This window comes from Struthio camelus, chromosome 10, assembly GCF_040807025.1.
Source record: "Struthio camelus isolate bStrCam1 chromosome 10, bStrCam1.hap1, whole genome shotgun sequence".
NCBI classification, from domain to species: domain Eukaryota; kingdom Metazoa; phylum Chordata; class Aves; order Struthioniformes; family Struthionidae; genus Struthio; species Struthio camelus.
Window position 1 is genome coordinate 18,111,913 of NC_090951.1, and position 130,661 is coordinate 18,242,573.

At 38.4% G+C, this 130,661-nt stretch overlaps 1 long non-coding RNA gene across 1 annotated transcript; it reads right to left on the bottom strand.

Moving 5' to 3' along the window:
* Positions 1-60,991: 60,991 nt before the first annotated feature.
* Positions 60,992-111,378, bottom strand: LOC138068376 (uncharacterized). The gene is made up of 3 exons (XR_011143111.1): positions 111,159-111,378; positions 62,809-62,979; positions 60,992-61,060 (listed from the first exon to the last, which is right to left on the bottom strand). It is a non-coding gene; the product is annotated as an uncharacterized lncRNA (long non-coding RNA).
* Positions 111,379-130,661: the final 19,283 nt, after the last annotated feature.

The following is a 130,661-nucleotide window of genomic DNA, read 5'->3' on the forward strand; positions in this document are numbered from 1 at the left end:
TCCAAATCTTGTGATTTAATTTGTTCATGTTTTGATGTGGCAATACTGAGGAGAGCTTTTTTTTTTTTTTTTGGTAACTCTATGAAACAAAATTCAACATTGCTACAATTACAAAACTATCTGTTGAAATTGTCTGGGTTGCACTACATTCAGCCAGCAGTGGACCTAGTATAGTAATTTGACTTTCTTCTTCCAAAAGAAGCAGAAAGTAAGCGTTGTGGTGTCGTAGTGTATTGCTTGCACAATAACATAACTATGCTAAAAGGTATTTCACTAACAGCTATGCGATAGGATAAGCCTGTAGGTTGGGTCCACCCTACTGGGAGGATGTGCGAGGCTGCACGACCTCCTCTGTCAGCTCTCTCGGGCACTTCCACTACTGACAGAGCAACAACGGCCTCTTCGCAGGGGTGTGCGGGGCGCTCTTGAACCTGAAAACACAGCTTCTAAAAGCGCTGTGAAGCGGCGGGAACACGCTGCATTGATGTAAGGCTAACTTACCAAACAAAGCTGCCGTTAGCTCCCTGCTCGACTCTTACCTGAAGGCCTCAGAGGATGCCTGAACACCTGACAGTCCTAAATATTAGTGCTTGCTAACCGCACCTTGCCCGGTATAAAACCTGGTTTAAACACCAGATGTCAGTGTTGTGCTTATGTTGCACAGACCCTGGGTGGAAGATGCTTTGCTCTTTCCCGTACAAAAATTCCATGACTAAAACAAAGGATTTTAGAATCTTTTAAGTGCGTTATGTCACATCATATAATTCTTGATTCTGTCTTTAAAAAAGGACTGGCCCTGCTGGAGCAACTGGCATGCCAATCTCAGCTGAAGCGTTAAGGCTTTGGTGTGATACGAATCAAACACACACCCCACTTCTTTCAAGACACTACATAAAATATTTTAACTAATTTGTGCTTCTTTTCCTCTATTTTCATACAAGAAGAAAATAGGAGAGGGGGAGGAGAGGGGCAAGCAATGGATTATTCTGATGCTTGTTAAATTCACGTGCAATACCTTTGATTAATAAATGGCCTTGTTAGAGTGGGTTTGTTGCACAGAACTGCTCTAGCTCTGTGCAGCTGCTCTGCTTCTTTCAGTAGAGGTCTCTGCTGTGAAAAAATTCTCAGTGGAACTAGAGAAAGATGAGAAGCTAAACAAAACCAAGTCAGTCCGTGGAGCAGATGACATCTCAGTCCATGCCCGTTGAAGCCATGAGATCGTGACAGCAGGAAAATGGAAGCAGTATGTCATGAGCCACATAATATACATTTTAACCTTGTTGCCTGAGAGCAATGTCTAATGACCTGTCTTTTATACAAGAGCCCAGTGCTCTGTCATCTGAACTTTCGCAGGTTATTTCCTGAAGTGGGAAAAAAAGAGCACATCTTCCTCTTGGTTTCTATTAGAGTCCTAATTCAATATAGAGAAATCAATGTCCAAGTTACACAAATGTTGAAATGTTTTTTGAGTAAAGGTCTTTAAAACTTTCAAATTAAAACAAAAAAAAAGAAATAATCTACATAAAACCTGTGAAGTCTTGGTATTTTTAGGTCATTAGGTAACTGTACACAGTGTGGCACATGCTGGACTAACGTCATTTCTGTTGTTTTTGGTTTCTTCCACAAGATGGAGTAATAAGATTTGAGCTGCCAGAAAAGTTCATTTGCTTAATAACTAAGTTTATTTCTATACTGATTAGATCTAATTCAGAAGTATAAACTGACACAACGGAACATTTTTTTGAACTTCCTTACATAATGGCACGTTAGCCCCTGAAATGACAAGTGATGAGGAAGATACTGACCAAGGACTGAATTTTATGTAGATGCACTGTGCAGATCAGTCAAAAGCAATATCCAGCCCTAATATTTGAAATGGATGGTGGCATATTCAAATCTTGCTAGCCCCAGGGTGATTGACAGGTGACTCAACAAGAAAACCGAGACACTTGTTGCCCATTATTTGGTATAGCAAGGAGAAGAAAGAGATGAACAACCGCTTTCATTATGTAACCATGCCGTAACCATCTGGGGGCATGTGGATGAGTACGGCATGAGCTGTGCATGAAGCAAGCATGTGATAAACACCCTGAGGAGTTATCAGGCCACCTGGGAAGGAAAATGAGGCATCTTCTGCATTATCTCTCATATCAGCCAATGTTTTTTCACTGAAAAAGGAAGGGGCAAGAGAAGCCTGAACACAGACAGAAATATAACAGCTCCCTCAGGGACAGGCAGTGTAGAGAATAAGAGGAGAGTATTAATATCCCCTCTGATGCCAGCAGTTTTCTAAATCACATCCAATTAAAGCTTAGATCAAAAGCAGGTATTACACCAAGTGGAATTTACCCCTTGACTCTCTGCTCTTCCCACCCTTGCCGTTGCCTCTCTCTGAGGCACAAGTGTCTGTAGCTCAGAGCAAACACAGCCAGATTGCATCAGCCGCAGAAAGAATCTTTTCAACCTCTTTTTTTCAAAACAAACAAAAACAGCCTCCTCCCAGGCAATTTCTGCTGCCTTTCATGTCATTCATACTCGCCACGGATTATGTTGTACAGAATTCAAAGTCTAATTATGTTTCTCTCCCATACACACAAATATCATCCTGGGATCAAGTAAGTAGACCTATCTCGAGAGTTCGGGTAAAAATAAAAGTAACCATTTATCAACCTTACCTCATCAAACGTAGGGGGGAAAAAAAGCAAGTAAACGTTTACATTTTCTTTTTTATAAGATAAATCTAAGCTGTGGAGAAGGGCAAGATTTTAGGGTTTACCCTCTAATACAGCGTCCAGCTAATTCAAACTATTGTGAATCCTGTCCGGAGGTGAATTATGGTGCATAATTAGGCATGTTATGACCACTGTGCATTGCTCTTTGAGTAGGCAGTTACCTAAGTAATACTTAAGGTCTAGCTTTTACAGAAGTCTGCCTGACATAAAAGTGAATTCAATACTCATCTGTTATCAATTAGCTGTATTCCGGCTGCAATGTAAGATGCACAAAAAAGCGTGGGTAAACCTTTACGTGCTCTCTAAGCTAGAAAAAGTACCATAAAATAGATCGCAAACTGAAATGCCCTCAGTAGAAACCCAGTGGCTATTTCTGCAGAGGTTACATGCGAAGAGTATTAGCAAAGGTCTTTGAAGAGTTATCAAATCAGTAGATTTAACAGGGAAAAGGTAATCCCAAGGCTTTAGGGATATTTCTCTGGTATGATACAGTGCTAATCTCAGGGTTATCAATAGAGGAATCCATTGATTGCATGACTGAGGCACAGAAGCTCTCTATTACCCTTTGGAAAGAGTTGTCTTATGTGAAAAGAATTAGAGATGTATACAAGGATTTTTGAAAGAAGGGGCATCTCAGGTGCAGCTTGGGAGGTTGGTAGCAGTGTAAGTGCCCAAATCTCAATAACTGGTCTCTGGAGAGTTTTAATTCCTAGGTTATGGCACAAATTTCACATATAACTCCTTTCCTTTGGTAGCATCTGCAAAGTCCTAACAGGTCACCAGGCTGGTAAGTCTAAACTGCCTCTTTTCCCTGCCTCCTGGACGGGGCCAGAACATTTCATGCTGCTGTGAAATTTCCATATGCTTTGTGAATAAAACTAACTGGAATTAAGCTGGATTAGCCAATTCCCTGGCAGCAGGTAGTCCAGAAGAAGTAAATGTAACAGTTTGTTCCTAGTTAAACTTCATTCACTCTTTCTCCTCAGAAAATATGGTAAGGTTTGGGGTGTGCAACTGGAGACAAGGACTGCCAAGGCAGAATGGCACAAGCCTGACATTTTTATGTATTGCTGATTCACAGTTTTGTCACGCTTCAGCATTACTCTCAGCTTCCATTACAAAATAAAATCACTAACAACATTACTGCAAAGTTAAAATTAGAAAAATGAGCTTCTGCAGTACTGTCTCCTAAGTATTTGGATGGCCTGTAGATAATAATTGTTTCTAATAACTTTGCAGTTGCCTCACTATTTTTTCCACTGCGGATGTAAGAAAAGAAGACAGCTAAAAGTATCCGATAATATCAGAAAAATCTCTCTGTGATGTCCTCAACTCCCAGTGGGGGTGTTCTGGGACACCACCTCTTTTCTGTGATAATCTCCAGTTGGAAGCAGAGGGCCAAAGGGAAGCGTGGAGGACAGGGCTGTCGGAGCCCTGCTAGCTCTCAGACGCTGGGGACAGACTGAGGCAACGTTAAGCTTCTTCCACAGCCATGGCACGGGAGCTTTGCCCAGCCGTGCTGGGGCCACCTGCCCTCACCGCAACGCTTATGACAGGCCCCAGTGCTTTTCATCGGAATAGCGTTTCTCTCATCTTCTCACCAGCACTGTGGAGGGACACAAGGCACGAAGGAACTAAGCATCAGATCCTTACAGGTGTTAGATAAGAAGCTGGTAATTTCAGCACCTTTCAGGATTTAAGCCTAAGAGACATCTGGCCCAGGTCACTTAGGAAGTGGAGAACAAGGTCCTCTGGTGAAAGCATTTAACCATTGGGGCTGAGTATTCCCTTGAGTACTCAGCCTGATCTGAGTGCTGATTCGATCTCTGCCTGCGACCTTGCTTAGAAGGGTTATCTGCCAAGAAACTCAGTGAAAACTTATCTCTAACTTTCCTTCTAGGAAGAAAGCTGAGAGAGAAATTGTTACATAAACTCTTAAGCCACTTCCAGCTTTCACTTATTCCAAATTATCCAGTATTTGGCGCAACTCTTTCTGCTATCAGGAAGCAACCAAACACACAGTAAAACGAGAAAGTCTCCCGAGTCTTTCGGAGGTAGCATTCAGGTCAAAGCTAAGCTAGAGTGAGACACTTCCTCTGTATATCACCACAGGCATCGAGTCCACCTGAAGTACCACTAACGGCTGATGTAAATATGTCACCTCATGGATTCAAGCTGTGAGACTGAGTCAGAGAGCTTTTGTTAGAGAGCTCATAACTCTGGAAATTGCTGCCCTGCTGATCCGATAGACTGCCTACTTCATTGACTTTCAGGATGATGTCCAAGGCTTATATATTTATTGATGCCTTTGCTTGGAGATGTTCTTGGTGATTTATATACATTTATTGAGGACACGTTGAAGGAGTTCACTTAGTTGAAACTAGTCAATATGCTTTTATTCTGTTGTTATCTTTGTATACATGCCAAGAATCCTAGTGATGAGTGCACTATACAAATTGTAAAATAAATAAATTTATGCTAAACTACATAGTTATTTATGGCTCAGAGAGCTAACTTAGCTGAGACAGCAAACTGATGTTATTGGAACTTAATTCTTTCTCAGACTTCCAGAAGTAAGGAACCAGTCAATTATTCCACTGTAACATGAAAGTGTTATTTATGGCTTCACTGATTAAGAATATGTATGTGTTATTTACCTAGTATATTGGGTTCACTTTTTAAAAGAAAGTATATGCTTTTATAATTCATTAAACCTTGTTTTCTCTTTGGAATAACATTTCACAAGCCTAGCATTAAAAAGCAGCCAGGAACGGAAGAGTCGTGTTTTGAGGAGTATATCTGTCTCTGATTCGCTTGAGTAGAGCGTGTGGAAGGTGTTTAGCAGCACTGAGCGTGTACCTGCAGCAGGGCTCTTTCTATTCACTGGAGTAAGCAATATGCTTACTTATCTTGGGGGGCCAAGGGTTTATTTGAAGAAGAAGACATTATTGTTAAAACTCACTGAGCAGGGGTTGCCCACTGCTAAGATCCTAAAAAACGTACACAGTAAATAACAAAAACGGAGAAAAACAGAACTTTTGGTAAGGGCACCTACCACAATTCCTGGAAAAAAGTTCCAAATGCTGTAGGTTAACATCCCCAAAATACTAGCAAACTATGTACGCACCAAGTAGCCTTTTTTCATGAGCTCCTATTTTGCTATAAGCCTAGAGTATGATTATTTATGTAGAATGCCCTAAAGACGCTGATGCAACAGCCATGGAAATCGCATCAAATGATGGCCGTTGCCTCCAATACGCTGCAAACAACTCAAGATCAGTCCTGCCACTTGGGGAGGAATTCTTCCTCTATACCCAGACTGGCAGCTATTACAGTCTGGAATTAAAGGGAACTTTGAGCTATAGTAGGGAGGTTTTCCCCCCTCATTATTCCACATGTGATTTCCCAAACCTGGTTTAAAACAAAGGATTTCCCCCAGTCATTAAGGAACATTTTCTTGTCAGGTACATTTTAATCAGGCCTCTCAATGCACCAATCACTGTTACACGTAAGTGACTTTTGGTTGTTTTCCTAACGGTTTGTTTAACATCAAATGTATTCCTCTCCTCCAGTTGTTCCAACTATAAACACCAAAACAAAGTACTTATGATACAAGCTTCAACTTCAGTGAGCCTCCAACCAGATGGTATTTTAGATGCTAGCAATTTAACCCAGTGTACCAACGTGAAATCACAACCCAGATGGAAGAGTTAGAATGAAAAGCAGTGGCCATAAATTCTTCTGATATATGAGATGGTACAAAATCATTTTTTCTAAGATGGGACCAGCTTTTATTGCTGGTTTGCTCAATTCTGTAGTTTTTCTCCATCTTTTCTCATGTTTTCAACAACTCCTTAGAGAAGGCAGTAGAGATTTCTGTGTAAAATAAGTTTAGATCCCAATTAGGATGCGGTGACAATGACAGACCTGTTTTAGTTCCTATGATTCAGCCCAAGTACAAGAACGTACATAGTCTAAAGACCATTAACCATAATTAAAACCATATACATCTAATTTCTTGTGAATCAAGGCCTACAACTGGGGTTCTTTGTTGAGCTGTTTTTCCAAAGTTTATGTTCTTTGCCGTTTTTTAAAACTCATATAATTTATTATATCACAACAGGAAAAATCAAAGCATTATTTTGGAAAGGTGCATTAAGCATAGGTCTATTAAGCATATTTAAAAGAGATGCAAAAAATGGAGGGAAGATAGTTCAGGAGAGATAATATTTTTAGAGGTGTTCTGCGTAATCTATGAATAAATCTATTCATTTTTTCCATTTAAAACAAAAGTGTAACAATCTCCCATTCCCAGCTCTAGATACCTTTTAATAATAATAAAAGTAAAAAGACTAAAAAAATAGAAGAATAGAAGGAATGACTTTACTGAAACTGCTCATAAACCTGGCTCCTTCCTAGTTTATCAGGCTGGCTAATAAGGAGCCAGGTCTTGAAAATACAAACTTCTCAGCAATGTCATGATGGAAAATCTCCAGCCCAGCTCTAATTCTGAAGTTGATGCTCAACACTACATCCTGACAGCATTGCCCTCCTGTCAGCTCCAAGTTTAAGTGAAGCACTCTGATAATACCTGCAGGACTGCACAAAGATGAATATGCATTTTAACAGGCAGGTGCAGTCATTTAGGACTTTATTCGAATAAAGTTATATAATCGTAAACCTCGTGACAAAGCCAGTGCATGTTCCAGAACGTTAATATCACTGCCCACAGAGACCTCTATGAGCAGCTTCATCCCCCTTGTGCACCTCCTGCAGAGGATTTCATCATCTACTTCAGAGGGAACAAAAGCAAGAAACAAGTCCAAGAAGGAGATCAGGAGACACATTCTGCAGACCAGACAAAGTATTGTACTGCTGTGGTCCCTCAAAACACACCAGAGGATTTCAGCCATGACACCAGATCCAAACTCTGATGCCAATGGACAGGAACTCAGAAATGAGGAATAAATATTAAGCTTTTTCTATCTTTCTATCTAAACATATTTGGTTTTAAGCTCTCACGTCCCTGCCAACCACACAGCAAAACTTTCAGCTACTACTCTCAATAGCATCAGCATTTGTGGAAAATGCTACTGCCATCTCAATCATGCTAACACCCCTGTTCGCACGCTAAAGAGAAAGGAAAGCTTTCAGGCTGTATGAGTTATTCTTCGTGGGGCAGAAGAACCACCTGCGGAGGACGAGGTAGAAAGCCGTGCTCAGGCAGCTCTGCCTCCCGTCGGGTCCTACCCAACAGGCAGCACAATGTCAGAAGCTGCCCATCTACAGCATGAAGCCTGATTGTCTTCCAGCCACTTGATATTCGCGTAACTATTTTGAGCTTTATCATAATAATTTGTTGTCCCATTTATACTTTTATAACAGTAAGCAGAAACTGGTCTGTCCATGTGTTTCTGCTTCTATTTAAAGCTACCTACACTCTGTCAGTGGAATATACATAATATATTAGAATTAGAGGGAATGCCATATTTTTCTATTTAATTAACAAGCACTGGTAATAACATTAGAGTATCTACAGTTTTTATTAATGCAGTTAGTGAAACATGCCAAAATGAATATAATTCTATTTCATGTTTGGTCACTTTTATGAAGAGCGAGCTGTGCTTAAAAACAATAAAGAACTTAAGAACTTTCCATTTCTTCTGAAAGGATATTTTTTAAAGTAATGTGAGGCTTTTAATCTGAAGTATTATGATGACTGGAGGATCCATTTGCAACAGTTTTAACGCATAAATAACTCTTCGGGTGCTAGAATTTCAAAATCACTATTTTAACCTTCATCCATTGCACAGCTCTCTGGTATTTAAGATGTCTTTTTCTCTTGTGGTCTTTCTTCCTCTCTAATTTTCCCCTTGCTTTTAAAATTACCAATATCCAGTCCTCCCCTCCTCTCACTATTGTAGTTGTAGCTCTATCTTCCTTGCTCTTACTCACAAGGGGACAGTCACACTGCACCTGAACTGAGTTAACAGTTCTTTTCGGATCTCATCCCAAATTGTATTCCTTCCTCTGGGATTCTTCCTGAACTGTGATGTAAGCTTCATCTCTAACCCTGATGTTTATTTATAATTCCTAACATATTGTCATTTTATTTTGCTCTGTTTTCAAAGGGATATGTATTCTAGCAAGTTTATTATATCTCAGTATGAATATTGCCTTTTTTTTTTCTTTTAGTGCTGCTAAAAAGTAAATATTATACTTATTAATGAAAAAGAAAGTAAAAACTTCCCCGGAAAATGAGGGTGAGTAGTGAGCTTAGAACATAACATAAAGAAGGAAAATTTTGTGTAGGTTTGGATTTTCTGTAAAATATTTATCATTTCTTTAGCTGGCATCACAATCGCTTCTCTGAATACTGAATTGTAGCCAGAGTACATGAAAACCTAGGACAGGAGGTACTTAAATGTTGTGCCCTTAATATAGAAATCAAGTGGAATCATTTGAAATAGAAATGTAATTCTGACAAGAAAATAAGTATATTAAAGTTGACAAGGTAAAGGAGGTCTGCTTTTTGTCATCTAATATTCCCATAATTGTTGAGGTAGCTGTAATACAGCAGAACTTGATGACTAATAGGCATAGTGGGTGTTCTTCAACCTTCCACAATTTGTCCTGGTGTAGTTAGACTTGTTATTAGAAACATCTTTCCTGAGCTTACGATTGTTGCTAGACTGCATCTATTAATAGGTCATGGGACACACACATTGACTGTATTTTTTGTGCTGAAAAATTCAGTATAATGAAAGCTTGATTCATAAGTCTAGTTTTGTGCTCCTCTTATTGCACTTTTGCTTTGCTGGTGTTACACCAAAGTAGTGCAACGGTGAACCTGGCCCTGAGTATTTAATCAGCAAAAATTGTTAAGCAGCAAAAAACCTTGCTGGAAAGGGCCATGTCTAGAAACGGAAGGCATCATGTCCCCAGCGTGCCTTGAGAAGATCAAACATTTAATCAACTTTGCTTCAGAAAGCATTGTGTTACTTTTAACCAACATCAATCTGCTTTCGTTTTTATGACAGGCGTAGATTTATTTGCATGTTCAAATGTTATATATTAAAAAAATCCTAATACGCCTCTACTATCTAAAGGTCACTGAATACCCTAATATATGGAAGTGCACAAATCTCCCAGGGGTACTACTGTAAATCTGGGGGTTATAATCTATTTCCTCTTTAAACATATCTCACTTATCAGTTCTCATGTTTGCTGCTGTTTTGTTGCCGCTGTGGTAATGCAGCAAATATGGCCACTGCTACTCTGTTGAAAGAGGATCTTTATAAATTCCAGTTGTCAACACGAAATCAATTCTGCTATGGGCAAAAGAGTGTTTCATCATTCCAATATTTGCACTCAGCTAAACCATATCCACAGGCTTTGTGTGTCTTCATTTATTTATTTATTTGGGCCTGGGAGTACAACACATTTTCAGCCTGGCACTAGAGATCAGTGACAAAATTGCATTGCATAAAGGTTGTGCAGTGATTTTTTTTTTTTTTTTTTTTTTAAAGTAAATGGGTCCTTTGATTTCAGTGAGAGAACAAAGCCTCTAACGCATGTACTGTGAGTTCTATCAGAGGCGTGCTTCCCAGTCAAAGACCAAACACTATATCATTAATTAAAGACCAAAAATGAGAAGAGAAATGATGATTACATATCTTGGCATTCTTCCATAATGATTTTTTCTGTGCCTTACACCTATGGTAAATAAGCCAAGCACTCAGTAGCAATAGGGGGGAAAAAAAAACCCTTCAGTTTGCAATTTCTTTTTCTATAGTCTTTCTTCTTCCAGTGAAAGTGTCTATAAAATTTTTAAAGGAAAGTAGGTTGCTAAAATGTACTTAATTTGCCATGATAGATTGAGTCCATGCTTCAGTGACTGTAATTGAATCTGTGACCTATTTCTTTAGTAAAGTAGAAATAGTCTCTTGGGTTTTTGTCACTACCATCTTTTAATGAAATTCAAAAAGACTGTCAAAACGTCTACACTTTTTCCACTAGTTGTTAATGTTATTACTTCACAATTTGTTACTTTTTAATTAATCTTAATAAATGTGTACACAGTCTACCTGGCAGCTGGAAATGCTAGACATCAATTCATCACTGTCACACCGTAAAGTAAAATTAACAGGACAGAAAGGGCATAAAAGCAATAGACTATCTAGGCACATATTGGTTCTACTTAAACATACTTTATATCTCCAATTTACAGGATCTGTATATTACAGCAGTACCACTCCCCATAGCTGAAGTTAAAGGATCTGTCAGCGCTTTAATCATAACCCCAGACTATTACCAAGACATTGCAACTCAGCCCTAAAATCAGCCTTGGCATTGAATCTGGCAGGGAGATTCCCAAGCCAACCACCCCTCACCTCATCTTCCCTTCACCAGAAATGAAGAAAATACCCTCATGACTTTTGAGCCATTTAGAACATCACACCATGGGACCTGGGACCTGCCCGAAGACATAGATGATGCCCTGACTCCACCTTGGTGAGAACAAGTCCTTCTTATCCAACTCTAGGTTGCCAGTGGGAAGGAAATAGGCAAGTGAGGCAGAAGGGCAGTGCTTGTATCTAGTACCCCAGTTTAGGCAGATAAGGAAGCAAAGCAAACCTTTCCTGCCCTGCCATCCAGACACAACCTTGTGTCTTAATGGGGAGCCAGTGGCTTGAGTGATTCTGGTGCGTTGGCTTACCTATGAAAAGTCTCTCTGGCCTGTCCCCCCGCCCTGCTCTTCCCTTCCTGGGTTGCTGCTAGCTTGACATCAGCATGGAAGCAGGAATGCTCTTACGCGCCATCAGGTACAATGCCCTTCTTATGTTATGTTTAAGCCTGTAACTATACACCACTGATTTATGATCAATATCCCCATCACTGGGGGACTGGGGAGCTCTCAAGGACTCTTGTAGCACGCAGTGTGCGCGCATCTCCTGATGCTGACCTGCAGAGCAGGCTTGACCCCGGGCAAGCATGCCATGGACAGGGAACACCATGCGAAGTGGTTATTTGTAATTCAAGTATGAGCTCTTCCACTCTGCATTTTAAATAGAAAGCAACATGACTCACACTTTTGTCTGAAACCTGTTGATTGTTTTTTTTTTTCTTCTAAATGAAATTCTGGAGAGCAGAGAATAAAGAGCTAAAAAAATAATCCCAGACCTTGATTTTACTCTAAAAGCTCCACCATAATATCAGTGACATTCCTGGTCCTTTCTCCTCTCCTTCTTTTACCTGCTTCCATCCTAGAGCTCTTTGCATCAGTAGTCAAAATCAAGACTAAAGAAGGATAAAGGGCTCAGAAGCAACCAGCTTCTTCAGGGCACAATAAACTAAGCTACAGTTTATACGGGAGCTATGAAGGCACCAGTTTGAACTCTCTGTTTCTGAGTCATGCAGGTGTTGGCTATAGGTTTAATTTAAAGCACAATAAAAAATTCCCCATACTTGGCCCAGCTACATGCAAGAGGGTGGGGAAAGAGAAACCTGCAAGACTTTTCAGAACCCAGCGAGCTTCAGCTGGCCTCCCTATGAGTTGGAAACACACACACATCTGTCACAAAAGGGACACACAACCACGGTACATTTTCTCAGGGAAAATATAAGGATAAGGACTCCCACCAGCGTATAGAATCACTAACATGATGAACTATAATGGCTTGAAAGCAGTCATTATGTTCTATTAGGATATACCAACAAAAAAGATTTCCTCAGCAGACCTTGATATGCTTCAAAGCTATTACACTCCAGAAGAGCTAAATCTGCATTTTAATTACTCTGAATTTGTTTCCATTTTACCCGATCTTCTGGATATTGTCTTCCAAAACTTAATAAGGGTTTAAACAGATAAGAAAGTTCATTAAAAATTAAACAACAAAATCAATTCCACTTGCCAAATTTTAGGTTAAAGATCAGATATTAACTAAAGATATTGGGAACTGCAGAGACGTATTTTCAAAGGGTTACGACCTAACCCCCACTTTTGTGAGCAGCTTTCTATCCACAAATAACAATAGATAAAAAGGCAGATTTTGATGTCTTATTACCTGATGGTTAGATGCACTCAAAGATTTGGAAATTTACTCTCTTACTTGCAATTGCCATCAGGCCTGCAATTTTGTGAGTGCAGCAACATGGGCAAACTCATCTTTCTGGGAAAATGAGGTTGTACAAGGGAAGGTGGCTAACATTTTGATACCAAGTACTGCTGTCATGGCTGAGTCAACTGAAACCTAACATTCACCCAATCTTTCAAGCTAACTGTCTCTGTCTACTTACTGTTAGCTTAAGTGAGGTTCATAAACTTCCACATTCAGCATCACTAGGAGCCTGAGTACGAAACCTACACAGACACACTTTGTACCTCTAAAAATTCAAGCGTTGTTCAAGCATTAGCAAATAAATTCATAGAAAGTTTTCCCATAACTCCAAAAACAGCTCAAGAATGTATAATGTTGGAGCTGAACAGAGAAAGAGTCCCATGGAGTTCCCAAGATATTTTTGGCAGCTTAGAAAAGCCTATTTCAGATACTCTGGCTCTTCCCCCACATAGTCCTTCACTTCTGTAGGATCAGAGATTCAAATCTTGAGTCAGAAAAGCACTTAAGCATGTAAGGCTAATGAAATTCATCTCTTGGATGATGGAAAAACCTTAAATACATTTACTACGTTTTTACTTGGAGGAATAGCGTGCAAAAGGTCTAGGCCAAAAAAAATCCTTTTAGTGTCTGCTTAGGCTTTAAATACTTCAAATAGATTTGCATAAAATTTTTGTAAAGACTAATGACTCATTACATGATGAGAAGATGCTATTAAGAGGTGGAAAGGATGGTTATATGAAAACTAACAATTCAAAAGCAATGAGAATATCTAAGCTTGTTTTTTTTTTTTTTTTAAAGATATTACCACAAGCAAACTAAAATAATTATGAATATTCTTTTCCAAAAAGTAAGTGGCTAAAATCATGTTGAAAAGACTGGACTGGACACTCTGGAACTACAAGGTTTGCCAGTCTCTACGAGAAACAGTAAGACTACAGTCATCTGCTTCAGAGTCTGCACTGAAAAACAGCTCTCACCAGTGTTACTGCCATTACTGTCAAAGAAATTACTGTTTTACACAAGATTTCAGCATGCAAAACATATTTTGCAAAGTAAATAAAACAAAGTGCTTTGTCCAAGCACTTTGAAAAAGTGAGAATTAGAAAAAGAGAGAATTTAAAATTTTAGCAATACAGTTTATATATTCCTCTTGTAGCTTTGAAGAACAGTTTCTTAGCTATCAAAATATTAGGCAGATAAAGTCAGATTTTTACATACTTCAGATTCCTGAAAGAACGTTCAAGTCATGATCTTCCTGGCATATTAAAATGTCTCAGCTCCTTATTACCAATCTAATAAAAATGGATCAGCTGCATCAAAAATAAACCTAGAAGGGGAGGATGAAGTCACAGATTTAAAAGATGGCGGAAGAAGGTAGCAGAAGTCCTGAGCTTACTACAAGAGAGTAACAGTGTTATTAAATGCCAGCCTTATCTTAATAATTTTATCTAGATTCCAGTCCCATAAGGTTTTGAATATGTGTAAATTAAGTCTCCTGAAAGGAAGCTGATACTGTATAGATAGATAAATCAATCATTTAAAAAAACAACAAAATAGTAGCAAGAATAAGAAATGTCAAATTTTTCCATCAGTCCTAGAATCATTCTGTAGCTGTCTAGAAGTAATGCAAAGGAGGCAGAATGGAAGGGCTACTGCCAGTGAAAGGCAACAGGGTGGCATGACAACATTTTTTGATTTATGAAAATCCAGAGGCATGTAATTATGGATCTGAACAGCTTTTGCCAGGCTTTGAAAAGATACCAAAGTAATTCAAGAAATGGAAATGAATAATAGCACGTAATAGGATTGTCTACGAACACAAATGCCATAGCTACAATTTCCAGACAGAAGGGACACAGGGGAGAAATGAGTTCTTAAAAATAACGTTGGTGAATTACAGCTCTGCATGGATATTAGCATTTTTACATGAGATGGATCAGTGATTAATTTGGGATCTCGTCCTGTACCATAAGGCCCTAGCACACATCCATAGCTCTTTCAGAAGAGTCCTGTGTATGCTTCTACACCATATCATCAACCTCGGTGAGAGTGAAAGCAAGTCAGGATCTCAGACAAGGACCCCTGGTTAGTAGTTCCACTGAAGAGTGAAGGTTTTCTGTTGCTTTTTTAAATCAAATAAGAGTAATTTATTCCATTATCCACTTAGAGTCTGTCAAAAACGTGCCTTGTGCTGGAAACAGTAGCTTGCATGATTCTGGAAGAACAGAGACAGTTCTGATTGCATGGAAAAAATCTCAAAATAAACTCCCTTGGATTCAATCTTCTGGAAGTGTAGACAAGTAAAGTTTAGAGAAGAATCACCCTGCATTACATAGCGATGTTCAAAATTGGTGTGTAAAGAATGTAAAAGCCAGAGAATGCACTTAGATTGTAGTAGACCTTCCAGTTAAACATTTTTTTTTTCTTTTTCCCTTTTAAGGACTTTGAGAGTCAAACTAGACTCCAAACCACAAGAATTTAAATTGGAGGGTGAAATATTCTCCTCTCTTGCTAAGGATAAGAAACAATTTGGCGGATGGTCAAAAGTTTAGGAAAAGCTGCACAAAGTACGACAAGATGAATAGAAAAGACGTTCTGAAGCACTGAAATGGAACAACAGGAGCTGGGAAAGGTCATCCACAACAGTAAAACTACTGAACATTTTAATCACAGCCTAGCTCTCTGTTGCTGTGAGCCTTATTTCATTTAGTCATTTTTACCAGTACAAAATGGGTTCAATTCATTATTCAAATCAAATACCATTTCACACCCACTTACGCTGCTATGAACTATTACCATAAGGTGTGATGCAGTGGCTTAGCTAGCTCATTGAGTTTTGCAGCAAATCACAAACCTTTGGGCCAGTGGGAATGCACCTTTACAAAAATATTTTCAATTACATTGTAGCTTACACATGAATTGACATTTGGAAAGACACAGAAAATAAAAGATCTTTCATTAGAAATATTATTTCTGGAACTGTACAAATATCTATATCCTAAAGACCCCAGCATGCTACCACCAACATGTGTAGAGCAGTTCTCGAATAAGTAAGAACAGACCAAATACAACTTTTTCTAATCCAATCCTTATGTGAAATGATTCAGGGATGATATCAAAGTCCCAGGTAATCAAATGTCAGGATGCAGCAACTAATTGATTTTTCTGAACATTCTTAGAAATGTCATTAGGAACTGTTATTGTGGTGATCTCCAATTTCAGTGGAAAAAAATTCAGAGAAATCAGCAGAGAGATTTTGTTTACACAGATAGTCCATCCAATGCATAAACTCTTTTTTAGGTCTTCAAAAGGCATCTAAATGAACAATTTTAGGTTTTCTTTGAAAGAAATATGTTGGTGGTATTCAAAGTGTAGGTTGAATAATAGTGCAATAAATAGAAGTCAAGTCGTGCTTTCATTTTATAATGAATTTTAAGGTAAGGACTAATTCTCTGAAAATGCTGTGACAAAATGTTCCTGTATTCATATCTAGACCAAGAGCTAAAACCAATTCTATTAATTTTAGGTCCACTTAAACCCTGTTTTCATTTATGATTTCAACAAAGCTTAAGTGGCTAAATTGTATCTGAGTCTAGCTGCAGGGCTGTATTTTACTCTACATATGTCACTCATCCATCCTCTAAATTTCTCAGATAACAACTTCAAAACAAAATCAAAATTAGCCTCATGGAAGGGACATCTCTTCTGTTCATGAAGGGGACAAATGGGTGCCTGACTTCTTTTCTGGATCTTTATAGATACTGTGAGGATTGTTCAGAGCAAAAACACCATTTTGATGTACTTGCAATACCTTCTCTTTTTAATCAAGAAAAAGCGTGAATACTTTTAACTTTAGAGACCATACTAACTGTAAGGAACAGATATCTCCCAATAGCTGGCAAAGGCACTGCTTTATTTCCTCCTTCTACTTCTGTTAAAGAAGTCGTAGTCCCAAAAGTTGATTCAGCATCTCATTCTGCCATTTAAGTTCCTTCCTTGTATTAGTTGACACTGACTTTGTCGCACATTGAAGACTTATTTGCAGCTCTATGGTATGGATTTTACAAAGTTTATTTTCTTGAGCATTTCTAGTTACTCTAACAATACCGCTAAATTAAGTCTAGTACGCAACTCTCGTTTGAAAGAGCTTTCTGAAGTTCTCTGAGACTGAGGTCTCTATGGGACAGACCTGCACCGGAAAGAAAAAGTTCAATGCAGTGCAGCAACATTCTTTAAACGTTTTTCTTGAATATCTCATCTCAGTGCACGCAGAAAACCCTCTTCTAATGTGGATAAACGTAAAGTAATGCTAATGGGAAAAAGCAATCCAAACTTTACATAAGTGACGATATGTAATGATCAGATGACCATTAATAATGAGAAAAAAAAAACCTTGGAATTATATCAGTTAGACCAGCAGAAATGTGATCTTAACAGTCAATAGCAGTTAAAAAGAAAATACACCATTAATAATTAGGAAAGGAACGGGGAACTACACAGAAAACAGCATTTCAACTCTCTGTAATTCCATCTTATTCCTATAGCTTAAACTCTGTGCAGGTGCAATCTCAAACAGAATATAGCAGAACTAGAAAAGATACTGAGAAGGACTTTCTGAACAACAACATGGATAACTGAAAGCTTTTGTTGATATGTGATGGTAGATAAGGTCTGTGCAATCATGAGTGGCACAGAGAAATAAACAGACTAGAAGAATGACTTCCTTCTTTCTATTTATGACAATCAGTATCAAAAGAAGTTAGCAGAGGATAGATTCAGAACAAGCAGAAGGAAGGTATTTCTTCACATTATCCACAGTTCAGCTGTGGAAATCTGTTACAGGATGCGGCAGAGGTTAAAAATGTACTTAAGTACAAGGACAAGTTGGACAAGTTTATGGAAGAAAAACCTATTGAGAGGTGCTGCATGCAGAATGAATGTTTCCACCCCTTGTTCAGGAAGTCCTTGACCTCAGATCACTGCAGACTGGGAAGGGATTCACCATGCACTTGCCCAGTTCTTATACCCTTTCCAAGGCACCCATAAGATCCGGGATACAGTGCTAGAGCAGCCTTACGCCTGGCTCCATACAGCTATTCTTATGCCATCCAATGCTAAACAGCATCGGATTGGCCTGCATTGTACAAAAGAAACACTAAAGAGATGAATTATGACTGCTTCATGCAATGAACTCCTTGGGCAGCAGATAAGACAGAAGCTATAAGTCATATCAGTTATGTTTTCAGCAAAGGATGCCCCTCTTCCAGCCACTAAGAATACACTTCAGCCATCAGTGTGCTTAGTTATTTGCCTTAGTATGATTTGAATAATGTCAATCTGATAACCAGTAAAGAATTGAGCTTTAACTGTATCCTGCTTGCTCTTCCTTCCCATGTAGTTAGGCCTTCCTTTTAGCTTAATACTTTCAGCAGTCCTTTAGAAAAACTGAAATTATACGTAAAGCCTCATTTTCCAGGTTTAGTTTCTCTCAGTATCTGGTAGAATTATGAAAGCCAGCACTATAGGATTTCACTCCCATATTTAAAACTGCTGAGTGGTGGCCACAGCCCTAAACAAACAGGTATCACCTGAGAGTGGACACACCATATCACAGAATTACAGACTGGCTGAGGTTGGAAGAGACCTCTGGAGATCATCTAGACCAATCACCCTACTAGCTATCTTCTCAGGAGGAACAGGAGAAAGAAATATTTCCCTCTTAAAAAAAAAATCTTTACACTGAAAAGAAATGTTACTCCATCCCAGTTGTCCTTAGGTCAAACTTCTTCTGAAGGTATTATACAAATATTCATCTATGTGGTCAAATGTTATGAAGTATCAGTTAGACCTGATGTGTGCAACTATGGAAACTCAACAACTGTGCACTTATCATGTTGAAGATACAATCGGATTATATCAAACTAAATTCCTTCCTTGAAGTTACACATGGTACTTTATAAGAAACAGAGAGTACTTTTAGTCTTGGTACAGTAATTAGGTTTGCAATTGTCATGGATATATTGAAGGAAGCTCTGCAAATTAATTAGCAAAACAGGTAGTTAGAGCTAAAAGGCCAATAGTCTCAATAAATTGCATTCTCCAGCACACCAGTGAGCTGGAATAGCTTTTGTAATCAATAGTGTAATATGCGTGGATCCATCAAACGTACCATCGACAGCAAGATAGGAGTGACAAAATATTGATAAGGGAACAGAATTACCTACATTGATTAGCGGAACAGCCTCATGGCACATTATCACCAGCAAAGATAGAAGTTACAAGCTTGTTTCTTTTCCACTAGATGGTAGGAAACACGTGCAACCCTGATTAAAGAAAGCTTCGTATAGAAACTACCTCTAACCTGGACTGAACATACAGATTCATAAACGTGACTGTAGTAATCCAGGCATAGCTCTGAGTACCTCTTTTTGTTCAGGACATGATTATGTGCATGTTCATATCTGGAACGTGTGCAGGATTTTGTTATAGACAAGCAAATGGGTGTCATTCCATTTACACTTCTTCCTCTGCTGCAGCATCAAAGGTTGATTTGCTTTACAACTTGTGTGGTCTTTTCTCAGCTTTGAAATACTATGCCGTTTGTCCCCAGCACAATAGTAAAGACTAATAGTAAATTCATTTTCCGTTAATACTGCCAAATGAAACAAAAATAGCTAGTAGATGTAGTCTAAACAACAGTGAAAATACGATAACAGGAGATTCTCAAAAAAATTGATATTCTTTTCAGGGATGGGCAAATTTTCACTTTCTTGCCATTATTTACTAGTATTTGCTTAATGGTCCTAGCTCCAGGCTTAAGCCTAGTCAGTCCTGTATGTAAGGATTCATTTAGACAAAGAACAAACAAGAAAGAACTCTCTTGATACTCTTGAAAGAGCGTATCTAAACCTGGTGAGTTTCAAAAGGTAAGCAAGATCCCCAAATTTCTAATATGACTCTAAACTAGACCCACAAGAATGCATTTTCAATTCCTCCTCTGACTTGTTTTTCAGAGGAGAAATAAGTCTCATAAACTCAGCATAAGAAAAATATACACAATTGAATTCGCAGAAAGATCAGTGCTGATGAACTCAAAGTTACTACATATGGAGCCTGGAGTTTGCTTCCAGTTCAAGTCTAAACGCAAAAAAACTAAACTAGTTTTCTTGGCCTCCTCTCTTTCTCTCCTATTTCAGCATCCTCACCAAAAACTATTACTGATGTAGGAAAGAGACTGTCTACTGCCCTTGTCCTTAACCACAGTTTCTTTGGTTACTCTATGTAGAGGTGCACCTTCAATGTTCATTTAGGCAGAAAATACATCTTTTCTATTACGCACTGCAATTTAACATATTCTATCTAGATAAGAAAACAATGTAACTGTATTTTTTTGACAGGATAACAATATGACAGAGAAAAAAATGCCAAAATCAAACCAAAACATGTATGTTTAAAGCAGCATCTGTGACACTGATCAAAACATATAATTCAATTGATGTGACTATTGACTAACTTGTTTCCTTTACAAAAGGAAGGAAAAGAAAAGAAAAATTAGCATAAACAACTCAGTGGATTAAAAATACGATATGAAGACTGATAGCTGATCCTCTTCAGCGGATAACAAATTTAAACTGTTCTTAAAATTAAATTAAGATACTGATCTTTAAAGTCTATTCTACTGAGAGAAAAATTGAACTGTGGGAGTGTTTGGAATACTGATCTACATTATGCCTTGAACCTTATTTAACCTGAAATTTACATATTCATAGGAACATAATTTTTTTTTTTTTTTTTTTTTACTGGCCATCAGTTGTACATAAAACGAGAATACAGTGCCAAAAAGCAAGTGCAGTTAATCATTATATAGCTTCATTTTTTGGAACGTCCATGGAGTGCTGAATTTTGAACTCCATTACCCTTATATCCATGCCATTCACTTCGGTCACTTGAAAACAGGGTAGAACACAGTCCACAATCTGTAACACAACGTGGCGTTAAGCGTAAACGGAAACCAAGACAGTATCTGTTCCAATATCATAGCTAAGGAATAGAGTCTGGTATTTTCAAAGGTTCCCACATTCACACTAAAATACTGTAATTTAAGGACTTCAAAATTTCCTACTTATACTACTGCTGAACAGGTCTATCTAGAAGTAAAATGTGCTTCTAGTACAATTATGTAGGACTTGCAAAGTAGAGGGAAAAAATAAAATAACAAAAATATTGTTATCATATGTTTAGCAGCTTCAAAAACACCCTAGGTAACACTAGCTACCCAATTATTGGTAGTAACTAGAACTATACAGAGTACCAGCAACCTTTGAAGAGAAGCTTTTCAAATTCAGTGCTACCTGAGCACCTGCTTTTTATTAGCCCTGCAGAAGTCCACTGTCGGTCAACTGAGTCTACAGTTCAGAAATAACAGGTAGAAAGCATAGATGACAATCTCCTTTGCACTGCCACATTCACGGAAATAACCACCGACTTTCCTGTTCCTGTGGTGCAGGAAGAAATTCCATGTTTTCAGAATACGGAGGAACTATTAGGCTGACTATTTGTAGAAGTTCCTTGGAGATAAAGGGTATTTGGAATTTATAGGAAAAAGATAGATTGATAGTGAATATGAGTTGCAAAGTAATGTTTTGCAGAGGCTGTGTGATTTATCACATGGTGCCACCATTTATCATAAGGTGGCCAGTACCAGATATGTACCTCAAATGTGTGCACATACACTCAGAGCTTACAAGTTGCATATCAGTTATGAATAGGCTATCAGTCTATTTCTAAATAAATACATGTTCAAAACATTATGAAATCAACCCCTGTAACTAATTTATCGCATTAAACCACAGATACATGCAACTGGGAGAGAATTAAAACAAATCCCTTAAAATTTGGGGAAAATAGCAGTGAACATTTCTCACGTATAATGAAATTATAGAGGATAAAAATAAGTTTCTCTATTATTCAAGTAAACCTTTGTCATTAGTAGTTACCATGATTGTTGTGTGCCACTTTAAATCTTCAAAACTGTGTGAACATTAACTATAGATGAACATTAATAATACACCTCTGCCTAAAGTATTTAAGTATTTATTAACCCTACTTCACACACATGAAAACTAAGACAAAGATGATCTGAATATTCAAGTGCTTAAATTTAGGTACCAAAACATCTATTACATTTACATTATCTTCAGAAGTTCCAAGATCCAAAAATGCAATCTGAAATTAGGAGATCTTAAGTGAACTCTTAATTGAAATCTTGAGGTCTCAGCACATCTGAAGATTAGGTTATTTATTTAGGAACTCCAGACCGGGGCTCAGGAGTCCAGCTTTAAGACAGCGGCCCAGGACCACACAACACAGTAGGACAAGTACTAATTTGTGATTAAACTATTACACAACACCGTTCAAGAAAAAAGATTCATGTCACTTAAGTTAATTGCCTAGGATATATCTATAGTCAACAGGGACCAAGAAATAACTTCAGAGTCTGGGGCATTCTATCCTAAGAGGTGCATTTAATCTAGGTGGGATGGAGCAAAAATAGACAAAAAGCTTACAGCTGTCATCCATAAGCTACGCAAGACAAACACAACCCAAATGCACAAGCTGTCCACAACAACTCTCTTGACCAGAACATCAGTTCAAAGCAACATGGGCCGGGTTGCCATCAGAACAAAACAACTGAAAAGGACTGAGGGAGGTCATGTCCCTCTCAAACTGCTTGTTTATTCCAGCTGCAAAGAGTTGGAATAGCTCCTCCCTGAAAATCTATTTAACAGTATACTATTCTAATAAAAAGAATAATTATGCAAAGAATGCTTTATAATTAAACTTTTAAAAGCTGCACAACACAATGTTGTACAGAAGAGTTTATTTAAAATATAAAATCCAGCATCCTTGTAAAAACAGAGGAAATACTAAGATGTGGATTTGTCCACATAAAATGTTCTTCCAATCAGGTACATTAGTTTTATAATCTATAAGTATATTATTAAAGCTACTATGAAAAAGGTTGATTCTTTATGCATAATCAGTTCCCATTGAATTTAAATTACTTCCAGTAAAGCACTGATACAGATAAAATACTCTAAACGTACAGAATATTAAGCAAATATTTATATTAAAAACTGCTTTCAGGTGAAAATGTGCTTAGTGAAGCACAACCCCCATGGTGCCTTGCAGAATATTAATGCTCAGTAGATCACAAGATGACAACAAGCATTCCTGTGCAGAAGCTAGAGGTGGGATAAAAGGCAGCATTCAGATGACAGGCCTCAACAAAAGAAATGAGCAAGCACATGGGGCGTGATACTGTTGAGATGTAAATGAGGTTAGAAATATATGGAATCAAACCTGCTTAAAGTCAGGAGTCTCTTGTAAAACAGGGACAACAGCGTGTTTAGCACGAGCAGCTTCAGCTGACTGGTATGCCCACTAGAATTTGCATAAAGACTAACCAACTCTGTGAAGACTAATATGTGAATAGAAATAATATTTTAAGGGAATTATAATGCAACTCATACTAGAGAAAGGTGCAAACCGGAATACCTGAACCAATCTCTTTTGGAGGCTACTGCTCAGAGTCAAAAACATAAGGTTCAGGCTATGATCCGACCAACATAGGGAAAATAAAAATACACAAAAACAAGGGTCTGGAGACTACTAATTTCATCAAGTGAATCTGTAAGGGACACTAACATTTGAACATTTCAGAAGGTTCTTACATAAGCAGAAGGGGAAAGGGAGAAAAGAAGCAATTCTCGCTTCAAAACCGAGAACGCAAGTTAATACCCTCTGGTATTATGCTGTTAATAGCAGTAGTTGTGCTCCTAAATGCAACTTGTTCCTTGCCCTTACCTGGCTAGATAGAGGAAATAAAGCCACTAAGGACAGATCAGGCTCCTAATCTGGCCAGATAAGCCAAAATGAAGGGTTACTCTCCATAGGATCCTATCATGAACAGGCAGAGCAAGAAAGCAGCTATTGGAGGAACTGTTGCTCTTCCACCTGCTCTACCCTGACACCAGGGTAGTGGGACAGTGAAAACAACCTGTTACTGTTAAAAACATGATCCAAGTTAGTTCACTCTAAGGACTGGTAAGCTAGGTACCTAACCCGAGTTACTTGTCCAGGCTCTCTCAACAGTCAGTACAGGTAGAGGCAGCTCAGAAGTGCAGTTTGCACCTCAAGCAAGCACAACCTCCTCTTACACTTCTCCTCTTCCTCTTGGTGGCATACTGTTTCCTCCCCTCTCCGTTGGTTATGGAAAGACCTCAGGCTAGACACCTCGTTTCAAAAAGCTGAAAGTGTTTCTTTTCTTATTCCCTTCCGGACCAAAAGAGGAGCCAAAGTAAGAGTCAGGAATTTGCTGAGAAAAATACCTCTTGGGAGGGATGGATAAGTATTATTCTTTGGGCTTAAGCTTACTGAATTAGACCAGGTTTAAAGTATAGATTTTTACTGTCTTAACTGAACTCGTAATGGGCTTAAAGAGTAACAATCTCTGTTTGGAAACAGTTATAGGAACAGAAAATTTTATTATACTGGCAAAACTGCATATTTATTAATATAAACAGCTTTTGACAGCTTTGGCAATAGAGCTCTGCCTACCTGGTAAATATAACCTAGTAGTAAACACAACTATTCCTATTTGATTCAGATTTTACTCAAATATTTTCATAGCTACCATGGTAAAAATGAACGTAGGATAAGCCCCTCTGGCTCCCCCATTTAATAAGCATGCCTCCACTATTCCTTTCAGATCAAAAACTGGAACTGCTGTATTATGTAAGCCTTACTGCTCCATACAAAAGATTGGTGTTGTCCTAGTAATTAACTGTCTGGTTAATTAGACCTCTTTTCCTTTGCTCAGCAACCTGCATTCATGTGCACATGCAGACTGTTACAAAAATAAACTAATAAGCTTTACATTGTGTGTGCAGAATTGCTAGGAGATTGGCAATAACAAAAAAGTTAAGTATTATTCTGGAAGTTGGAAATCTATTAAAAATGAAAATGTATTTTTTCTCTGAGAAGTGGGAATCCAATAAAAATGTGAATTCTGTCATGCGGAGTGATGGATTTGGAGCACTCAAGAAGGACAAATGAATCATGCTGAGCTGTTAATATCTCTGCCAGTTCTATGGCTTTCCATGAGCATATGAAACTGTCTTTGTTTGCTTTCCTAACAACCATCTCTTAAAAGATTCTCTGGGAACACAGAAAGCTTCTGTAGTGGGATAATTGTTTCAACAGCTTGGACACCGTTTTTTTTTTTTTTTTTTTTTTTATGAGTAATGGAGGACTCGGATCATAACTATGGAGTGTAATACTTGACGTCAGTGGGAGCACCAACTATAATACACAAAGTCGATTAAAAGATAATATTCCTCTAAGCAGAAAGTGGTCTTTATTGGTTAATTTATATCTGGTGTTTTGATGCTGTAGTGAATTTCTAAGGTTTATTATTTTTTAATAATACTTGTATTTATTAGACAAGGGTAGTAAGGAGCATGAAAGAATTATTAAACCTTGATAGAAACTAGAATTGCTTCAAAGATGCGTTAGAGGAATTGGATCATTTAGGTAGAGATGCCTTTAAAATAAATGGCCATTCACATTCAGGACTTATTTTAAAAAGGTCTATACTGCACCTCTCATTCCACCCATACTGTACAGGAGGACACTATAAAAACATTTATAAAATGTTTTATAAACCAGCAGATTGTCATCTAAGAGAGTAAAGTTAATATTTGAAGAACTGGAAACACAGGAAAACAACAGATTCATATACATGATTTGAGTCAATTGAAAAATATATGACAATTAAATAGATATAGTTCTAAAAAGATAAAACAATTATTTCTTCATATCTGCCTCATGAAGAACTACCTTCTCTGCAATAAAAAAAATAACCCCCCAACCACATGACTAGAACACTAAATAATTCAGGATAAAGACACAAAAACACAAAGAGTAAAAAGATACTGTTCAGTAACTTGAAACGAGTTCTACAGGTTATCACACACATACATACACACGTATATATTTTAGAAATTCCTATTGTTTGTTCAATATTTAACTGTATCCTCACAAAAATATGGGTACCTTTTAATGAAGACTAGTGAACTCAGCAGTAATATGATAATCACGCACAACCCAATAATCCAATAGAAAAAGGAACATTCATCATCCTTTAAAAACTGTAATATCCTACAATAGTCTTTTTTTCCAAAACTCCAGCACAACAGCTTGAAGTATCACTATATAATTAAGAAAAGATAAGAAAAAATAAAGATGGAAAAGTTTCAGCCTCAGGAGATTTAAAAAAAAAGTATCAAATATATGGACAAGAATATGACTTTTGGAGTTAATTATTTAGAAATAACTCAAGCTGCTGTGTAGCTCCTGTTAATAGTTTGTAGAAATAATATCACTCTAAAAAATACAGCAGATGGTAGCAAGACACTGAAAGGAAAAACATTTTTGTTCTATGTGCTTCTAATATTATCTGATCATCCAAGTCCTTAGGCATTCTAGTTTACTGGAGGTATCGGTTAAAAAATTAAAAAAGATCTGATATCATGTTTGGACATGAATTCTAATGCCAGAATGGCACATACTTATTTCCTATTAAGGGCAGATGTATTATAAGCTCTCTAGCTAAGAGACAGCATACTCAGGAAATTACATGATGGTCTATCATAAAGTTTGCATACTGATAGCAAAAAGGATATATTTCAGAAATGTGTAGATGCCTTGTTTTATAAAGCTAGCTTTTTATTATTATGTGTGTACAGCATCAGAGATGGCCACTAATGGATATGAAATCATAAATTTGTGTTCTCATTCTCTTTGACGAGCTCTCTGCCCTGGCAGTAAATTTACTCTCACACTGGGAGCTCTGCTTTTGTCAGTACCGCTAAGGTGTTTTGTGCAGGTACTTTAAATCCCTAGGGAGTGGGCTGGATAGTGAGATACTGCTCTTCTGATAGAAGAAAATGCCCTTGGTCCACAGACAATTCCCTTCATGTTGCATCTCAGGGAGGAAAGGGTGCAGAGGGCTGTTGTGCATTCACGGGAGGTCAAAATAACGCCCAGGATTGCACCCATTTTGCTTTTCACACATAAGACTTCAGGATTTTTGTTGCACAGTTATCTCCCCCCTGCCTCAAACTACCAGCTCCCTTTATACTTGGTGGCTATAGCCAGGCATCCACTAACCTCAATGGTGCAGTGCTGCCATCTGAAGAAGATACGCAGAATACTGTATTTCACAAGAAACGAGTGGGTCTGAAATGAACACCTTGGCACCAGTATGGGCAAAGGACCAGCCCAGGCAGCACAAAGACAAACCCACCCCGACGTGCACGTGACAGGGGCTCCCGCTGCAACGCCAGGGAGGCTGCGGGCAGACTCATTCCAGGTAGGTCCCCCAGCACCACGCGGGCCTCCCGCAGTCAGGCTGAAACTACAACCCTAAATCTGCATCTGACACATTACAGCGTATATTCTTTGTCAAACCACGATGAGAGGCAGCAATCAAAGGATAACTAATACTCAAACCTCTTTCCACTCCTTTCCCATCGCTGTTTCCCATTACCAGGGACTGGATACTTCCTAACTGATGTTTTCAATTCATAGTAATTAATTGTAGCTAGGCTTCTTTTCATCTCTTGAAATACATAATATCACAATGGACCAGAACAGTGTAAAAGCAATCTATATTACTGCTAAATAATCATATTCACTGGTTTTTATCTTATCTTTACATGCCTTTCATCTGCTTTACAAACATTAAAATTCATTTAAAGATGCTTTTAAAAATGAATAAGGCAATATAAAAAGAGCATATTAATGGCTGTTCATATAACTTTCTATAATTTCAGTTAGGTTTATTATTTGGTGTACTGTAAATCAAACTAGGTACAAATGTTAGTACTAACAACGTGTGTATAATCAGTTTTTAATCTTTACTGCCTGAATATATAGTCACTGTAAAGGAGTAGGAACAGATTTCTGAGCTATATCTGGGCATAAAATTGGCACACTTAGGTGTACACTATTGTAATTTATACATGTACTGTTCACACACAACCCTTTGACGAATTAGTTGTGATATTTAATAATCAACCATGCAAAACACTTGAAAGCATTTCAGAACTATTTTAAAGAAAACCAGTAACTGTTTACAATTTACAAACTTAGATTACGTTTTCTAGCATCTTATGATATCCCCATCTTGAGATATAGGAATAACCTCTCCCAGTAAAAGTACAAGCTAATCTGTGAAAGTCCTATAAAGACAGAAATTTCAGAGCATGCCTTAATAACAACTCCCGTGTAAACTATCAAAGGACAGACGTCACCCAGACAATCATTCTAACGTGAAGATGAAATGATTATATGCTTTCTAAATAAAACTATTATACTGTTACTAAATAGTCATAGTTAAAGAACTTCCTACTAGTCAGCAAGATATATTTTATGTATAATGGAAAATATTACTCAACTTCCAAAATGTGTTGCCTTTGCATATTTTAATATATTGGAACATGATTAAATAATCAGATTAATTACAACAATCTATTTTTATATTATTATTCCTTTTCTCTTTTATATTATTATTCCTTTTCTCTTAAACACACTAGAAAAAGCATGTACTGATATAGCGGTGTTCATATACTGTATTCCATGAACATCTCAAGATTCCCAGTGAAAGTAGGGATGACGGATCCTTGTATCTTCTAGTTAAAAACAAAAAATAATAATCTAGGTAAATACTTCGCAGAATCTGAGATTACTCTGGTAGAATAGGATTTAAGACATTTGAATCCACCGTCTGCCTGTGTAGAACAGAAGGATTCAATGCACATCAGGACTAAGCACCATACCACAAAAGCACAAGTATGAAGACGTAGCGTAACCTGAAAGGATATACTTTATGACTAAAGGTAGCTATTAAAACTTTCAAAATTCAGTATTTGTTGGTTAAATCAGTAGCAATATAGAAGAGGAAGAAAGGAGAGGTGAAACATTTGAAATACAAATGTTTGAGTCAATCCAAAAATTAATGTACCTTGGGAAAGGGTAAGCCTGTTTACAAAAGACAGTAAACGAAGGAGGTTGAATAGCCCTCGTACTCTTGTGTAAAGGTCTCCTAAAGCATTTAGACTCATCTTCCTACACTTCACTTTGTTATCCTACAATTTCTGAGTTTGGCTGATATCCCACTTCAAGTACATGAGAGATTTTTTTCAAATTGGAGCAATTTGCTAGCAATATTTTTCCTTCCTTTAATAAAGGATTACAAAGGCCTAGAGAGAGTTAAAATAATATTAAGATACTATTTTTAAATCAAGACATGGCATAGATACATCCAGGAGTCTATTGCAGATAAAGGCCAAAAGGGTCCTCTTCTAGAGACCACTGGCAGAAGTCCAGAGGAGTTTAGGCTTACAAAGATTATTGTGAAATCTCTCCATTTTAACATGAGACCTTGTACATTTTACTTGTACCCGTTAGACTCGGCAGTCTGCAGAAGCCAGAGAGTATAAGTCCCACTATGGATTGCTAGTTACGTATGTGTTAGCCCCACCACTGCCTGCTGGCTAAACATCAGGGTGGGGAGAGAAAGTATTAGTGCTTCCTTCCCAGCGTTAACTTAGTGAGGATCCACCCTGTATAACTTCTCCTTCCCATTCAAATTTTTCCATATTTTTTTCCTTCTTAATTCATTCATTCCCATGCAAGGGTCTATTTTTACACACTTTCACTCTCTAAGTCCCCAAGTGCCTTAATACAACTTGCATCCATGCACATATGCTTAAAGCTCGAGTCCAGCCCATGCTTTCAGGCCTTCTGGAAATATGAAACCTAAACCAAACTCAGGATCACACAGTCCTCTTACTCCTTCTAGTCCTGGGAACAGCACATACCCAGGACACAATCCCTAAGGAGGAACATGTTTTGATCAGTTGTGTTTATGTGAAAGTCCAGGAAATACCTTTTTCCTCACAGACTAGAGGTTAAAGATGTAACTAATAGCCTCTCACTCCATCTCATCCCTTAACATGAGCCTTCCTGCTTAGTTTCTTAACGATGAGTGAAAATGCTTACAGTCAACACTTCAGATAAATCAAATCTGCGCTCTGCAGGAACATTGTTTAATCTGTTTTAAAAATGATTTGTTATTTTGAAGTCTTTTGACTTGTCAGCAGTTTTTACTGTGAGGAACGGAAGGGAGGATAAAGTAGATTGTTAATATTATAATATCGCCTGCATTGGCTTAGCCTATAGAAAGATTCAGTGTTGGACTTAAATCTGTAAATAAGCCTGTAACTCTTGAAGCATGATAGTTTTAAGTCATGTCAACCTGCGTTTGTCATGTAACGGCACAAGAATTTAGCTTCCAAAGTCAGTGAAGGATAAAAAGAAGAAAACAACGGAAAACACAGTGGAAGTACATTGTAAATTACAAAGAAAAAAATGTTAAAATAGGATAATGTGATAATGAAGGAATAACAGGAGTGCAGGAGAACGACCAAATAAATGAAGAGCTCATCTTGGAAGTTATGATTCTGTTCTGGAATGCTGCCTTTTTTTCCTTTTCTTTTTTTAAAATGACTTGTCACCTGTCCTCTACAAGTGAAAGCTGATATGTAAAGGCCAGGGGAAGTGATGAGCGATTCCTGATCTCAAGAAAGAAAACACTGTTAAACAGACTTAATGGCTCTTTTAAATTGACATCATGCTCTGTGGGAAAAGATATACTTCTAGCAGACCTACCATGCAGATTGCTGCAAGCAGGGTAAAACCTTCTCTTGCACATGGCATCTTTGAGACTTGGAAGAACATTACAGAAAATTCATAAGAATTTACTTTAAAATTATACACATAAAACCTGTTTTTTTCTCCAGGAAAGGCAGTACCTTATCAAGGAGAAACAGGGACAGGAACAGTGCTTGAAATACGTGGGTAAAATGCAAGAGAAATATGAAAGTAAATTGCAAACATATCACAATGTTGGAGTGTAATGTTGCCACAGGTCTCAACTTTTGTACAATAAAATGGAATAGGAAAATGAGCAAAAGCCCAGGGCGGACTATGGAACACAGTTGCCCTGTACCTTTAAGACCAAAGGAGCTCACTGCACAACCGTTAGCAATTCAAGAGGTTTTACTGCCTTATTTCAGTGGGAGTTAAATGCTAATTCTCTTGGGCTCCTTTGAAAATCTACCAAAACTCTTTAGACTTACAACTTGGCAAGTATTTTTTTTAACAGGGAAGGGGTTAAATGAAATCACCTCTTCTACAGAAATTCAATTCAAATTTTTTTCCCCTTCAGTTGAAAATCATATTTGAATGGTCTGATTCCTCATGCATCTTCAAGATTTATTCATGAGTCACAACTGAATGCACTATATGTTGTATTTATATGAACAAACATAAAAAAAGAATCATTTCCATTATCTAGACAGATGTATGTTTATCAGCATCTGAAGGAATATCTATCCTGCAAGTTATAAGAATTCAGTTACTCTTTTAAAAACATCATTCAAGCATTGTAAGACATATAACTACAGCATAAGCAATGACCTTTAAGTGTATCATCTTTCCCATTATCTCAACATTGTGAAGTAGCGATACTGAAATCTTTGCAATATCTGCACAGAAGCTATTTATTTTAAAATCATTTCACCCAGTAAACCAACCATAATTTTATTAACAATAGCAAGAAATTGATCAAAGGAATAGTAACACACTATTCACCTTAGTCTCTTTTACAAAGAATCGTAGTTCATTTGTATTTCAGCAAAAGGGCACATGATAATTTTAATTCTTTATTAAACTTTTTCAATTAAATTTGTAAAACCTTATCAGGTGTAGAGCATCTTCAGGGAACAAAACTTTTATAACAACAATACCGTGGAAGCTTGTAATCTTTAAAATGACTCATTCACTATGATTAATTTACCCTTTGCTTATATCTATTTATCTAAAGGGCAAATGTCACTTTTAGAGTTATTATTTCAGATGGATAATTTTATGCAGAATTTTTACTTTAGATGTAGGTCACATCATTTATGAGCAGCTGTCATGACTGACTCATTGCATTTTCTGTCAATGTTGAGTTTCCTCCAGTTTCGGAAATATCTCTTGGAGAAGAAATATTGCTAATATGCTGTGAAAGACTTCACACAGCTAAGGCAGGTAATATTTTTCCAATTAACAGAGCCTGTGCTGGTAAGTATTTTCATACCATCAATATACCAAAAGTAACACTGAACGCCTTATGTCTCTTCTTCAACAAAATTGTTACATGATTTCCCACCAATTGCATGAGCAGCTCTTAAGAACTCCTCAAGAAGAAATGATTTTCCGTACGCTATGGTATACGAAGTCAGAATAAAGCAAATGCAGACATTAAAGCATGCACTACTGCCACGCTTATTTCAAAACTGAGCTTGTAACTATCAAGAACAATCTCCCACACACACAAAAATCAAGACAAGTTTTAAAATTAATCTCCTTTAGCAATATGATTAAATGCAAAAATAGAGAAAGAGGCTATAGAGTGATACCCAGATGTCTGCACCTTTCAGGAACAAAAGCCCTGTGGATTACAAGGGTACAAAGAAAAAAAAAATGCCCAAAGTTTCTTCACCTCTGACTCTGCATAGAGAGAGAGAGGAGGAAAAAAGAGAAAGAGAAATCAGGCTGTATTTCAGGGAAGTATAACTATCAGTACTCCATCCATACTTCAATCATTTCTTTATTTACTCGGACACGCATTAAAATGCCTCATCTGACTGACACCATGCTTGGCAACACCCCCTTTCGTGACTACGTTCAAGGAAAAGGGTTATTTCCTCAGCGTTACACAGCCAGCCGGTTATTCGCACAAAGTCGGAATCTGATAACGTCCTGGCTCCGTACCAGTCCTTTTAACTCATGCTGTCAGAACAGGCGGCCCTTCTAACTAGCACAATACACAACCTGCCAACAGGTATAATGGGGCAAAATCTAATTTCTAAGATGTTTCATAACCCGATGAAGCACCATTTCCTGCAGCTTGCAGCAGGAGGTCGCTTCTGACATGCGAAGTGTGTACGAGTTAGAAGAAATCCTGAAGAGCAGAAAATCAGGAATCAAGCTGCCTTCCCCGCCCCATCCTAAATATCCCAAAACAGTATCTCCATTGTCATTAATCCACACGCAAAACTGACTCAGAGAAAGCTTTCCTGAACAGCAACTACTCTAAAAAGACTCCGCTTACATTACTTGCTTCATCAAGTGGATTCCTCTGCCTGTCTCTTTTCTTCCCATTGACTTGACCATCTGCCTACAACTGTTTTTTCCCTTTACTACCATTAGCAGCATCTTACTGTATTTCATTGCCATAGCATGTGTGGCCTTGACTAGTTATCAGTTCATTTCACAGCTTTGTTGTTTGAACTACTGCCAAAATGACTGGTTCATGTTTTTGTTACAAGCTTTGGAAAAGTTGATAATTTGGACAGAGACATTTCTTCTTTCTATGCAGTCTTTCTTCCAGATGGTTGACATTACTTTGAGCAGTCCTCCCTTTTCACTTTTGAAATTATTTGGTCTGGCATTGACTTTTATTTCAGATTTTTAGAGTTTACAAGCTGAATTTGTATCCTGTCTAAATTTGCCTTTTGATGTCAGTTGAGGCTACAGCTACTTGCATAGCATGAGGATATTGTTTCATCATTGGGTCAATTACAACTTCAAAGGAAGCTGAAAAAACTCCACCTCTCAAATTGTCTGAAATGCCACCATTTGAAATGCCATTAACTCAAATATTATAAATTTTTTCCAAATCATTCATTTATTACTAGATCATTTTATTCTATATTAGCTATTAGGATTTTATCAAATAGGCTGAAAGGAGGATTTTCCTGCAGTGGACAAGCAATTTGATATGCTCTGGCCAAGTTTACATTTCCCATCTAATCATGACCGGGCAGCCTTTGGGTAGAAGAAAGTTAGCATTTAACACATAACATTGGATGCAAAACTGCATTAAAACTGAGGATACATGTCAGGTCATTGCTGTGTCTAGAAGATATATCACACAGACATGAAACTCAAGGTCGCTTAATACTATTAAGCGACCTTGAGTAAGACCTTCTGTATTTGGGTTGATTTCAATATAGTTTAGATATTCAAATTAATAAAAGAAATTGTCATTGAAAATGTTACTTTTAAGACCCTGTATGTTTCTAAAAAGGACGTGAGAGGCTGACTTAGCAGTTGCTTAGGCCATCTGAGCTACGTGAGCTTCTGTAAAAGCTGGTAGAATATAAGCACAAAAGTCCCGAGTAATTAATCATAATCTACCCTTTCTTCTGAATTTAGCTCTTAATTCAAGAATATATTTACAATTTTCACTCAGCTCCCTGAGGAAGAGAGCTTCCAGGAAGGAGGTAAAGTTCATACATGTTCCTTTTGATACTCCAGTATTGGTGGAGAAGCCGGTCAGCACGCAGGAGAGCTGCCGTGTGCTTCAGCATGGCTTTTCCCAAGGCAAAGATGACCGTGGATAGAGTTTTGGTCACAGTGATGTCTGAGCACGCTTTGCCATCGATTAGAACTGAGCCAGGATTTTATCCAGGGCTGTGCAATCACTGTTTCACTGTGTTATTTCCTCTGGACTAGATGGATGTGACATAGTTTCACTTCAAAAAAACACACTGGCAAAAGAGAAAAAACCTTCTCCCTAAAAATAAAATAATCTTTCATCTCCAATATAAACGTTTAAGCCTTTAGATGCTTTCTTTTAAAATACTGCTACTAAAAGCTCTTTCAAAACAAAATGGAAATTGTGCTAGAAAATCTACAAGGTGTATCTGGGGATTAAAAAAATTCTTCATTGTGAGGAAAAGCTTTGAGATTTGCATAATTTCACCTTGAAAAAAAAGGATGAGAAAAGAGTTAATTCCACATATTACAAAGTATTTAAAGGGGTCACACCAGAAAGTTAGGAAAGGGCTGTTTATATTGCAGAACAGAAAAGAGAACTCAGCGATGTGAAACTGATAAATATATTTAGAAATTGTATTAGATAATATCAGGAGAAAAAGGGTTTCTTGGCTCTGACAGAGACTGATACATTGCTGTTGTCTGATTTGTCCATTATCTCCGTAAGGACATTGGAGCTGTAGATAGCCTCTTACTGTGTGCATACAACTCAACATTTTGTAGGTGGTGGCTTCTAAAAACCATAAAAACACAAACAATAATGACTTGTGGAGAAGGAACTTCTCCATACAGTTAACAAATTGTCCTCAAGACTGTTGTAAACATCAGAATACAGAGTTAATAGAAGTGTAGTCTACCATGCTCTTACAGCAACATTTTAAGAGATAGAAGTCTAAAATAGCTATTTCCTGCATCTGCTTTAGGGTGTGTAAGGAACTGACGCATTTCTTAAATTTTAATAGATTAGCAATTTACAAATCAGATGTTCAAACCAACTGACTTTTGAACTTCATTCCGTGAACAACTATATGTTTGAGTAATAGGGAAAGAACCACCTCCCCGTATGGGACGCACAGAAGTACAGTTCTGTCTGAAACAAGGAGGAACCGTTAATTAGGCTAAAGTCTTTCCCAGCTGGGTTCTTGAAGAGGTACTTTAAATATTTTGATACACTGGTAAAAGGCAAATGAAAAACTAACCACACAAATACACAGTTCCTCTGCAGGTAGATTAATGTCTTCTAATTCGCATACTCCTAAAACCTATGGCTTATTGTTAATCCTGATATAGCTTTTTTTGTTTATTATCAGGACTCTCATATAACAAGTGATTTGTGTATAGTGCCGGTTTTTGCACTTACGTTCTATCATAGAAAAATATATTTCACAACACTCTGAAATCAGGGTGGGCTTCCCTGATAAAAGATTATGCTGTTTATTCCAGAGTTTGCACCCACTATAATAAGTGCTGTAATCAGTACATAGCGATTATGTAGCAGTGCAAAATTCTCTAGAACAAGTTTAGGAATGACTACAGCTCATACAGTTCAACTCGTATACTATCACATTTTAGAATCTAAAATGCAGCAACTATCCTCCAAAAATAGACTTTTGCTGTAGATCCCTTCCCAGGTGCTGCAGACCATTGCATCTGGGGTTTTCCTGGGTATGCCATTGCAATAAAGGGTCACAGACAACTTACTGACTGACTCTGCAGCTGTAAGACGAGCCAGGATGCTACTCACTTCTTAATACTCGCACTGTCCTTATTCATGACATCATGTCATGTATCAAATTAAAAAAGGACCTTTTATTTCCTGTTCATTCGAGCAGCAAGTATTCACTCTGCATTTCTTCTGCAAACTAAAGAAAGGTGAGCAGTATGCTAAAGCATGTACTGTAGAGAGCAGAAGAATGGAATTCTTTCTAGTTATTAGAAATGGAATTTAATAAAAAAAGTATTAAAGTCATTGTACCTGGTCCAATGAAAACAGAAACGTCATATGAATAAGATCATACAGTATAGAATATGGAAAATGTTTGCACAGTAATTACTTCAGTTTGACATTATTCTTTAAAACAGCCTTGAGAACACAGCTTTTGTTAAAGGACTCTGACATTAAGCAGGAAGACCTCAGGAAAAAAACCTTGGATTCCAGGTTTGATAACGTTTTAAGGTAGAACTGTTTTTTCAGCTCCTAGTGCATTCTGGCAGATGGCAGAGCACAACACAGCACTCTAAGTATGGTGAGTGCAGAGACCCTTGAATTCAAATTGAAGTCTAAAATTGGTTAGGCTAACTCTGTAGCAAAGACAGCTACTCCATATTTACAAACAGGAATTTGTACTAGGAAACCTACCTGATGCAAAGAAACTGCTGAAAACTATCATTTGACTTTCAAAGGAAAATACAGATTGAAACGTGTACTATCTCCAGGTACCTCAGAGGTCAGCTTCACTGGCTGGAAATACCCCAGGCATCCAGTGCTTTCACAGAGATCCTACACTCACTGTTTGAAATATCAGCAGCAAACAGGATGGGAAAAAAGTAAAGCATATACACACAATTTGGGAAACATTGGAGTCATTACTTATATGAGATTAGGTGGAATAGATGGGTCAAGTGGCCTTTTGCATCCTTTCCCTTTGTGATCCCTAAAAAAAAAAAAAAAAACAACCCACACACACACTGAAAGCTAAACAAGACTTCCTGCAATGTCACCAAACTTCTGGCAGACAGGCACAAAAGTACCAAGGGGGACACATCTCAGTGTCAAAGCCTCTGCAGTGGGTCTCACTGCCCAGGAGCACAAGGCAAGCATGATAATGTAGAGGGTATTTCACAGCCTGGGCCTGACCATGACAAGGGGCAAGGTGAGGAGAGCCACCATTATCTATTTATGAGCTATTTAGGACTTAAGAGCAACTCTGTCATTTGCACAGAACAGTTGTGGCCACCGAGCAGACATGGCCAGCAAACAGGAACACCTCATCGGGTCCACAAGCAATAGGTCCAGGAAACTGAAAATTAGGGACAAGATCTTACACTTCCTAGGACAAGGGGTGTCCTGTTTCATTCCTTCCACTGAGGCCTGTGTCAGCGTTATTACCCCCAGGTGACAGCACAGCTCTGCAGTGTCACATGAAGGAGCCTCTCTTACACACCTTCTACTGCTCCTGTAGTAGCAGCTACACCTGCACAGGTCAGGCAGCACTTACAGACACACTTATGTGGATGCAACTGCACCTGTGCAAGCAAATACCCAAATAAACATCACCCCTTTTCCTTTCCTATATAAGCAGCAGTTTCTTTTCACCATTACGCATACTGCTTATTTCAAAATTCATGTTCAGGATTTCATTCACTTTCTAGCCCCCTCTGTAGAAGTCTGCACTTAACTATTTCTATGAGTTTGAGATCTCCGAACATGAAGATACTTGACAGCACATGCGTGGGATGGTTTTCGGAAGCCTGTTTTTAACTCCTGTGTAGAACAAAGCATCTGAGCAGACTATATAAAACTACTACCAAAAATGCACATTATGGTTTTAAAAATCAAGTTCTAAGTATATATTTAACCTAAACAGATTTCTAGAAGTTTTAAATATAATTTGAGATAGCATTTAGATCAAAGGAATAATTTCAATGAAAACGTTGCCAAATTGAAGAATTCAAGATGTAGGTAATTTAAATTTTTTTAAAAGGACAGTAAAGCTTCCCCAACTCCATCTCCGTAGCAGAGCAAGGAGAAAGCCATGAAAAAAATTCATTTCCATTTCTTATTCATCTTAGGAAACTGTGAATTAGCAGAGACCCTAACAGCAGGTGCAAATTGCAATACAGCTTTCATTCCATACATGCATCTCATGCTAACATGAGTGGGAATTCAGCAAATGGATAGAAAGAATTGTGCAGCCATAACTGTTACAAGCTAGCACATTTGTTAAAAATATCTGGAACATAGCAAGTGCTTGATAAGAGAATCAAATCACATCACAAATACAATGTGTTCTTTACACTGAATCTCTCATTATGAAGAAAGCTGGAAAAATGCAGAGATTTTTGCTCTATAAAGGAAATAATAAGCATGCAAAAAAACTGAAATGCTTTTTCTGATGTGACATTTTGTAATGAAGTGATACTGTAACATTATCTGGATAGCAAAAGGTTTGTGTGTCCTAGTTACTAAGTGTAGATAGCATTCACTCCTATAGCTGTCAAATCCCTTTCATAGTATTTTAATTCGCAAAGGAACCTGACTTCACTATGGAAATGTTACGATAAAGCCTAAAAAGAATTTATCTGATCGAAGAAGAATATATTACCACCATGTGGAGATTTGCTTTAAATCTTGCATAACAGCAGTAATAAACACAACCCACTTCTGTACAAAAAGAGATAAGGGAAAAAAGCTTGAGGTTTTCTTTAATAGGCTTACCTCTTAGAAACAAAGTAAGGAAAGGATATTTACCCATAAGTAAGCTTTATAAAAACTTCTTACACGCTAACATCTCCCTAGAACATCTGCTTGTCGGAGTACTATGCAATCAAGTCAACAGTTGAAAACTGACAATCACCTTCCGTAATATATTTTGGATTATGGATTCGGGATCATTTAGAGATGTTGATGCCTAGTAGTAGTGTATAAATTACAATATGTACCAAGTTACCTAAAGAATAATTTAATTCCAAAATTTAAATAGGTTCCTCAGTGATAAAATGAAAACACCAGCTACAACCTCATAATAATTTGTTAATTGAGTATAGAGTACATAGAATTAAAATCACTGCTGCCATGCTGTAAGTTTTAAGATAAGCTACTACATAAAGTAGTCATTCAATGAAAGTTCACAAATACCAGTGCGCTATATAGTTAGTTTATGAATAACTGTGCTCAGCAGTTGCATGGCAATACCAGTCATTCTGCAAAAAGATAATACACTACTCACAGTCTTGTTGTTTTCCATTTCCTACAATAAATGGAAATATGGTGGAAATATGTTTTTGGCCAGACCCCAAAAATCCACTGATTTCCGTGGGCATATTATATTTAAGCCTTCTTGTATTCTATCAAGATATGTAAGAAATGAGATATGAAATCTAGGGTAAACATGAAACATAAGCCTACACTAATTGATGGAATCAGAAATTTACAATGAAAGCATAGGAAATACCTCCCGTTGTCAACGTAATCATTGAAAGGGAACATTTTAATTTTCTTGGCCAAACTGCAATGCCAAAGCAGATTCCGTCGAATCTTTTTACTGAATTTGTTGTTTCTCCCCAGTATGTGACCACGCATACGTAGTAAAAGGAGTGAATTAACTTTGTCTCTAATAGGTGGGTAATTACCTTCATTTCAAATAACAGCCTTCACGACAGCCTGCTTTCATTGAATCTTCATGCCTTTGCTGTGCAAAGAACAAAAGCATGGGATATTGCCATCACTCATGGCAAGGCCTGTGATCCTGACCACAGCATCCGGGAAGCCAAACTCGAACGTCTTTCAGGGAAGAGCAGCAAGGGTAGGAAACAAAAACTGTGGAAAGACAGCTAACTCCCTGTAGGCAATAACAAGGGTGGCAGAAGAAATAACTATCTCTGGATATAGTTGCCTGGGTTATTATATACTGCTACTCAGCAGTGCCAGTTACAGCAGGTCTCTACCTTGGCTATTTGAGCTATACCACTGCCTGTGCCGAGCTAGCTCTGCCTATGGCTGCAATACCTGGAGAGCTTTACTAGGAAGTGAGGGCAACCTGAGGATCTCTAAATGGCCGAAACTAAAAAGATATTTATGGGAAACATATATGCACGTTTAAGAATGATAAAGAGAAATAGTAGTATGAAGACTGCATTAGAAGTCTTATTCTCGCAAGTAATCCACTAGCAAAGATGCATATGAAAAAAATTCACACTGATCAGTTCTTGAGTATACTGAAACAGCACAATCTTAATATACCAATCTAATGTATTAAGGCAGTACAGTGGGTGAGTTGTATACATATTTGGACTCTAAACTTTGGTAGCAAATATACATAAAAGATTTGTCATTAGAAGATGACAAGAGATTATTACTTCTCAACACTGTTCCATGAATAAGTGTTCAAATCACTGCCTTTTTCTCCTTTTTGCTAAATGTTTTCCACAAGATTTGCTTTAATCATGGTTTGCAGCGCTCTTAGGCACTATCTAGTAGCTTCGTTAACTGTATTTATTGGATGCAAACACTCATGTAGATTTATTTCTTGACCCAGATGTGCAACCACAGCTTTAACCACTGCCACTTCCAACATTTCCCATTCTGTGGCTTGCTTTTTTGTTTAAAAAAATCCTCCAGCTAGGAAATAATTCCCTTGCTATTGCAAGTTTTGTTGACAACAACCCTAATTGTATTCTTACACTGCTGTGATTTTCACACTTTTCCCCTGCCATGTGCAGGTTTCCATGATTTCCAAAGTGTGGCATATGTCCTTTGGGAATGAAAAATACTCCCGATTCTTTTTACTTCTCATCAAAATCCTTTATCAATTGATCTGTAACTAACTGCTGTTCTTTCATGGAACAAATTTAGACACAGCCCACATTTGAAAGAAATAAAATTAAATGGCTTAACTAGTGCAACAATATTTTCACCTTATCAAAAAAGAATTACTCTCAATAACTTTAATGCATACTGCATACTGTAGATCTTTCATTTAACTTCCCAAACTTCACAACTATCTTCAGAATATCAGAAATAGCCACTTCCAATAAATCCTTCTGTATGTGATTTCATAAAGAGATATAGATTTTATTCTAGTGCTTGAAACAAATATATATTCCCCACTTTTAATTTGCAACAGACATTGAGTTTTACAGAGCACTTCACAAGCTGAATAATCACACACCTGCATGAAATTTCCAGCTAAAATATTATAGCCTGAAGGAATCCATATGTCAGGCAAGAATCTTGATTTAGACAAGAAATAACTTAAAGTCTGATATCATCCTACAAATTAGCATGAAAGGAGAACATCACACTAAGTTGGGGGAAAGAACCCCCCCCCCAAAAAACAGAAACACCAGCAGGTAATGTTTCTGGCTTACCCATTTTGTATCTGATTGTATCGGTGCTCTCTCTTGGCTAATACATGCGACACATTAATATACATAAATCAAGCCTAATTATAAAATGCTGTGTTTTCAAGGAGAATGAAGGCTTAGGCTGATATCAAGATGCGTTTGAGGCATGTGAATCAGTTTTTCCACTCCTGGTGGAACGAACAAGAGAAATGAAAAGGACTTGATCTGGATAGTAAGTGGTTATGAGGCAAAAAATATTGATCGCTCCTTGTAAAGAATGTTGTATCTTTCAATTTAATTCTTCCACCTGCAATGCTAAACTTGGTCTTTACTCTCATGCACCAGCTGTTTGCAGCAAGATTACTGAGGGCTCTGTGGAAGCCGAATAGAGGAAAGACATGCTCCCACACTTCGTTTGCTTACTCAACGCTGTCACCCAATACCACAGCTATTGAACGCAACTGCTAAACAAAAATGATGTTAACCCACGTTGTTATTTCTGCTTTAGGAGAATACCGTGATCTACCACAAAAGAATCTCCAAGTAAAGGACAATTGTAAATACTGTGATAAGACACTGGTTCTAATAGAGCACGCTGTCTCTAGTGGTCTGATAATAACCAGATGAACTACAGTAGGCTCAGGGTAGCAGACAGACATTAGAATATGAATTTTCTTTCCTTTCTGCCCAGGAAGAAACAAGTTTGCACAACCATATTGAGTTATTTCAAAGATTTCTGCATTTATCTATGATAAATAGTGTAATTTTAATGGATCAAAATATTTGATATGGGCTTTTAGCAATAAATCCAGCCTAAAGAAAGGTGAATTCAGCTCCAAATCCTTTTCCCCAAAGAACTATTAACAAAAAATGGCTTTGAGGATATACTGATACTAAAGTGAGCAGATTCCTGAAACTTGAACTCATTCTGAAGTCATACTGAGCCTTTTATCCCCATTTGAAAAATGACTGATGTTTGCCATAATATTATCATTTTTTCCTTTACACCATTATGAACGTTTTGGCAACAATAAATTCTCAAGTAGATCTCTTTCAAGACTCCTCCTAGAGACCAGTAAGCCTATATTTGGTTTAAATGCATAGCAACTTCTGCCTCCTGATAACCTGTTCCAGTATTGATCACTGAGACAGCACATCTGAAATTGTGAGCAATCTCTATGATTTGCTGCGTTTTACCTCTCTAAACTGTTAGGATTACAACAACCCTCCGTTTCCCCCTTTTATATGGGAGCAAAAAAGAAATAGTAAGTAACAAGACAATTTTTTCTCACTTAACGCTACAACCTTCATACCATAGCAGTATAAAAAACAAAGCAAAAGTTAGTATATCAAAAACATTTATCAGTGAAAGAAATAAGGTATTATCAAATACACAATGCTAGCAGGAAAAAGTTGTATTGCAAGACACGTTCCATATAGGTTTTGATCAGTTAAGCTACTTGGTAAATGCTTTTAGCTGCCCTAAAAGCTAATCAACTGTTGCAATCACAACATATAAGATCGTACTTTCGATTTAGAAAAACGTACTATAGTTTCATTGCATTTTCTGTTGAGGAACATTTTGAAGCTTTCTAGGAAACGTTTTCCCTAGCTGGTAGGGACATTTAGAATTTTGAAATACTTAAATTAGGACAAAGCCTCTAAACGTTACAGGAAATAATAACTTGGGGTTGAGTCAACCGGCACACCCAGCTCTAAGCATAGGTTGGAACAACAGTGTCAGGACCTGGAGCCCACTGATAGCTTCTCATGGCCTTGACCAAGCTCACCTGGGACCTCCACCCCAAACCACCTGCCTAGACCCCACGTCAGCCCAGCCCAGCCTTTACTGCCTGCCCCACAACAACACAGCAGTGCCAGGCTCCAGCTCTGCCACAGCCCTGTCCCTGGCTGGCCACAAGCCCTGCTGATCCCAAACCTGACCTGCAGGCAACCACCTGGCCCAGCAGGGCCCAATTCCTGGGGCAGTGGGACAGGCCCCGGCTGGTGAGAACCACCCCTGGCTCTACCAGCCCTGTTATCCCCCCCCCCCAAAAAAAAAAAAAAATTAAAGTTTCACCAGTCCTTCCCCTAAAATATTTTTCATGAAATTAATGAAATGATCTGTTGTTCACTGGTTTTGATAAAGCGTTCCTGAGCATCTGTAATTGCTGTTGCTGCAAGTGTTACCTGCTAGCATAACCTCCTACATCACCTGCAGAAGAACATCCTTCTTAAATCAAGGGAGCATCCTTTCTTGATTAATATTTACTTTTAAAGGCAACTCTGGCCAAAATATTTTCTCTCCCTTATGCCTACATGATACCACATGATCTCATGAGATAATTCAGACAATTGCAATTTGCACTAATTGCTTTGGAGTCTCTCTGACACTGATGGTCTGTAGGTATTTGACAATTCTCCAATCCTCCCTAAATAAGGGCTTAAGGCACAGATCTCACTTTGAAAATACAGCGTGGAATTAGCAGGAAGAATCGTCTATCCCCTATTCATCACATGTATATTGTGTTTTCAAGGTCACGGCCCTTCAGGCAGTACTTCTATTTGCTTCCAAACTCAGGCACGACTGTGGTCTGTGTGAGGATGAGATCATGCCCCTCTCCATCCCTTTCAGCTGGCCATGTCCCAGGGATGCCAGCAGAGCTCGGGTGCTACGCTAATGGCAAGAGATCACAGGAGTGCTCACACAGCAGTAGGCGATCCATGGCTGGAGCAGGCTTTGGCCTAGGAATGGAAGGAGAGAAAAGTGTGGAAAAGAGGAAACCCTAGAAGATATTTTTCTTGCCTGGAATATACTGTCATAAGTGTCTCGCTGTAGCCTGTTCTTCTCTAACAGAAAAGGTATGGTGAGAGTAAGTGAACTAAATAAAAGACATAAGGAGGTGCAATATCTCTGCTTCAGCTGGTACGCATGAAAAAAATAAGCATTTGGGCACACAGTCCTTTCACTGTACCCCCTTCTCCCCAAATCAGGCAAATTTCAAGCTAAAAAATTTAAAAATCACTAGTTTAATCTAAGTCAAAAACAGAACTGAATAAAAAGATTTATTTTTCAAAGATTTAAAATGATATCTAGGCTTGCCCTCATGTAAAAAGAAACACACCCCATAGTAGCTGTAAGGAAACATCACACCTCTACGGCTGTCAGAATGTCTCGAGACAAGCAGACTTCTTAATATTACTTTGCAGCTTTTACTAGACATGATATTCTCCACAATTAGACAACTTAATTTTCACCTTCATCCTCTTTCATTTTATACCCCTAGGCATTGGCTTCTTTCATGTAGGTCAGCTGGTGAAAAAGCAACACTTTTCTGTCAACAACTAAATGTTTTTGGATGCAGAATTAATCTCACTCTCTTTTCATATATGTACGTACATGGGCACATACAACTATTCCTGCCGTTTCTTCCTCCGTACTAGTAAGATAATTCTCTGTATATACAGACATATAACCCTATGGTAGAAATCAGGTGTTTTGCCTGTAATGGGCAGTAAGGTAATTATCTCACTACGTTCTGCAGCCAACAACTAAATGCATCATCTTGCCAGAAGAAAAACTGTGACATGCACTATAATCTGAAAAGTATTACTTTCTGTGCTTTAATCAATGTTAACATTAACAGTTCTCATCTCTGGCAAAGCATGAAACTATTGACCCCCACAGACCTATGTGAAAATATGACAGGATTTTATCCTGAAATTTAATTTGCATTTGCTACTAATTAAAATGTGTGTGGCATCTCTCTAGCATTAACCCCAAATGTAATCAAGTTGTGGATTGTGGCTTTCCCTTGCAAAATTTCAAAAAGAAACCTGGGGACAATGGTAGTACAGAAACAAATCAGATAGAAATCCCATGCAATTCATTAGGGAAGCAAATCAGTGTCACACAGATGTACACAGACATAAGTCAGTTCTGCAATGAGTCTGAATGGATAAAAAACTCTTTAGAAGAAAAAATATCAGAAAAGCGCAAAGAACCAGATTATTCCCACTGGACTTTACAGGCTTCTGTTTTTGAGCTTTGGTTCAGAGAATATTATGAAGTGGAATTTGCATTTTCTCTTCTCTCACAGGGACAACCTTCTGCTCTCAGTGACCTCTTTAATGATATACTTTAAAAAAAAGTCTTTTGCAGTGCAGAAAGACTTTCTATGGATAACTTCTTTATTATTGCCACCTCATCTCCAATGTGGTTCACTCTCGGAATTATCAAGATCTCTTATGGGGTCTACTAAGATTTCAGGCACCCTAGTGAAGTCAGAGTGGACTGGGTATAAGCAAAAGCCCCCCGCCCCCATCTGCCCAAGTCCTGCCCCAGTTTGCTTTATGCCCTTTCAGCAAATAAGTCATTACTAAAACAGAAAATTCAGAATACAGAAATAAGATCAGTCCCTTCCAAAGAAGGGCAGCAAGTCTCATCTATTCCCATTCCACCATCTTTTCCCTTGCTTCTCTTGGTCAAACAAGAGAGGGAGCATACATCTATTTAAAAGCTTTATTGGCCAGGCAACAAACAGCCCTTAACCCTTTCTGAGAAGTTTTACCCTAAGATCCATGGGTTACATATCGATAGTTATGGACAGCCGGATCTTCTCTTCATATAGGTTTTCTGACTCTCAGCTGAAAGATGATCTTATTTTACAGAAGAAAGTGTGAAATGGTCTTGAAATGAAAACCTGGGCTTCAGTGTAAATATACATCAATTGAGATGTTGATAGGAAAAATCAGGAGCTTATCAAGCTCTTATTTTAAATGGAATTTTTCTGTAGGAAAATGAGGCAAGTCAGACTTAAGTGATGGGGAAAGAAAATGATCATAATAAGCATCTTAAGAGCCATTTTCTTGTTTTGTCATTTTTTCCCCCTAGGAAAGGAAGAGGACTGGCTGGACTGATCCTCAAAATACTTCGCTTTTATTTTATTCCTCCCACTGAGAATAATAGAGCAACAAAACACTCATCTCAAAGTCCAAAACCACCAGGACTGGATCAGTCCAAAGTGAATGATTCACTTTGGCATTGGCAGCTTCTGCAGAGCAGAGTTAACATGAAGCTTTACATTCTTGGGGACCCGATTCCTTCGGAGAGACTAACAGTTTCTCTACCCTATTTGCCTAAAGAAAGCCTCATGCTGACAAACTATGAGCTCTTACAGTTGAGCTTCAGTAACTTTTCAGTTCCCACATTTTTTTGCCATATTCCTTCCATTTTCCTCCTCCATTTATCTTCCCTCTGACAAAAAAGTAATCTAAGAGAAAATACATTTTAAGAGAGTAACGACCCAGTTGAGATGAAAAGCAGTTACAATTTTAAGGTGAGCTTTAGCTGCTATCAGTTGTACTGTGATGATAATGCTGGTGTTTCATGATGCCACCTGCAGCTTGTGTGATAGATGTGATTGTGTATTTTGTTTTGATACAGTTGAGAGGCACCCTAGAAATAGTGTGTGTTTCCCAGCCATAAAACATGACTGCCAATCCTCTCAACCTCCCTGGAATCAAATCAAAGTGAGAAACAGTGACCTTTCTATGGTGAGAAAAAGAATATGAATAGGGAGAAATGAAGAATAATATGTAGTGACTCTCATGAAACCTAGAATTATTTCTTTCAAGAGTAGTTAGTGCCTCCTACCGAGGCAGATTCTGGTACCCTCTTTCACACTATCATACTTAACTACTGAGTGATCTTTATTAAAATCAGTGGGGTTACTCAAGGAGTAAGAAAAAATAAATTATGAAAAAGGATTGCAGAACCCAGCCCACCACTGCTAAATCCTTTGAGTTAGCAACATCTATAGTACATTTTCTGCCTTCCTTTCTTTCATCCACTAGGCATATTTTCATAAAACTAGGTATACTTTATACTTTATCATTATCTTTATGTTTAAAGAACATTCCCATAATTTTCTATTTGTGACATCGATACTTAATTTGTAAGGAGTGATTGAATTTTCATGCCCTGCTATCACAGAAAAAGAAATCAGTGCAACATTGCAATAAATGTGCCAGTGTTGAAACCTTTACACAGATATTTGGAAATTCTAAACAATAACCAGTCTAAAACAATAAGATAATAATGAAGCATATTCATATGGGATATCATTTTATCTGAAGTCTGTGACAAGGATTCTAGAAAATGTAATCTGTTAGGTCACACTAGTTAACACTGAAGAATACTACTCAACAATCCTCTGGTCACTAATGAAAGATTACTGACACACATAGGGTACGATTCAAATCTTGATACAGCAATAATTATATTGTCCTTAATGAGTATTGATTTAAAAGTGAGATCAGATTCATGTTTGTGTTTTAAAATGCAACTATATATATCTCAATGAGTGGAAAGATGAATTGCATTAGACTGAACAAAAGCTGCCGCGGAAGCAACAGGTAAAAACAATGATAGGCTCATACTCAGATCAACTGGTAGAATTAACTTGCCCTCCCTACTATCCCTTTCAAACCAGCTGAAAAAGGGGTCTGCAGTACAAGATAAAATGTTAAAATTGAGCAAATTACTCTGTTGGCACAATTTCATCGATTTCAACAGAATAAGGTTGGCAGTGAATTTATTCTGTGTTGTAGAAAGACCTTATTTATTCAGTCGGGAACTGTGAGGATTCAGTTCTTCCAGAGAACTTCCAGCGTGGAATTAGAGCTGTTACCCGGTTATGGACCAATTTCTGTTTCACACAAGCAACATCATTTCGTGCTTATAGAGTGTTGCGCACAGGTATAACTGTATGGCTAACCGCTGAACACATTAACACAAATATTGACCAAAATGCTAACGTAAACTTTGTCTGTCTCCTTTGTAATTATTTAGCAGTCCAATTAATCAAGTGATTATTTGTTAAGAATGGAAGGAACAGACACTCAGCTGAAAAACTAAAATAGCTCCCTGACTTCAGTGGAACATGGCTGGCTTATAGCAACCCTGACTGTCCCAGAATAAGATTTTCAGAAATTAAAATAAACAAAATATGCTTTTCAAATCACAACTCTAAAATATATCCTGTAAATTAAATTGTCTTCTCCCACAGAAATTAGAACCTTGAGACTACAAAAAATGTCAGCTTTTAACAAATATTAACCTTTTAATTCCAGTCTCTTTTTCTAGAGGGTGGCATGAAACACTGATGGATCATCCATCTCACAGCTTCTGCCTATGGGTCACTGCACAGCCTTAAACAACTACAGAAACCCAAAGATAAATCTTTTGATGAAATATTTGCAATTCTTTAGAGGCATTTTGAGCTAATGCCAGTGTTTATCCCAGAGTGGTTTCTCTGCTGTCAGCAGAAGCAAAGAGTGTTTATAATGCAGTTTGCATCAAGACTGAAACACTGTTCCATAGACAACCTGGGCAAGGGCCAGGGAAATCACCTGGAGACTATTTTGTCTGCACTATTCACAGTGCAGAACACAAGATCAGAAGTCAGAGTTCATCAGCGAGTGTCCACATGCAGAGTAAAAGGCTCTGAGACACTGAAATTTACTGCAAGTATTATAAGCATTTGCATTTCTGTATTACCAAAGAAGATGGTAAGTATCAGCCTTCAGGCTCAGAATCACACATACGCTTTTCTGGAAAGTTATGTGATTATGCAGAGTATCAGTAAAGAAATCTTGTGTGGAGGTTTACAATGTGTCCAGCTTTAGTTTTTATTATTTTTTTTTAAACGAGTTCATTTGTGTGATAATTTTTGTCTCCCAAACTTCAATCTCATAGCACCATGAAAAGGGCAGGGGATCATGCTGTCCTGCATTTTAGGACTAAATACAAGGTGAGGAAAAAACAATTGAATTTTTTTCACAACTCTACCTCATGCACCTTGGGAATTATATGACAGTACAGTGTAGATCCTATTCCTTATGTATTGCATATATTTGCAATAGCTACCACCTTTCACCTGGTGGTCCCCAGACTTTGGTGGGACCCTACCATTTGTCCAAAGCAGCATTACATTTGGTCCAGTTCTTGGAATGGGTCTGTTCTTATCCTTGTCCTGCCAATACCTCCCATCATGAATGCATCTCTTCCAACTCTATCTCACCAAGAGAAATCTGTACATCTTCAGTTCTCCCATTTGTGCATTACTCACAAGAAAAGGTACTTGACAGTTAAATATATTACATACCAACTCTTTGTTCTATGAAATCAAGTCCTTTTATTTATCAGTCACTACTATTGACTGGGGAGCAAAAGCCCCTAAGATACTAAATCTTCCAGCCATGAAGGGAAATGGAATGGTTTTCTAATGGAGTGTATCTGAATGCCTCTGGCTTTTAGAACCTGTCTTTAAAGTCTGCTTACTGAGGCACAGATGTCCAAACACAGACAGATTTGTCACTTTGGTTTTCAGGACACCCATCCTGTAAAGACCACAAAATAATTGCCAGGACTTTAGTGGCTAAACCTTCTCTTGCTATTCATGAGGTTCCCGAATTTCATGCCAGATTTGACTCTATCAATGGAAGACCAGCTCAAATGATTTCTTAAGAAATGCCCAAATAACACCTGTCATTGTTACAAGTCTTTTTATTCTCCATAATGCAGAAGAGGTTTTGACTGAAATCAAAACATAAGCTACCATTGTCCCAAGGGATATCGTAAATGCAGTTACTAAGGATATACCTTTAATTATACTTCAGAGAGTTTACAGCCCAGGCCCTTAAAGCCACAGGTCTCTAGAAAAGGACATGAAGCCTTTCAGCATACCACGTTCTCAAGGTTTTCCTCTTATATCTCAGCCTCTTTGGCTGAGACAAATCCTCATGATGCTTTGATCGCCTATCTCTTCACAAGCTCTTGCACACTTTTTCATGCTATTGCGGGTTGCAGACTAATCGTAATCTTCAGACCAAAGTTCCTAGCTGACTAGAAATAAACTAATTCTCAGGAGTTCTGTGCATACACAGCTCCTATTGACTCAAACTATGATGACGGGACTCAGTTCAAGAATCCAGAAAGATATTGTATTCAAAAGCAGTTAGATATCAAAAAACTTCCACTAGTAAATTTTAGAGTGCTTGAACATTGAAAGTATTTCAGCTCCATTTTACAAATGGCCAAAATGAGGCTGAATATGGTTTGCTAAATTCCCCGAGTAGGGCAGTAGCACAGCCAGGAATATAGCTAAGATTCCTTTTGCAAACTTTACGACCTGCCTAGTGGTGAATGAGAAAAGTGAGTATAGCAAGCTGGTATCCCCAAAGAGAACATACAGGGAACAGAAAACTTTGGGACACCTGCCTCACCGCAGTCCTTTTATGAACCTTTGATAGCTGTGACAATTCCCAGTCCTAACAAAAATAGAAAACATCACTAAATTCCTATGAAATAAACAGATTTCATATTCTAGTTCCCTTTCTTACCCAAATCTCAAAGATCTTGTCAGGCCCATTGGAAGAAATGAAAAACCTTACACAGCTAAATGATACTAGACTTAGCTAGAATGCCATCCTTTCTCAACATCCATAGTTAGATTGTCATCTGCTTTGATATTAAGGCTTGCATTATTTTTAAAACTGATCCCCGAAAAGATAGGCAGAGTGAGTCTGTGGAACCAGTTGCAGAGCCATGCCGGTGCACACCAACTCCTCCACAGCAGGAGTGCTCATAAACACCTTTTACTCTTGGTTAATTTCCCGAGACTGGTTAAAACTCAGAAGAAACTTGCCTAACTCTAGTTGGAGATTTGATTTGTTGCATCCAATTAAATGGTATATCATTGGTAAGATCATCACACACACCTTTTGTGCAGTCTCTTTATAAACCAGCACAGAACTAGACAGGACAACACTCTTAATACTTCAGCTCACGCAGTTTGCAAAGTATATAAAGTACAGCCTCCATTTTAAGTCGCCAAAACATTCAGACTACAAGGATGAAACAAATGAGGTGGCGGGACCATTTTAGTGCATCTTAGTTTCCCTTGCGATCACCACAAACTGCTCTCTCGATTACTCCTTTACTCAGAACTAGTCTAAATAGCACCTACGTTTCACAAAGGGCCTTCTGATGTGTTCCCAACTTCCTATCCAGAGCACTAGAGATGAGCGATTTCACCCCCACTCAAACTTTGTAGATTCAAAAGCCAGGCTTATACGTGAACACTTTTAAAGAGCAGAAAGATAAGAAAAATAAACTCCAGTGAGGAAATAGGAAGTAAAATGCATTAGAAAGCAAGTGGAACCAAAACCAGGAAGAAACTATATGAAAAATAGATTAATGGGAGACTAAGTTCTTCTCCCTTGTGGCATTCCAGCTTTTATACAGAGATTATACTTACAGCTAAATGTCTTTCCTTAACTAGAACACCAGAGGAAAAAAAATGGACTCTGATTGCACAATACACAATAAAACAACTACACAAAGAAAAAGGGTGCATGAAATTCACCTGATTTCAAAACTTGAAAAACAGTTTGAAAAGTTCACTAAAGTTGGTATAACAATAAATCATAATAATGCAGTGGAAGAAATTCCATTCTATACAGAAGAACAATTCATGTTTAGATTTATATTTAAATTAACCAGCATTGTAATACAAAGTTTCATTTACTCATAAATACAGCCTTATTTCAGTCTGTGCAAGTCTATCATGAAAAAAATATCTAGGTTTCATCAGTGGTGAAACAAACTTAGTTATGAATCTGTTTTAGACACATTTCACACACACACACTCTGCAGATTTAAAGTAAGCCTCCAGAAAAATAAAATCCCAATGGATATCTTCAGAAAAACTACCTAGTTTTACACAAGGATTCTTATAAGTCATTATGAGCTTCCATGAAGCTTTTTTTTTTTTTTAATTAAATAACAGAACAGAATGCTCTCCGTACCTCCTCTAGTAGGTGACAACACAGCACCAGCAAAACAATTGAATGAAATCATGTTTCCTTGATTGCTTCAGGCTTACTAGAAAATTAAGTGGAAAAATGAAGGCCAAAACATGTGGAAACAAAACGGTGTCTCTGTTCTGAAAAAATACTGTAGATCATCAGAATAAAAAGTTAATGTAGGTTGCCTACAGTGTTCCTGCAAAGAGCTGAAGCCACTGCCAAAAACACAGTAAATGCAATTCAAGACAGCTGCATGAAAGAATCTATTATTGGCCTGGGCACACTAGTACACAAAAGCAGAGAAATTACTATCACATAACCATGAAGAAATGAAAAAATTATTATTTTGGTCAGAAACAAGTAAAATTCTAATTTATTTAGAGAACATTGGCTGAGACTTTCAGTGGAGAGAAAAGGAGCTAGATGCCCAATTCCCCCTGAATTTTAATAGCATTTAAGTTCCTTTGAGAAGCCAAGCCAACACTTTCAATTAAATTATTTTGCATAATAATTTCATGGTTTGATCCTGATATGCACTGAGACAATTCCCATTGTGCTCAGTGAAAGTTTTGGGTAACCGGCATCTTCCAGCACCTTACTGAGAAAACCTAGGCTATAAAATTTCTCAGTTATCTACACTATGCATTACCAAAAAAAGCCAAACACCTTAAATGGCAATTGGACTGATTATGTAACCAGATCAAAAAAACAAAAACCACACACTACGCATACCACACAACCAACAATGGAAACATTTCCCCAGGTGAACTTTTCAACTATCAGCTGCCAAGAATAAACTTTCCCAGGCAGTCTAAGACACCCACACAAACTGAGATAAGTTTTTGTTCTTCCAAAAATCTACACCTCCCATCACAAATCATTAAACAAATCTATTATGACATCTACAACTGTACATTGTGACACTATCAAATAATACACAAGTCAAAAATTAACAGTTATCAACTATTCATCTAATATGTAAAGAGACTTCAAAAAATCCTATAACATCCTGTGTCATATATTGACATCTGAAAATATACGAAATTGGCCATCTACTGTGAAAAATTTGGTTAGAAGAATTGAGTTATGATCAAGTATCTTTTCAAAGGTAGAATAGATAATGAGCTACCATTCAGTTTGGAAAACTTTGGGGCTGAAAACCTGTGGGGGACTTACGAGTTGGCTGGGGCCTCTAGCAATGAAAAGAGGCTTGATGTTATGCTTTGCGCACATTCATTTTCAGTGCTAAGCATATGTTATAATGTTAAGCATGTGTCTAAACTTTGCTGTATCTGAGTCTGCAATCTATATATTGCATTTGGATATGAAAGCAGTAGGACAATAATTCTGTCTATAGCATAATAGAATTAGAGCATGCTCAAACTACACAGAAGTAGCACGTTTATTTACCTCCCCAGAAAAACTAAAAATGGTACAGAGGCATTTTATTTTCACATGCACTAGAATTCTAGGATTTAAAGGGAATTGACGGTTACATACCACAGAAGTAAGATACAATTAAGGGATGTAAAACTACCACCTGCCACTCCATCTAGTTGTTGTTAACTCAACCATGATATTATTACAGTTGTGATACAATAATCCTGAAAAAACAGTATTGCTGCTGGGCTGCCTAACATGAGCACTGCCTGAATTTAAACAGTTTTTAAAGCACGTGGGTATAGACAGTGACATTATGTTTTATATAGCTTTCTTAATTATCTACTCTGTCTAATAAACAATTCAAGCTCTCAAATGAAACTCCCTGCAATTCCCTCCCATCCTGCTGGATGCTGGAGTAACCTCAGACTCCTAGGTGAGATCAGCAGAAGCTGGGCTTGCAAGGCATGCCACTGGAAGCTCTTGGCACTTTGCAGATTCACTCGTAGCCATTTCTGCAGTGCTAGAATTATTTATTTATTTTCAAACCACAGCCATCTCAGAGGAGGTGTAAATAGCTACAGAAGAAAGCCTTCCCTATAATCTTTTGGATTTCTAAATTCGGTAAAAAAGTAGCTGTTTTCATTAGTCATTTCCATTTAGCATGGCGTCTCATATAGAAACACTAGATTTCCAGAGGGAATACCAATATAATGGCCAAGCCAGATACCAGAACATGATAGTTGAAATAAAAATCAATACTGAGGCACGCAAATCCTGAAGCACACCAAAAATGAAATTGTTTTCCACTGTTAAGTATAATTTAAAAACCTACCATATTCGATACATTTGATATTGATTATTTTAGCAGTATTTCTAAAGGCTAATGGATACGGTATGTACCAGCTTCAACGTACTGGAGTACAAAAACTGCTTCTGTTGTCCTAGCAACAGCTAGGAAAAAGTGATCTCACAAATCAAATTCAATAGAAATGTAGTGCTTTACTGAAATAGACAACTAAATGATTTTAGAATATGCCAGCTTAAAAAACACACTTTATGAACTTGAATCGGTCCTTTCCAAATTTGACAAGAATTAAGATCATTCTAGGGAGCAAAGGATGGCAAGTATGAACACACATTTTGGGGAAGAATAAAAGAGTAATTTATCAGACTGGAAAATTTTGCTTACATATTTGATTTTTGCTGTGGGCACAGTTCCCTTTGGTTACCATTGCTTACTGGGTGGAGAATTTCCATCTCCTCCTGCAAGTGACTGAGCAGAAAGTCAAAGCCTGGAAGGCACTTTTACTGGCACTGCAGTCTCAAGCACGCACCTTGAGGGATAAAGGGGAGGGCTGGATCTATACGCCGTTTAGTACAGCGGGGTAGAGCGAAGTGCGTTCTTTCTTAGAGAAGCTACCTCTCTTTGATGTATAGGAAAGGAACAAGAGGATGTTATTCTACACACACACTGTTTCATGAGGCTCTGAACATCCCACTGACCTCCATCACTTGTTGCCTAACTGCAGAATCACATTTGTTGCCTTGTTCCAGATCCTACTGCAATTAATGAACTAAGACTTTCCATTTATATTAATGTGCCTGATGCTCTGTTTTTTATGAGTATGCCCAACAGGAAACCTAAGGAACAGAGAGAATGAATAGATAAACCAATTTCAAGATTCATAGGAAACTGGAATGAACCAGGAACAAAAATAAATCATGATAGGTTTCAAAGAAAATAGGAGGAATAGGTTTGTCAGATTTATGGTAAGCTGTACTTCCATGCAGTCTCATAAACATTTATGTTGGATTGTATCTGAGATGATTAGATCAAATGTCTATAAACTGAAAGTGATGACATAGAATTAACACTTCCGAAAAAGATTTACTGCTCATTGGTCAGCCAAAGCAGGAAAAGTTCATAGGAAATGATACTTGAATATCCAGTGGGCTCAAAGTAAAAGCAGATATGGAAAAAGTGACTAGTATTTGAGCTATTTTTTTAAAATTGACAACCATTTACACTACCACAAATAATGCCTGTATATACAACTGTAAGAGGGAAATTAGCACAAAGTTTAAAATATATTTTACAAGACAAAATTGTTAAACTCTTTCATATAATTGCAAAAAATCCCCATACCCAAACAAACATAAATAGGGCTTTTTAATAGAGTTAAAAGACCATTTGGCAAGTCATAAAAATTAGAAGAGTCTGAAATAGATTAATTCCCAGTACAGTCTCATGTAATTAAATAAGACAACCAGGTATCAAGTTAAAGGAAAAAGTATACTATATACACATTTTTATCCATCATTGTATGGGAATATTGAAAACCTTGGAGGATGCTGGGATCAGGAAACAAATAAGTCTTTCCAGAATATTGGAACAGCCAATTATTATCAATAGTACGTGTTCTGCTTCCTGGAAAAGAAACCAGTCAAAGGTAGTCATCCTTTAGACAGTTGCCAGCAGAGGGAGACTTTTCAGGTGTTGACTTTTGCCCTAACTTTGCCCCACTGAAATGGATAGGTTTGGGGACTCTTACTTTATTAACCAACGGTGAATGCTTCTGAAACCCTAATATTAAAATGCCTTTATTCATTGCTGGTATTGTTTGTTACTGCTATAGGTATTACTATTATATTTGGCACACCCACTTAGAGTAAGCCATCTATGTTGTAAATTTGCTCTATTCTCTTTTTGTATTGCCAGCAATCTCTGTGGCAATGTGCATTACCACAGATATTGTCTGACTTTATTTCAAAAAGTAAAAACACAAGTAAATGGGCAGCCATGTAATCACTAGTAGAAAATTGGTTTAAGAAATTTGTTGTGATAGCAAAAAAAGTGTTTTTATTAGAATGCTTTTGAAGTCTGTTTTCTTAAGCATTGAATTAAACATTGAAACTAAGTTGAACATGCAATGTCCATGTGCAGTTTCTCTAACTGTGCTGCATCCTCAATGAGACCAGGGCAAAAAGTACAGAATATAAATTGTCAAGGCACATTTGAAACAAGAAGGACATAGCTAGTGAGATAATAAAATAGCAATGTTGTACTTATTTCAATGTCACTAGAATGATCCACTATCTATGAATTCTCACAGATGCAAAAAAATTCAGTGTTAAATATTTTAGTGCTACAACTGTAAGACTTAGGGAGAGGCAATGGAAAATAATGCAAAAAAATTTCTTTTGCTCACAGACAGTAGTAGTCAGCTGACATAACTCATATCACTGCAGATAACCATGCCTGTGCAATGCAGAATACTTTTATCAAGCAAAAAAAAAAAAATCAGTCTCAGCCTGATCTGAGTCATGTCACCTCTGGGACTGCTCACCTGAACCAAGCTTTATTTTGTTGTTCATCCCAGATTCAGCTTCATGTTAACGTGGTAAAGACAAAGGCTGATAAAATGTTGAAATTTGCTTTTGAAAGACAAACGCTGTTATTTCACTAAGCAATAGTATATTTGGTGACTCACAGCTATACATTATGGATGTCACTTTGGAATGGATGTCACTGGAATACAGTAAATTGTGCTAAAGGATTACACTGGCTAATGGCTTGTTTGCATAGCAAAGATGTATGAAAGAAGTTGAAGTATACTATATTCTGCACTAAGACTGACTTCTCATTTGTGAGCATTTCTCTTCAACATGAAAGGGCTGCATTCTCATTTAGCTAATAATGGTTTAGAGGTGGTTTAAGCTAAAAAAATAAATATCCACATGAGGGAGATATACTGTTAAAATATAGCTGCTTAGCATTGCCAATACTACTATTATACTAGTACAATAAAAAAAAAAATCAGTAACAGACAAGCCTGCAGTTCCACTGGACCACATACTACAGCTGAATGTGTTCCTTTAGATTTGTCAGACAGTAGCAGGTAGCTCTGCAGAGAGTATGCCACAGCGAGTTCAAAGGAGTAATTTCTGACACCAAGACTTTACTGGCTCACCCTTGAAAAGAGCTGGACTAAATTTCTGTAGACTTCCTCACTCTCACACATTGTCTTTGTTTTTTACTGGTGACAACTAAGTATTAGACGTGAACAGAGGAGACTGCAACATTCAGAACTTCCCATTTCAGCACATTTACCCAGAAAGGAATGGGGGGGGGGGGGAGGAAGTGAGAGCTTTAAAGAAAAAAGGAAACAGATGGCAATTTAAAAAGCTTTAAAAATAGAAGACTTGCTGCAGGGATGAACTCAAAGACAACTTATTCAAAGTCCTCTTTTCTCCACGCAGATAGCAAGGGTCTTGGGAACTCCAAGAGAAGCAGAGGTAAATCCATCCCCATTTAGCCCACAGAGTACCACTGCAGCCTAACCCACCTTTTCAAGGGGAAAAAAAGAAATGATGTGCCCATCCCCTTATGGAGCAGCCAAGCCTTGCGTTGCCTTGGTATCTCTGCTGTATTGCTTCATAAATCAGTTAGTTGCCCACAGGTAGGCAAAGTGTAAAAAAGAGGCAACTGTTCAGCAGCACTAGCCCGTATGCATTTAAAAATGAAAGGCGGGACTATGCTCTGTGCATTAACTGTAAAGGAACAAAACAAGTCTCATTTCCTCCCTCGATTCCCTTCTGTGGGAGCCCTTCCCACAACCCCAAATCCTTGGGGTCCTGATCTAGCGCCTGTCAAAGTCAATGGAAAGATTCCCATTGACCTCAGCTGTCTATACCTTAAGTCCCTAAGGCAATAGACATATTCCCTGCCTAACATTAGGAGACATTTAAACAGTTGATGGGTTACCAGAGGAAAGTCAGTACAACACAATATGTATTTTTATAGCAGCTTTTATGAAAGGCATCTCAAGACACTGAGCAGTAAAATCAGACAGTTAAAATAATTATGGAGCTCATTTAAACCAATTAGAACACTTCAGTGAATAGAAAGGTCATCGGTCTCTCTTTAAACATACCAAAGGAGAGCATAAATCTAATGTTGCAAGTCAGAAGATCTGGGAAGTTTGAGGTAACTTCCTTCTTTGCATCGAGCATACATAGCACAAAGGTCTAATTCAGACTGGGCCCCCCGCACTTGTGAAATCCTTTGTTTCTGGGTATCAACTGCCACAGAGATCAGGGGAATAAAGAAGGAAAAAATGTATGTTTTGTTCGTGTTAGTTTAAATCTAGTTGCCTCCTTAGTATAGTTTAGGTATAGTGTTACATCAGCTGAAGTTAACTTTTTTTGGCCTACTTCACTAAGGAGCTTCGCTGAACTCAAAGTAATTGGCTTTACTCTCTACAGGTTAGGGAAAAATCCAATTGCCCACTGACAGTGTCACTTTCAGGCTCAAGTTATTTATTATCTAGTAAAGATTTTCTTAGTTAGAAAGGAAAAAAAAATCAGGAAAGACATTAAATTGACACCCCATCCATGTCAAACCTAGCAAAAAAAAAGAAACAGCTGCTGTTGGTTTGGTCTGGCATAGTCTCTGCCACTGGCAGCTGCTGGACCTGCTGTTCTGCTCTGCTCAGCAAAAACAGGATACTAATATAATAGAACATAAATAAGTTCACAGCAGTGAAATGATCAGCCCCACTGGAACACTCAAATCTGCTCCAGGCACACACAGTATAAAAGCAAGCATGAAAAAGCAGCAGAATTTGGAAAGGTGCGTAAGGAGAAAGATAAAAAGTATTTAGTGCATCAAAAGAACCTGCACCCATGACTTGTATTATTACACACCGTAAAGAGATTATGTTACAACTGGTAGAGTTATAAGTTTTGTCACCCCCAAAATGCCTGTTATTCATTCTACATGACTCAAGCAATCTGGGACAGCCTGGCAGTATCAGCCAAACAGAGAATAGAATTTATTCCTTTCATAGTTCTTAGACTAAAACAAATTTCTGATTCAGCCATGATTTGAAAATGAACTGTTCCTTGCTTTAGCAAGGAAGTCCACCACAGACGAAGGAGAGCTCTTGCTAAACTACTGTTCATTCTCAGGAAGAAAGTCCTAATTGTGCTAAAAAAGAACAATGTTGAAACACCAAGGTTTACGGGTTGTGTAAATAAGTAAAGTAACAGAAAATATAGTATTTCAACTTTGTATTACATGATCCATGATTCACTCAGTTGTATTTTTTTTTTTTAAAGAATCATCTATGCTTCCCTAGAACACAGATAACAAGTTACTAATCCTGCTAACAGAACGCCCAACGCCATGACAGATGTAGAGGCAGTAGCTGCTTTTTAAAATAAACCAGTTTACACCATGTTTCATATTGGCTTGAACCAGCAGATCCTGTTTTTTTCCATCAGATACCTGCACTTTGAGACCGTTTATAAGTCCTAATACTGTCCTTTCTCATACAAAGAACTTCAGTTGTACAGTCACCAATTTTCATCCAGAACATAGCTGAGAATCTCTAGAATGCCATCTCTGCCTGTTTGTATATAATCAAACAATATGCTTCCTACAGAGAAGGATAAAAGATGATTTCCTCCTTAGGAGTATGTGCACACATATGGTGCGTGTTAGAGACAGACCGAATGCAGAAAATTATCACAACAAGCATAATGCCACAATGTAACATGCTGTTGATCAAGGAAATTCAAATGCCAAAACAGGAATAAAAGTTATGGTTCCAAATGTAATGGGGCAATATAAATTAGGACATATTAATGAATACGGACATGTATAGCATGCTTTTCAAATAATCAGATCTTTTCCACTAACATTGTATTCCTGCATACTTCCTGTACAACAGGAAGTAAAGATCCCCAGATCAGCTCCACAGGAACCACATAGACTATAGAAACGAGCATAGAAGATGAGAAAATGGTATTTTCGGCAATGAAATTCTGGTAGCACTCAGTGCTTAACTGTTTACAGAATTTGAAATTTCGCATAAACAAAAATAAATAATTATGTCAACTAGTCATGTTCAAACTGGTCAGTAATAACGTATACTGAAGAGACATCCATTAGAGCATAGGCGATCAAAATACAATATATTGCTGTGTCATTGACAAACAAACCAGTGAAATGATAAAGAAGAGAAGTAAACAATGCTATGCCCATGTTAAAAGGCAGTATTATTAAGAAAGAAAAGGAAGATTAGAGGTGTCAAGAAAAGGCTATAAAATTGCCTACGTTAGCATAGAACTTTATAAAGTTTAACTTAGTAGATACAGAACTGCTTCTGTCATTAATTTTTAGACTGATATAACTCCACTGTCTTCCGCAACATAGCTTGCTTTGATCAGATAAGATCAGAACAGTAAACGATCGTTTTTTACCACCTTTTACCTTTTTACGTAGCATAACTGACTTGCCTTTTGTATAGACGTTCCTGGTTTTGCGTCAGCTGACACAAGATAGAGATGGGTCCACTTGCAAGAGTTCTGGAACAGATGAATTTAAAAATGCTTTAACTTACCACCCATTCATCCTATATCATCCACTATTACCAACTGTGATCTCATCAGCACTGGACACCACTAATATATCATGAAGGAGAAAATGGTGTGTGTATACACAGGTGTTGCAGGCTGTATTTTCTATCTAAGATAAATGGCAGGCTGATTTTAGGGGATTACTAGAATTGTTGTAGATAGAGCTATTCTTGCAGAGGATTTCTGAGCGTTTAAGTGAAATCAGGGTCATCCAGGGGACCAGTGACAGAAACATAGCAAACGCTTTCTGGTACTCCTTCATCCTGCTGTTACTGCTGCAGCAAAAAGCCAAAAGCTTTGGAAACAAACATATAATCTACAAAGTTCAGCCGTAGTATGACACAACCAGCTCAAAAGGACAAAGGAAATTAATGCTGAATGTGTTTTAACTGTGAGGATACACAAAAGCCCACCCTGCCTGCAATTTTTTTTCTTTTTTGTAAAAGATATTGATGAAGAAACTACAGGGAATAAAACCTTAAAACAAGCTTTAAATTATGATTTAACTTTTATGGTTGGTGGTTTCTTTAACAATATATTATCCAGACATACAGCCCTTTCATGGATGTTCCAGGGCTTCACAAAGGAGAAAAATACTATTTTATGCTACAGATAAAGGAACAAAAGGAAAAAGGAGTTACTTTCCCAAGGAAAACGGCAAATCTAGAAGAAGAATCCAGGTATCCTAACTTTCCAGTTTTAAAACCATGTGTCCAGTCCCATTCATTGTGGTCCCTCTCCGTGCCACAACGAAGATGTGTTCCATAGTGAAGGCATCATTTAGGGAAAAAAAAGATTTTAATTGCAGCCTGGCTCATACGGCCACATTGAGGAATGGCTGTTTTCTGGGACATTTCAAACCCTACACCAAATCTTTATTACAGAATATGCTTTTTTCTTTTATCATTAACTAGTCACAATATGTGTGTTGTTCCTCCTACCCAGGCAAAGGAAAGTGGAAGAACACCAATTTCATCCTCTAACAGTACTCTGTTCATAGCATGAGAATGGGAGAGGCCAGTATTATACTATTACTAAAAGTAATTTGCAAATTACATCTCCAAGGAGGCAAAAAAGAATCACTCAGAGTTGCTCCTGGAACACATTCTAGCTCTGAGTAACTTTTTCCCATGGGAGCAATGAACAAATCCCATCAGCCTCAGAGGAAGGCTTGGGCTTCAGTTAGTAATAAGATGTGCTTTTTACTTCAACAACAAACTCACTGTGCACCCTCTCCACATTTGCTTCTTGTGTTGCATATCAATGTTTAAAAAAGTGACTTTAAAAGCTGAAGAAAACATTGGTGATTATTGCCTCCGTTAAGAAAAACGGTAAAATATTGTTGACCTTTGGAGAAAGCACTAAAATGTCAAATTTTGCTCTTTTACTTTCTGTGCAAAATCTTTTCTACACAGCATTGTCCTTTCTTTGTAGTAATGCATTAAACTGTAATAGGCTCCCAATATACCCAGCTGCCACTGAACCACCACTGGAAAAAAATCCATAGAACAGATTTATTCTTTTCATTCCTCTTTATTAACTGGGCCCTACAGCAGGGGAAAAAAGCAAACACTGATCTGTAGTTCCCTTGACTTCTGAGGTTACTCACATGCTCAAAGCTAGGCAGGTGTCTATACAGTCTGAAATAGCCCAGTTCCCCAATTCCTCCCAGCACCCTTCTCCGTACGCTCACAAACCTGCTATTGAGCTTGTCTAGAAAAACTCCAGCAAGGTGCATCTCCACTGAAGACTACTGCATGCCTTAAAGTGGAAGCTGTTTCTCCACAACCAAGTCTTCTTGGGGAACCACTCTTTCCCCCTCTTGCCCAGTTGTTCTCCCAAGCCACTACTTCTGTTATTTGGGTCACCTGTGGTCAATAAGGGGGGAAGGAACAAACAAACAAAAAACCTGCTTTAGCACTAAGTGCAAGAAAGATACAAACATTTACACATCACTCAAGGATAATATTCATCTTTAATCTGTAATTAACATATGTACAGTTGCCCTCAGGATCAAAATTTAAAGTAGAACCACCTTTAATTTCAGCTAGCCCTACAGAGATAAGTGGCTAAAAAGGGAAATACTACCCTCATTTTTACATTATACTTATTATTCAAACAACCATTTTTATTGTGCAGCTATATTAGGTTTTCTGACCTGTTATCCAGAACACAAAGAATTCTCTTTTCTGGGATGTACTGACAGTTAAACAAAACAATGATAAATGTTACTATTGTAGCAGAACTGAGGTCCATTTGCGATGAGCACAGTGACATATGTGTTTAGCTCTGCCCTCAAGATCTTAAGGTCAACAGAAAAAGGTTGCAGGATAAGCAGACACATCTGCTCATCAAGCAGAGGGCAAGAGGAGAAGGACAGCAGTAGACAGCTGTGGCTTTATAGGGTACAATTACTAGGGAGAACAGACAAGTGTCAGCAATCTCCGTTCCCCATCTCTCAGGTGGTAGCTTACAACATGCTCTAAAGTGAAAACAGGTCATGAGGAGGACTGTGCCTTGTTGAACAGATCAGCTCAGAAGTTACTAAAGAAGCAAGCACAAATGATCGAAACTGGCTCAGCAGCAGTGGCTAAGACCAAAGACAACACAGAAATTGCTAGAAATCTGGATAAAGGTGTCTGGAGGAGCTTCCCTGGCTGAAGGGCAGAACTGGCCTGGTGGGACAACATGAAGCTGCCTTTTGCATGATTTCTAAAAAGGTATGAGGAAGGACTAATAAGGCAATGGCTTCAATCATATTGATACAGAAAAAACACACAAATTACCCCTAACAGCCCCAAAGTTACCTTCTGGAGATGCATATACATTATACCTTTTTCATTCTTTCCTAATTCTTAAATACACTACAACAAGCACTAGCACTTTTGGAAGTAAAAGTCAGTCCTGACAAGTCTTATTCTTGATAAATTTAAGATCTCCCTTCCTAAAGGAAAATACTGTTGAGCAAAATACTCACTTGATTGGCTATACTAAATTTTCCTAGGGATTATTGTCATTATGTACAACTCATTCTTTCAGCATTTGGCATGACAGTGGGCAGAGAAACAAATTTTAATCAGTGTCAATCAATCAATTATACATTATCTCCAATAGGCTGACACATCAACATCCTAGTGCTCTAATGAAAGATGCTAATAAATGATGACCTGTCAACTCAATTGCATACTGCATCATTTATTCAAGAGGGCTGCTTTGTAGCCCATCTATAGATAAAGGCGAAAACTTCAGAGAGGAAATTGACATTAAAGTGTGAAATTAAATCTGTGAAAAGATCCAGAATGCAGGGAGCACACAGGAAAGAAAAAAAACAAACCTGTAACAAAACTTGAAGTCCCTCAAAAACTGCAGGATTGTGAAAAATAATTTTTGAGTCAGCAGAAATAATACTGAAGACAGGCTATTGCTTTAATGAAAAGAATGGACCGAGTTAAGACTGGAAAAATCCCCCCTCAGTCCTTAATTTCAAAGGAAAAGGGGATCAATCCATTTTTAAAATATATTTAAATTTACATGTATGTATATTAAACAAAACATGTAAATAGAATGGCTACTTTGAGGGCACATTTGACTTTGGAATGCTCTGCCGGCCTGTGCATCCCCCAGGGGTTTTCATATCAGGGAAAATACCACAATATTCCACTCTCCGCCATACTCCAGATATCGTGGAGAGCGCTTATTTAAAAGTGCAGTCTGAATTCTCTGCCGCAGAAGACCACAAACAGCCCAACGTTGGTCCAAAAGTCAGCTTGAACATGGCGCACGGCTTTTAATCATGAGAACAAGTGCTATGGCACTTCCCTATGTTTGAGGGGGAAAGTTCAAACAAACAGAAAGGGCTGGTACCCCCTTCAGTGTTTCTAGCACTTATTTTTTCCTCTTCAATTTCCATCATCCTAACTATAGCCACAAAAAAATTGTCCTTAGTCACGTACGCACAATTCTCCAGACACATTTTTTTCTGCCATATATGCCAAGTGCCACTAATTCCTGGCATATATTAGCGCACACTGAACTACACGGTACCACAATCCAGAAGGTTTGATGAGAGGAATTGGATCGGTGAGATCCAGGAGAAAAGGATACTGTCTCTTTTCCAGTCAGCAAAGGCAGGGTTGAAATTAGACTCAAACCCACCACGGTGCACGGCTACTCACTCCAGGCTACTGCTCAACTCTCCTGTACCTCGCAGGAGTTAACCACTACAACAGAAATTCATAAGCGTGCTTTGACACCTGATTACTCGTTTTATTGAGAGGAAACTCCACAGAAGTTTCCGAATGGTTTCCTCGGGATCACGTGCAGAGACTTTCAACAAGATACTGACAGTACAACCCTATATTTCAAGTTAGCTCACCATGTTGTAGATACCAAATTATATATTGTATATAAAAACATTCTAGTAGTTAGGGTGCTTATAACTTCCCTTAAAATCTGAAATAAATTTATTACATTTGATCAGGAAATGCCTGGAAACAAAATACTTTGGAATGATCAAAACCAGATAAGTCAAAGAAATATCCAAAATCAAAGAAGGAGAGTAAATAAATCCCTATTCATCCATTATCTCGTCTTCTACTTGTAGTAGAAGCTTGTCAGAGATCTGTTTATTGGTGCTGTGAGCCTAAAAGCAGTGATTAGCAGACAGATATTGACTCAAAGAAAATATTAAGTGAGAAATGTGATTTTTTGCACTACAGCTTCCTTACTTCACCAACTTCCGTAACATTCAGCATAAAATTAAATTTAATTGGATATATTTAAAGTAAGCCAACTTAGTGGATAGATTCAGTAGATTAGTACCTGGGATATAACTTTTACCTTTCACTTCCTAAAAAATTGAGACACTGACTTACATTTTCCCTCCACAGAATGAAGCAGAGTATTATAGAAAGCATTTGCCAAAAGAACAAATCATGATTGACAAAATGAAATTTGTTAATACAATGGTTTGAGGCAGTTGACAGAAATTTTTGTCAACAAAATAGATTAAGGGATTCAAAAAATGAAATTTGCAAATGGAATGGCTTTGATGTTTCTGATGAAAAGTATTTTGTTGACAGAATGGATCAGAGTGAAAAAATACATTTTCTCAACACAAGGGTTTTTAGCTCTTTGACAAAATATATTTCATCCCCAGGTGTTTTGGCTGAGTTGTCAATTATTCTCCATGTCTGCCATTAACCAATCACTTTGCTGTCAACTGAAAGATTTCTTCAGTAGCAGGTCTGCAGAAGTAACTGGAGGTATTACAACAGCTCCTCAGCTGGATCACGTTGAACTATTGGCTATGCTAATGTAGTTAATCCAATACTCAATAAGTGCTAACTGAACTAAAGATATCAGCTGAACACAAGGGTTTTGTTCATTTGTTTTTCCTCATCTTTATCTAGGCATAGTGCTTATTGCATTATATTGCACCATTATATTCACTCTTCCTCCTTGGAGTTTTGTTTTTGTTTTTTTTTTTTAAATGAAATCTGCCCTTCATTTAAGGCTTCATCTCTGAATACACCCTTATACAATAAGGGAAAGGGCTAGACTGTGCTCCTGGTGCACACATGCAAAGTACACCCTAACTAGAAGTCAAACTTTTCCACCCTAGTGGAAAGTCATGCACCTCTGTGGAGCAAAGGCCTTGTGCTCTCAGCTGTCTAGGCTGGCTGACAAGTAAGAGGAAGGGAATCAAATTTCTAGATTTAACATCTTCCTCCTTACACACAGAAGGAACAGTAGCTCTGAGTTGTAAGCTTAACCTGACCAGGTAGGGGAAGAGGTGCCTGGAAGAAGAAAAAGAACATAGCTACTGTTTCTTTCTTTCAGCAGTTAAGAAGCTATGGTAACCTTACCAAAGTTGTGTTTTGCATTTGTTTCTCATTCTTCAGAGCTTGTAAGATGCTATGACTCTATTCAGAGGAGCATTCTGCCAACCAGATCCTAGTCTGGTTTGCCCAAGGTCACCAGCAAATACCCACATGAAATAAAGCCCATAAGATATTGATACACATATTCCAATGTCATTCAGGACAGTTTTGTCATGCAAATTCTAGACCTGCACAACAAAGCTCTTTAGAAAAAGGGAATGGGGCTTAGTTTCTCCCTCATAATCTGCCTTTCTTTAGAAATATCAAGGTGGCTGATGACAATTGCAAAATACCAGCTATTCACCTACTCATGAAGTTACTGGTAGGAGAAACAGTAGAAAGATTAAAATAAGTACATCTGGTCCAGGAAGAAGGGAAGGCCCAGGAGAAATACAGTCACTCTACTGCAAAAAGTAGGGCAGGACTCTAGCTGGATGTAGCGTAAGCCAAATTTCTGAGTGAAAACTTCTAACAGTGAGATGACAGTCAGGGAAAGCATGATCTGTAGGAAAGAGCTGTACCACAACAGACTGAGGAATCTGCAAGAGCACTAATAGGAGGAGGAGGAGGCATAAGTCCTTTAGACCTCCTACCCCACCAAACCACTCCCAATACACTTGGGCCAAGCTTAACCTAGCCAGACCTCGGCCACTCAGAAGAGTTAGTTCCTTGGTATAGAATGGGTAACGATAAGTTTAGTTTCACAGAAAAAGCAGAACAAATCAATTTAAAACTATTTTCAACAGACTATGCTTTCAGGTTTCCCTGAATCTGGAGAATAATCTAGAGACCTTCTGCTAGGATACTGTATCTTATCTCACAGCTTTGTGCAAGGATGAATCATGGCTTGCTTTGGAGAACCTGCACCTGCAAGACAAGCCATTAAAGATCTTACAGAAACCTGAATAAGAGAAAGTAATAAGCAAGCCAAATAGACATGGCAAAGCTCTCGGAGTTCCTGCTCAAAACAGGCAAAACTGCACAGCACCTATTCACGCAAAGTGCTATGTAGCATGACTGTGGTGACCTGAAACCTGATGCTAAATAGCTATTACTAGTAATAGTAACATATAATGTCAGCTTAGCTAATACAGATTCCTGGAGCCCCGTAATTCTGGGTTTAGTCACGTTCCTGTTGATAGACAATCTGTGTGCCTAGGAAAAGGTTTATCAGAATCTGGGGAGCACTACATATTTCACTCCAAATACTTTACACAGTTTATTATGTTCTATTTTCTAAATAAAACTGCCTGCTTTATTGTCACTATCATTACAGTGCTTCATCATATTCCCACTGGTTTCAGGGTAAAGAACGATTGCTCTGTGCAAAGGATAGCCAGGCCAGTGATGAAGAATCTCCCCTCATACCATAACTGCATAAATCCAGTTATCTGCATTCATAGTCCCCCCCCCGCTTTGTAATCTGAGCCCTTATTAATTTCTGTTTACTTAACAGTACATTTTTCCTTCCTCCTCCCTCTATTTCGCCTGCTATCCTCTTTCTCTTTGTCCAGAGTGAATCTTTCACTGGTCTCTGGCATATTGGGAGCGAAGTCATATCAATAGTCACAGTCAGTACTGAATCCAGTACTCCTAAGTTACCTTTTCAGCATCAAGTAGTAAGAACATTTTTCTAATGGGCTCATTTCCCAATGCTATTTCAAAGTATTTCTTGATATAAAGCTTTCTAGATAAACACTAGAGCTGTTGATAGCAAAGTTATTGCACCTGCACATTTTAATTGGCTAGGGAGGCATATCTTCATAATTGCTATTTGCTAGCTTTCAGACAGAGGACTTTTCAGTGCAATGAATGTGGGAATTAATTCACAGTAAAAATGCAAACATTCCATGAAGTGAAACATAGACAGAACTGATTAGTCAGTTGGGCTCAGCCCATGTGGGTGTAGAGGAGTATATTTGTAACACAGGGTAAAACAGTCCTCATTGTTTCCATCCCTATCCCAGCAAACACATCCGAGTGATTCAGTGAAAATACAAATGATTAGTTGGCCATGCAAGAACATGGTCTGCACAAGAAAGCTATTTTTTTTTTCCACCCATAAATTTGCAGTTTGAGGAGGCAATTAGTGCATTCACAGCATAGCAGGAATATCCTGACGGCAGATTTCAAAATGTGGCATATAAAGGCTGAGAGACTATGATGAGAACCCAAGCAGGACAGAGCTGTGAGGGGGATGTGCTCCCAGACCCTTTCAATTTAGTGAGGCTCCTGAAGACAAGAAAGGTTTTAAATTGAACAACTCCATTTTGAGTGGAAGCCCCCCTGGAAATCTAGCCAAGGCTTGATAGTTCTTAAAAAACAAAACCTAATGCTAAATTTTCAGAGGCTTTATCCAGTATTCATGGGTATCTTCTACTTAATGTTTTATTTTTAAGACACCTTGCACAGACCTTACTTTGTTCCTGTTGAATTCAATTAAAGCAGAGTATAAAAGAAATAGTTTTAAGCTAATAATGACTCTAAGAAAGAGCATCCTTACAGGATTTGGTTCAAATATGAAATTTGGTTCATATTTTGGTTCTCCTTTTTTCCATTTTCTTACATAGTGCTCAAAATACATTAATTTTTAAATCATTTGTGAAACTATCAGATAAATGTTCTCAAGTCCAGCTGCAAATATGCAATTTATAAAAATAAAATTGAGTATCTAAAATATATCATTTATAATGATTTGGTGGACAAAAAAGCAAAAGTTTCACATTAAAGTAATCAAAGTTTCAGATTATATTTACTTAGAGATTTTAACTTTTCTAAAGTGAAGTTATTAGCTTTTGATGAACAGGGCCTATAACTGGAAATAGAATAAAGAAAAATATAGCAAAGCATTAGTTATCCCTCATATTATCTCTGCACTGCCTTGGTCATCTAAACACATCACTGAATATGAATCCCTTCCACTGAATCCCTCTGAAATACTGGCATTTTTGGTAGCTTTTCCTTAGCACTTCAGAGGACAGTTTGCTCAAAAGAAATGATTTCTAAAGTTCAATTATATAACAGATATGTTAATACATAATTAGTTGACACCTTGGATGTCATGTAACGTTACTACACTACTCAATATCAGGATAAAGCAAACTTACCTCAATGAACACATTTGCATTTTATAGTATGACACATTACTTCGTGATATTAAGCAGACAAATGGGATAACACAAGAGACATTTGTTATTACAAAGCGACTGATGATGGATATGTATATTTAAATAAAATACTCTGGCAACCAATCAGTAGCCATTAAGCAATCTCATTTGTGTTAAGTAGGTCACAGCCTCCACTACAAAGGATCTGGAATTCATGCAATGAAGACAAAAAATACATGACTGAGCAAGTTCTCCATCTATAATTGTACTGTTTTACCTGTGGTCTACCGACTCTTTTCAAACCTTTATAAACACAGCAAAGCCCAGTCACCATATGAGAAAAAAAATAGGGAACGTAGAGCTGAATAGCAAGTGTTAGCCCCCTTCTTTTCTGGCTGTAAATGAAAAATCAGTCTGTAAGGGTTTTTTTGTTTCTTCCCCTCCCCTCTTACCCGAGGGATCAGGGGGAAAAAAAAGTCCAATTAGAGAGGATGCAGAAGAACTGATCTAGAAGCAGGACACTTCCTTTAGATAAGGTTGTCTTAAACTTGATTTTAAGGGACAAAGTTCTAGTCTTGACATCCATGCTGGTAGAGAAGCAGAGCTTACTTAAATAATTAATAGAATTCCCTGGCTCTTACATAGCACTTTACAGTGAAGAGCAACATCGCCATTCTCATCTCACAGATAGGAACAGAAAGGCAAGGTGATTAAGATCATTTGGAAGCCCATAACTCAGCTATGTGAACACCCCAAGTTCCCAAAATGACTAAGGTCCATGTTGCCCCACATTATCTCTGCACTGGACTTATGCATCTAGTCTTTCTCATTTCTATCACATAGGCTGTGAGATTTTCGACTGATATGAAGGCCACCATCAGATTACGAAACTGAACAGCATTTTCTAATAGTGCAGTTAATATAAGGCGAACCTACCAGACAGCACATCTCCCAGAATCTCTGGGCCCTCTGAAAGGCAAGAACCTATGTTCATGCTGAAATTGGTGTTCTAATGGAAACAATGAATACCTGCAGCTCATATTATGCTTTCAGCTTTCTTTTCATAGGATAAAGACATGTTTGGCAGATAAGATTCAAGTAGCATAAGGATAACTTGATATTTAAGTTCATAGTTTAAACCCCTAGCCAGAAAGGTTGGTCTAAATAACCTGGAAGTAATGAAATATTTAAGGAGGACTTTTTGGGAGGACGAAAGCTGTTTGTTTTTAGGAAACAAAGCACATTCCATTTTTTACTACTCATTATTTCCATGCCCCAGGCCACAAGCTTCACATTACTTCTTGTCGATTCCTGTCAGAAAGTAGTGCACAGTTTCAAGTCCAAAACTACAGGGGACAAAGATAACATATCCGAGTGCCAGAAGTGTCTAAAAAAAATCTTTGTTCTAGTCAAACCAACACCCTGGAAGTGCCTTGATTTTCATTATCAGGTGTATTAAACTTCCCTTATTACTAAGAAACAATGAAGCCTTTGAGAGCTTGAGGCCATAAGGCAGGCAGGTATTGGGTACAAGAGCCTTGTTGCAACTACAACTACTTTGTGTCTAGAGTGTTTTGGGGAGGAGACTTATCAAGTCAGTCCTGGTGCCGGGTCCTGGAAACTGGACCTATTTTCTCTGGGACAACCAAAAGGACCAGTGTATGAGGGACAGAGAGTCAAACTAAAGATAGTCTAAATGTGCACGACCTATCCATCCTCTAAAAATGTTGCAATTTCAGTGTGCCAGGGTAAGAATATTAATTCCTCATAGACAACTTGGTAAGAGAGGTCATAAGCAGCACACAGCAGTAGCCTCGTGAATCCATTTTAAGGAGGGTAGGATGGGGCAAGGATGAAAGGACATACAAGGCAGGAGAAGCAGACAAGAGTTTGTTATTTTTGGTAGAGTGAAGGAGTCAGGACATACGTTGACAGGGAAAAATTAAAACATGATAGCAAAAAACTTTGGAGAAACAGATTTGAAAAGGACTTTCAGGAAGATGACAGAGGCTTAAAGTTGTGATGGAAAAGGATGAATCAGTGGAGACCCACAGCAGCAGGACAAAGTAATGAGAAAACATTCCCAGTAATCACAGTTTCTATGGGTGTATAGTCACCTGACCCACAGCAGACATCAGAAGACTGTTTCATATACATACATATACAAATATATACATGTATACACACATGCATAGAGAAGCCACAAGGAGAATGTTGCAGAAGGCTTGGATAATTATTGCACCGCACAAAATGAAAGGAACACACACTGGGACAGTAGGAGTTTTGTGGGAGAGAAGAGAAATATCTGTAACCTGCTCATGCACATCTAAAGAGCAAAACTGAGGAAACACAAAGGAATTAGTAATATCTAAAGGGAACTGTAGGACACTAATAGGGTCATTGGGTTCAGAACAGGGCAAGTGACTCATAATAATACAAGGAATAGATCTGGAGGGAATTCTGTGATACTGAATTAAGACTCTGCTGAACACTATTAGAACTAAAGGGCTTTAAAATGAATAAACTACTAATGCTTAAAATACTCTTGACATATACCAGGGAATTGAATGAGAAATCTCGGGTTGATGAGAAATGAGAAATGTCTTCATAGCTGTTTTGTGCCTTTTAATATAATACCTAGAATTTTAAAGTTATCCAAATATAAAACTTCAGAGATAGAAGGCTTACAGTATTCAAAATTTACAAGAAAATACAAGACTTCTGCCCATAATCAGCAAAATTATGAGCAAATTTATTCAGATAAACCATTTTCATTCAAAATGACATTCCACTAAGTACACAGGGAGATGATCTTTGTATGCCATTCTGAATACACTCTATTCAAATAAGTATTTGATCTGAATATAAAAGTTATGTATAACCAGTTGCAAACTGAATGTTAACTTAGTGCTTAATATAACACACATCTTCAAAAAGGGGTTCTGTTTGTTCCTTTGGCTGCACGCTCTATCTCCTTATAAAAACAAGGCCAAAGACTACGGTCCGATTGTGATCTCGCAACACAAAGAACAGAAGTATGAACCTTCCTATTAGAAAGATGAGCAGTTCCTCACACGTAATCCTATTTAAATCGGAATCTGTCCTTTTCTTTTTAAAAATTCATAGGTATGTGCAATCACAACAAATTCTAGCTCTAGGGTTTGCAACCCTAGTGGCATCACAGGCATTAATATGCTTTGTTCATTCTGATATTAAATATGAAAGTGTTTTTATATTTCTTCAGCAGGCTTGATCATACATTTCAGAACAAGAACACCCATGAGAAGACATCACAAGCGTTTTAAGAGATTACATTTAATATAAAGGTTCTTTTTCACCTTCAGGATTGTTTATTTTCTGTTTAGCTCATATCATTTGGGAGGACAGATACGGGCTGTTGAAACCTTTCTAGGCACAGTTGCCAACATTATCAGATGTTCTAGGGTATCAAAGTGTCCATCAGCAAGAGTATGGACAAGTAGAAAGGAAAGAGAAAACAAATTTTTTTTGCCATGGCCAACTTAAATCCTGGATTTTGGAGATGTAAAATCTGGTTATTGCAAAGATTGAACTTCAAAACTTTTGGATACAGAGAACCAAACTTAATGTGAGCTAATGAGCACTACCTCAAAAAACAACAAGATTCATAAACTTCTACACATAATCCATGCACTTGAGGGAGAAGAGCACCTCATTTTTAGTCAAGTAACACGGACAATTGGCACAGACTCCTCTCCTTCATGACTCAGTAAATCTACATATCATTACTGGAAGCAACTCAAGAACTTGCACTTCTCCCCAGCCAGTCAATCAAATAGCTTGTGGCATTTCTGACTAATTTCTTTCCTGTTCCAAAGCCAAAAACTATGCATCTATTCAAAGAAAATATTTCTAAAAAACAAACAGTCCAAGCTAGCATCTGATCATCAAGTACTTCAGTGAATCTAAACACAAAGATAGGTATATAAAATACAGAAGAGGGCCTGATCATTTTTAAATAGCAATAGGAAACATTCTCTCAGAGAACTTTCTTCTTCCCCAAAAACGTAATATAGAGAAAGCATTGTGAAGATTTTCCTGCCTCTGAAACATGCAAAAGTAGAAACAAAAAAGATTCCATTTAAAGTCACGAACTATTTTACATTGATCAAAAATTCCTTTTTTTCATTTCACCAAAATCCCAAAGGATACCCACATACTGCAGTGCCAATGAGCGAAATGAACATCTTAAATTTCGCTCTGAAATAAAAGAAACTTTGTTTCTACTAGTGAAGAGGTAACCTTACATCTATTATCCTAAAAACTCTTCTCTTCTAAAAGGGATAGGACAAGAATTTCAGAGAACTGCTATTCTCCAATTTCACTGGTGTTACGATTCACACATCAAAAGGTAAAAACAATTCTCACTCCAAATACATTCCTCAAAACTCTTCCATCCTTACTTCCACTAAATATTTTTTTTTTAAACAAAGACCTTCCCTGAAGACTATAAGGCTCGTCAGGACAGAAGCTACATCTTTGAAGTAGGATATAATTCATCAGATCAAAACTAATTTTAATCTTATTTCGTCACATTGTAATAAGACACCTATTCATAAAATAACAGCTACAACCACCGTACAATTACAAGTCTTAATGCTTTCATCTTCATACTGTTTGCTGCTTGAATAGGACTGGAATTTCATGCTTATCTACACCGTGGTAGTTATTCAAAAGGAATACCTAGTTAGTGAAGAAAGTAAACTGCAGCTGCAACTCCTCCATTTGCAGATTTCATAGCTGCAAAAACACTGTCCTTAGCAAAAGTGGAAAAAATCAAAGGGATGTTTACACCAAAAGAGAAATATATACTTCCTTACAAAAAGGGCAAAGACGCCCATACATCTGCTTTCAGCTTGATAAAGAGATTGTTTAAAGAGCACCTTTAAGAAGTTATCCCGTCAATTCTATGTTATATCCTAGTGCACCAGTATAAGGACAAAACTTTAAGCATTCTGTTGACATCAGTGTCATCTCTACTCAAGTCCCGAGCTCTGTATTAGTCCAATATAACCCTAAAAGGAATTTAGGCTATCTAGAACATGGTATCTTCAGCAACAAAATGTTAGGTAAAATGAACAGTTTGCTCTTAGAAACTGACAGAATTACTTGATCAACAGGCCATAAATCCACACAAACTCAATTAAAGAGCTGTAAAGCATCATAATGCACAATAAAAGTATAAAATGAATACCTTTTCATGGAGCAATAGAGATGACCTAGAACAGGAATAGCTGCTATTCAAATACAAACATTGGCAGTGGAAAAGTACTGGCTGACTTGGTAATTGCTATTTCAGGTAGCAATCATTAAACAAGCAAAATAACCAACCCATAGTATAGAGATAAGTATCTATCTATACACAGTACACAAACACATATAACGATATACTGCATATTGTTAGCCAAATGCCCTTCAGCAGGGCTAAACATCCCAGAAACTTCTATTTCAACTTGATCTTAAAGAAATTATCATGTGCAATTCTAAATATGATCATATTATTTTCCACGAGTATCCATTTTACTTGGCAATATTACATTTTCTAACATTTACTTTTCTAGCATTTTTCCATGACTATCTGTGTAGATTAGGAAGGTTCTTAACTGTTATCTGTAATAGATTTTGCCTGTAGCAAAATTCATGCAGGCATAATAGAAGAACAAAGTGTACTCTGATGAAATTGCAACCATAATTTCCAGATGCCTGACATTTATTGCTTATTGCTATTAGAATTCAAGTGCCTATTTGTTTTGTACTTTGCTTTTATTCTTGCATCACAAACATATAATGGAAAAAAGATATTTTAAATGCTGGGTTAAGTATCACAGATCAACACGAGGCACCAACATAATCAATATTACTTAAAAACACTCCTAGACAATTAATTTTTAAGGAATCAGATTGTTGTACCACATCAAAATTTACAACAATACAATAAAGGTTGTTACATTCTTTATTGTTTAATTAAAAGCAACATTTAGCATGCATGCTGCTAACTGTTCAGATATTATGACAAAGTGTCCTGTTTATCACCATGAGCTACACAAACAGCATTTACTGTACATTTTATATTATACAACGTTAATTAGGCTTTATTAAGTTTCATATGCTTATCAAATTATCAAACATAAGATTTCAGAACCCCAGAGAAACATACTGCTATGCATACAGTTGTATCCTAAGTATTTGTAATGCTTTAGCTTTTCTACCTAGCACAAAATAAGTTTTATATACAGTACTTCAGTACACTCGCTGCAGAATTACTCAGATGCTCTACCCACTTGGAGAGAGGGCCAGCACAGAACGATCTAACATACATACTTGCCTTTAAAACTTGTAGACAAATGTATTACCTCTTACATAAGGTCTGATTTTTTAACGAATGAGTCAATGAATGCAGGTGAGTGCAATGGCAGACCCACTATCCACATGCAACAAGCAGCACCAAAAGACCTTCAGTCACCATAGACTTCTTTCCCATCTGTCCGAAGTACAGCCTTTGGCCACTTCCCATGCTCTCCTCTTGAAACATATCAAGAAAATAATATTTTTCCCCCCCCCAAAACAGAAGTGGATCAAGATCCTGTTCCTGGCTTTGCCTTGGGCCTCCAAGAGCCTATGAACATCAGCGTTTTCTCACTCAAGCTACCTGCAGCAAGACCTGGCCTTTTAGGAAAAAAAGTGAAAGGCAAACACTTCCCAGAGGCCTCAGGATATGAGGCAGGAAGCAGAGTCAATAGTCCAGCTTTCACATGGTGCCAGCCGTGGTCAGCAAAACATACATATATTGAAGCGATCTCAGCAGCACCATGCTGATTTTCACCCTTGGGCTGCTTGGCCCTGTTTTCTCTGAAGCATACTCACCCAAGTGAATATTTGAGTGGGCACTGCTTTAAGCTACTCCAAGAACTAAGGATCTGTTGGATATTCATTTTTCATCCCCTGTCCCCAGAGATTATTTAGGCATGTTTGATGAAACTAATACAGCACACCAACAAACAAACCTCCCTACTCAAAAAACTCAACCCTCTGCCACATGCCAAGCAAGAATAAAGGAGACAAAGGTTGGTTCTCCCACAGGGTTTTATTTTTCACTTTTTTTTTTTTAAAAGAAAAAGTTAGGCCCCTTTGATCATCATCTTGGACAGAACGCTAGCCTTGTGCTGGTGATGTAACACTGGCCTCTTTCACAGAAGGAAAACTTGCATTGATGATTCCTTCTTATTGGGAAGAGGTTTTTAAACAAGTGAAATAGGTTATTGTATTTATTTTATTACTTCTTGAAAAAGTACATATTCCAGCTACGGTAAGTGGCATTCCCAGCTACAGTAATCATAACCACTCAAAGAGGATAAGCACTATGCAGATACAGTAAGCACTAATTTATGCATTTTTGGAATACCTGAATTATTTCCAAATCATTGTGCATATCTCTACTCAATATATTCTTTGCCTACTCTCCTTTCATAAAAGGAAACCAGAAGCAATCCTGTGCTCCCTGCCTCTTGCCCAGTTGTGGGGGCATCCCACAGGAGCAGATCTGTAACCCAGAGCTAAACAGTTTTCCACATTCAAGTGTGTTTGATCACAGCTCAGGCATTCTGGCCTGCCTCAATTCCAGGAGGAGCCCAGCCCTCCACCTTCTACAGAAGTCACATTTACAGGAAGAAAACCTCTCCAGTTCTGTTTTGAGTGCCCAATCCAAAATCTTTACATAGTCCATTCTCGAGCACACTCCTTGCTGAGGTCAAGAGGAGGTCTGGCTTTGGCCTGGGAAAGACATGTCCAACAGCTAGCAAATGAAGTAACACATGAGTTTAAAGGGGCCACGAAAGAATAAGTTGTGAAAACATAGTCAATCCCTGACTTCTAGTCCTAAAAAACATTGGCAATATATAAAATATTTTTTAGATGAGGTTTTATTCCATTTTAAGACTATTGGTGTGAAAGATCTGGGCAATCCATGCCCTTACTTGCCTACTTTTGCTGTTAGAAAGATTTTCCTGATGTTTAACCTAAATCTTCCTAGCTCCCCTTCAAACTCATTACTATTTCTCCTGTTCCCAGTGGAAATGGATCAGTGGCAGTTTCCTTGGTTACACAGTGCCATGAATAAACCCACAGTCTCTTATCTGAGCCATATTTCTGATTAGCAAAGTGCTCTGCACTGGGCAAATTCTCTCATGGCTCTTAGAAGAGTTTGATCTACCATTTTCAGATGTAAAGACTGCTGAAAAATAGAAATCCCATGCTGTTGGAAGCAATAAACATCAAAAGTTTTCACCAACTCTATTTCACATTTCTGTTAACTTTTTAACACTAAGACTAAATAAAGAACCATACATAAAACAAGTAGAGGAGGTGCCAGAACTCCTCTGAAATCCCTGAGAGAAATGGTGTCTGGGCCATTGCAATCATGTATGTCATCAAGGCACAAAATAGAAGGTTTGGGGACAGACCAGATAAGACAACATACTGTGTTCAAGCCACACATGGTTACCTTCTATGTGGAAATTTAGAATTCACCACCTGAAAGCCCTAATCTGTAACCTAGGCTCCTATAGTACAAGTTAGATACTATTTGGAATGCCTGTATATTGCACTGTTGTACTATAGCCTTTTTATCCCCAAATTGTGTGCATATATATTTTCCTACCTTATAAGTATGGGATGGGAATTCAGGAATTTTTATATAAAAGGAACAGGTACTGCCAAACCTTGATGTACATGATTATGCAGGCTTTACTGCTCTGAGTAGCCCAGTCATATCACACACTAGAGAAAGAGGAAAAAAGCTTCTAGCATAGACAGAAGCTATGTTCTTACTTTAGCTTTGACTCTGGATCCACCAAAGCAACATTGCTCATCTGCCTATTTTCGAAAAGTTTAGTTTCCAGAGCTCTGCAGTGAAATGAGAATACTAGGTTGGGGTGTTTTTTTTTTTTTTTTTTAAATTATAAGAGAAAGGCTTTTAAGTTTCAAGCACGTGAAGAGAACACACTGAAATGTAACCCCGAAATGCTCAAGGGACAAATAAAAAGGATAATAATCCTCATATACAGAATTATGCATTATATAATTTGTGTCCATATGTAAAGGTAAGTGCATATGTTACATAAGTGTATATATGCATATAAGCTCTTGTGATTTGAAAGTTAATTTCACAACTTTTGAGTCATGATTCATGAGTTCGGAATTCCTAAAGCTGATAATGATAGAGCTTGTCAGCCAGTACAGCTGATGCAGCACAGAGATGGAGATAAGTTGTGAAAAGGTCTGGCACAGCTTACTTCCCTGCAGGACTGTGGGACTAGAAAACGAGTCATGGCTTGGCAGTGGTGTGATCTTGGAGAAGTCACACTTTATGCTGCCCATAAACCTCAAGTCCACAGGTAATTCCATAGCTCTGAAGTATTTAAGTAGAAACAATTTCCAGCCGTTCAAAAGATTTTAACAGCTTTTTTTGTTTTTAGTAGATTTATCAGATAAGTTTGGGGTTCTGTGCAATTGGGACAACTTGCTAACAGGAAAGAGATATAAGGGTCCACAACACCTACTATGCATTCAAATATAGCCAAAAATACTATCAACTTCCTAAAATTAAAAACTGAAGAATCTGTCATCTCTACATGAGGAAAATTGGATTTTGTGTCCACCTTCCAGACACAGTTTCCAAGCCCACATAATCTTTTTGTCCAAGCCGCCAAGAAAAAAATCAGTCACCTTGCATATATATTTTCTGTGTGCACCTATTAGTAGGAAACGTTCTCTAGAACCTCTTCCATCTCCACGCTGTGGAGTCACTTTCCTTTTCTGCTCATCTTTAGCATGAAAGCATGAAATCATGAGAGTTCAGGCTGAGGTATTTGCCAAGGGCGACAGCGCTAAGCCACACAGGCTTCCGGCTCAACAAAAGAAACAAGGCAGAAAAAGTGGTCAGCCAGCAGAGAGAAGGTGGAAGTAGTAACACTACAGCCTCTGACAGCAGGAGGTTTAAAGACCACCTATAGAAGGAAGTACAAACGCTGCTCCCTAAAGGGGGTGATTGAGAGGGGTTGGGTGGTGCAGAAATCAAGCAAGTTTTAAGCTCTTTCTCTGCACAGAGAATTTTAGAGGATTTTTGATATCTGCAAGCTCTTTGATCTGTTTGTTGTAAAGATTCAGGTCATGGAGTCAGGTGGATCTCATCCAAAGTTGCAGAATATCCTTAAGGACAATTGCTAGAAAAGGAAACATTTAAGCATCTGCTTAATATTAAATATCAACATGCAATTAAGTTCCACTTACTTTAGTGGTGCTATAGTGATCTGACTTGCAATTTACATAGTTACAGGCCTGCATTAACAAGAAAATTAATAGCCAAGGCAGATATGTTATTGCTACTCTATTCCTCTGGGCCTCTGTATAATTTACCTAACAAATTGTAAGTTTTAGGCACTGAAATAGCAAGGCATAATGGATTGAGTTGCAAACTGAACTTCAAACTGTGCTTCTTTCAGCGTGGATTAAGATAGAACCACATAAATGTAACCCAGCATAGAATATTCTCTGCTGTTACTTGTCTCAGCACACAGAGCATGTAAAGAGAAATGTTATGTCCAAAGGCAATGCATAAACCAAAGTTTAGTCATGTTCTGGACATCTTAATTTTTGCATGCACATCCCTTCAATGTCATGGCTCTTTACAACAAAATGCAGGCGACAGCATAACAGTATTCAGAAGAGCGTTAGTGATCAATGAAGCCTTACAGCTAAAAACCTTCTGTGACAAAAAAATTAAAAAGCTTACTCTAATTCTAATAAAATTATCAAAGTCATTTTATATGCTTTACAAAAATGGAAAAACAACATTTCATAAGTCAACTGAGAGCAGAGTGGGCCCTAGTCCAAGGATACCTGTCTTTCCTCTGGAATTCATTGTTTGTTCCGTTAGCCCAGCAGCGTTTCTGCCTCTGTGCTTGCAGGTTGCTTATTTTGACCTTGTCTAGTGCTATAATTAGGAAAGGTCCTTGTCTTCCTCCCCAGCGCTTCCACCACACTGTTACAGCCCCACTGTTGCCCCTATGTCTTTTGAAGCTGATGCTCTATTCTACTTCCCAGCAGGGAATGATTTCCATACCCTCACAAGCTTTTTAGAATACTCATTATTCAAAGCAGATCAAAACCATTAAGATTAAGAAAAATCTCTTCCGCCTCTAGCCCAGCAGAAGTGAAACATAGCTCCTGTAAAGAAACTGTTTTCCACTTCTGCAGAGATACATTTAATGGCAAGGCTATTTTATGACTTCATAATATTAACAGCATTCCTAACTTAAGAGTATACTTCCCAAACCATCATAGTCCTCCACTCACCTAACTGGGAAATACTACACCATGTTCTAGTTAAATACCAAAAGAAATGGGCATTGGATTGCTTTTACTCACTGCGTGGCACTGCAAGCAAGAGGGCACTTCAAATAAGTGAATACTTGGCCCTCCTTTCTTTAGCACAGGGGAAAACTAGAATCCTAAACCATATGAACAAAGTTTGAAACCTTGAGCTAAACTTCTCTTTCCAGGTTTTACTAGGAAACTTTGAAAGACTTCCTGATGTTTTCTGGAATAACATATAGTGAGGAAGTACCATACAAAGCTGTCACTTAGACTTGGAAATAAACTGAATAAGGACTAGCAAACTTATTTTAAAATAATTGGATGCATTTCTGAAAGTTGCAGGTTAAGAACAAAGACTACTGAGGTGTCTAGGTCAGAGTTTCAGCTCTGTCAGTGGCAGGCAGTTAGAAGCCCAAGAAGGATCACCATTTAAAGAGAGATTAAACTTAATGTTTTAAAATATCATGTTCAAAAACACATGTGCATGCTCTTCTGTACATACACACAGTTGCAGGTGGTATCTGTTAAGGCTTAGGTCACAGTCTGATGTGAAAAGGAGGCTTTTCATTTACCAACTCTTTGCATAGCAAGTTTGTGCAAATGATTAAGGAGAAAGAAAGCCTCAATCTATGTTCTCCCCACGATAACATCAGTGGGAGTTGGGCCAGTATTTGGGCATATTCATTGGTCTATTTTTTCCACAGTGAAATCTTAAACCAGAGCAATACAGAACTGTTAATTTAACAAGCCTTGAAGAGTGCCCTGAACAGAAAACAGATATCTAACTAGTTAACCATAGTAGATTCTTGATCTTATAACACTAATGGATGGAGAAAACTTTTTTAGTCCAGCTATTGTTTTTAATTCTCTGTAGTTTTTGCACATGCATAATCTTGCAGTGCTAGTGTTTGAAACTTTGTTTGACCTCCTTTTGTCTCCAGCTCATAAAGGGAATGATGTTCATCTACAAATGCCCAGCAGAGAATTTTTCTATCTGAGGGAAATTCATTATCATGCAACTGTGCAACCACTAGGGCCTGTGCTTCTGTGCCACAACTCCTGCAAGAGGGAAGGAGACTGAACTTCACTAAATTATTAAATTCTGTGAAAGAATGTTTGTCTGCAAGCAAGACTGCATTCCTGTCAGATACCTAAAACATTTCATGGAAAACCCTCAGGTTTCCAGATGAGCACTGTGGATTGCTCTCTAGTTTTAGGTTGGCCTTGGATGGAATAGCCAGGTATGAAACTCTGAGTCAGAAGTCACTGGATAGAAGTTCTGGAAATGGTCAATTCCTGCTTCTCTGACTTCAAGTTTAACTCTTCCTCATCACTGAATACTCATAACAGCCACCTCTGCTAACCTAGTAGAGTAGAGCTCTGCCAAGCTTGGATTTGGTATCGCATGCACACACTTAGCTGTCAGCTAAGGATCAGGAATTCCCCTTCCTCAGCAGGAGCAGGGTTAGATCCAGAGGCTAAGTGTTGGCAAAAAGGCAGCACATCAGCTTTCCCAGGAGTACATTCTAGTCACACAACACATGATACATTCAGGGAAAAGCCAATGGTGAAAAGCATTTTATAATGTATTCAGTAGATCAGTGATTTTTTTCATCCATCCAGTTACCAACATTCAAAATCATTACTGTTTTCTTTTTTTAAAAACTTCTGATTAAAATGAGTTTTATTCTGTGACTGAAGTGTAATTATTAAGCCATGATGTCTTTCTTTAAAACCAATTTTAAACCAAGGATCATGTACCACTGCCACTTATGTAAGGTTGCTCATAATTGCTCCATGCAATGCTTTGATTAATTAAATCACACTAGAGATTGTTTCTTAGTAACACCTGGTACACTCTTTGTTGTTGGCATTCATTAAAACACTGTGTTTCATGCTGCAAAGCAGCATGAAAGGATATTAATCAGCTAAATTGCCATTAAGAGTCATATCAATATTTGCTGCATACTGATTGTTTTTCTAAATCTTCCACAAAGGACATTTCACTGAAATCTCAGGTTGGTAACTAACCATATGACAGTGAACCCAAATTAAAATGTTTTATTTTATCTTTGGAAAAAAGAAAAAAATTCCCCCAAACAACAAAAACCAATCCACAAAGTACCTAAAAATACTAAAGGCAAATTGGCAGGGTGGAGGGGGAGGTGACTGGTCTGCTACTTTAAGACTAGGAGTGGCATGTAGAATAAACTGAACTTAATGTGCAGAAGATCAGAAAACAATAGAAACTCTCATTAATGTCTGTACTGTTCCCCAAACAGAAAAGTCTCCACTTTGTAAGGCAACATTGGTAATTAGGTTCAATTTCAGAGCCTGAGCTGAAAAAAGTGCCCAGGGAATCAAATGTTACTTTTCATTAATAACTGAATCAGAAAATGTATCTAAATATTCTTGTTGCTAGCAACATTCTGTTTATATATGACCAGCAAACACATTGATAAGTTGAAGGTGAGCCAGTAAGGAGAGCAGCTGTAACACTAGTTACTTTTAGCTGCTACAGTTTGTTCTTAGACTCCCGCTTCATTTAGGTCCAACGTACACTTAAACAATTGTTTATGGAGGATATCTACAGATGTTACACACTTTGTCATAAAGCACAGAATGTCATCTCAGCTTTCTCATACTCTTCAATATATATTATCAGGGATTTTACAGATCTAGATCATGCTTTTTCCAGAGTTGGCTCTTGGCTATAAGACATATCTGCAGCAGCGAGTAGAGAGCTAGAATTATGCTTTCTGCGGTCAATCAGCACATACCACTGACACTCAGGCACATACTATGGAAACAAAATTTGTTCCGAGCCATTTCCTCCCCCTAATTATAAAGTTTAATGGGGGAGGGGGGTGGAATGGAGGAAGACACCTGTCAGCCAACCTGCCTTTTGAAACATATCAATTATTGAGCAGTTGAGATCTTTTGTGATCCAGGGGTCTATCTTCTATAGCATATAAAATAGTCCAGTGAAAGTATTCTCCAGTATCCTGCATCCCATCATAGTAAAGTTAATCATTTGTACATGTATGCAGTCAAAAATTGATTACACAATTTCATTTCTCATTTGTGCTTGTTATGGACACACTTGGGTTATTTTTACTGTGTTGCATCTTCTCTTCAGCCTGAGCACTGTCAAGACCTGCATGCTGATCAGCAATTCCATCAACTGAGACTTTGTTTCCCCCAAAGAACAGCATTTGCCTCTCTCCACAAGAGGTCCACTGCTGCTGTCCAGACTTGAAACCTGTCTCTGCTGAATCTGCAACGAGTCTCCCATCCCTCTCATGGAAAGAAAGGGAACAAAAATCCTAAGTCTCTGGAAGTGAGCAAGCACATTTCCCTTTCCCAAGGGGTTCCCACCTCAAGCATGGAGCTACCTGCAGATCCACATCACCTCACTACCACTACTGTGGTACTGAAGACAGTTCTGAGATGGACATGACTAGATGAGATCCCACAAGCTAGAATAAGGCCAAGGCAAGATGGATTTTTTTCCCCCCCTAAATGAATTATACCCTGGTTTATCTAACATCCTATCTCTAGGTTCTTCTTCCACAGTATCTGCTATAGCCCAAAACCATTCTTACCCTCCAGGAAATAGTACTCTCTTCCTGATCCTTTTCTTTAGGCTTAGAGTTATGTTTTGTTTCTTTGAAATAAGACTTAAAGAAGTTTACACTGTAGTGAGGAAGTCTTTCAGGCACATTCTCAGTAGGTTTTAAGTATATTTTTTTAGAGTTGTTTAGTCTTGAAGGCTTTACACACATGCTTTATAAGACTACAGCAAACATAATAAACGTAGCCCCAACTCAGAAAAACAAAGGGGTGATAGTTTGGCACTGCCCAAGTCCAGTGTTCCCAAACTTTTCACTTTGCCAGGAAGAATCCCATTTGCTACCCTTCACAGATCACTGTGACAGTCATCATTTTCTGTGTCTTTCCTTGGTCACGAGTCAAAAGAAACAGCCTAGCTTGCAAAAATAGGTTACTATTTTGCTAGATGATTTCTGTTCAGGTTGATCTTGGAAAATGTATTCATTTTCTGGTATTTATAAAAATTGCACAAACCACCAAAGCATCTTGCATAATAAAATAGAAATAACACAGACAACATGAGAGGCTTATAGAAACCGTGCAGGAAATACATATCTTCATAGCACTTTCTGCTGACTTTTCTTGTATATATCAGTTTGTTCTACCTGGCTGTCTGCAACAAGAAACATAATCACTAAATGATTGGGCGTGCTTGAATTAGAGCTTGTAATTTGTCCTGCTGAAAAATGTGATTGTACTTTTATGAACCATAGCAAACACTGAAATTTTGCCCTAATGTGCAAGTTCATTCCAAGAACTTCTGCTACTGTTACAAGGAAAATATTTTGAAATGACTACAAGTTTCTGCCACATTTCTACTCCAGCTAAAAACAAAAAAAAATTTCTTGTGCAGAGGGCTACAAACGATTAAGTAATCATTCAAGTCCCTCAAAGCATAAGGGTGCCTAATTGTAGATAAGGAAATCTCTTATCAGGTAAGAGAACCAAGTTTTAGTCATTAATTCTGATCTCTAGTGTTCCACATGCAACAGCAGCTATTATATTTGGGTTGAAAATAGAGAGGCACAAGGTCTGCCTGTGTGCACCTGCTCTGTAAGACACCTACCACACAATTACACAACTCTCCCAGGTATTCTTTCCTTTGAGACAATATTTCCGGCGACATGGTTAGTGTGCAACCCAGTGGAAGCTGTAACATGGCACACAGCAGCAGAAAGATTATGCTACACATTTCATGTCATCCAGCTTTCCCTTTTCAGCATTTCTCAAGGATGCTACCAGTGGATCTTTTCCACAAGGCCCATTATGAGCAGATATGCAAGCTGGGGAACCCCTCATTGCAGCGGGGTTACGTCAGACGGATTCTGGTAGGTTTGTATCTACCTGCCCGGGGCTAGAACAGGAGTAAAGGAGGCATCCTCAGATGCTCTTGGAAAGCTCACCTTCGCTCATTTTATGGTAGCATTTACAAAACCCAGCCTCTCTGAGCTCCTGCAGTCATTCATCATCTCCACGTTTTATATCCAAATTAGTTAGTGGTCTAACTGGTTAATGTACGTAAAAAGTGATCCATTAGATAATTGTAAGGCTCTGGACAAAGCACATGTAGAAAAAAAATCTGAACTAAAAAAGGGGGAGAAAACTGCTTTGAAATGCTTTAACCTTCACTTATTTATGGCTCTGCACTGCCCAGGGCTGTTAATAGCCATTATAAAGCAACAATGGCTTGCATTTATTGACAGGGAGATTATTGCTTCTAGTTTTTCTTATTATCCCCTATACCACAAATGAGTAAATCACAACCAGCCAAACCAAGGTTAAAAATCAAGATGCATTTTAACAAGATTCTGAAAAAATTAAAAATAACTTTCCATCTATGGAAAAAGAGTTGTTAATTCGCTGAATTTTGTGGATTCCATGAACTGATAAGCTCTGCAGCTCAGGCAACTCCGAAATTAAATTAGGTTTCAGAAATGAATATTTCATCTTTAAGATACTGTTGCTTGGAGACCTGGGAAAGGAAGGGTGATTTAACACCAAGACATAGGAGTTAGTTACAAGGGGCATCGTTTTCCACTCCAACAGGCTCCGGAACATACCATAAAATGCCCAGAACAAAACACTATATCATGAATGTAAAAGAATGCATGTTGCACACTATTTTATGTGAAAAAAACATCCTTTTTAGCCTACTTGCTTCCAGCTCAAGCAGTTAGTTTTAACACCAACTAGATAATAAAAAATAAAGCATAAATGGACAATTAGAGAAGTTGCTCAAGTCAAACTTCTTTTAACTCTTCAGTGAAATCTCTTCAGCTTCCTTCTTTACCGTTTCTTTTAGTCTCAGTTTTCAACTACTCCCATTGTTTCCAGAGCTCAAATTAAAGCATTCTGGCATCACTGTATGCTTACTATACACAGATTACAGTCTTTGAGTCTCCACTTCCCTAAACTGCATTACAGCTAAAGAATTAGGGTGCAAGTTCATGGTTTATAGGCATGTCAAAAAGAGATGAAAAATCTTCTGAGTAACCAGATAAGAAAAGAATAAACATTTTACTGGCATCATCCCATACCCTGGAAAATAAATGCACGTGGAATACCTTGCCTTTGTTGTCAGCTTTAAACTTTGGTCTTCCAGTTAGTGATCCTTACAAAGCCGCTGTAATTTTGCTTTTGGTTTGCAGGACACAATAGCACATTTTAAACACAAATAGGCAATAACAGACAGCTACTTTCCTGTGAATAATTTGTGCTCGCTGTATAATGTTGAGGGTAACCACCTTTTCAAAAAAAAATGGGGAGGAGGGAGAGCCTTTTAAAGATTTACTGTTCTTTGCCATACATGTGAACATTAGGCTAGGAGGTTGATAAGCTATCTACTCACAAAGTGAGTGTCATCTTACAGGGTGAGTTTGATTGTGGAATCAATCTTAGCTATCTAACTACATCATTTAAAAAAGAAATTGAAGAAGGGGGGCAGGAGGCAAAGGCAAGCACTTCTAAATTTAGAATAGTGTGCTTCAGAAGTCTTAAGGAGATAGAAGTGAATGCCTGCATTAATGGGAATATGTTGTTTCCATAGTGCAAATGTAATGAACTGATCACACAAGATAAGGCAGTCTCTTGGAATAAATGACAAACAGTATTTTTTCCTGGCAGAAGGCAACTTAATTTTTACAAAATAAGATTTCAGCTGAAAAGGATTCAGGGATCAATACTGATGTGTGCATTTGCGTGTACATTAGAAATCTCATAATATTTTTCCCTTCTCTAAATTACTGCATTTAAGTTCCTCTGGGAACATGACCATTTTCAGTCTATTTTATCCCCACCTTAGACTCCAATTTTAGTTCTTCCAAAATGGGTCCCAACCCCTCTGCAGTCACTGCTGCTTGCATTCTGTGCCATATTTTATATATGTAGGTCTGTGTGCTGTATATGTATGGCACTATCCTTCCTGGAGATATTAGGGAAGGGAAGTTTAAGACTTTTCAAAGTAAGCTATAAGTATTAGTGAAACAAAGGCAGGATACTCTATTTGTTCAATACGACTTCATACAACCAAAAGCCAGATTAAATGCAGAAGTACAATCTCTAGGAACAGCCATAGCAGAAATGTCTGATCAGACTCTGCTATCTTTACTCGGGTGGCTCTGCTGTCCATCTGATACAGATATCAAAATCTGGGGAGGGGTGGGTGCATGGCCTTTTTATATATATATTTATGTTACATATCTATTTAAACAAACATACTCTGCACAGCTGAACCAGCCTAGTTTTAACTTAATTAACGAGAGGTGTGGCTAATAAAACACCCACAATCTATAAAATGGGCAGAGTCCAATCTCCAAACCCAGACTACTGTAATATGTCAACAAAAACAGCTGAAGACTCAGTTCTAGCATTAGGTAAAACAGACTGTATCGAAACCAGCTGTCTCAGGGAACCCAGATGGGATCTGTCAGTGCTTCATTCCTATTATTTTCTTCTGCTGAAAACTGATAGGCAACCCCAGGTGAAAAGTGACCCCATATAATTCTACCTAATCTCAGCCCTAATAAGGCTATTAGAACGAAGTATAGTTTATGCTTTTCTCAGTTTCAAGTATCAGGGCAAATTGCAAATCAATACACATTTTTAATAATCATCCACAAGTAAAATAAATCCTCTAGCAATTCTATTTAGTTTTCACTCTATTCCTTTTTTTTCCACTGATCTAGAAAGAATTTTATTATAAATAGAAACCCAGGCAAGAAAGTCTATTATGGGGGCTTCTGATATTCATCTCTTTACCGTGAACCATTGAAGCCACTAAAAATTACTGTAGGTAGTCAGTATTCAGCCTTACTTTGATACCACCCTTGGGGATGTGCAGTAGCGTAATGGGTTACAACTCTTCCCTCCGATACGTCTTTATAATTGGAGATTTGACAGTGTAACTATTTCATAATATATTTTTACTGCCATACTATTCTTACTTCTAGCAGTTTATGAATTACGTACTGCTCACACTATTGTGTCCATACTAACTTCAGCTTATAAAAACAGGCTGTTAACTACTGTTTGATTACTATTCATCCAGTAATTTATTCACCAAGCTAAAATATGATTGATTTCCAGCTCAAAGCCCATCCGACTACATAGGCCAGCTCAAGCCCACCAGACTTCCAGACTCAGCAGCACAGCTCATTGCCCACTAGAAATCAACAGTAGAACTCATCGATTTCAGCAAGACATGGTCAGCTGCTTTATAACTCACACCGTTTTTATACATGAAGAGTATACTTATACTGCTCATTGAAGTGTTAGTTAACATCCAGGTCTGCCCTTCAATTCTTCAGCTAGGTAGCAATCAAATAATCACAGGCACACAGTAGAAAATAGCATTGAATTTACTCTGCAAAACCATAAATGAGAACACAAGGATATTTTTAATTAACATCATAATATGACAACTGCTAGCGCTTTTACAACTACAACAAATAAACAATACTAGACAACTAGAGATGATTATCAAAGATAAAGGACTACTCTGTAAATCTTCAATAGAGCTTCAGCAATTTGTTTCCAGAAACATCTGTTTTAGTGCACTGCTGCTGCAATAGGCTAATAAGAGTCCTGGAGCTATGAAATGGTCTTCCCACCCAGACAATTTCCTCTTAATCCTAACAGCTTCAATTTGCTGTAAGAAGGCTAAGTAATGTTTAACTTTAGAAAATGAATCTGGAATTTCTGATCTGTACAAGCCTGCACTGAGATATGAAAGGCTTGGTTTTAAGTTCTTGCATTCCCTCACTTACTTCTCCAGGATTTGAAGCAGGATCTGCCAGTGACCTAAAGCCAAACCATGGCTATCCTGTAGCAAGGTACTTCTCTGCCCCTTGCTTTCACTGGCCATTGCAGGTGAGCCTGAGAAGATCCCTTCCAAGCTTCTAAGAGTTCCTCCAGATATCAGTATGTGGAAGTCTCACAGGAGTTCTCCCCCATTCACCTGAGCAGAGCAAGTGCTGCAATGACTATCTGAGGTTACATGGGTCTGGTCTCACCCTCCCCCTTTCCCTCTCCACAAAGATTTGCAGTTGATCTTTTTCTTTAGCTTTTTCCAGAAGCAGAAATTGAGAAATTTCCACAAATGCACATTTTCTCTGAAGATTCCAGTTTTTATTATAACTATGGATTCATCAAAAGATGAACTGGAAGAGAAAGATCATTTCCTAGAACAGCTTAAAAAAATTAAGAACAGAATAGCAGTACTAGCAATATCAATGTGACCTGTAAGAAGATCTAGGTTTTGAAATTGTGCATTAATACCTATCTGTTCTCAGCTAGAAGAGAGATCCATAAGAACATTTTATTTTTCAAGTGTGAAGCGTTACAGATCACACAACTGACCACAGTAGCTTTCATCTACTTTTGCTTACAGGATTATGGTTTCACATTGCCTGGAAATTCTTCCTCCTCAATGATACTGGAATGAATTTTGAGAAGCATCCTGCATCAAGGAAAAGAATTAGCTTAGATCCACAATTCATTTTTTGTGGAGACTGATCTGGCAGCAGCTAATATTTCCGGTTTTAGCCCAGCAAAATGCTTTCTTAGTTCAGTTCATAAGTTTGCTAAGCTGCTATCTAAACGCGTAAGTTCAGAAAGCACCAACTAGAGAAAGCACCAACTAGGGAAAAAAGTGACAAGAAGGAACTGCTCTGACATCTTAATGGCTCTTTTTCATTGCTTCCCATGGAGCTTTGGATTTCCACCATTTATTCCACCCTATTCCTAAGACTAAAAGCAGGGGAAGAGCTGAACCTTCTTTTATTTTCTTATTTCCCAACCTGGAATTTTTCTTAAACTATAGTGGTTCCTTAAATTAAGGTAACACTTTATTTATTTTCCTATTCCCATGCCAGTGAAACTTATCCTACAGCAACACTTCATCTTTGTGAAACATAATGGAAGCCTATAGACAATAAACATTTTGACAAAAAACACAAAACCTCAGAGGACTGTTCAGCATTCTCACTAAATGGGATTCTACCAAGCCAAACTACTTAAATTATTTCCTTTTGTATGATATTCTGGAGACATATCATTGCTTCTTTGCCACGAAGACAGAGGGTGTTTAAAAAGTAAATCAAAGAGGTGTTTTTGTTTCAATGAATCTTGATGCATGTTACGCTACCACCTTTGTTCCTGTTACTCACTATTAAGAAAACTGACCAAGAACTGGTCATGATTACATACACAACCCATATTTACATACATTTATATCTGGTCATATTTACAGACCCTAGCCACACAGATATGTATTCCCCTCCTCATTTCCAGGGCAGGTTACTGGCTACAGGAGCTTTAGCTCCCGTTAGCCTACAGCTATGTAAATCCCATCCCTTACTCACAGCACATGCATTTACATTCATCATGTTTGAGAATGCATTGGAGAACCAAACTGATCATTATGCTGGGAAATCTGTGGTGTCCAGGAAAATTGCAAGGTCTGTACATCCTTGCTGAACAAGGGTTTATTCTGCACACGCCTAAACTTGTTTGGACTGCTTTGCTATTTTATCACTACTTTTCCTCTCAGCCCTCAAGAAGAGAGCCCTCCTTATTTGGCAATAGGTCTGCCTGCCACTACCCTGCCCAGATGTTCAAGGAATGGATTTCTCTCTCGTATCTCAGAAAAATCTCAAACTCCAGTGAATTCATAGAAACACCTAATGCAGCATCATGCAGCATGACAGATGAAATACAATGTGCTGTGGTACAACCAGGACCTACTCTTCTGAAAGCAGCCCTGAAACAAATCTGTGCTCCAAAAGTTAGAAGAAAAATTAATGAAAGCAGTTGCTTCTCCTTACTTGTGTCTTCTCAGCTTCTTAATAAATTGGATTAACAGTTATCAGCACCCAAAAATGGTCATCAGCCATCTAAAATGAAGATGATGCAGAATGTGCTAATACAGGCAAAAAGCATTTCTGGAGTTGGGACAAACACGCAGTATGCAGACCATGCCTCATGTCTGGGGAGCATTTAGATCCGAGTGTGGCCTAAGGCCATCTTAGTTTTAGAGATGCAGAATATTCCAAGTGAATAAATTTTCTTTGCTGAATTTCTGCAAGGTAACAACAATTTAAGTTGAATTGATTTCTTCTTAGACATGTCAGACTATTTTTCTGATCTCCACAACTGGGACAATAGAAAGCAATCAACTCTAGTTCACTTTTACTTACAGTCATTTTCACCTTTAGATTTTCAGTAAAGCAATATACAGGCTGCAAGCTATATGAACAAATTCTAATCCTTGCCAAAAAGTTTCTACAGGAATATAACTTTAATTATCAAGGAAATAATTCTGTTGATCATAAGATTAATACTTTTAGAGTTTAGAAAAAAGTTGTCTAAACTTGACAGCATTCCTTTAAAAAGCATGTATCTTATATTATGACTGACTTCAATGTTAAATGATAAGGAATAGAAACAAGGGAACGATGAGTTGTTCTTCCATCAGTGGAAGGCAAGGGAGGTGAGAAGAGAGCAACTGCTGCTACATAGAAAAAGGGGAGACATCAAGACTTCCAGATATTCATAATTTGGATTTTACTGAAAGGAAAAATCTGAGGACAATAGTCAAAATTCATATATTTCTGGCCCAATTAAACACATGACTAAACAGCTATTAAGGTTGATTTTACATGCTTAATTCAGGGTTTAAAAGGCAGAGGACATCTTGTGACACTAGCAAAAAACATTGCTTTGCAAAGCAAGAATACTTTAGAAGTTACCCATCTAACAGCATTTGCCTTGGATCTAAGAGACAAACAGGCTCTTCGTAGACAGAAAGCTGACAAACTTTAGTGTCTGTGAGGAACATAAATGGACAACACAGCACAGATTTATTTCTGTGCCATAAGACACTTGTTGCAAAGTGATTTTTATTTTAAGTGATTGAGCTATACTTTTTCTCCCACCCTGTCCCTTCCTTCAGCCCCAGTCCTGAGAACAGGGCCCAGCAGATGCATGTATTTCTTTGAAGGATCCATAGAGTTTAAGTTCCAAGTTCTTTTCCTTCAGTTGACTTGAACATGCTCTGGATCAGGGCTGTATGAAGTCCAATAAAACTTATGGTCCCAGTTCAGCTCTGTGTAATGAGATACAATCTTAAAGCTCGTGTATGCTTGTGAAGCATGTGACAGGACTACCCATCTTTAGACACAGAAACAGCCCGCTGAAATCAAGGTAAAAATCAGTATCCAGTTCTGGGGCAGTGTTCAGGTGCCAGACAAAACACATGCTTCGTTCCAAGTGTAACGGGGCAGGACTGGGGCAGGGGGGTGTATCCATGGGAGAACACGACTATTTTCTAACAGAACATTCACAGGCTCACTATTGCCAGCTTTCAAGATAAACCTTTCGACTTTCCTTTGACATTAATTTCTGATAAATGCCTCAGGTTTACCTTGGCATTTAACAAAGCAGCAGGAGACCATTATCCTGTGACAACGTTCTATTCCACTGATACTATCTCTTAATTGGAGAAAATTTCTCTTCATCTGAAAATGTTTGGCAAGGTTCCCCATAAAAACTATGGTATGTCTAAGTTGTAAGCTTTAATAAGATAGGGAATAAAATACCCAGAGCAGATGTAAATCCAGTCTTTCCCATCAAGCTGTAGAAGACAAGCCCATTGTTGCAGACACCACTGTGAACCCCAGCTTTTAATTATTTATACAAACTACTTACATGATGGGATACTCAGAAGGATGGTCAGTACTATAGATAACACAGATCATTTGTTTGTAAAACAAAGCAAACTGACTTATGTCATAATTGTCAGAACACGAGAAATTTAAATTGCTTTTGCAAATAGATGACAAGCAGCCTGTCTGTCATAAACAGGAGAAAACTTTGCGGGGGGAATAGAATTAAAACAGACAACTTAGATTTGCAAGAGATGTATATTCCAGCTCCAAGGTCCTGTCATTAATCTGCTTTGTTTCTACTTGATTGTCAGGTTAGGGCTTAATATTGTTTTTACTTTTACACTCTTACTAGTCCCCATAAAGCTCAATTGCCCTGTCAATATGGTGATGTTCACAGCTAGTTTGGATACCTGCCTGTACAATACTCTGCTGTACTATGGAGGTGTGCTCTAAGTCTTCACGTATAAAACTGACACCTCTTATTGCACTACTAATTTCACATTTTCCTGCTTGAATGCCTGACCAGCATCACATGCAAATACAGTGACAGGTATTTCATATAATACCCTGTACAATGATAACACTTTGTGCCATCCTAATGTTGTAAGTGCCTTGATTTCCTGTCTTGGAATCACCTTGTGATCAGTTAACATAGTCTTTCTCCACTGCTGTCCTCTCCAGTAGGTTAGTCTCTTACCTATAAATGCTTAAAACACTTTCCAATCTTCAGTTTTCATTTTGTCTCTACTACCACAGTGCAAAGGTCCACATTTTACTTGTTTAAAATTTGGATCCCTTTTGATGCTAATGCTTCTCAGTTATGTCTCATCAGCAAGTGTCATTATTACTCAAATTTTCCCCGAAATCAGTAGCAGAAATATTAAATAGATAAGTTTGTTGCAACAAACCTTGGTAAGCTTCAATAGTGGCTCCATTACACAAAAGCTCCATGCTGTTGTCTCATCCTTAGCCACTTCCTTACTCACCTTCCCTTTCTTATACCAATCCCAATCTTCTACAGGTTAACTGGACATTTCCCTAGCTGCGTCTTATCAAATGCTTTACTCAAGTGCAGAAAATGAGATCTACTGCTTCTCTTTTGTCTCGATTATCACCTTATCTTCAAGAGCAACCTCTCTCACATTCCATTTAGGGAATGTGATTTTTATCAGCACTCAAAGCAGGGCCATACATCCATGTGATCCCTTTCCATAATGGAAAGCAACATATTTCAGGAAGAAGCACTGGCAATAATTAGGCATTAGCTGATCAACAACTGCATCAGTGGCTGCACCAGAGCCAGCACTGGGTTTTGGTGTTAACACTAATAAAATTTATTCTAGTTTTCCTGAAGTCCAGGACAACCTTCATTCTGCCTTAAAACAAAACACAGAACACAATTGACATATTTAATAAAAATGATTCTGTTCCAATTTCATTTCCCTTTTTAAGGGATCTTTGAACTTCAGATATGGATGATTTTAAATAAACACGTGCAAAGGAAGAGTTGTGTTTGGCACACACAAACGCGTCTCCCACGCAAAGGACAATATTCCTGTGTAACCTGCTGAGCTGAATGAGCAAAAAGCACCAGAGCTCTTTGCATCATATCTATATAGAACCACTTCTGGTTCCCAAAACCAGCCCCATTTGCTGAGACTAGATGAGATCAGCAGGGAGAAGCATTGCTGCTCTGTGCTATTGCAGGAACAAGCCCTTTGCCATCAGCTACACCTCCCACCAAGAGGGATAAGGAGGAATGTGAGGCACTACAAAGGCTGCACAGCTGTGTGTGCAGTCATCACTCCCCTCTTACTTTGCAAGTGAAAGCAACTTTATACACAGCCTCACATGCAAAAGCAGCACCAATGCTAATGTAATAGGTTGCTCTGTTTCTTAGATATCTAGGACAAACAGGGTTAAAAATGAAAGGGAATACACTACATCTCCTACAGTTACTGGTTGCAGAGGAGAAAGGCCTTCTGATAACAAATATGCCTGGAGTAGTTGTATTTTTTTTTTCTTATTTTTTGGAAAGTACCATGGTAGCTTCATGTACCCATCCCAAAGTCTCTAAACAAACGTAGACTGCTCTTCCTCAGTTTGCCTTGGAGAGACAGTTAATAAATGCCTGATTTAAAAACCAGTCAATCCTCTGTCCTCCAATCTCTTCTTGTCTAAATGGAGTTCCTTCTTACAAACAAGATCATTAAAAAGCTTTGAGCCAGCCACTGGGCTTATATCCGGATGGATTAGACAGCAAGAGAGGGGAGGGATGGTAAGTGTCCTGCTTCCATTTGCTGCCGAGTTCAGTTGACACCTCTTTGTTGGCCATATTTTACATCATAACATTTACAGTGGCACCGATATTAAAGTGTACAGTACTGTTAGCCTCAGTGTCAGGGACATGGTACTATATAATGAATGAATAGCTAGAGTCTGAGATAAATTCTAACAGAAATACAAATACCTGGTTTAGTTAATGTTCATATTTCAACAATGCTAAAAAAAGAAACACCACTTCACTTACAGGATTTGGCAAAGATTTTTTGATTCATTGAAATCTCTAACCCAATAAATATTCCTCTGTCAATTTATAAGCATCTAAATTTGCCACATTACTAGTGCTGAGGAGCTATGCAATACAAACAGTATAAATCTGTGTTGCCACTGTGGGCATATGCAGCACAAACATCTTATCTAGACCAAAGTTTGTCGACTTCGCACATTGTACTTGATGCTGTGTGTCACCTGTCTCTTGTTTGTCTGTAGATTAGCACAAAAATGTCATTACAAACTAAGTGAATAGGGCACAGACTAAGCACCTGCCACTTTTAAAAGTCTTTAGAAGACTCTCTTGTTTATTTTGTAAGCACCCAGGGGTGCAGTCAAATAACTGCATTGAAACAAACAATACTGGTGATTATTAAGGAGGCTTTTCACATGAAAATTCACTTCAGAAAAAAATGTTTTGCAGATGTAGGGAAGAAAACTGTATCACTAAGAACCACTCAAAATACTTTGGTGGACCAAAACACCTTTATTTTTCTCTTGGCAATCTGCCAAGTTCACTGTCAGTTTGAAAAGAATTCTATAGCTGGAGGCTAGAGCAGAAACTGCAATGATTTAAAAGAGAATTGGCTACAGTAAGAATGATAATGCACCATATCGTTAAAATGCAACTGGCATCTTAGCCTCCCTACAGCTCTTGAAAATGTGCTTACTCCTCAACTATTTACCAAGAAAGGAGCAGAAACAATTGAAATCACACAATATAGGAAAATACTTAAAGAACTTGGAGAAGTATGTGCAAAATAATAAGCTGGCAGTGCTGTTAAAATAATGATGCATTATACATGGCTAGATGACAAAGATATGGAAATATATAACTGAGTTTAGCAATATGTTCATTTATCTCAATTAAACATATAACAAACAAATTAATAATGAAGGCCCACTTACACTTAGGAAGTTAAAGCTTTAGTTGCAGCTCACATATTAAACATTAGAATATTGTATACCTGAAAATATTCACATTTTAATGCTTGGAGTATCATCAACTATTTTCTAAATTGCTTGGGAAATTAGACTTAAAAAGTCTGTGCATCAAAGTCTTGTACAGTGGTCTTCTCTGGAAGGTTGTTTTGCAAGACAAACTATTAGAAAAAATAACTATAGTTTTGCAATGAAAGAGGAGTTCTTAAAGGCCTTCAGCAGTTTCAGATAACTGAATTTGTTATTCAGATGTTGCTTACTCTAACAAGATAATAGTATGCAAGCTTGAGTCAGAAAACTCTGCTACTGTGTCTTTTCAGGTTCACAAGGAAGAATTTATTTACACCTAGATACTTAACTTGCAGACTTTGTTGGTAAGATTTCCCTCACAAAATGCAGTTTGACAGATCTGATTTGAACAAATAGTTGTGTCCAGTTTCACAACTAAATAGAGCTGCTTCACTCAGCATTTATAAGTGACATCAGGTGCCATAGCAACATCATTACAAGTTTCCATCAATTTGCAGAGCTCAGTAAATAATTATCAGTGAATAATTAACTAAACAAAATTAGCCTCTTTTTCTGCTTCCAGCATGTCCACAGGCAGATTGTATTTTCTCAAATGTATTCCTTATTTAAACCACATGGAAACACTCCAGACCCCACAGAATCAGATCTTCAACATGCTGTAACTCCATATGAGGTAGATTACCAGCTAAAAAAAGATATGCAGGACTTCCCACAGGATGTGCAAAACAAGCAGGGTCAGGGGAGATGACAAATTAAGAGGACTGCAATTTAAGCATTTAAGCACTTCAATATTTTGTTTCATCCAGGTTTATACATACAGGCATATACATACCACCAAATAGAGACCAATTATGAAAAATAGGCTGCATAAAAGCCTGACCAGAAGACACAAAACAAGGATTTTCAGAGGCAGCTAAGGGCTAGAGCTCTCATATCCAATGGGAAAGTACTGGCAGCTGCCCAACTCTTTAAAAACCCCATCTCCAAAAAAAAAAAAAAAAGCATGTCACAGTTCTTGCCAGTGGCAAGATTCCCCCTGTCCCAAACATAAATCAGACAGACCGCATTTCCAATACTACAGATCAGAGAACTACTGTTTTCTTTGTCTGAGTACTATTGATAAAAAGCCTCTATGCTGTTAAAATATTTATCACCATCACAGGTCTGACACTAGAAGAGGGTCCTGAACTTTTAGTGACTGCTACAAGCCTGAAGCCATCAATTTCCATCTTTCTTGCAGGAAGTCAAGTATCCTTAAATTGGGAACTTGGCTTTACTTAACAGAATCAGTCCTGCAAGACTGGGAGAGACCAAACATTTTAAACCTGTAGATTGCACTGGCCAGTTCTCATTTCATAAAAGGCATTTTATGCAGGCACCAGAAGGCGGTGAGACAAGAGACATGAGACTAGCCTTTCTTTATAAGTACATCAATCAAAATAAAGGGAAAACAAGCCATTAGGATATTTTGCTTTCTCCTCCTTAGTAGAGGAGGAAGACCCAACAATTTTAAAAAATTGGATTTTTTGGCAGCAAAAGGCAAAGTTCAAAGCTACAAACAAGGATTATAATTTTTTTTTTTTTTTTACTTAAACTGAAATGGAAATCATATTCTTTATAACATGTAGTAGCAAACATAGGTTCTGCTCTGGCAGAAAAGGGAGCAAACAGTCATTCAAACAAACATCATTGTTAAATCTAAAAACAGATCCAACTTGCTGTTTAGTTTACAGGCCTGCCTGTGTGTTACACTGGAACCGCATCGTCAGAAGCCTAGTGACTGCTGGGGATTCTTCCTTGGCTGAAGCAGAACAGTTGCACTTCAAAATTCAAAGAAAATGGTTCATGGCCCTGCTAGGAAACACTCCTCTCAACCACAAGCACATTTCATTACAATTGGGAACACATCTGATGGCTCTCCTTATTCTGCTCATCTTTCCGCTCTGGTCAGCAAGCAGCAATTTGAAGCTCTTGAGTGCCTGAACTGCAAGGTGTCCAGTGAATTAGCTGGGGACAGAGTCCCCATTTAGAAGCAGATTTTTCTTCTCTCACCCCCCTCCAAAAAAAATTTTTTTCCCCCCCCCTTAAAAAGGCCACCAGACAGCAACAATAGCACAATATATGAAGACTGGGACAAGTTCGGAAAGCTGAGAGCTACATTCCGATGGTAACCTGCAGTCCCACCTAAATAAGTGTTTGTTAGCCCTGTCTTGAGGTAGTGCCAATAATTGTCATTGCATCAAGGAATATACATAGCTTCCATCATCACAACGTTCAGTAGCCTCACACTGAGGTGTAATTCTACCACCAGGAAGCAGGGAAGTGCCATGATTCCCACTTTGCAGATGAGAACCGAGAAACAGACTAAGCAACTTCTACAAGGGTAGAAAGCAAGTTTGTGGAAAAAAAGCAAGGAATGACATCTGCATTTCTCAAGTCTTGACTAGCTCCCCAATGAGGATGTTTTTAATCTCCCTTCTCCTCACCAAAAAATGCCATTATCCATCTGCAAGTAGACTTGATTTCAGATTTCTATATCTGTCTAGAATCTTATCTCTGGAATCTAATACCAAACTGTGTGTTCTGACATATGTGAAGATGAAGTGGCAAAACATCCATGACGATTTCATTACAGTCACTACAGTTTTTAGCCCCTTCTGGAAACAATGGTCCTGACGCCTCAAGTCAGTTGCTGATGCTGCCAAAATCATTCACCTTCCACCAGGGCTTTTATTCCACTATCGTATTGAATTCACTGCTTTGAGGTCTGGCAGAAACTGGAATTGCTGACTTTCTCCTACCCTCAGCATTACCCCAAAAGATAACTCTAGACTCAATTTTCTTACCTAAAGACCTCTATCACATTGGTAACTACATAGCTTTCTGTCTCTCCATTGCCTTTCAACATGTTTAAGTTACCATGGTGGAGTGAGAGACATTTTGTTGATGATACTCCACTCCCTTTATATGTTAAGCCTGATTTCCATCACCCGATTGCTCTCCTGTTGTTTGACAGACAAGTTTAAATGACTGTTAACTCCCTCTGAAACAGTCAGAATAAAATAGCAGCTGGTTGCCAGATGCATGTAAAGGTAGGGGCAACAACAGCCTTTTTTCCAATCTCTTTAACAAGGTCTTCTGTAATCTACTACTGCTCCTGGACTTTCAAAGGTTAGGAGCATGCCATGTTCTTTCTGTACAAAAAGAAACTCAAACCATGTTTCCCCAACAGATAACTAGACCCAAATGATTGTTTTCACATTTGTCACCTGTAGACTTTCTCCTTCAGCCTGCCACCTGGAGCTAGCCCCAGGGCACAAGTGGATCAACGCAGTGCCAACCTGCCCTCTAGAGCATTTACTCTCTTCCTTTTTTTTCCTGGGGACAAATTAAAACATTGCATGTGCATGTGTCCTAACAACCTGGGAACTAGATATGAGAAAGATCTAAACCTTTGTAACAAGCTGAGCTCCACATCGAAAAGTTCATTTGCTGCTACTACAGAAGTACAGGTGCTCTCATGTTCATGGTGCAAAGCTACCTCTTGCAGGCATTTCCTGCCAAAGCACTGCTTTCCCTTCAGCATCAGATCAACACACTAAGTTGTAAGATCTCCAGAGAAGAAAACATTTACTTGGTTTAGCATATGATTTACTGAACCCCACTTTTGTCCTTCCCCTCACCCCCACCCCAAATTCAAACCAATTGCATGCAATGCCTCTTCATAACTTTGTGATTTAATGCCTTGTTCCGGAAGGGTTAGATATCAAATTGAAATTAATACAGTCAAGTGTTATAAGCATTAATTATTGTTTTCTGCAAAATAAAGCTTCATGCTAATCGTCTACCTCAGCTTCTGAGACATAGCCTCAACCTAAATAAGGCTTTCATGGAAATTGAGAACTGTTTTACCACACTAGATATCCTAAGCAACTTCTCTTCATTAAAGCAGGATTATGGAGTGAGCAAGCATATGATGTTGAAAACTTCATATTTTCAGGTCAGATATGGATTTGGCTTTTGGGAAAAAAAACATTCACCTTAAACTGATACAGTTCAAGTCAGTCCTCTGAGTGGGCTTTGAACTCAGTCACCTACTTCTGTGCAAGAGAAAAATAAGACTTTTGTTTTCTCAAAAGTGCGTGAATGACATTTTTGAACTGATGTGATCATGTAATACCTAATACATACATCAGTACTCCTGTCAGAAGGAATATCACAAATAAGACTGAAGATCTAGGAGGCTGTACACTGTAGAACAGATAAATCAGTACCCCAATGAGTTCACAGCCAAAAGTGAAAACAAAATGAAACATGCACCCACACAAACACTTATTTTTCTGCAGCCCACAAATGGGAAACTAATGCGCAAAGATTTTGACAGGGGGAAATAGTTATCTTTGTAAATACTTAAATCTGGGACCTTAACTAGATGCTGTGAACTCAGTTGCTGGCATTATTATGTACCTTTCTGTAACTTCTGTGCACATACATCTGCAAAAAACCTACAGTTATTTTTATTGAACATAATATTGCTATTTTATACTTTTACAGGATTTCACTGTAATTAAATATCAGAGCCTGATAGTGACAGATTTCCCCTAAAATGGTCAGAAATGACCCTTCTGATCTCATTTGGCCTGTTTACAGACAGCTGCCTCAGAAACCATTTAGAACTTTTTTTTAGATAAATTAGCTGACCATAATTTCTTGTAGTCAGTGGTGTGAACTTAAAGGTGTGATAGATCAAGTTGTGATGTTTTCATTTTGTGTATTCTCTTGCAACAAATATTAAGAATCCCTTTCAAAACAGAAAATAAGCTCTGAGATATTGTATCTTTTTAGATGTCTATAGGGAATATGCCTATGATAAATTCAACTGGATTTTACCACAGCTCCTCATAACAAGCCAGAAACTCCTTTCACCAGTAATAGAGTACACTTTACAAAGTGAGCTTATCTGTGAACATATTGGCCAGAATAACATCCAAAATCTAAATGTGTCAGTGTAGATTGAGTCATTTTATAACTTCACTTAGGTGTTAAAAAAAACCACACCCCACAACCAAAAAAGCCCAAACCCCTGGTACCTGCAGAAACTGAATGGGGGGCAAAGGGGGAAGCAGCAATATGCTCAGAATGAGATGCAATCATTCAAGAATTGTTGCATGCCCTCTACATCCACCTCTCCCTACCATCAGAAAAAGTTTTTAACCTGTTCAAGTTTAAAGACTTATCTTTAGGCAACTGTGAATGTATTTAAAGATGTTCTGTCATCTGCAAACATCATGAACAAACATGTAGGAGAAAAGAAAATCAAAACAGGTCTCTACCAGAGCAGCAGGTCTTTGCTATCTTTTAGACATATACATCTATTATAATTTTTAATTAAGTACTGAAGAAATGAAATACTGTCTGCTAGCTAGGATGGAGAGCCAGGAACATCCAGCTTTTACAAGCTGCTTAACCTTCGCCAGCCTCAAATTCCCCAGTCATGAAATGGGACTGCTAATACTTAACTATGTATATGGGAAGTTGCTTAAAGAGAAAACAACCATGAATGATAGATGTTCAACTGTTACAAGGTTACACTATTTTCAAAACTTTCCTTCCATGTCCATCTTTTACTGGAAAAAGTCACAATAAAACAAACAGATAATGCTCTAGCTCTTAAGGAACTGAAGTGTTGTTGTTCCCAGGATGATGTAAGCAATCAACCCTGCAGGATTTCATTACAAAGACACTAAGGAAGAGTCTCCTCCCTCTTCCCCCTCCCCCCCCCCCCCCACTTTTCAGGACATGTTACATTTTCTTCAAATAATCCCAGAAGGCATTCTCCTTATTCACTAGGCAAACATGGTTCAAGAGACAAATTTAGTTTGTCATTTCTGCAGGACTCTGGTTTATATCCTTTGGAAATGCTGTTTTAGTTATCTTTGGCATGGGTTATTCTTCCCACCCAACCCCCTTCCCCCCACAAAGTACTTTCTTGATTTTCAGACTACAGGATGAGCTACCAGACTCCCAGAAATAAAGATGAAAGCCCTCTTAATTCCCCAGGAACTAAAGTGAGGGCTGTTTCACACTCATGTATACACTTGAGCATTGCAAGCACCTCACAATGAGGTTTACATTTGCTTCATAATCAAGGAATATCAGTATTATAGTCTAAAAATAGCCCTCACCAGGATTTGCACTTCAGACCATACAAAGTTTTTATATGATAGAACCGGAAACTACGAACTGCGTTGTTCCTGGCAGCTGGCTCTCCACCAGAGAGCATCCTTCCTCCCCATACCCTGTTTTGCTCTATTTATTTCATACTTCCATTCAGCCTGGTTTCTTGCTGCCTCCACTTCAGATACTTATGAAACCTGCTGTGATGAGAGTTGCACATTTTATAGACAGTCATTTTTCTTGGTTTGCCGAGACAGTTGAAGGTCTGCAGTAGGATTCCATTCTGCCTGGGTTAGATCCACTTGAGGATAGCCGGGAAGAGCACTGTTAAGTATTTTCTCAAAGTTCCCATGGATTTTTACAGGTCTCACTTTGACTAATGCCACTCTATTTGGTGGATCTATCTTTTCTAGTATTCAGTTCCAAAACTTTTTTTAAAAATCAAATCACTAGGCCAAGATGCATAAGCCATTTCATCTTTTTGTGGTCCTCTGATGCAAGTTGAGGAAAGAATATTTTGAATTTGCAAACTGCTGATCTATAGTCCTTCCCGCTATCTCTGTACCATCTTGGGAGGAAAGCCTCTGAAATCCATAGCCCTTTAAAGAACTCAGTGCAACGTACAAGAATAAAGGAGTCAACGAATCCATCAGCCTCATTTTCCATTCACTTATGCTGGGATAAAGCAAGGGTGGCCACACTAAATTCAATTCATACCTATGTTTGTTAAGGGCTACCTAATTATGGTCACCTAATCACTTCTCTGGAAGAAAAACTCTTCACTCAGCAAGAATTTGCTGGGACAGGCAGGGGGACACAGCACACAGGGAGAATACCTAATACTAATGAATCTAATGAAGATCAAAATATAGAGCACCACACTGCAGTTTAGTCTGACTGTTATAGCTAAATGCATTTATCCTGTAGAAATGTTAATAACTGCAGAGAGTCCGGACCTCAGTTTTGCTACTACAGAGTCTGGATCTCTTAAATTCATAGAATATTCCTAGAACCAGCATAAGATTTGCTCAAACATTACTCAGCTTTCAGTAAACTGCTGCTACCACTATACAAGCAGTATATACATTTTTCACACTAGGCAGCAATGCATACCCTTGTAGATGAGATCAGCACACAGCCCCAAAGTGTTAAAAAGAATCAGCAGACAACATCCAGCAGGTGAAGATGCCTTCCAATTTCCCCCCCCCCCCCTTCCAACCTTCCTTACCCCCAAGACAGGTATTTGAGATATATATGTAATGCAGAGTAGTTAATACAGACCGAGAAAGATTGACACGGCACTTATCTAAAAGGATACTGAGATTTCAGGATACCTATCGCACTCCAGCTGATAGAAACTTCAGAAGCTCCGAGTCAAAACTGACTTCCCAAAACCACACAGCACATCTCACCTTTGCCAGTAGATATTCTGTAAGCTAGTTTATAATACTGTGCCAAGGGCATATCATCTAGACTTCTCTATTTCAGCTGAAAGAAAACCCACTATCTGATAAGCTAACATGATGAATGTTCCAAGGGCTGCTCAAATAAGTAGAAAACCGTGGAGTTTCTGAACCAAACTTTTTTCTTTAAAAGTTCCTCTAAGTTACCACACATTTTGCAAGTCTTAACTTGTGTACACACACATTATCCTCCCTAAATATTCTGATCATTCAGAACATAAATATAAAAGTTCTATTAAGTCTATATTAAATATAAGCAAGAAAGGATTGCCATCCCTGTTGTTAAGAAACAAAAGCCTAACATTGTTTAAACTACTTTTAAGAAACAAACTTTAAAAAGTGGTATTATAAAGACAGCTTTCCAAACCTATATAGTAACTTCCACATGAAAAGTCTCACAACTTCAGAAACAGCACAAAACAGGAATGAGGTCTTATAGGACTTTTTCATTTGTCCCAGTTTTTCTAATATAAGCCTCATCATGAATACAGACACTACAGAACACACAAACAACTCGGGAGCACTGTGCGCTTTGTTCACAGGAGAACAGAGCCCATTATCACTCACTCATCTAAACAGCACTAAAGAACATAAATTGATCTATTTTGTTTAGCTCAAAGTTTTGATACACATACAGCAATATTTTGAAAATCTCCCAAGCTGCTTCTCTTCTCCCCCTTTTGGGGAATTGTATGCAACATGTACCTCATTACAAGCATCATTATTTCCACAGTCACGTTCTTTTGACAAAGGAAAGTCTCAGACAAACTAGACAAGTTGCTTGTTGGTAAAATAGAGTGATATGTTAAACAGACTGAGGAATCCACTGAGCAGAATTCTAATCTCCTCTGCATGCATTTCAGGCAATTTTAGAATTAAGTTCTGTTTCTTTTCATCATAGACTTTTTGTACCTCTAAAATCAGTGAAGGGTGAACCACAAAAGAGCTGTGACTACAGATCTGCCCAGGTAAGGATTTAAATTTGCCATTTTAGTCAGTAATTCTTCATTCCAGGTTGGCTACAACCACCACGACACACAGCATGAAAGCATAAAATACTGATAGAAATGCTACATTGAGGAGCAGACAATGCTTCTCCCAACCCTCCCATTTGAAAAGAGTGGACTAGAGTTCAACGAATTAAAAGAAACTGTTTGGCAGAATATGATCTTATGCCTGCTCAAAAAGAGGAGGCTACCTCACTGGTCTACAATCTATTTGAATCAACTTATCCAGCCTCATTTTAAGCTTTCAGATGCGAAATCTTCCTTTGTGGGCCTGTACTGCCAATGAAAACAGAGCACAGGGTCTTAGAACTGACACTGCCCACAAGGCTTTCATACAAAACAGGAAAAAAAGTACAAACCCCAGCCACGGTTTGGCTAACAGGAACAATCTTACACTAACACACAGGAAAAACAAGAGGAATTGCAAGATACCAGTGGTGACTGAAAGAAAAAAAATCTCACCAGATACTCATAAGAATACAGTATGCAATTTTACAAGCCATATAATGCAGCTCTCAAAATTCAAGCAAAGGCTCATTCCATACAGAAAATGGTTATGTTTACAAGTCTTATGATAAGGTAAGGCTTGTAAACTAAGACCATTACATTCAAAAAATAGAGAAGAGGAAAAGCAAGTTTGAAATAAGAAGCCAGTATTCATTAGATTAAGTATTATGCATACAAAGCTTCCCCAAATCAGACAGAAAACCTGCGTTTATGCTTATTGGAAGTCAAAATAACATGGGAAGAAAAGCATTATGGAGACTAACATAACTTTATAGCAAGACTTGCATTCACAGTCAAATGTGACATTTTCAAAAGGTATGATTAAACACTGCCTACCCCAAAGCATGTGTGATGATCACTGACCATCTAATCTCCTGGGAAAGAATACACTTAAATATTTTCTTTCTGCTTATGTAAGTTATAAAACAGGACATCCTGGAAACCAACTTTTTTCCCCCTGTATTTCTAGTCTGTTTATTGGTACTCATTAATACATATATGTCTACAGAAACAGAAGAATCACCACAGTGGTGGCCCCTAATCTACCATCCATTGAACTGAAGATCTCAGGGAAGATGTTTAATGAGCACCCAGGTGCAACAAAACACAACTGTTTTTGCTGCAGAACTTGATAGCACTCATGACCCCACAATACCACACAACATGGAAGTAGAGTAAATAAAAAGCTATTAAGTTGTCCTTTAAGGCTTCAGCCTTTTTAATACTCCTCCTTTTCCTTCCTTAAAATTTAGGAGAAAGGAAAACGAAGAACAGAACTCAGTTATTCTCCTACCCTGGTATTACCCAGGCCTGCAGTATTCCATTCATTCCAGACTTTTTTTTTAACTCTAAAACTAGCAAGGGCCAATTACAGAGCTTAAATAAAGACTTTACTTTGTCTTCCTGTTTTCAGGTGCCTTCTGTAATCATTCTTAACAATTTGAAAAGGTTGCAGAGTGCCGTCTTTCTGATTTCGTAGTAACTGATACCTAATTTGCACTCATATAGGTATTAATGTAATTCAGAAAAAAAACAGTGAATCAGGCTTGTATCCTTCTGGTAGTTACTCTCTCAGGGAGAGCCTAAAGCTTACACTTACAAATGAGATTTCTTTTGTCTCAGGTAGACCAAACCCTTATTTCCTCAGAAGTAGGCAGGACTTGCTTCCTCCAAGATAGCAGGACTCTTGGATATGAATAGCAGTCTTCAATCTATCTGAGATTTAAAAAAATAATAATTTTATGCCTTTTAACAAAGGCAAAAGAAATCACTAAATGGAAAACACTTAGGCTTTAAATTCTCTGGGCTTTTTTATTCTTCAGTGATGCAAACAGACTTCTGCGACCATGAAGGCAAATCCTGTTGCCTGTCACCCCTTTCTGAGCGGCTCTTCGGTGGGGTGGGCAGGTAAGCTTATCACTGCTTCCATTTCAGAGGAAGAATTCAGTTCTTTTCAGCTGATTTCCTGAAGAGACATATGAAGATGAGAATAGCGTATGATGAAAGACTGGACTACTTTAGACCAACTCTGTTTGGCTTTTACGAACTGTGGCTTCTGGGCATGGTTGATTTTCTGACCAATGGGAGCTGAATAAATTATAGCAAATTAGTAGATCAATAGAGCAACTTCACAATATTGCACTAGTGAGAGGAGTCTTTTCTGTCATAAGTAGGTGCAATTAACTTTCACTAAAACAAAAGCGAGTGAATACATGAGGAAATTACTTGCTCCATTCCATTAACTGAACTATTAGCTACAATTAGAAGTACAGATTACATGATTTCTGACTTAACTCTAAATGAAATATCTTGTTAGATTAAAATTCAGTGCTTCTATCACACCTCACAAATACACCACAGGTTATACTGCCACTTTGTTCCCCTCACAGTCTACTTAGTATATATTCAGAACCTACTGAGCATTGGAGAAGTCCCAACAGAACAAAAATGTCAGAATTTACTTGTTATAATATGGACTAAGACTTCTGCCATTCTAGTGCCTGTCAGCCTCCCCTGCTGTAGTCCAAATCCAATAACCTCAGAGTTAATGGAAGAGTTTCTATCACCTGTGTTGAATCAGGTTCTCTGCAACTGACCAGCTGAAGTATCATCCTTAGAGTTTTACAATAAACATTAGCTTCTAAATACAGTGTTCTCAATCAATGAAACATTTCAGTGGAAGTATTACATGCCAAAGTAATAAGGAATCAGAAAAAAATGGCCTCTGAACTACATGGTTTTGTATTAGCTTGATAATGAAATGCTAGAAGACAGGTTGATCGCATGCCTGCTTTGTGACACAGTCCAAAAAACCACTCAATTCACATTTTACTACTGGAACTGCCAAACTTGTCATGCCATTGAGCAATTATGTATCTGAAGTTATGAACAGACAAGCATGAAAATTCATGAGATACAGTTTCACTAATTAAGAGCATTAATAGTCTTAGCTGCACTAGTCAACAGTTTTGACATAATACAGTAATAGCAAGAGATGGAAAAACCTTAAGCTCTTAAAGACAGAGGACTCAAGAACATGGTGCAGGAGCTTAGAAACCGAGCACATCTCCCATCTCTTCCAATGGAAGAATACATTTAAAGGTTTGAATAACCCCCAAAAAAGCACAAGAAGCTGGAAAAGGACTAAGCATTTGTTAGTCACGTCCTATTGAAAAAATATAATACATATCCAGGAGTCAACCAAATGGGATGGAAATAGTTCAGCTGTGTATGATAACCATTGCATATCTACACTCCCCTGCAAGTTTTCTGTCACAAGGAGTGCAGGCTCATGAGTTTGAGTCACCGGATCAGAGCCCCGTTCCCATAGCTACAAAGAAGTTCTGTATAATCTTGGGTCATTAAGGATTCTTTGTGCAGATGATGACATTTGCAAAAGAAAGAGGGCTGACTGAAAGTTTTTATGAGAAAGTGGCTCTACTAAAGACAGACCTCTGTATGGAGACTATGAAGGGAACTATAAAAATAAAGCCACCATACATCACAGCACCTGTGAGCTCATCATCAACATTCTCTCACAAGTTATTTCAGACCAGGTGAAATATCCCTCCAGGCAGAAATTGTTGCCAGACAGCAAATATTAAGTTTTACAAAAATTTGAGGACAGCTTCCCCCCCCCCCCCAAAAAAAAAAATTATCCATTCTGGGAAACCTTAACAGTTCACCTGCAAGTGTCAAGCAGGTAAGAACTGAGAATAAAGATAATTTGTTACTAGTTTCTGAAACAAAAATCCACTATTGTATAACTGCAGTCCAGTTCAGATAAACTTGGGAACTTTGCAAATTTCCTACAGAATGCATTAAAGGCTTCATAAGATGACTGTGGATATTATCCTCACTTTAACACTTAGGAATCTTACTGCTAATTTCAATACTATTAGAACTAACCATGTGGCATATCACTGGTGGATGCATGAACAAGAAATAACATCATCCTGCCTGTATCTCTACACCTTTGTTGGAAGGGAAAAATGAAAAGCAAACATGAAACCAAAGGTGACGTTATTACAGTCATGCAGCTTGCAGAGTCACAGTAGGTGCTAGTTCATCCTCAGACAGAGCTTACATCACTGCAGTTCACAACATATTTGCCAGAGGCTTCCTAGGAAATAACAAAGCTATCTACAGGCAGTCAAGACAAGACTCCAAGCAATTCTTAAGAACACAGATGTTTCCCAGTAAAACCTTCCTGACCAGCACTAAACCTCTGGATTTCAAGTAGTTTTATAACATCTAGCAGTTATTAAGCAAGATGTTATAAAACTGTATTTTAAAAATACTTTTATAAAAACAATATATATTACTTTATGTATACATTCATATAAGCATTTCATAAAAACAGTGTTTTTTCCTTTAATAAGCTATTCCAGAAAGCAGAATATCTAGGGGAGTATTTCAGGCAAAACCCACAACAAATCCACAAACTCTATTGCAGATAAAGTCAGCGTTATCTTAGACAATGTATTATGCAACTTCAGACTACAAAATTAATTGCACATAATTATTAGAAGAAAATAGAAGCTGAAAAAGAAATAAAAATACTTCTTCATGAACTAAAACATTATGAAACTTATAACCATGACTAAAACAACTAGTAACAAATATTTTTTTTTTTTTAAAAGTTCTACATACAAGTTTGTATGGAGAAGGACAAGAACAGCCAAAAGTTACCTGTGCTCTCCCTCCGTGCTTCTGCTCCCACGCTGAAGAGCCAGGAGAGCAGAGAACTCATCCACCAGACCTCAGGAGCCACTCCAGTACTGCAGTAACCTGTACAGCAGACACCTGTGCACTGGCCAGATCTTCAAGAGGCACAAACACTCTAGCACCTGGCTTGCAGTCTGCTGATGAGGCTCTACCAGGAAGAGCATTCCCCACCTTCTACAGGAAATTTCAGCATGCTGGGAAATCACGATTTTTCTGATCAGCTGGGGTGCAGGGCGGGGAGAAAAAGGAAATTAGCTCCATGTGTCTCACATCACCTGGAAGTACACGTTAGTCAGCACAAATAGCATTAGTGACAGAGGTATCCTACCAGACTCTGCTCCGATAACGTACACCTGTGATGGGAAAGGAGTGCAGGGAGCAAGGAAGACCTGTCGCAGCTGTGCTGGACTCCTCAGCTGGTGCTTCCATGCAATCAGGATTCACAGTCACCTCAGTTTTAGGGGGTCTGGTGCTCAATTAGCAGCACTACGTGGATCCAAATGCTGAAATGATATAAGATTGCACTGCTAGTCAACTGTTTTTTTTCCCAGGCCTTATCCTGCTAGATCTTTATTCCAGCATGAGCTTTCAGCACCCCCCTAAGTTGGTGCTGAGTCAGCCCCAGTCCATCCTGCAGTGTAAAACCAGCAAAGAGTGAGCGCGAGCACCTCGCTGCTCGCGGGGATTCGGCTAAATCAAATCCTGATGAGTTGGGAAACCTCAAAACTGGACAGCCTGCGGCAGGTGCTCCTCACAGGAGCAAGAGCTTCTTCTCCAACCCCTGCACCACCAGCCCGCTCCCGCACCCGCGCTAAGCTGCACCTCTAGCGCGTGGTGAAAGCACAGCTGTCTCGGACACGATTCAAGAGCTTTTTAACCTTTTAGTGCTTGCTTTTGTCTGAGTCCATGTCCATTAAGTGCTGCTACTGAGGGCTGGAAGAAAGATTTAATGAAACATGGCCAATCATTTTCTTTCCTGTTTCTTTTTTTTTTTTTTTAATATATTCAATACACCAAATGTGGAGAATCACTCCTCGAAATTAACCTATTCCCTCGCAATCAAATTGTAGGTTGCATGTAACAAATGACCCTTTTCTCCTAAGAGAGTAATCAATATTCATGGCTTTCTTCCCTGCCCTCTGCAAGGGCTGCCAGAAAGCGCTTGTGTGCGTGTGTGCGCGCGTGTGTTGTGTGTGTGTCTGTCTGTCTGTGTCTGTGTATGTGTGTGTGTGTGTCTGTCTGTCTGTCTGTGTCTGTGTGTGTGTGTCTGTCTGTCTGTGTGTGTGTGTGTATGTGTGTGCACGCGCAGGGCCTAGTCTTACCAGCCTCAGCGTGGCCAGGCACCTCATGGCGCCTCACGGCGCGCTGGAGGGCGCCGGCGCCTCCCTCCCCCAACATGGCTCCGCGGCGCCCCAGCGCTCGCCCCGCCGGGCGCCCACCCCACCTCTCCGTCCAAGCGGCCCCCGCCAGCCCGCGGGCGGGAGAGGGGCACGCTCGGGGGCGTCCCGAGGGGCGTCCCGAGGGCACGGACCGCAGCCGCCCCGCGCCCGCCCAGGGCTCCCTCCCGGCGGCCTGGTCCCGCCGCCGCCGCCCTCCGGAGATGCCAGAAAACGGGCGGCGGGAGCAGCCCCAAAGCCGGGGCGGGAGATCCCCTCTTGCCCTCGGGGCGCGGGCCCGGCCCACACGCGCGTCTTGTGGGTGACGTTGCTCATCCCGGCTGCGCGCTAGACCTCTCTTGCGGCGGTCAGCCGGGCCGGACGGCGCGCTCGCGGGGGCACGCTTCCCGCTCTGCCCGTTAGGCTCATCCACGTAACGGCGCGTTAACATGCTCCCAGGCACGTGGAGCACAAGCACCCACCTCCTTTTTTTGGCCGTTGTTTTTGTGTATTTGGCCGGAGGGGTTTGCCTGTTTCTATCAAAACTCGCGTGGGTCTCGGTGGAAACGGCTGCGTGAGCAGCACACCTTGGCGGATGTCTTGCAGCAAGCCACAGGGCGTTGCAAAGGTGTTTTTTCCGATGCCGTTCATAAGTTGTCGCACGAGGCCCCGGTTTCGAGTTAGCCATCTGAACATCGTTCTTCCCAAAGTTTTAGGTTTCGTAGTTGTTCTGAACCGCTCAACCCACAGCAAAAACACACGTGTACACCTAGGGGGTTATTACGGTGCTATCACACGTTTTGCCATCCCTGATGACTCCTTGACTGGCGCGAACGAAATCGCCAGGAGGAGGTGAATGATAACATCACGGGACTTTTGTAGGCCAGCTTTTCCAGTAAAATGGCAACGCAATGACACTGGTGGAGGAGGGGGTCCCTTTAAATCACACGCTGTTTATAGCAAAACCTAACTGATACGATCAGTCAGTGGAAGCAATTGAAAAGCGACAGTAAACAAGTAATCTGGTAGCCGAGAGAGCCAGGAACTCGTGGCTGCGTACCTGGGTACCCCGCTCAAACTGTCCTGCCTGCGCAGCAGTTAAGAACCACCTGCGCATGCCGCATGTGCTTTCTGCGTGACAAAGATACAGCTATTAACACGGTTTACAGGCTATGCTCCACACTATTCTTTATCCAAAAAATGCTAATTTAGAGTCTCCGCTAGTCCGCAGATGCTTTATTGTATCATGACCGTTTAGCTTCCACTTTTCTCATGCCACAGTCAGATATTGTGGAAAATCAAGTTCCATTTACAGCAGCCATTGTTATCCCACAAAGTAGCACTTCATGCTACTACTGATGTGTTACAGGCTATTAACAGTAATTTAGTTTTAAATGCCAGTGCATGCCAAGCGTTCTGGATATGAATACTAACAGGATGAAGTTATGCAGGTGTAGAACCAAAAAAAAAAAAAAAAAACCCACGGGAGCTGAACGCCAGCTCTTTGAGGGAGGACACAGAAGATGGGACTCATCTCCCCACATTTTAGCTGCCTAAAGTTAGTTTTTCCCCCTCTCAGCAGCGGAAAGGCGTGCCCTCCCGCAGTGTCTGAAGATAGACGAGAACAACCAGAGGTATTTACAGCCTTGCACTGATTGTAGCAAGACATTAAACAATAATTTATGGGAGTTACTTATCTTACAGGTGGACAAGAATATGGCAATGGCGTACTAGTGATCCCCACAGCTATACCTGGTACTGTATAGGCTGAGGCAGCCTGCAACCAGCACGGCGAGGTCTGCGGTGTGCCGAGATCTCTGCCCACCAAACTGGGAGTTTTCTCGTTCCTGGGGGGACGTCTCCTGTCTATGCTTAACTACTGCCACTCATCTTCCGCTCAGGTTCTTGTAACTCTTAGTTAAAAGGATTGTCTTGCCATACCCTGTCAACATCCTTGCTAAAGGAATCCACTACCCACACGTGCACAGGGTAATAATTAGTGAGCAAAAAATGCAAAATCAAGCGAGTAGACTGCCAGAGGTCTCAGGAGGATGTGTGGTCCCACTGCTGGTCTCTTTTTTTAATAAGCAGCCAACTGACTAAACAATACCAGAAAGAAGGAAGTTCAGACTCTGAAGGGTGCTTAACCACCTATGGAAACATGCTCTTCCCAATTCTTTTCTGTATTCTTGAAACTTAAGTTGAGAATTGCCCTATTCAAACCTAACTGACCTAGTTGCCTAATTGACCTGTCCAGGAATTGGTCAAGAAACTGTTTAACTTTATAAATGCCTAGTCATTTTAATTAACTGATTCAGATAGGCAAGAAGGAATGGATGATGCCAAAAACATAGCCTCTGAACCGCTTTGTTCTATCTCCCTCGTTCTGTTTCTCTAAGAGAGGCCTCAAATGGGGGTTTCGAGCAGGTGAGATTTCCGCAGTGCAACTGCAGGGAGAAGACTGATTATCTGGCCTCTGTACCCTCTTTCGCTCCTACCACGTGGAAAAAAAGTGAGAGGTTAATTTTACTAAGCTGGGAGTGCCTTCTGAGAGACCATGCCAGCACTGAAATGGTTACTGTACATTGAAATAGTTCTTCACCTTTTTGTTCAATATAAAAGGCAAAAAAATGATGCAAATATGAAGTAATGTGTCAGTTCTGCTAAATAAAAATGTGCACAGTAAAACTAAATCACATACATTGAAGTGTTATTTTGCTTTTATGGAAATGTAATCTGTGTTACGACATTTGCATTTCATATAACTGCTATGGATAACTAATCTTCCAATGCCTTGCATACCATTTTGTCACCAAAAAAAGTAATACTGTATCACCCGTTTCCACCTGTAAACTAGAATATTCCATGACAAATGTATCAACATCAATTGTATAAATTCACTCAAGAGCCAATGGAAAGCATGGATGCATTTAATAGAAAGATTTCTTTTTCCCTTAACTCTACACAGCTATTAGAAAATATCATAGCTTTGTAGCAAATAAAAAATTACAGCTTCAAACAACAGAAAATATGGATGTTTGTATGCATTCTAAGATTTCTGAATTTTAAGTGAAAATTAAATATATCAATTTATACTGCCAAAATAATATGGAACCTTAACTGGAACCTTTTTAAATTGCAAATTTTCTATTCCATGCACAAAGATAGTTTTAATTATGCTACATGCTAGAAAAAAGTGATTCTTAAATATAGGTGACAATACTTAGGTACATTTGGTAATTCATTATCCTTTCACTTTTTCTTCCTCGTTCCTTGCAATTATTTTTACTTTTCCTTTTGTTTAGCTAAGTCATTTTCCAAAACACCCCAAAGTTTCAATCTCAGCAAATGCCTCCACAGGAAATTTTAGCAAAGGGCTCATGTGTGCCTTAGCCTAGATTAGGGCCTGATCTCACAATGCTAGTGCAAACAAAATGCCCCCAATCACCCGTTTTGGAAATCTCCCGACACCAAGGGGACTCCATAGCAGTACTGAGAGCTGCGCTCGAGAGTAAGCCTTGGGATTTCTCTCCTAGCCCTTGAAATCACTTAGGCAGTTGTTTAGCATGATGAGCAGCTCCACCGACACCAGTCAATCAATCAATTGGACTGCTTGCAGTAAAAACCTGGTATGCTCCGGTATAGTGCAGTGTCATATGCCACTAGATTAGACATGGCACTTCAAGTACTTCATTGACTTAGCAGCAGACTTTTCATCGACTTTCAATGAGACTTGTACTCTTTAGTTACTAAGGGACGTTTCAAAAAGGTAAATTTGTGCCTAAAAATACAGAATGGCCTCAAGACATCTTTTCGCATAAGTTAGTGAAAATCAAACTAACAAGTAAATGGTTTCTTAGCATAATTCAGTAAAATCAGCTTTAAATTCAAATGCGTTTGTCTCTTTTCCTGGGTGAATTATTTTCCTATCTGTTGTGAAAGCCAATGCAAAAAGATGTCAGTTCTCTAGAATGTGGCTTTCTGCAGTTACACAGATATATTCGGGATTCTTTTGTGTGCTAGGTTAGAAAGAGTAGCAGCGTTTTAAGCTCAGATGTGTAAATGTCCCCGTTTATACGCTAGCATTGCAAGAATAGGTTTTTGTGCATAGTGCAGTCAATATACACACACAAAAGAGAGAAGCAAAATAGAAAAAAATATAATTCTCATATTAGAAAACTGAGTACTTACCTAGTGATAGCAGCTGGAATGAAAATGGCTGAAAGCAATAAAAATCCATTTCACCATTTAGTACAGTTTGTCAGACTAGAGAAATGGGATTGAATTTCAAAGCCACAGGCAAGCTGGCAGAAATCTGTGGTTATACAGTTGATAGGTTTTTTTTTTTTTTCCTTATTTACAACTCTTTTGATAAGCCTTCAGCAAGTTACATAGGTTGTTCTAGTTGTATCTCCTTTGACTGGATTAGAATACTTGATGACAGTTTGGATAAGTTTGAGGCAGATGGTTCTTGACATTTTTCATGCCATCAGTTACAAACCATGCAAGGAAACTCTTTCATCCTTTGTTTATCCTTCACTTAGAAGCCACTATAGTAGATCGTTAAACTTTCATTTTTCACAGTGCTGATTAAGGCATACTACAAGGCAGATGTTATGCAGCACCATTTTTAACAATTTACATTTAGCACCAAAGCTGGCTTTGTACTTGTTCCAGTGGATCAATTCACATTTCAAAAACTTCAAGGTCAACCTCTAAGCATTGCTACTCTGTTGAACAACTAAATGTTTCATAAAGTTTTCCCTATGACTGTAGCACTCGAAAATATGTGCTGGCCATTCTGTTTACATGTTTGTATCTGCCAAAATGAATACAAGTATCTACTGTTAATCTCTGCTACAACTAAATGACAGATAGAGTTTTATAAAATCCAGAGACTTGAACTACATTGAACAAAAGATGACAATTTCAATGCAAAGTAAGTCAAAAGAATTCCTCGTTTATTTTCTGTATCAGCACTGCAAAACAACAAATAATTACTATTCCAGTGCAGTTGGTCTTAATTTACATCAGATGGATCAGATTTCATGGAAGAAAATGTTTACTGTTTTACTTCACATCTTTATGTGCATACTTTATTTTATGATTATGTAAATTATATATGTCCTAGAAAAAGCTCTGATATTAGCTATATGTAAACAAAAATGGGTAAAGGCACCTTTAAAGCTTTGCAAAATAACAACAATAACGATGAAAGACAATAAACTAAATGCAATACATGGCGACTTTATTTTTATGGGCACTTCATGCTCTATGGAAAAGTTTGAGCATTTAGAGATATTTGAGGCCATCTTTACGTGATGTAACTCGCCTTATTTTACTGAAACCCATGAAATTATCTATCCATTTTAGGGGGCTTCGTCTCCAATCAATAGGAATTGTGGTGTGGAAGGTTTTGTACTAATACCAGTTTCACCCATGGACAGTAAAGTGAAGCGAAAACAAACTTTTGGCAATGGAGTGGTAATAGTTTACTCCTAGCTCTCCATATAGTCAGCATGGAGTAGAAAGAAAGAGTAAATGTAACACTTAAAAGCATATTTCCCTAAATAGTATGACAACTGACCAACATAAATTTTTGAGAAATTCATCTGAAAAAATTTTGCAGGTTTTCTTCCGGGGATGTGTGTCTTTTTTTGGCAAATTAAGCTGTAGCAATATGTCTTATTAATTATTATTATAGTGAAGTTCTGCAGCAAAGATTAGCAGATTGAATTATAATTTCATCCTCTGATACCTCCTGATCCTGATCACACCCTTTTCTTATGCTCAATTTATTCTATTTTTTCCCCTGAATCTGTGCCATAAGGACTTTTCTATCCTAGTCCTAACTCCCTCAAGACTTCCCATCTGTTACTACTAAAGCTCCCTGTACGTCTAAAACTATTTCGTGTCTGCATCTCTACCCGTTATTCTGTTAAATTAATATTCAAGCTATTTCCCAAATTAAAAATGGTTTTCATCCAAGCAGTTAACTTGAGTAATGACCAGAAGTCAATGAAATCTTGTTCTTGGATAAACATCTATGCCATTGAAAAAGTACTAGATACAAATCTATGATGAAAAATATTTTCTGCTCCAGACTTATGAAATCTCAATTTCAGTAGCACCTGGGAGTGCTGTCTTTTCACTTGAAGAATTACAGACACTGTAACTGTCAGTCATACTAATGAAAATGTAGGAAATACACAGATAACACCTAGTCACAACTTTCTGGTGCAGAAACCAGCCTGGAAATCTTATAAAAAAAAGGCTACTGAGTTTCCGAAAAGGTTTGAGATAGTGTTGATTTGAGTTATGTTTGAGGCTTAGATTTGATACTTTTCCCACCTAAACCCATACACCCGGCTATATTTATAAAACCTTGAGCAAATAAGGCTCAGAGTAATAATGACTGTGTCATTCAGGAATGTATAATGGCCTTGCAAAAGCCCTGCAACAGCCATTGTCTTCCTTTTCAATAGCTGTATCAGCGAAAATAAATGTAGAAGATGGATGCAAGTGGGAAAGGGTGGATTTCATCTTATTTTTGTTATATTATTATCCTAGCTTACAACCATATTTATCATCCTACGGTTTGATTTGTTATAATTTATGTTTACCTTTTATCTTCCTAGAAGAAGAGTATCAGCCCTTCAAGGATAATGGAGAAGTGATGTTATTTAATTATTCCAAACTATCTTGTGCTTTGGTACACAGAAGATAACAGTCAACATACTGCTACAAGTTTGCTGATATGCAAGCTGTGGTCAAGATAAAATATTTAACAGCAGAAAAATACACTTTATAGTGCAGCTGCTATAATGGGATTTTAAATAAGAAAAAATAATTCTGTTTGCTCTCAGTTTGCAAAATATGTATAAAGCTAAATATATTCAGCCATAAGTTAACTTGTTAGCACTTGAAGAGAGGCAGATGAAAATTGTTGCACAGCTGTGGAACTTGCCCATTTTTTCATGCACATACCATACACGTCCTGGAGAGAGAGAAAGTGCATGCGAGTAACTGATGCTATCATGAGGTATCAAAAAGAATTGATGACACAACAGAAACTGTGAAAGAAAAGCTTAAGAGACTATGCTATCATAGAGCCCTGAGGTTCATCTCCAGGCTCAGACCCAGTTTCCTGCCAGGTTTCCTTTCCCAGGTATTTAAAAGCTGGGGGGTGGGAAATAACATGGGGCAGATCCTTGGCTGTTGTAGACTGGCATCACTCCATGGAAATAAATGCAGCGGTGCCAGTTTATGCCAGCTGAGGATGTGATACTACATGGAAAAATCCTGAGGCACCTGCAGTTCTGGGAGGGTGAATAATTTATGAATACATGAAATATTCTGAATAAAATATTTCTGACTATTTTTCCAATATTCACTCCATTCTAATTCCTTCAAAGACTGTATTCTTTAAACCCATTTATTACAAGCTGACAGTAGAATTGTGACAATGACAATTATTTGGCCAACCCCCCCACCCCTTCCCCATTTCAGTTTCTTTGCCTACTGCAGCTTTACTGCAGAGGAGGGGAGGTGACTTTTTAGTGCATTCTTTTCCTGACAGTTCTTTGAAAGTGATGGACAAAGGATAGACACTCAGTCCTTCTTGAGTAAGAGGACAGATACCGTCTCTGTTGGCTTCTCTAATTGTTTTGGCTGCACCATAAATATGATGTCAGTCTTTTCTCAAATCTACATTCCCTTTTAGACCTAGCACCCTTTAAATATTACATAAGTTTCTCAACCCTACTGACGAGTCAGATAAGGTGATGGTAGATGGCTAGCATAAACATCCGTATCCAAGCACCTCACTAAAATGCTTCTCGTGGGATCCCATATGCAAAAGGTCGTATGCAAGAAACAAGTCACTGATGCACAGATTTGCTGTAAACAACTGTGTAAGCAAGCCTGGAAATCAATTCGAGAGAAAGCAGCACTCAGGACCTATGCCAAAATCAAGGGGTTTTAGAGGGAGACTGTACTCTCTGCCAGTGAGAACATTGCACTTCCATGCTGCCTTCACTAGATAAGGAGCGCGCAAACCTAGCTCACAACTCCTCAAGGGGAGATTTTCTTGGTGCTTCCAGCAGTGGCCGAAATTCTGGCAGAGCCTGGGCGTTCACCCCCTGCAGGTACAACTGCTCCTTTACAAGAGTACAGCTTCCTTTGGGATGATCTTCTGTGAAAAGCACTCGAGAAACTCTCTGCAGAACAAAACCAGCTGACTGCATTTCCAGGTGCTTAGTGACAAAAGGCAGTATGGTTCCAGGCATGAGTACACGCATGCAAAAGTCTATCGCAGCCAAAAGAAATGCTGGTAGCAACATTTTCATACAGTTTGTATATACAGATATCTTTGGGAATGTTAACAATACAGATGGTGTGGTGGGAAGCCCCCTGAGACAGTGGACATTCAAACTGACAGCTCCTGGGTAGACTGCAGTGGCTTTACCACCTCAAGCGCAGACCTGAGAAGGTTTCCTGGCTCAGCCTGACTCATCTTACCTAGCGCAGGAGGTCTGGCGTTGAGCTCCTGCTGGCACCTCTTCAGAGGTTAGGGTGGACAGGGGTAGTGTTGGCACCTGCCCCCCTACCGTGAAGGACCCATGTGATTTGCCTCTTGGGGTCACAGGTGAACCCGTAGCAGAACCAAAAATTTATGTGGGCCCTGTGAATTCTAATCCAGCCCCTTCAACAGAGACCATTATTCCTGGCACCTGCTTTTCATCAGGAAATTTTGTCATACGTACAGCCTCTGCAGACAATGCTACAGGAGCTGTGTTCTCCCTTCCCCGCATGTGCACAATTTCCCATTAGCTTCCTGAGATTTATGCATGCATTTGAAGAGGAGAATAGCCCTCTACGAGTGTTTTAACGGTCCAAATAATGAAGCATTGTGCATCAGACTGTTAAAAATGTTTCTAAACACTGTGTTCAATACAAACTACTCGATTTCCAAAGCTACTCTGGACAGAAATGATTTAGAAAACAACTCACAAGTAAACTAAAGCTCTTCTAATAAAACAAATATTTCACAGTTCATTTAATCTAAGATATTGAAAAGAACTGCCAGTACTCAGGTACGTGACCTGAAGCACAGACCTTTATTACTTTCTCCACAAGGGATTAGAAATGTTTGGAGTAAAGCAGATGCTGCTAGGCAGGGCTTCCTTTAACCTAATAGCCGTATTCCAGGACCACTGAGCCTTTCCCAAGAAGTGAATAAAAACAGCAGGGAAATTGGGGTCAAGAAGATTTCACATCTTTCAGGGTTACATCTTTCACATTACAGAGCAAATTCAAAAGTCACAAGTAAATGCCTGAAATAAATTAAACCATTTGCATTTGGTAATACACATTAAGAGCTTTATATTTTCTTTCAACACTTTTTTTCCATGGGAAGTGTTTTATTCTATGCTTTGCTTCACTGGAGCACTCACAGAGGGATCCATGGCTCCTTCTCCCCTTTCTTATAAAAGCTTTTCCCTCTCCCTTTTCCCTTCCAAGGTTTGCCCTCACATATCCCTCTTTTCCCCTTCTTTTCCACTCCATGAATCACTTGTTCAAAAGGTGAAAAGGGACAGAGCGCAGATACGGCAGTCAATCTGCAAACAGAGACGAGCAGAATATTCCCAGCAGATGAAGTTCGCACCACACAGACAGCACGGGCAAGGCCCATGCCCAGGACGTTTTGTTCTGCATGGCCAGTTACGAACAAATAGAGATACAAACGTCAGACTAAACAGAGATGCAAGTTTGCTTTCAAATAACAGATTTTTCTGGAAATAGCATGGTTAGGTGTCATCACTGCATGCTGACTAGCAATCTATTTCACATTTTAGCATGTTAATAAAAACAGCTTATATTCAAGGAACTACATCCCTGCGGTATTAATCCTAGCAAGCCGATGGTTTATCAAGCCTTCCCAGCTCCGATCTCTAGATGAACTGACACTGCTGCAGCTTCGTCAAATAACTTCTGTTTTTTGTCTTTTAATCAAAAACTGATAATTTGACATGAGTGAAATCATATAAAAAAATCATCTAGTAAGACTCAGTTCTCAAAATGCATGGAGATATCTAATTCCAATCGAAATCAACGGGAGTTCTGATCCTAAGTGCTTCTGGGTCTGTGAATCTTAGTATATATTTTACTACCATGTAATAATCAATAGTTCTCAAGTCTGAGGACTACTAATGCTCCAGATTCCTTATGAAGATGAGAGCACTTTTAAAACGATTTCTGTAAGGCAATTGAAAATGATTATTTCCTTCCTTATAGATCATCATTTAAAAGTTACATCAGCTTCACTTTTGCTAAATACACATAAGCAAGTATCACCAAAGTGACAGCCACTGATCTGTTCATCTGTGACTGAACAAATCTGTCTGGCTAGATGGCTCACAGATAAACAGACAGCCACTGATGGCACATATTAGCATGAGGTAGGTTACGTGAACTCTCATATTGAGGAAATGCAGTGGGAATTCCATGAGACATTAGTAATATATGGTACTAAGAAAAGTATGGAATAAAACTGTTATTTTTTCATATTATTTTAAATAATAGAATATTTCTAGGGTTAAAAACTGAAAAAGGAATATAAAGCGTTGTTACTGTTACTCCCAGCACGAGTACAAAGTTTTCTTTTATGCTGACTTTGCATGTAATTTTCTAACTGTTATTATCTGGTATAATTGCATGATCATATTTGTAAGATAATAAAGTATGTAAGACACTAACAGAATGTAAACCAAGAATAAGATAAGAGCTTGAAGTTGCTGGCTTAGTAGCTTGCTTTTTGCAAACTTGATCATGTTCCTGTATTGTCATAGTCAGTGCAGAAAATAAAAATGATTTTACTAAGAGAATGCTCTGTTGTTTTAGTCACATTTTATATGATTATTTATACAGGACTCTAAATACTCAAAAGCTCAGGGCTAGGTTTTCAAGTACTCGGTATCAGGAGTTCACTCGCTGGCACCTACAGCCAGCTGTAAGTGAGAATTCAGCTCTTTTGAAAATCAGGCCTTAACCTACTTAAACTTTTGAGTATTTGTTTTGCTGAACTCTCCACCAGGTGACTTCAGTTTGAGTACCAGCCCCCTGCATTATTTTGAAAGCAGTGAGCTGGCAAATTTCTTCTTCTTATGTGCATACATAAACACGATGTTGCCTTTGGAGACAGGTCAGGTCAGGAATTAAACGGCTCAGAAATTACGTATATTCATCAATAACAGAACATCCAAAGCAAAGCAGAGCTCTGCCAGGCCCCTGCCCAGTGACGCAGCAGGAGGAAGTCCCTCTCTCCTGCATCAGCAGGTGAGAGCAGCTCTAAGCAAAGACACGTTATTTCCCTGGTTCCTGTTGAAAAGAAGCTTGCAGCTTTGCTCACCTGATGAATGGGAACTCATTAAATAATTCAGTAGCTTGAAATATCTTTTTCTATGGACAAGTCCAAAATAACCAAGCCTTGGAAAGAGTTATTTTCATTAATATCCACTTTTAAAAGAAATCTGTTCTCCCTACAGTAAAATTAATTTCCAGAAAAAGTTCATCTCAAAAAAAAAAAGATCTACCTGGGTTTCTGCTTGGCTGAAGCTTTGGAAAGAAGAAATTCCTTGTACTGAGCTAAAAGTAACTACCACAGTGTACAGTCAACTTTTTATGCAGCAGCTTGCTTATAAAATGAAATAGCAGCAAAGAGTTCATGAATGTAGTATGCAAGTAGGTATATAATATTTATAAATTACATAAATTTAAATTAAATATAAATTTAATTATATAAATTTTAAAAAATATATTGGTTAAACTAACATAGAAGAAGTTTGACTGAAGGAAACCCATAGGCCTCAGAAATCCCTTGGCTATATTCACCAAACATGAGTAATTCACTCCAATTTGCTCCATTAGTGAGGAGATGAGAAGAAAGTGGTAGACACCAACATAACAGGAGTTCTTTTATAGTGTCCATTTCCAAAGAAACCAAACCAAAATTTTTACTTGAGTTGAAAAATGAAAAGGTAGGGTTCAAACTTCAAAGTGTCCAACCTTGTCTAGAAAAAGGATGGAAGAAAGTCATCATTTTTATGGTAACAAAGGGAGAAATAATGCCCTTTTTCTCTTATCTTCACATACAGACACAGCTATTGTTGGTACTATTGTGGATTTAACCTACATTTTGAAAGCTGAACCAGTTCCAAACTGACAAATAACCACTGCACTTATCCCAAAAAATCTGCACCATCTTTTTTTCCCTGCATAGCTCTTGCTTTGAGATGTTCATGGAAAGAGAGAGAGCTACCTTACTTCTGCCTGCAGTAGCCCTTGACCAACCTATCTTTACAAAGCTATTCAGTATCTCTAGCTACCTACCTTTTCTTCTTCCCATGCTGTAAGAACCACAATGACAATAGGGAGCATTATTTTTACACAGCTTGCCTGACTTTTCTTTTTGTTAGTTTTTGAAGAGTAAAACAGAGAAGTGAGGAAAATCTGTTCTCTTTCAAATATCTGCTCTCTTATGTGCTCTCTTCATGTGTTTGTGGCTTTGCAATATTCTTAGTGCTCACTTTTGAGTTAGGGCAAGCATGGTTGCAATATGTTTTCTCATGACAATAGGAATCCTTTCTACATGATTGTTATTGCTTAGCAATTACCTTTGCTAATCAGTATGAGGCAGCCTTTGCCTGGCTGCAAGGCTCACATGAAGTTCTCATACTGTAGTCTCAAGATGCTCTCCTCTGTGATCCTTGAGACCCAACAATATGTCTTATAGGAAAATAGAGAAAGATCAGGGATTCTTATTCTGTTCTGATGTGACTTGAGTTCACTGAGTGGAGGTGTTGGCTGATTCATATTGACAGAAACTTCCCACACATACAGTATTGCAACAGTTCTCAGTTCAGTCAGGCACTATTCCCTGAAAACGTGTCATTTCAACTGTGACCAAATTATCTGAATGAAAATAAGTATCTGCAGAGATTACCAAACTCTAGCTATGTACATAGTGTTGATCTCCAAATAATTTTGTTTTACTAGAATTTCTAAAATGCCATGTGTGACTGGCACTTGCAGTGATCTTGCACAGATCTAAAGACTACGGACCATTTTCTAATAGATCTAACATGAGCTTAGCCCAGTATCCTGTCTCCAACAGTGATCTGTGCCAGAAGCTACATTAAAAGCAGGACTCCACAATATGTCTCCTGAGAAGGAGATGCCTATTTTAACAGAAGTTAAGAAAACAAAAGAACAGGAGCCATGGTCTTATATTTTCCAAAGTTCTGCAGGAGTGAAGGCTTTCAGAGATCTGCAGGAATTAGCAGCCTTTTGGTCAGCCCACTGAAGTTTCTACACAGTGGAGGATTAGGCCTGCTGACTGCTGTTCACACAATGGAAAAGGAAAATGTGCCTAGGAGGATCTATGCTTCGGCAACAGGGAAGACATTTCCCTCTTCTTCTGTGAATGACTTCTATCCTCAGCTTTGGTAATTTGGAATAGCTCCAGATTCCGGATCTCAGAGGAACAGCACTGAATTATACCATCTACCTGTTATTTAAGAACTACAGTATTAGATATTAATAAATCCATGGTAAATAGCTAGCTTTTGTATGCATCATACTTCCCATAGAGATGGATTACTAGTGTAAAATACTCAAATTATTTGAGGTGGAAACAGCTATTTGTAAATTGCTTGCCTGATACACCGGTGTTAAGTTCTGCAACTCTTAGCGTTAGATACCCTATGCTCAATATTCTATAAATCAGTTAGACACATATCTCATATACACATGCCATGAATCAAGTTTAAGTAGCGTCTCTGACCATTTCTTAGCATTAGCATGAAATTGTACAAAATGCTCGTCCGTTGGAGAAGTATTTAAAATATTCAGTAAACAACTAGCGAATTGTTACTACTGCTATAAGTCAAATAAAATTGCACTATGAAACAAGAAAAAATGTTATTCTCAGGCTGCCAAGTGTTTTCAAATATAGATATGAGCTTTCTTTTAACTTTTTTTTTTAACAGAAAGAACTGTCCATCTCATACAAAAATTATAGAACTTGTATTTATTTTGTTGTAGTACACCAGCTTTTATCCGTGATTGGCCTTGATTCTGTAAATGATGGGGCCAATAATAGGTCAAATTACGTTCTCAGACTACTGGATAGATTATGCAGGCACTTTCCAGAGTTACATCTTTTTGTTAATGCTTCCTGTATCGCACCAAGGGATATGACTAAGACTTATAACATTTAATTTCAATTTATAATTTTCTTTTAATGGATATTTAAATATGTTTTTCTCCTACTAAGAACATTTGCATTAAAAGTTTCTTCCAGCTACTCATAAAACTTTGATATATCTTTTTTTAAAAAAAAAAAAGAAAAATTACTGCAATTTGAGTAGCTACTATTCCAAATTTATCTCTGATGTAAATCCAGATACATGGATTTACTGAAACAGCAATGGATGACAATAGAGTCTTACTTAGCCCTCTGTATACTTTGCCTCTCAATTATATTCAACCTTTTCTGCAACACATCAGTTTTCAAGTGTTAAAGGTGTTTGAAGAGTTTCTGGAAAGAAGGGGCACTTTCAACAAGAATCAATCTTTCATTGCTAATAATGACCTTATGTATACATATATATAAATATATATTCATATACACACACCTACCATAAGTTTATAAAGAAGACAGGAAATATCACAAGACTAAATAAAACCTTTATAAAATATGCAAAATAGCATAATTATGCAAAGCCGCAAGATGGTGCAATTTAAGATAGGGCCAATAGTGGGGGCTAACTCTAATAAACAAGTGGTTATATTAAAAAGATAGCAGTGAGAGAATATGAATATGCAACTATCATTCAAATGGAAGTAATAAATGCTTTATCCTGAAGGACGTTTTAATATAAACATTCTGGGATTTTCCTCACAGAGGTCTTGCCTTCTCCTTTCCTTTAATTGTACTTTGGATAAACAGTCTTATAACATCTATTGCCCAACTTTATACATGGTGGTGATGATATACATTATTTGGCATATGTTTGCAGAATGTACTACATATTCCCCAAATTTCACCTTAACCTAACCTACCTAGCTCAGCTCTCAGTACCACCACAGGCAGGGGCATCAGCCTGCACAGCCTGTGCAAGCTCGTTGCACATTGGGTGTTTAGTCATGTACAGAGACATAGAAACGATAGACTTCTGTACCAATTCCTATTTAAAATGTGTCTGCTTCCTGGAAAACAAACAAACAAACAAACAAACACAAACAAGAAGTTCATCAGAATATACATTTTATGCTTAGCATATCGCACAGGGATGTGCCTGCTGCCCTGCACCTCATCCTCCTCATACAAAAAGAAGGGTGCATCTTCTTCCACTATTCTCTCTCTGGCTTTCCTCTGCATTTCAGAGCAGGATAGCCGATAAAGACGGGTCGAAACCACAGATTCCAGTCAACGTTATTCTGTCAGGTGTATAAGAAATATAATTCATAATCAAAATAGCTGTACTGACAACATCTGTTCTACAGACACAATGAATCTAGAAAAATAGAGAGGTACTGGTAAAAGCTTGCGTCGTTCACAATGGGTGATTTAACTCTGCTGATTTAACACAGAGTTGCTGATATATGCTATATCCATACAGGGAGTACTCTGCCAATGCAGAATATACCTATATTTTTGCTATAGACAAACTGATATTGGGGTGTATTAGGAAGACTTCTCAGTGATGAGAACATTTCTCTTGATGAAAAGAAGGATAAAATAACACTCAAAAAATTATAGTTAAAAAATAACTGTCCCTGAGAGGGATTTTCAGAAGAGCTTGGAGAACAAGTGAAACCTCTGTAAAAGGAGATTTTTTTTTTAAACAACACTAGCATTAAAATGTCACCAGCCTTTTCCCCTCTTCCAAATAATTCTTCATTTCTCTTTGCAACCTACTGGCTAGTGCCATCCGGCCTTATTTAGACTACACACAAAATATCGCAAAAACATACACAAAGTTCATGTTGCAATTTCAACCAACTGTAATGGAAAGCGTAACCTAAATTGCCTTCCTTCTCGCATGTGGAGGCAAATTAACCTAAACCTGTGCGAAACCTGTCTGTCTGCCACGCGCTCTGGTTGGGGGCCGGAAGGAGATCCGGGGCCGGCGCAGGGGTGGGCTGTAGCGCGCTGGCGAGGGGAAGGCAGCTGCTTCGCAGACACTCATACACAACAGCAAATCTCGCAGTGACTCTTGGCTCCCTAAACTCTCTCCCTCTCTGACATGCACATCCTTGTAATATACCCCGCTGCTTTGACTTGGGCTATGCACCCAAATAGACTGTTTGTGGCATATTTGCGATGCACGGATCTATTATGCGCCGCTGCCGGAGGTCAAAGAGGGAGCAGGTCCCTACCTCCGCCGGCAGCCTGAACAGCAGCATTGTTCTTGGCGGTGACAGGCAAAAGGCACCGCGTCCACATTACTGAAAGCCTTCTCATGGCAGAAGAAAAAGCTGTCAGTTTAACAGCTGAACACAGAAGGTTCAACCGGCATATATCCTTCGCATTCAAGTAACATGAAACCCTGGAAAAAAAAAAGAAAAGAAAAGAAAAAAAAAAGCTGGAACTGTGTCAGATTTTTTAAGTTGTAAAAGCTCTTGTCAAGGCTGAACAAAGAAAACCAGCCATTTGTGTTGCCAAGACAGTGCTACTGAATTGCAAACTGAAAGAGAAAGAGGGAGCCTCCATATAAATATATAATTTCTGTGTCCGTAAATATACATTTATATGTAATATATGTGTCCTGAAAGAGGAAATATTATAAATTTACTACAGCTCTATATTTATACCGTGTCTTAGGATACAAATTGTGAGTATATATCAACACACACGCACAGGTATATGCTCATATGTATTAACTCTATTAAATTTCCCTCCATGTGCGTTTCCCTCTTCTGTTTTTCATTACTCAGCATGAAAGTAGATCTGTCTAGTTACCGGACTCTTACGCTTGCTCCTGCTTGGCACGCCTGCGTTCCTTGACGAGCAGCCCCAAATGCCATAACACTACCCCTAAAGAGCCGTGGGGAATGTTTTCCTTGCTCGGGGATGATTTCAAACACCTTTGACAAAATAGACTTTAGCACATTATCATCTAATAAAGACGAGAAAAAATCCCACGAGCCTGGGCTGTATGAAGTACAGGTGCCGGCTGCGCCGAGCCCTCAGGCCAGAAGCCCCTTGGCTTTCCTCTAGAGAAAGCATCGCTCAGCGTAAGGGCAAGAGGCGGCTGCTTAGCACTACGGTCATGCCAAGTATCACGTACTTCCTTTCGGCTGTCGTAGTTTTAAAACGTACGCTGAACGAACAGCGCATCCTCTGTGAAAGCTGAATGTGCCATCCAGCTCACAGGCTGGACTTCCTCTTCCAACGGGTGACCGGGAGAGACTGCGGACGCCAGTGGACAGTGCCACCCCTGCTACCTCGCGCAGCCGGGGCGCTGCCCGGCGGATGTGCCTGCGCCTGTCGCCCCGTCTGCCCCGTGCCCCTTTCCGAAGGATCGGTCCAGTTCTGTTTCCCGCTGCCACAGGATGACTAGTTTCAAAAGCGGGGCCAATTTTTAGCAGACGGACTACGTGAAGTATCGTGAGAAGACAGGTCTATGCAGTCGCTGGATGAGTTCGGAGCATTAATACATTACTCTCTGACAACATTAAAGAAAGAATTGCCTTTAACTTCATTGCTGTGGATTGCTGTTGCTTTTCTGTTACTACAAAGCAAACGCAGATCATTTTTGCTGATTAGAGGTTACTGTGCTCTTTTTATTTATCTCACCCTTGAAGTCATAGCACTCAGTTTGTGACATCCTAATTGTCTCCATAGAAACTAATTGCATTCTCGTGAAATAGAGCATTTGCACAATATTTGGACCATGTTTACTGAAAACCTAGTAAATGCATGCACCACACGAACTGTCACAGAGACACCTACAAACCATTTTAGTAGGAATTTATTAAAACAGTACTGTTTTCCATCTCTAGCTAGCCGAAAATAAATCATTCG